Here is a 137,162-nt window from a genome sequence, read left to right on the forward strand (position 1 = left end):
AGCCTCTTCTGCCAAAGTCTGTTCGGTAATATTAGCTTCCTGCAAAGATTTCTGGAGGATATCAAAAGGCTGATCTTCACTAAGATCAGGCAAGGAAGAAGATTCAAGTTCATCATCAAGAAACTGAAGGCTACTTGGCAACTGTAGTCCATCACTAGGCCCTTCTCCAAGCTGACTACCGACACCTTTGATTGATGACTTAGGATCAGAACTCTGAAAGAAAAATTGTAATGCACACCATCAGGGTTCAAATCCTAACTCAACCACAAAAGCATTGTGAGGATAAAATGGAGAGGGGGAGAACCATATGGTTCATTGGAGGAAAGGTGGGATGTAAATGTAATAACAATAACAATAAAACACTATTTTAAAACAAATTATTAGTAGTACTACAGTGTTGCTCATTATAGGTTTCTCCCCCCCCTTCAGAACATCTCTCAAGAATACTAAGTCAGGTATCATTAGATTAATGACCATGAGTGGCATGCAGCATTAACCCAAATTAAGACTGAGCAAGAAGTTTGAACCAGGTGTAAAGCTTAATGCACAAGTGCACAGGCTCAGAATTCTCCTCCTTCTTCACCCATATTCAATCCTTTGGTTTAAATAGCAATTGCCTGCGTGTTATTTTTGGCTTTTACTTCACCCAGATAGGAGTATTATAAGAATGGAGAACTTAGGCACACAATAACATGCACTAAAATTACACTTTTTCCTATAAACTTACACTGATATTGGCGAATATGGAATTTGAGTTGGCTGCAGAATATCCTGCATTAGTCAAGTCTTCACTGTTCTGTAATACAGAGAAAGCATTACAATAAGAGCAGCACAATTTGTAAAATTAGATGTATATTTAACATACCAGAAAATATGATACTTACAGGTTTACTGCCTGCTCCATGGAGGAAATAATTCAGTGCCTGTGCATCTCTTTAAAAATACAAACAAGGAAAGTAAGATGGATCAGTCTGAGAATCTTGCATTTGTTTAAAATATACAAAAAAGGCACAAGCAGGAAGAATCTTTCTGAATCACAACATCTGAATACTGAGGCTGTGATTCCCAACTAATTTAGAGCATGCATCTCAAAGCAACAACCCTGGCTTGCTTGCAACAAACCCTATCAATAGTGTAAATATATATTTATAAAGCAATATATTTAACTGTTACATTGTTTTTAAAATAGCTCTCAGCTAGGGACTGAACCAAATAAGACATACTCAGAGGTGAACCACTGAAATTAATGACCAACTTGTCCACTGACTTAGCCGGCTGTAACTCTGTTTATTCCCTACATCATTGGATGTTGTTTTGTGAAGGACCAGCTCCAAATGCTGGGGCCTTTGGCAAGAGACCTATCTACGGTGGACGCACTTTCTGCTATCTACATATTTTGTCACTAGCTCCCAAACCACTGCCACCATTGTTCATGCCATTTCCTGCTGCCATTACCCACTCCTCTGCTGCTGCTCACCACTGTTAAGTCCCTATCCCACCTGGGGGAAACGACCAAGGCTAAGAAGGCAGTGATCGAGCTGGTGGGAAGAAAGGAGGCAGAGTGCCACTCTCTGGTACTTCTGTTAGCCGCACCAAAATTGACCTTTTAAGTAAAAAGGTTGGTGCTGGAGGTGCCAAATGGAGCATCAAAGAACCGCATTCAATCACTACTTTCAGGAACTCTCCTCCTATGAGGAAATTCAAGTTTGTCCAAGTGGCCCTTAATATATATTAAGGTAATATTTGTCATTACTTCTTTTACTGTAAATTTTAAATATCTTGTATGCCTTTGGAATAATTTTTATTGGATTATTTATTAATTTCATTAAAAATTATACATTGCTTGTTAAAAACAACCACCTCGAAGTGGTTTACAAAAGTGCCTTATATACTCGTGAATACATAACTGTAAATAAATGATAAGCATTTCTTTCATTTACAGTATAACTCAAGCATATTATAACATGCATCCAAAGCGTATTTGTTTGTTTAAAAAACTTATACCCCTACCTTTTGTCAAAAAAAGAACTCAATAAAACTTCATTGAGAATTGTTCCACTGAGATTAATGGGATTTACTCCTAAGTAAGTGTGCACCTGATTTCAGCCCTAGAGTGCTATCCTAATAGGGACTGGGTTCTGCCAACCAGGCAGAGAGAGATGGTGCTTACCCAGTGTTTAAATTCTGCACTTTTAAAACAAAATCTCCCCACTGGTTTCAAGGAGGTGAATTATTTATGCCAGCTTCATGTTAGCACAAATAGGAGGCCCAAACCTGGAGCCTCTTTGAAAATGAAGGTGCTTTGTATCCATCCCACCCCATTTTGTGGCCTAACACTTGCCACTGTAAGCAGCAGCCAACACCAGTGGTAGAACTAAACATGCAGCGCTTTCCATGGGCAAAGTGGGGGACTTCACTGCAGAGATGTCTGCCCCACCCACAGAGTAGGACGTCTTCTCCACCAGCAAGGAGGAACCTTCATGAAATTCTAACCTCCTCCAGCCAGCAGATCTGGGGATTAGGACAGTTATGGCCCTTTTCTAACAGACACAAATAGACTATTTGTGTAAATTTTCTTTTTGCATAGTGAACTTTATATTATTTCTCTGCATAATTTCTTTTTTTAAAAAATCTTACCCAATAAGATCAAAGAGACAGGATTCATCATCGTCATCATCCATGACAACTAAGGAAAAATAATATTGTATCATAAAGATTTCCTATTTCTTTCCAGAACAAGACAATTAAAAATAGAGGATGCTTTTCAACATGTTTCTTCCTAACATATATTGTTTATTTATAATATGTTCCCATTGTTCACTAACCTGTAAATTATGTAGACTAGCAACCGCATATTTTTACAACAGGGCACACGTTATTGCATGCTGCTTTGAATATGGGAGTAAAATGGTACTTTGAGGCATAGTATATACTTTTTTACACATCTGTGCTCATTTTTGCATTTATTCTGCAAAGTGTATATGAGGTTCCTGGAAAACAGTGGGAACATGATATGATTTGACTTTGATGATCTGTAATTTGGAAAATCCAGTGCCATAACTGAAATAAGTGGGTAAAAAATTATGCCTACCAATATTGCTTCCATGCAAATATTGTTTGTAAAAGTCTTCTAAATCAGCATTTCATACTCAGCACTGTTTTCCCTTTATTTACAGTAACTTTTGATCAGCTGAATGTTCTAACCAGTGACAGCCGAGTATTGTCTTTCTGCAGTTGGATTTTCCTTCACTTAGGAGATTCAGTCTGTAACATTCTGCATACCACCAAGTTATAGCCATACACATATAGACAACAGTAACTCACACATTGGTAACCTTGAAATTAGATAACAGTAACGCCCTCTTTGTGGGGTTCAAAAGCTGTAACAGATACAGAATGCTGCAGCTAAACTGCTCACTGCTACTCTCTACTGCATGCATGTAACACCTATCCTAAAGGACCCCAGTTTTAAGGTTTTACTGTTTACTTACAAGACCCTGAACAACTTGAGAAATGGATATCTGAGAAAATATACAGTATTTTCCCATCTGAACCTGCTTGTTTGATGTCTTTAGTTTAGAGGAGCCCTCTTGGTAGTGCCACAGCTGTCAAGTTGAAGTCTGTTTCCCTCATTAGGGAAGTCTCCCCTAAGAGATCTGGTAGGCACCTTCCGTGATGTGCTTCCACAAGCAACTGGAAACATTATTTCTTGCCAAAGCATTTATAGACCCCCTTGGTTATGTTTTCCTATTTATTCTTGGCCAGCTGTATATTTCTTATGTAGTTTTATTGTTTTAAATTGCTACACACTGCTTTGATACATTTTGCAGAAAGCGGTATAGAAATCTGTTAAATATATAAATCATCTACAACTATATGCATACATTACCACAGAAAACTAGTGGCCCACTCTAGACTGTAGCTTAGAATGGGGAAGGGGGTAAAGGAAGGCTGGGATCAGGCTGGGCCCCACATTGCCATGTCCCTCAGCAATGGGTGATACTTCTGTCTCTGAGTTCCTGCAATGGACAAAGGGAGGCAGCCAAAGTACAGTGTGGGTCTCTAACATGCTGCAACCCAGCACCCTGCAGATGTACCCCCAGACCAATTTACACTCAGGCATAGAGTTTTTGGCACTCCCTTTCATTTGTTCGGCTTTGGAATACTTTGTTTTTTATTGCATTTCCAGTCCAGTTCACAACTTCGTATTGCATGATTTAGCCATGTAGGGCACCATTGCCAGCTTTTCATGTGAAGATGAACGAATTATACTATTTGTTTCAACCATTAATAGCTGAGAAGATCGTCCAAGGCAGGCATCCCCAAACCTGACACCCTGGGTAGTTGCTTAAATCACCTGCCCCTAAATCTATCCCCGATTGAGAAACATACCCAGGCCTAGCCTGGCCCAAGTACAAATTGCTATTTAATTCGTACAGTACAAATGGCTAGTTAATTCATATCGGTTTATGAAATTTTTATTTTTATTGCTTCTTGGGCCCCACGTCATTAAGATTTCTAAACAATAATAGTGTCCTGTATTTGGATTAGAACAGAATCAAGAATTTCACCAGGCAATACTTTTCTCATCATAGAGTTGCAGTAATGGCGACAGCTACACCTGATGGGAGCTCACCCAAAGATCCATCTCTTAACAGTACAAAAGCCTTAGGAACAAAGGAAGCTGTCTTTTTCCAAGTCACACAACTGGTCCTTCTAGCTTAGCATCATGTACACTAACAGCAGCAGCTCTCTAGGATTTCAGGTAGGGGTCTTTTTTGGTCCAACCTGGAGATGCCAGTGATTGAATCTGTGACTGTCTACATGCTGAACAGATGCTCTACAAATGATCTACAGCCCAGAGATTTGGGTACGACTTACACACCCTTGACATCCTACAGTTTCCACAGATCTCATCTATAAACCTGGCACCTCATTTTCCTAGCAGCATTAATCGGCTTTTAATATGAAGAATACAAGCAGATGAAGCTTTTCCCACACTTGACCTGCTAGTTTTTGTATGCCATATTGAGGATAGTCAGATAAAGATACTAAGAGGACTGACATCTTGTTCAGGAACCACTTCTATGCCTTTAAAAGCTGCATGACTGGTAGGAACTTAACTGTTATAGTTTTTCCCCAAACGTAGTTTTAGGGAAATCTGCATCTGCTGTTTTTTATTGCTGATATTGTTTTCTCATCAAGCAACCTTTAAAAGTAAAAAACCCTGTCAAGAAAAAAAAAACATGGAAACTCTATCTCTGCATGAAGTTCGCCCCAAGGAGGAAGGTACAGTATATTGTCCCACCCTTTCTTGAACTCTATGCCTCACATTCTTGTTTTACTCCGATTTCCTCATTCCATATGGCTTCCAGTCAAATTCCTTTGCTGGACTCCAGCACTTGTTTTTCACCCTGTGTGCAATCTTTTCAATATAAAATTGCATTGTCCATAGGCCTATGTGAAGATTTTCTGCACATATCAAGAAGTGAACTTCTCTTTCTGTGTGACTCTTCCGCACAGGCCACAGTACAGTACCATGTAATGTATCTGTCATACTTTCATATAATGGATACCATTTCACAAGGTTATTATTTTATGTAAAGTAAAATGATCAGTTTCAAATATAATATTTTTACAGAATGACACTAAAAGCCATTCAAAAACATATTATACTTGGAACCTCCAGGTAGCTATGGGAAAGTCAGTACCTACTACACAGTGGTATTGTAGGAAAAAGCATTACAAAACACTTTATGTCCCATCCATGACAATCTGGGTATACAGTGTCCGTGCAAATAGATACATATGCAGTCAGCGCATTATGGGGAATGAAAGTCTGTGAACAGTTCCAATGTCCCCATGTGATCCCTCCAACAGAGCTCTGAATTCACATTCCTTGACCAAATGCAGGGTGCCTCCATACATTGACACTTTATATACTTAAAATGCTGTTTAAATCCTTTTGATTTATTTTTGTTATTATTGCTATTAATTATATTCCTTAGTCACTTTTCTCAGAGTGACCCAAAGCAGCTTATATTAAAACCATTTAAGAATATTCAATAAAATTCTAAAAATACAGATAAAGATTATACAGCCATATTGATAAAAGACAGGACTTAAAAGTTCCCATCCTGGCTAGATGCCACCCTTCGATTCAGGGCCAAAAATCCTAGATAAAAAGGCAAGTCTTTGCCTGAATCCTAAAAAGATGGCACCAGGCAGCCCTTCCTGGGGAGAGCATTCCAGAAGCCAGGGGACACCACAGAAGAAGTCCCATCTTGTGTTGTCACCCTCCAAACTTCCTGTGGAAGAGGCACACAAAGGGCCTCAAATTATGATTTTAAGGTCAGTTCATGTTTCCTAATTATCTGCATACCAGTGTAGACTGGCAACCACCCACTACACAGCACTTTACTCTAGCACTCATCTGAAAGGCCACAGTAACGGAACTAAGGAAAGCCTGTCCGGAGCCGCACAGTTCAAGTTAAGAAAGGAATTATGTTTTCAATTCCAGTTAAATACTCAAAATGGGTGTGCAGGAAATCATGACATCATAGCAGTTTATACACAGCCTTGCAATTTGGCCTATTCAAAATCCTAGCAAATCTGATTTGCAAATTTGTTTAATTTGGGGGCAGTTAGCACATTGCTACAAGTTAGCTATGTATAAACTGGTCCTGATTGCAAATGTTCAGTTCAACAAAAATAGGTAATATATACTCTCTGTTAAAGCAAAGGTCTGAATAAACCTGAAATTAGAATCTCTGTCTCAATCACTATGAATGGCTCTTTCTTCTGCCTTGTTTCAATTCTATAAAAATGGCAGAAAAATATGGAATTGACTTTATAGTCTACCAGTGCTTATATGAATCACAGCATGATAAGAGTATATGGTTGAAAGTGCAAGCAATACTTGTAATCAAGGATGAACCTCCCAGATTGGCAAAATTTGGCCTGTACGTGTACCCTCAGAAGGAAGAGCTTTGGTACAAAGGAAAACCCTATCATGTTTTCTTCTTAACTTGGAAAAGAATTACTAATTTTATTTATTTATTTTGGCCAAGAAATCTTTTGAGTGTTCTGTTCCTCCCATTAATCTACCAGCTAGATTTCTATCCTCATTTCACATATATTATATACCACAGGGCAATCTGTTTTCTGGAACATCTACCCTGTTCCATGTATCTGAGGTACAATCTAGTTAGTATTTTAGGTTATCTCTCTGCGCCTGAAGAAATTTACACAGAACCCATTCCTGTCTGGGGGGGGGGGCGGGAATGAACACATTCAGTAGCCTGGCATTTTAATTTGGGTGGGTGGAGAGGAATAGGAATGTTATGTGAAACTAGAAATGCCTCTGTTTCAGAAAAGTCCCTTCCCCATACAAGAACACTATTTTTGGCTTCAGTTTGAAACTTGACTTGTTTTGGATCCACTCAATCCTGTTCCCAGTGAACTTTCTGCTTTCTCTCTCTCATGATAACAAGGTGAAGAAAGCAATTTTATTTAATTCACTATGCTATAAAGTAACTGTTTTAATTTTTGCCTACGTATCTATTGAAAGGAACACTATAATCCTATTAAGTAATTAATACAGTAGCATGCCAGTTCTAACTGTCATTCACCAAAGAGTATTATTTGTCAGAAACTGTTCTATAAGCTACATCCTTGGTCCTGGAGTACTGTACACTAGAAACATTAAGAAAATGACTTTGCTTATGTGATCAGGAACTTCTCAGTTGCCTTGGTGTTAATGGTAGGGCTGCCATATGTCCGGATTTTCCCAGACATTACCGGGATTTCAAATGCGGAATTGACATCGGGGAGGGGGGCTGTCCGAAAGGCGGTGCTTTGTTCTGGATCTTAGGCAAGTCAATTAAAAAATCATGCTTTTTTGGCTCAACAACTTTGGGGGTTTGTCTAAAAAACTTTCCGGTTTGGTTAACAATTTTTGGGGTGTCCTGGTTTTTACTTTTTGAAATAAGGCAACCCCAGTGGTTGCAAGAGTTCAGTTCAGCTTAAACTGCAGAAAGTCCATATAACAGTTCATGTGAGAACTTGATATTCCACTATAAAGCAACATTCTTCCATCTTTTTTCCCTGTGTATCTTATCTACTCATTAGAAACTAAAATAAACAACATCCAGGCCATTTTGTAAAATCATGAGATAAGCATTACTGCAGTAAGCAGTGAAACATAAATTTGTATCTCATCAAGGGGAGTATATTTGGGGGAGGGGAGAGTGGGGAATCTCAAACCTAATCCCCCCCCACCATAAAAGGTCTTAATTCTAAAATGCTTAAAGAAAGGTATGTCTTATAACAGTCTGTTGCTGGCAAGATATGACTGGCAAAAAATGATATTTAAATGCCCAGGATTTAAATCCCACAGGAAAGCACAATGCTATGATGTGTTGCCTTAAAGCCACATTACTGGGCTTTCTAAGCCAAACCATTTCTAAACTTTGGAAGCATTTTTAGTTAATTCAATCCAATCAACACAGACTATTGCTTTCCACATACTTTACTCCCTTATTACTTTAGCAACAAGGATGCCTGTGCCCAAGAAGGCGTATTTTGCTCACTTATTCGATTTTTAGCAAACAGGACCTCCTTGGTACACCATGTAAAAATGCCCACCTACAGCGACGAATGAAATCTAGAAGGCCAATTCAGAAAGTGCTGCTCCTCCATTTTTAAATTTTACATATCGCTTATTTTCCAGCAGCCCCTTTGTTGTTTGGCAGACATAACATGGGATTAAGTGATTTCCATATCCACTATACTATAGTGTAGCAGAATCTGGCAAAAGGGAGCAGCAGCGTTTTAACAGCTACCCATTGCACTGAATGGGTAAACTGCATGCTTAGGACTGGATAATTTAAAATAAGAGTAGCCATTTTAAATATATATATACTCTCACACACACACACCTTTCGATTCGCATTCCACATAAATTTTGAGGTGGGGTGTTAGGAAAGCGATTACTCTAGGAAATAATAATAAAAAAATAAAAAATAAATTTCCTCAGTGCGTGGGGTAAGGAGTTATTATTTTGCTCGTGAGGGAGCATTTTGGAGTCTGTTCTGAGGTAACGAGACCAGACCGCGGGAAGCAACGGAGGGCAACGCCCCGGCCCGGGAAGAAATGTCAGGAGTCTCTCAAAATGGCGGCTTGAAGGGGACGAGAGAGAACGGAGAGAAACTGCGCCACAAATCCTGGCCGGTAGCCAGGCAGCGCCATCTTCTCTCCTCCTGGTCCCTCCGAAGCGGGGCACAAACCAGACCGAACCCCGCCATGTAAACGCAGACACGGAGAGAAAAAAACTGCCTCCTCGACTGAGCTTTGGAAAGGCACGATCAGTGCTTACGATATTCAAAAGCCATGCATGTTTAAGGGTTTTAAAAAACAACAACATCCTAACCCCGGGAAAAGTAAAGGCCTCATTGTCCTTCCTTCGCCCAGCAATAGGCGGTTTATTTATTTTTACCAATACTAAACCTGTTTCCGCTCTCAGAACAAGATACATATAACAAGCTGTTTTAACGTTACCGACGTTTACACCCCAACCCTCGGGAAACCCATTTCGGTTTTAAAGGGAGGGAAGAAAATCGGCGACCCACCTCAAAAATGATCCAACATTTCAGAGATTTTTCAAGCCAGTCTTTTAACTAAGGCTTTCTCTTCCCCCATCCCCCCCTATTATAATGTAACCATAACTGAAAATCAATTAACCACAAAAAAGTACTTTGTTGGAAGACTAATCCGGCGGCAGTTAACAAGCTCACGTTCATCGAAAGACAAAAACGAAGGCGTTATTACAGATGTAGAATATTTATTATTCTTGCCGTTTTAAAAAACGTATATTACAGCCTACTATTAAGGTTTATTTTTTCTTCCCCCTCCCCACCCTCTTTAATCCTACCGACGTAGAATCACATACACAGAAACAATCACCATTTCCATTCCTTTAAACGCGATACCGGAGGAGACAAAAAGAAAAAGAAAAACACCGAGTAACAAAAGAAGGGGGGGAAACCATATAAACGAAACGAATTGGGAATCCCCGTGAAAAAACCAAAAAAGCACAGCCCATGCTAAAAAGATATAGCGGGAAATTATGACAAGATGATAAGAGGTGGTCGATGAGAGCAAATCCAACGAGGAACGCAAAAGAAAAAGAAAAATCCTCGGCAGCCTCACGCCCAGGAGAGAGAGAAGACGGAGCGTCTCCATTTTCCCGAGGAGGAGGAAAGGGAAAAAGTGCTTCACAGACCAGAGAGCTTTAGAGAAAAGCAAAGAAACGAGGGGGGAAGAAAAGAGGGAGGAGATTTGAAAAGATTATTTTTCTTTCTCCCTCACACACACACACACACTCGATCCCCCTCTTCCTCACACACACACACCACACACTGCGAGAGAGAGAGAGAGACAGACAGACAGATACACACACACACCCCTCTTCCTCTCCCTCTTGATGGCCACCAAGGGGGCGGCCAGGAAAAAACACACAAAACCCACCCCAAACACAACAACAACTAATTTTAAACCGGCTCAATCAATGAGTCATTAAAACGAGGTTGTTTTTTTCCTCCTTCTTTCGCCTTCCCCTCTCTCCCTCCTCTCCTAAATTTGCATGGCATCAGCGAGAGAGAGAAGGGGGGGGAGAGAGAAAAACCCACCCCAGTCCTCTCTCTCTCTCTCTCTCCCAGCCGCCCCCCCGTCTCTCTCTCTCTCTCTCTCTCTCTCTCTCTCTCAGCTATCAGCCTAGACCTGAAACCTTATCTGTCCTCTCCCTCTTCCTCTCTCTCTCTCTCTCTCTCCCTCCTTGCCTGTCTCTCCCCCTTAAGAAACAACATTTTTTGGAAGTGCCCTCAGTAGCCGCCGCCGCCGCGGCCTCTCGCTGCAAAAAAGAAATAAATATTTCATTTCCCTGCGAATTAGCAGCCTGCCCACCCGCGCCAAATCGCCTTCTCCTCCTTCATCTTCCTCCCCGCGTCCCCCCTTCTCTCTCCTCTCTCTCTCTAGATATATATTTATATACATAGCCCCGGAGCCAATAGCTCTCTGGGCTGAAACCTAATATCCTGGTTTTGGCAACTCCTGGTTGTTAATTTGCTCCTCTTTTTTTCTTTTCTGTCTGGTCTGGAGATAGATTTCTCTCTTTCTCTTCTTCTTCCCCCTACCACCACCACCACCCCCGCTCTCTCTCTCTCTCTCTCTCTTTTCCCTCCCCGAAGGAAGGGAGGAAGGAGGTTGTGTGTTTTTTTTTTCTTCCTTGAAATTTTTATCACAAAATTATAATACACTCAAAGGGAAACTCACCGTCATGAAAAAGCAGTGCCTTGTCAACGGGGTTTCTTCGCCATCACATCAGGGGCTGGCAGTGTAAGAGAGAGAGAGAGAGAAAGGGAGGGGGGAGAGAGAGAGAGAGAGAGAGAGAAAGGAAGAGAGAGAGAGAGAGAGAGAGTACAACAAGCACACAGTGCGGGAGTACCCAGCCAGCCACAAGGAGAGGCGATCGGCGCACCAGGCTGGGGGAAGAAAATGAAACACCGCAGCTCGAGCCGCATTCACAGAGCATTATTAAGGAACGGCGCTTCGGCGAACTTGAGCGAGCTGCCTTTTGCAAAGCGCGGCGTGAAAGGAGGGTCCCCTTTAAAAGATCTCGCTCGCTCGCTTGCTTGTTTGTTTGTTTCTTGGTCGCAAAGAAAATCAAGCCCCCTTGATCGCTTCCGAGCTGTCATCTGCTGACCCTTTGCAAAACTTAAGTTTGCTCTTAGTTAATGGTGCAGTGAGTGACTAAGTCGCCCGGTCTAATAGAACGTTTTGCAGTCCGCCCCAACCAGTTCAGTGTGTGACACAGTTGCGCGTTTTGGAAAGAGCAAAACGCCGCTTTTAATTTTTCATTCTTTTTTACATGCACACCCAAAATGACACACACAAAGGAAGCTGAGGTTTGAAATGCTTCAAAGAACTGAATAAGATTTTCATTTAAAAAAAAAAAAAAACTGTCCATACACAGTACCTAACTTTCTTGGGGATTAACCTGAGTATTGTCACTTTGTGATGGTTGTTACCATACTTTGATATGCTATTGACAAGAGCCTATTATAAGTTCATAAAAGATTAAATTAGTGGCCATGATATTTCATGTTTTCTGTTCTGGGAGGGGGAAAATTATTTTAAAGTTTTTTAAAGTAGACCAGAATTCTTAACACTGTCCATATTCACTGTTCTATTTGTGCAAAAAATGCTATTGTTCAGCAATGCCTACCTTTCATGTTCTTAAAAAAAAAAACCATGCTAAAAACTTTTCAAATAATTAAGAAATACTTGATTTCCTGTTGAGAAACATAACCATTCCACCTTGTTTTAACATTACAAAACCTTTTGTTAACTGCCTTTGAAAACATGCACCAAACCTTTTCTGGTGAGGAAAAAAATGGTTTACAGATTATTTCTCATTGGGATAGATAGAGTCCATTACAATGGGCAAACTCATATACAGTGGTACCTCGGGTCACATATGCTTCAGGTTACAGGCGCTTCAGGCTGCTAACCCAGAAATAGTACCTTGGGTTAAGAACTTTGCTTCAGGATGAGAACAGGAATTGTGGCGCAGCGGCAGCAGGAGGCCTCATTAGCTAAAGTGGTACCTCAGGTTAAGAACAGTTTCAGGTTAAGAACGGACCTCCGAAACGAATTAAGATCTTAACCCGAGGTACCACTGTACAGCATCTTGTTCTTCATGTATGTTTCAATAGTTGAAGAGGCAATGTAGCCTATCTTCTTTCTTCTTCTTTGGCAATCACTTGTAGCCGAGTAAGATTGTCTTCCATAAACACGGTTTAAACAATGAGTCTGTAAGTGACTGTGGAGGTCAATTCTGGATCCACACGTCCTTCCACAATGGGAACATTGGTTTCCAGGTGGGAGTTGATCACAGTGTGGATTTGCCAAGCAAAGGTTGTCAGTGTTTATACTGCATTTTTAAAGATTTGCCTTGAGACAGTCTTTAAACCTCTTTTGTTGACCACCAGCATTATGCTTTCCATTTTTAAGTTCAGAACAGAGTAGTTGCTTTGGAATACAATCATCAGACATCCGCACAACATGACCAGTCCAACGAAGTTGATGTTGAAGAAGCATTGCTTCAACACTGGTGATCTTTGCTTCTTTCACTACAGTGGCATTAGTTCGCCTATCTTCCCAAGTGATGTGTAAATTTTTTCTGAGACACCGTTGATGGAATCTTTCAAGGAGTTGGAGATGGCGTTTATAAGTGGTCCATGTTTCACAAACATATAGTAAGGTTGATAGTACAATAGCTTTGTAAACTAGCCTTAGAAGGTCCCACTCAGCTGTAGAGAGTGAGGTTGTCTGATGGAACGACATATTGCCAAAATTTCCCTGGCCCACCAGCCAAAAGTTCTGGCAGCATAGCTTTTCCTGCATTGGATGCAGAGGAAAATTGAGTGTGTTGGGTACAAGCATGGATCCATCAATTCTAAAACCACCTAATTCTGACATGCCCATGGAATCAGTGTTAATTGCATCCCGCTGTCATCAGTGGGGGAGAAGGAAGAGGAAGGGACCCCCTTACCCTCCCATCCTGGCCATAGTGAAATGGCAGGACAATGGATACCATGGCTTCTGCACCCATGGGTTACTCTGCCTAAGAGTGGAACCTTTCTCCTACTGTTGGTGTGCATGCATGAAAGACATTCAGTGTCTGAATGCACTTAAATCAATTGATAGATATGTAGGAAGGTAGATTCTCATCTTATCCTTCCTGTATCTTTGCTCTGCTGAAAAGCCCACTCTGTCAGGTTCCTCCCTCCATCAACTGTCACCTGGCAGCCACCATTCCATCAGGCTACAGGACAGGAAGAGATGCAAACAGTGTTGGTCCAGCCACTGGACAGAGTGAGGCAGCCACTTGAGGCAGCAGATGCTGAGGGATGACAGCAAAACCTTGGAGGGTGTAGTGGTCTGTATGTGCCAAGGTGTCTACCCTGTGCTCCTAAGATAGCCTGCTGTCAGCGAATACTTGTTCATGCCCAACTAAATTTGTATAAAGCGTATTTACTGTTCTTGGTACAAGTGGGTTCAGTATGACTTTGTATTTTAAGCTAATAGGTTTGGTTTATACTAGCACTGGTTTTCTGTTTACATATGTGAGTTTGAGAGGTGTAATATTCAGTTCCCCTTCATGGATCACTGCCTTGCCATGGCGAAGGGGCTTGAATAACTCAGAGAAGCTATGAGCTATGCCGGGCAGGGCCACCCAAGATGGACATAACATAGTGGAGAGTTTTGACCAAATGTGATCCACCTGGAGCAGGAACCGGCAAGCCACTCCATGGACAAAGACAACAGGCATATAAAAGTTATGACGCTGGAAGATGAGCCCCTCAGGTCGGAAGGCGTCCAACATGCTACTGAGGAAGAGCGGAGGACAAGTACAAGTAGATTCAGAGCTGATGAAGTGGCTGGGCCAAAGCCGAAAGGACACTCAGTTGCGGATATGCCTGGAAGCAAAAGGAAAGTCCAATGCTGTAAAGAAAAATATTGCATAGGAACCTGGAATGTAAGAACCATGAACCTTGGTAAGTTGGATGTGGTCAAAAATGAGATGGCAAGAATAAATATTGACATCCTAGGCATCAGTGAACTAAAATGGACGGGAATGGGCGAATTCAGTTCGGATGACCATCATATCTACTACTGTGGGCAAGAATCCCGTAAAAGAAATGGAGTGGCCCTCATAGTCAACAAAAGAGTGGCAAAGGCTGTACTGGGATGCAATCTCAAAAATGATAGAATGATCTCGATACGAATCCAAGGCAGACCTTTTAACATCACAGTAATCCAAGTTTATGCACCAACCACTGGTGCTGAAGAAACTGAAATTGATCAATTCTATGAAGACTTACAACACCTTATAGAAATGACACCAAAGAAGGATGTTCTTCTCATTATAGGGGATTGGAATGCTAAAGTAGGGAGTCAAGAGATAAAAGGAACAACTGGCAAGTTTGGCCTTGGAGTTCAAAATGAAGCAGGGCAAAGGCTAATAGAGTTCTGCCAAGAGAACAAGCTGGTCATCACAAACACTCTTTTCCAACAACACAAGAGACGACTCTACACATGGACATCGCCAGATGGGCAGCATCGAAATCAGATTGATTATATTCTCTGCAGCCAAAGATGGAGAAACTCTATACAGTCAGCAAAAACAAGACCTGGAGCTGACTGTGGCTCAGATCATCAGCTTCTTACAGCAAAATTCAAGCTTAAGCTGAAGAAACCACTGGGCCGGTAAGATACAATCTAAGTCAAATCCCTTATGAATACACAGTGGAAGTGAGGAACAGGTTTAAGGATTTAGATTTGGTGGACAGAGTGCCTGAAGAACTATGGATGGAGGCTCGTAACATTATACAGGAGGCAGCAACTAAAACCATCCCAATGAAAAGGAAATGCAAGAAAGCAAAGTGGCTGTCCAATGAGGCCTTACAAATAGGGGGAGAGAAGGCAAGCAAAATGCGAGGGAGATAGTGAAAGATACAGGAAATTGAATGCAAATTTCCCAAAAATAGCAAGGAGAGACAAGAAGGCCTTCTTAAACGAGCAATGCAAAGAAATAGAGGAAAACAATAGAATGGGAAAAACCAGAGATCTGTGCAAGAAAATTGGAGATATGAAAGGAACATTTCGTACAAAGATTACGATAATAAAAGACAAAAGTGGAAAGGACCTAACAGAAGCAGAAGACATCAAAAAGAGGTGCCAAGAATACACAGAGGAATTATACCAGAAAGATATGGATGTCTCTTATACCCCAGGTAGTGTAGCTGCTGACCTTGAGCCAGACATCCTGGAGAGTGAAGTCAAATGGGCCTTAGAAAGCACTGCTAATAACAAAGCCAGTGGAAGTGATGATATTCCAGCTGAACTATTTAAAATTTTAAACGATGATGCTGTTAAGGTGCTACACTCAATATGCCATCAAATTTGGAAAATTCAGCAGTGGCCAGAGGATTGGAGAAGATCAGTCTACATCCCAATCCCAAAGAAGGGCAGTGCCAAAGAATGCTCCAACTATCGCACAATTGCACTCATTTCACGCGCTAGCAAAGTTATGCTTAAAATTCTACAAGGCAGGCTTAAGCAGTATGTGGACCGAGAACTCCCAGAAGTACAAGCTGGATTTCGGAGGGGCAGAGGAACCAGACACCAAATTGCAAACATGCGCTGGATTATGGAGAAAGCTAGAGAGTTCCAGAAAGACATCTACTTCTGCTTCATTGACTATGCAAAAGCCTTTGACTGTGTCGACCACAGCAAACTATGGCAAGTTCTTAAAGAAATGGGAGTGCCTGATCACCTCATCTGTCTCCTGAGAAATCTCTACATGGGACAAGAAGCTATAGTTAGAATTGGATATGGAACAACTGACTGGTTCAAAATTGGGAAAGGAGTACGGCAAGGCTGTACAGTGGTGCCCCGCAAGACGAACGCCTCGCAAGACGGAAAACCCGCTAGACGAAAGGGTTTTCCGTTTTGGAGGCGTTTCGCAAAACGAATTTCCCTATGGGCTTGCTTCGCAAGATGAAAATGTCTTGCGAGTTCCTGGGGTTTTTTTCCCTTTCCCCCCCCCTTTTCCTAAGCCGCTAAGCCGCTTATCAGCTGATCCGCTGATAAGCCGCTTAACAGCTGATCGCTAAAAGCCGCTAAACCACTAATAGCGCTAATCCGCTAAGCTGTCAATGGGCTTGCTTCGCAGGACAAAAAAACCGCTATACGAAGAGCCTCACGGAACGGATTAATTTCGTCTTGCGAGGCACCACTGTATATTGTCTCCCTGCTTATTTAACTTATATGCAGAATTCATCATGCGAAAGGCTGGGCTGGATAAATCCCAAGCCGGAATTAAGATTGCCGGAAGAAATATCAACAACCTCAGATATGCAGATGACACAACCTTGATGGCAGAAAGTGAGGAGGAATTAAAGAACCTTTTAATGAGGGTGAAAGAGGAGAGGGCAAAATATGGTTTGAAGCTCAACATCAAAAAAAACGAAGATCATGGCCACTGGTCCCATCACCTCCTGGTAAATAGAAGGGGAAGAAATGGAGGCAGTGAGAGATTTTACTTTCTTGGGCTCCATGATCACTGCAGATGGTGACAGCTGTCACGAAATTAAAAGACGCCTGCTCCTTGGGAGAAAGGCGATGGCAAACCTAGACAACATCTTAAAAAGTAGAGACATCACCTTGCCAACAAAAGTCTGTATAGTTAAAGCCATGGTTTTCCCGGTAGTGATGTATGGAAGTGAGAGCTGGACCATAAAGAAGGCTGATCGCCGAAGAATTGATGCTTTTGAATTATGGCGCTGGAGGAGACTCTTGAGAGTCCCATGGACTGCAAGAAGATCAAACACATCCATTCTTAAGGAAATTAGCCCTGAGCACTCACTGGAAGGACAGATCGTGAAGCTGAGGCTCCAATACTTTGGACACCTCATGAGAAGAGAAGATTCCCTGGGAAAGACCCTGATGTTGGGAAAGATAGAGGGCACAAGGAGAAGGGGACGACAGAGGACGAGATGGTTCGACAGTGTTCTCGAAGCTACAAACATGAGTCTGACCAAACCACGGGAGGCAGTGGAAGACAGGCGTGCCTGGCGTGCTCTGGTCCATGGGGTCACGAAGAGTCAGACACGACTAAACGACTAAACAACAACAACAATATTCAGTTGGTTATTCTGAAGTGCGTTTCTTTGTTAAGATGTGTTTAAAAGTTTTCAAGATGTTCCAGTTGTTTTTTAAAAAAAGATATGTAATGTATTCTTTTTTATATGTTTTAGATTTCCCTGCAGAATCAAACTTTTTCCAAAATGCTTTGGGAATGAACAACTATAATACACATTTTAGGGCACTTTGGAAAACCATCTCTTCTCTTCTCTTCTCTTCTCTTCTCTTCTCTTCTCTTCTCTTCTTTTCTTTTCTTGCATCCAGTGCTATCTCTTCCTTGTTTTGGTTATGGTGAGAAGCAGCTAAGAGATCTGCAACTTTTGACTTTTCTTTTCCTTGACCTATTTCCATTGGTCTGTAAGAACTTTGTAACTAAGAACTAGTGTCTTGATTTTCCCCCCCTCCTCCTAATCTCTTTTCCTCTCAAGTTGTGTCTACAAAACTGAGGGCAGGGAGTGTCCCATTACGGATTTTTGTAAGACACTCCAGAAACCTCTTGTGCTGAAGAGTAAATGCAGTTCCCCTGTTTAGGCAAATGTCCAAAAATTCTGTCATGGGTCTCCAATCCATATTTCAGAGTAACACTTAAGGTTTGGATGAAAGGTCTGGCACCAGCCCAGCCTTTGCTTTACCAACCCAATAGTTCATTCCTTCATGGAGTGCAACAGTTTAAGGGATGGAAAGGCAAGGAACAGTACAGACCATGTCAGTTCTATACAAGTGTGGGTCCCAAGAGTGAAGTAACTTTGCAGGAGGCACTGGATATGTTAGGTAACAACTGGCTCGATATTAAGCAAATACAGTAAGTTCCTTTACCACAAAGACAAAGCATAAAAACACAGGCCATGAGAACTTTGAAGGAATTATGTTAGTAGCAAATGTGAACTATAAAAGACAAATTTCCAAAATTTACCAGCTGTTAATGACTCTGGACATGGAAAACTTACAAGATATGTTGAGATTGAGACCTAGGCAGAGTTGAGTGATACAGCTTTGGGGAAAAAACATGGAATAGTAAATCAATTTGCTTGATGTCAGCACAAGTAAAGGAAACAGTACTTAAAATCATATTTTGCAGGCATCTCACATTGGTTAAATTATGCTGCATCTCCCCATCAAATTCTCATAAATGCTGGATGTGGGCAAGAATAGGGCACATACGTCCAGCTGTGGTGGAATTGCCCTCAAGTGGCAATCTTCTGAAGTGAGGTGTTGCCCATGAGTCATAAAGCAGTGTGCTCAACACATATGCCTGGTAGACCTTCATCTTAATCTTGGCCATTAGCATCACACTCTCCCATACCCATTTGGAGAAGTGAGATGGCTGCCTTGCCAATACGCTTGTCCAGCTTAGTGCTGATGAAACTCAGGTAGACAAAATCGTCTACCACCTCGCCAATGATGCTTGGAGTGGTAGCAACATCCTGACCAGGTGGTTCATCTTCATCAGGCTGATGGCCAAACTCTCTTCAGGTTTGGGCAAAATGGTTGGTGAGCTTCTAGAGTTTTCTTAGAATGTGCTGTCAAGGCTGCATCATCTGTGAAGAGCATCTCTTCGATAGAGAGAGCAGAGCCTCTGAAGGTAGGGATGCAAGGTATATGAGCTTGTGGTACTCCTAACACCAAGAAATACTTTACATTGGAGATACATGACTACTTTCTTTGGAACTTGGGGTTGTATCCAACCAAGTTATACTCAGAGGAGACCCACTGAATTTAATGAACTGGAATAGGGCTTCCATACATCTGGAATTTCCCGGACATATCCAGGATTCGTCCTCTGAAAATAGCATCTGGGCAGAATTTTCAGAAATCAGTTTAAAAAGCTGGACAATTTTGAGCGTATTTCACTTTTTGAAATACTGTATGGCAACCCTAAACTGGAAGGAAGAATTCAACAACATGCCAAGGCTGTTGATTCAACATCACCGGTCAGAATGAGCATTTTGGCTTGCCAGACAGAACAATTACCGGTATCCTGATCCCTCACTCTTCTCCCTCAAGCACACTGTTCTCCTGACTCCTCCCACAGTCCACTTCATGGAGCCACGCAGGAGGGAGAGAGGAAAACCCCCAATATGCAAGCAAAGTCTTTGTGCAGGGTTTCCACGGATGAGCCTCATTTAGTTAAATCCGATCCAGAGTTTGTCTTATTCATTCTTTTCAATGGGTCTACTCTGAATAGGAGTAATAGTGAATAAAAACCCTCTGTTGCTGTCCACTAAGGAGCCTCTGAAGAGAGACAGAATAATAAGATGAAATTGTATTTTGTATCCCATTTAATTTTACTTACCTTTGTTATAAATTCTGGGGATTTCTACCATGTGGGTTTTTTATTATTTGAAGCCTCGTCTTTTACAAAATTAATAAAGATTAATTATTTTTTAAAAGAGTAGAGTAAATGCTACAAACAAACATGCTTAGTCTATATTGTTTCCTCTCCTTGTGGAAGGGCTTATAAAAATCCTTCCTGACATTTTCTTCATCAACCATCCTGTTGGTTTTCCTGGAAGTCTCCACTGCTTTTCTTTTTTTTTTTTTATAAATTTTTATTAAGATTTTCACAAATTTTTAAAATAATACACAAAACATAAAACATAGAGAAAACATACAACACGTATAATTTCAGATCTTAATTTCTTATAACTTACTTTCCCGACTTCCTCATGCCTCCCCTTTCTGTATTCTCATGTCTAATTAATTGGTCAGCAAATCCTTCCCTTATTTTCAATTTAGTTTTGTTAACCCTCATTTTCTTTAATCATAACCATTGTTGCTATTTAACCCCTAATTTTCTCATCCAGCATCAATCTAACATTCGCTAATTTTTGAATATTTCTTTAGATAGTCTTTAAATTTTTTCCAATCCTCTTCCGCCGTTTCTCTTCCCTGGTCTTGGATTCTGCTTGTCATCTCCGCCAAAGTCATATAGTCCATCACCTTCATCTGCCATTCTTCCACGGTGGGTAGGTCTTGTGTCTTCCAGTACTTTGCAATAAGTATTCTTGCTGCTGTTGTAGCATACATAAAAAATGTTCTTTCCTTCTTTAACACCAATTGGCCGACTATGCCCAGGAGAAAGGCCTCTGGCTTCTTATGAAAAGTATACCTAAGTACCTTTTTTAGTTCATTATAAATCATTTCCCAAAAAACCTTAATCCTTGGGCACGTCCACCAAAGATGAAAGAATGTTCCTTCCATTTCTTTACATTTCCAACATTTATTATCGGGCAAGTGATAGATTTTTGCAAGTTTGACTGGGGTCATGTACCACCTGTAAATCATTTTCATTATATTTTCTCTTAAAGCATTACATGCTGTAAATTTCATCCCGGTGGTCCATAACTTTTCCCAGTCAACAAACATAATGTCATGACCAATATCTTGTGCCCACTTAATCATTGCCAACTTGACCGTTTCATCTTGTGTATTCCATTTCAACAGCAAATTATACATTCTTGACAAATTCTTAGTACTGGGCTCTAACAATTCAGTCTCTAGTTTTGACTTTTCCACCTGGAAGCCTATTTTCCTGTCCATTTTAAAGACTTCCATTATCTGGCAGTAGTGAAGCCAGTCCCTCACCTTCCCTTTTAACTTCTCAAAACTTTGCAGTTTCAATCTGTCTCCCTCTTGTTCCAAAATTTCCCAATATCTCGGCCAATTAACTTCCATATTCAGTTTTTTAATAGCTTTTGCTTCCATTGACGACAACCACCTTGGAGTTTTACTTTCCAACAAGTCTTTATATCTAGTCCAGACATTAAATAATGCTTTCCTGACAATATGGTTTTTGAAACCCTTATGAGCTTTAACCTTGTCATACCACAAATAAGCATGCCATCCAAAAGAATTATTAAAACCTTCTAAGTCCAAAATGTCTGTGTTCTCAAGAAGTAGCCAGTCTTTCAACCAGCAGAAGGCTGCTGATTCATAATAAAGTTTAAGGTCTGGCAGGGCAAATCCACCCCTTTCTTTAGCATCAGTTAAAATCTTGAATTTAATTCTAGGCTTCTTGCCCTGCCAGACAAATTTAGAAATATCTTTCTGCCACTTCTTGAAACAGTCCATCTTGTCCAATATTTGTAATGTTTGAAACAAAAACAACATTCTAGGCAATACATTCATTTTTATAACTGCAATTCGACCCAACAAGGAAAGCTTCATATTTGACCAGATTTCTAGGTCTTTTTTAACTTCCGTCCAAGTTTTCTCATAATTATCTTTAAATAAGTTCAAGTTTTTAGATGTCATATTTATCCCCAAATATTTTACTTTCTTAACCACATTTAACCCTGTCTCATTCTGTAGCCTTTCTACTTCCACTGTTGTTAAATTTTTCTCCAAAACCTTCGTTTTAAGCTTATTCAATTTAAATCCTGCAACATGACCAAATTCTTGAATTAATTCTAAAACTCTTTTAGTACTAGATTCAGGCTCTTGTAATGTAAGTACTAAATCATCCGCAAATGCTCTCCACTGCTTTTCATACCAGTGATGATAGTTTTCTTCTGGCTTGTACTTTTGGAATGGGAATTGGGAGCATGGTGTTAAGGTGGCTCTGGGCCATCCTACTCAGAGTAGACCCACTGAAATTAATGGACCCGACTAACTTAGGACTATTAATCTCAATGAGTCTAATGTGAGTCGTACTTAGTTGGATATGACCTTGTATGCTGCACAGATGCCCCTCTTCTTTACATGATTGTCTTCCATGCACTCCAGAATAGCCAAGGAACCCTAGGACAAAAGTGGCAACCCAACAGAGGTACTCACCTGTCACTATTGCTGTTGCAGGCTTCCCTTGTGGTTGGAATGACAAAGGATAGAGAGTTTTCTTGCCTCTTCAAATATCCTGGGGAAAGAAAAGGACAAAATACAGATAATAATGCACTAAGGGTAGCAGCTGCAACCAAAGTTACCTGTGAATGGCCACATGATGAAAATAAATGATTAGGAAAGGATGCCAGCACTGAGGTGTCTTGCCATTCCCCATGTGTCAGCTAGGCTCCCCGACCAATAAATGTGATCTCAGATCTTAGGCCCCCTGGGATCTGCATCTTGTGTGGTGTCACCAGTTGGAAGAGATTATATTGCTATTAAGACAATGTTTCCTGAATTTAACAGTGATCAGGACACAGGTTCAGAGCTCAGACCTGACTACTGAAGGCCATTGTGCCTGAGGCCGTTGGACAGGAGCCCCCAGAGAAACCTCCCTCTGGCCCTCTAGGGCCAACAAAGCCACAGCCCAGACCCTCATGGGCATTTTCCCCTGAGCCTGGAGAACCAGATATGTCTCTTCACACATCACCAGTCCAGGAGTGCACCAAGTAGAAGCTATGGAAGAAGAATGGCACCTGTTTTCAGGCCAGATGGTTAGCCTTTTAAGGCTCTGAAATTATCTATGGGAGATAGAGTCTGGAGGAGGCAATCTGCAGACAGGGGCTAAAAAGCAATACAGTGGTACCTCGGGTTAAGTACTTAATTCGTTCTGGAGGTCCGTACTTAACCTGAAACTGTTCTTAACCTGAAGACCACTTTAGCTAATGGGGCCTCCTGCTGCTGCCGCGCCGCCGGAGCACGATTTCTGTTCTCATCCTGAAGCAAAGTTCTTAACCTGAAGCACTATTTCTGGGTTAGCAGAGTGTGTAACCTGAAGTGTATGTAACCCGAGGTACCACTGTAGTCTGCTCTCAACATTTGCTGTAGTAAGTTGCTCACATGGGTCTCCAAACTTGCCTTTTTCACTGTGGAATCTGGCATTAGTCCAGAACACACACATTCAGTGGAGGAATCTGCATCAGAGCTCTTGCTGCTAGCTACAAATTGTTTTCCTGTCACATAGCCACTTCTCCCCATGTAAGCCCACCCACCAACTGTGCTCTAGTTAGACAGTCAGTCCTGCTGACTATATGACCTATATAACAGGTTTAGATGGCATTAGCTACAGCTAAGTCTTCCTGAAGCTATTACAAAACTTTGGAACCACTCTCTGGGAAGAGGTCAGGAAAGTTTCTGCACTAATTAGTTACTACAATCACACTCAAATTTGTTATTATTATTTTTTTAAAAAAAAGATTTCAGAGACAGCAGCTTCTTGAAAGCCACCCATTGGTCAGAACACTACGGTGGCAGCATCATTCTCAATATGCTTTCCAACTAAACTGGACACAATGATAATTTTCTAGATACCATAATTTCCACTTCACCGTTGTCTACCCCAAAGTTTATCAAACAGTGGGCCTCAAACAGTCTTACAGTCTGCCCACTGTCTCCCTGCTTGCTGGCCCTATGCCCTAGCTGTGCTCTAACCGTTTGGTTAGATCCATGCCAGTACCAGCAACTTATTTACATACTGAGTAAGGCTTTTGACAAAGTCCCCCATGATATTCTCGCAAGGAAGCTGGTAAAATGTGGGTTGAATGAAGTAACTGTTAGGTGTATTTGTAGCTGGTTGACTGATCAAACCCAAAGCATACTCATTCATGGTTCCTTGTCATCGTGGAAAAACATGGCAAGAGGGGGGCCACAGGGTTCTATCTCCTGGGTTTGTTAAACATGACTTGGCTAAGGGAATTGAGGGGATGCTCATCAAACTTGCAGATGACACCAAACTGGGAGGGGTAGCTAATGCCACAGAAGACAGAATCACAATTCAAAATGACCTTAATGGATTGGAGAACTGGGTGCAAGCTAACAAAATGAATTTCAGTAGGGACAAATGTAAGGTTCTGCACTTAGGCAGGAAGAACCAGATGCACAAATATAGGATGGGGGATAACCTGGCTTACTAGCAGTACTTGTGAAAAAGATCTAGGGGTCGTGGTGGACCACAAGCTTAACATGAATCAACAAACAGTGTGATGAAGCAGCAAAAAAAGCTAATGCTATTCTAGGCTGCATCACCAGAAGTATAGTGTCCAAATCAAGGGAAGTAATAGTACCGCTCTATTCTGCCTTAGTCAGAACACACTTGGAATACTGTGTCCAATTCTGGGCTCCACAATTTAAGAAGGATGTTGACAAGATGGAACGTGCGCAGAGGAGGGCAAACAAGATGATCAAGGGTCTGGAAACTAAGCCTTATGAGGAGCGCTTGAAGGAGCTGGGTATGTTGAAATGGATCAGAGGAGACTGAGAGGAGATATGATAGCCATCTTCAAATATTTTAAGGGTTGTCACATGGAGGAGGGAGCATGCTTGTTTTATCCTGCCCTGGAGGGTAGGAATAGAACCAATGGCTTCAAGTTACAAAAAAGGAGATTCCAACTAAACATTTTGGGGGAAACTTTCTGACAGTAAGAGCTGTTCAGCAGTGGAACAGGCTGGACTCTCCTTCCTTGGAGGTTTTTAAACAGAGGTTGGATGGCCATCTGTCATGGATGCTTTAGCTGAGATTCCTGCATTGCAGGGGGTTGGACTAGATGACCCTGGGGTCCCTTCCAACTCTAAGATTCTATGAGTAAAGGTGGTGGACAGAGAAATTCAGGGGGACAGGAAGATATGTCTCCCCACTCCGAGGAGAAAGGCCCCGAGGTGGTGTTGAAAGAAATAAGAAATAAAAGGTTAATAGTTAATTGTTGTTGTTGTTCAGTCATTTAATCATGTCCGACTCTTTGTGACCCCATGGACCAGAGCACGCCAGGCACTCCTGTCTTCCACTGCCTCCTGCAGTTTGGTTAAACTCATGTTAGTAGCTTTGAGAACACTTCTCCTTGTGCCCTCCACCTTTCCCAACATCAGGGTCTTTTCCAGGGAGTTTTCTCTTCTCATGAGGTGGCCAAAGTATTGGAGCCTCAGCTTCAGGACCTGTCCTTCCAGTGAGCACTGAGGGCTGATTTCCTTCTGTGACTTTACAAAGGGGTACCTGAATGATACTTGCCATTGCAAATATGTGTTTATCCCTGGAGGAGCCAGTGTGGTTTGATGGTTCCAGTGTTGGAGACCAACCTGGGAGATCAAGGTTCAATTTTTATTTCAACAAAATTTGTATACCACTTAAGTCCAAATAAAACTTGCAAGTGAGTATAAAATATGCATTAAATCCCAAATCAGCCATGAAGCTCACTGGGTGACCTTGGCCCAGTCTCTGTCTGTCAGCTATCTCACAGCGATGTGTTGAGGACAAATTGGGAAGTGAAAGAACTATGATGCCACCTTGAGCTCTGTGAAGAAAAGGAGAGATATAAATGGAGTGAATAAATAAATAATCATATTCACACTTTACATGCTTTTTAATTAGTTCTTAAAATTACAAAAGAAAGAGATGAGTTATTGCAAATATTACCATCAATATTCAAACAAAAGAAAACAATACCATCTGACAACATAACCATCAAAAGTTTCATTCCAAAAGGAAATTAAAATTGCCCAGTCAATACATTATCTCTTGCCTGGATGGAATATGTTAATTTATTGTCATGTCCACTATTTTAAAAATATTCTGACCAGAGGTAGTAGTCTCCTCCCCCCCATACATTGCAATCAACATTTTCACTCCTATCACAATATTGGTAACTATTTCCACATTAACATATATCCATATATCCTTCCAAACATTTTAAAAGTCAGTTTACTGGATTTCTTGGAATTGAGTATCCAGCAATTTGCTTATTATTTTCTAAGGCTTGCCACCAGAAACCTTGAATCTTATAATCTCCTCCATACATGTGTAGGCAATCTGCAAGGGAAGTTACCACACCTCCAGCAATTATTATTAGACAGGTTATATATAGGTTTCAATTTGCAAGGCATCAGATACCACTCATGCAATGTCTTGCAATAGTTTTCTTTCAAATGCATTGACAAAAAGTCAAATCTCTGTGTTTCTTTTCACATTTTCAGGATTCAGCATGCTTCCCAGGCATAAGAAACTCTCCTGATAAAAATCACAATCTTTTCATGTTCTTTTGAAGGCAGACACACAAACCCATTAAGTTGTGAGCACTGAGCCAGCTAAGTGCTATATAATGCACTAAACACTACATTGCCCTTCTACAACCCATCCAAAAAAAAAAAGCAAGCTATTACTTCTTATATGCTGGAAATCAATTACAAGATGGAAATTGAAATCATTTTAGTTATTGTGTGCCTATCACTTTTGCTCCATGATGATTGCAAATCTCTTGCAAAATAAACTGCACTTCGTCAGTTTTGTACAGCTTAACATCTATAGCAGTAACTAGTTCAACAGCTCCTCTTGCTTGCAGGCCCCAGAATACTTAAACCCTGGTGAAATATTGCAAAACAAGCCATCCAGGTACAATGCAATTCCCTTGCTAGCTTTCCCTCCTTTACAATCCTTTCCTCTTAGGATTTCCAAAGGTTGGTATTACTACATGTGGGGCTGGAAAACTCCCTAACGTCTAATACTGTAATTTTACATCTGACATAAAAGCCAAACAGAGACTATCTCTAGACAGAAGATTATAGCTTACAACAGTTCAGTCAAATTCAGACAGTCACTCCTCACTGTGAATATAAGGCTGAGCCACGTTTCTACGCATGTGATCCATTATAGCAGAGTGGAGGAAAACTGGTATTTTTCTGCTAAGGCTTCAATCCTATTCACATTTGTCTGGGAGTATATTGAACTCAATGGGACTTACCTCTGACGAAAAATATGATGGGGGGAAATACATAAAGCCCATCACACCCCCCCAGAGTATATCACACCCTGAAATTCATGGATGGCATCTAAAATTTTGAAATAAAACCAAAAGCTTTAATTGATTAGTTTATACTTAACATTAAGCTAGTGCATATTGGTATATTTATTTATTCTAAAAATTAAGCTACTCACACTGCAATCCTGTGCACACTTACCTGAGAATTAAATCCATTGAACGTATTGGGACTGCTAAACAAACATGCATAGGACTGTGTTGATTAAGTTTTTAAATTGGATTTTTGATCAGCTATCCCTTTTGACTGGTTCCCTGGCTTATCAGTGGCCCTCAAGATGTTGTTGGACTCAAACTCCCATTAGTTGCAGTTGGTATAGCATATGGCCCGAGATGAGAGATGGGAGTCCTACAACAGCTGGAGGAAGATAGGTTTCCCATCTCTAGTCTATAATCTGCCCCCAAGGTTTGCAAATTTCTCCAAACCGAGCAGCTTCAAGATAGGCAGTTGTGTTTATAGAGTACCAGTTGATGACACATCCGATTCTAAATAATGGTTCCCAATAATGATCTTTGTAAGTATGACCACAGATTCATACAAACTGTTGCCACAAAGTGGCAATTGTAACCAATAATGCTTTGGTCAGGCATTTCTTCTTCCAAAGGATTGCTTAGGCATCATTCTGCATCAGTAACTCCCATACATAAGAAGCAACGCTGAGCTTTATTCAAGCAGCAGACTTAGAATGTGTCTCCAAACAGCAAAACATGGTTCACACATGCACACTTATCACACAAAGGACCCTGCATGTCTGAACCAGGCATCATAGATTCAACAGTACAGAAGCTTTCAAATTACCTCACACACAATTGTTTTTCAGTGTAGTTAACACATTCAACAGTGAATTCTTAAGGAAGTACTGTAATCAAGTTATAGAAAATCAAACACAGCAGGTGGTGGTGCATGGTCGTTCTTCTTAGCTAGTAGAGGAATGAGACTGTGATTTTATAATTGTTAGAAGACGCCCAGAGTGGCTGAGGCAATCCAGTCAGATGGGTGGCATATCAATAATAAATAATAATAATAATAATAATAATAATAATAATAATAATAATAATTACTACTACTACTACTACAGTATTAGCATGCTAACTAGTCATGGGATGCCTGTAATTATTTTCTTCTCTAAATCCCTTTTCCTTTTCTAAGCCCAAAAACAAGGACTATCTTATAATGGTGTTTGCATTTGTAAGCTTCTTTGAGAGCCCCTTTTTCAGCATAAACTTGAGTGAAAACCTATTTCCAACACCTTCCATGACAGGCACAGATTGTGAGGAATGAGTAGTAATTTTTACATGAATGTGTTTAAGATATGGTTACCAAACGTCCCCGTTTCCCAGGGACAGTCCCCAAATTTATTGCTGGAATGTCCCCGGATTTCATTTAATGTTCCCAGATTTATATTTTAGGTGTTGTAGTTTTGTTAGTAGGCAATGAATGTTGCGTGATTGGTTCAATGGCACAAGACACATCATATGGGGACTTCTGGAGAGGCAAAATGGCAGGCACCACGGCAGCGGGCAGCTCCTGAAGCCAGCCAGAGCCAACTGTGCTACCAGGCTGGCTCTGGGCTTTTGAGACTGCCGCTACTGCCGCCGCCGCTACTGAGGGGGAACTGGGAACACCCAGCACGTCAACTGGGGGAACCACTGACCCCTCCCCTGTGACCCAAATCAAGCCAGGTGCGAGAGCGTCTGGCCACCCAGCCGACTGCCCAGCGGCGCTCCAGGGCCAGTAAAACCCCGGAGCCAACACAGGGAGGAGGAGGAGAGGAGAAAGAGAAGGAAGAGAAAGAGGAAGGAGAAAAAAGAGGGGAGCCCCAAACTTGCCGCGCCACTGCCACCACTGAGGAGGAGAGGTAGGAGAGCACCGGGAGGGCAAGGACACACGGTCGAGCCCAGGCTCGACCTGAACCTACTCCAAGGCGGCTAATGCTCCAAGAGAGGAGACCAGGGCCCAGAGGAAGGTCGCGTGACAGAGCAGAGGAGACCACAAAAGAGATTACTTCTTTTAAAAAAATTAAAAAATTAATAACTTTTTTTTACTCTTTTTTTTTAAGTGTCCCCGGATTCTTTGGAAAAAAATCTGGTAACCTTAAGAAAATTAGGATGTAACTTTTCTGGGACTTTCCATCACCTCCCATTGCTATGCGTTAAGAACCTAGGGAGACAACAGATCTTGGGTCCATCTAGCTGAGCCTTTGCCAAACTGGTACACTTCAGATGTATTGCACTATAGGTTCAATTGGTGTCGGGCAGCAGTTGGACAAGGCTGGCCTAGTGTTTGTCAGCTGTACTCTGGGGTTTCAGAAAAAGGATTTCCCCTACTGGACCTGGAAATGCCAAAAATGGAACATGGGACCTTCTGCATCAAAGCATATGCTCTAACACAAAACCAGTGGATGAGGACAGTATCATCTTTCAATCGTTTACAGGGGTGCCTAAACTTTTTTCAAAGAGGGCCAGATTTAATGAAGTTTGATGAGTTGTTTTTAGGATTGAAGTTGCTGAGCTTTTTTAAGGATTTTACCCCAGGACATATGCTGCCATGGGGCGGACTTTGGACATCTAGTGAATTATTTGCACCAAAATCTCACCTAGTGTTTTTATTACACTGAAGGAAAACAGCTGTTTCATCTTCCTTCTTTTTAAAAAATGTATTGCATTCCTCCACAACCCTCTGCATCTTTATTCAGACGTGATAATTAAATCCGTAAGGGAACACGACCTTTTCTTTCCGGACAAACAGCAAACTACAAAATGTATGGACCTTCTGCGTGCTTTTGCGGCAACATCTATTACTCTAGAATCCATTTCTGAACACAGCAGCGCCTGATAAATCGCTGGAGCTTAAAGACAGGCTCAATAATTTGCAGCGGGGCAGGCACGCGATTTTCTTTGGTTGCAAATGCAACACCGAAGAGTCCCCCCCTAAAGCAAACATTGCCCATTTAACAAGCAGGAGCCGAAGTTTACAAGACCCCTTTCCCCGCAAATCCCTCTCTCCTCTTCCGTCCAAAGAGCGCTCGACTTCCTCCAGCCCCGGCCACACCCAGCGGTGTTTTGTTTCGCTCCTTCCACCCTCCCTGAGGAGCACCCGGATGCGCCGGGCGCGGAGCCTTCATTATTGCTACATCCTCCTCTGCCTACTTTTTTGAGCACCGCCGGCGCGGCGCCTTTAAGAAACGAGGCTGGCCACGCCCACCCCTTGAGGCCTCCTCAACCAATCGCGAGCGAGGCCGGGCTTAGGGGGCCAATCGGCGCCGCCTTTAGTGCGAGGCGCTCGAAGCCGCTCCCTGAGGCGGAGAAAGCAAGATGGAGGCTGCTCCTGAGAGGAACGGTGTGTCTCTCGCCGGCGGTGGCGGCGGCTTCGCCCCCGAGGTCCCCGAGAGGCTCCAGCAGCGGGAAGCGGAGCGGAAGGAGGAAGCGGGTCGGCGGCGCCGCGAGAAAGAGTCTCTGGCGGTGCGGGAGGAGCAGAGCGACTACTTCGCCGCCGCCTTCGCCCGGGAGCGGGCGGCCGCCGAGGCCTTGCTGGAGCCGGAGCGGGACGCCGAGGCCGTGTCGGAGGCGGCGCGGCGGCTGCAGGAGCTGCAGCGGCTGCTGACGGACTCGGTGCGCTTCCTGGCCCCCTACGAGGTGCGCCAGGCGCAGGCGGCGCTGGGGAGGCTCCAGGACGCGCTGGCCGAGCGGCGCCTCCAGCTGCAGCCCAAGAAGCGCTTCGCCTTCAAGAAGGGCCTCAGGAAGGAGGCCCAGGAGGCGCCCCCGCCGCCGCCGCCAGGGCCTTCGACGCAGGAGGGTCAGCCAAGCCGGGCGGAGGAGGAGAAGGAGGAGGAGGAACCCGGGTGCGGCTTCAGCCGGGCCGAAGGGCAGGAGCTGGAAATGGGGCCGGCCGAGCTGCTGCAGCGGGACGTGGCGCTTTCGCAGCTGAGCCGCTGCCGGGTGCGGCTGCGGGGCAACCCCAACACGCTGTCGGTGCGCGGCTGTCGGGACTGCACGGTGCTCTGCGGACCCGTGTCCACGTCGGTGATGGTGGACGGCTGCGACGGCTGCGTCGTGGCCCTGGCCTGCCAGCAGCTCCGCACGCACCTGGCCACCCGGAGCAGCTTCTACGTGCAGGTGACCTGCCGGGCCATGCTGGAGGACTGCAGCGAGGTCCGCTTCGCGCCCTACACGTGGACTTACGAGGGCATCGACGCCGACTTCGAGACTTCCCGGCTCGACAGGAGCAGGGACAACTGGAACCAGGTGGACGACTTCAACTGGCTGGCTAGGAACGAGCCCTCGCCGAACTGGAGCGTGATCCCCGAAAATGAGAGGATCACGGGCTGGGATTGAACCCGTGATTGTAGCCCCTTCGCCTCCGCAGAGGGGACTAGATATTGCCTCCTGCATTTTGGAAACAGCTTACCAAAGGATGCAGTTAGAGATACCAGATTGATGTCCTTTTCTTGTTCCTGGTATTGGTTTAGGCAGTGTAATAATCTGGGGCCAAACACAGCCTGGTGGCTCTTTCTACCTAATGAATGGTGCTGACGCCTTCTGTTGTGCGCACTCTGTGGCTGCCTTAATATTTCTCCAAATTCTGTTATGGTGGTGCTTTCTCATCTCTGCCCCCGCTTTTAAGATGATAAGATGTGCCATACCACTAAAGTACTCTTGGTTATCTGCCCATTGTGCAGGTTTAAAAAAAGATAATGCTTTGGATGGCGAAGTGCTTCAGCTCTGTAACACATTAGAACCAGTGCAAACGTTGAGGAAAGTATAACCTTATCTAATGGCTAAATTGATACTTGTAGTTAAAGCTGAAAAAAACTGTTAACAACAATTAGTATATCACATGTCTGCCAAATAAGCTTATTTAGGAATGTGGCACATGTATAACAGAGATGCTACAAGTCAGAATAGGGGTGTCAAGCCATCCCTGCAAGTAGCTGCCTAACCTTTTAAACAATTCAAATTATGCTTTATTTCCAGAAGCAAACTTTGGATGGACTTCCACTTCAGTTTCAAATGTCCGTAACAGAATATACTTTCTAAGGGATTACCTGCACCACCTGCAAAATGTCACCAAAACGTGTTGCTGAATTACGGTGTTTGTAAGCTTTAGTTCACCTTTGCACCTAGAGCTGACAAATCTCTAATCCCGAACAAGTGCATATAATTGGTTTTGGTTTCAATTAACGCTGTACCTGCAAGTTTTTGAAAGGTCTGTGACCAGTCAAAAATGTATACATGCATTAAACAACTAAAGCACATGCTTAATTCTCCCACAAAAATCATTGTGAAATTAAAAGTGCTGAACTCTGGCTAGATTGTGCCCACATGTTTATTGTGCTGTATGCAAGAAAACTACTTTGACAGTAACCATAGGAAACTTCATATAGCATTTTGCATATTTCTGTACAAATATGAAATGGTCTGGACATTTCAAAGTTTTGATGTACTGTCCATGTTATTTCCGCAAATGTCATCTTGGATTAAAACAAACTAGTCACTGTTAAAGGTAATGCCTTTGAGCTCAGTATTGTTGGCCTGTCTATAAACACTGTAAAATTGGTCTTCATTACTGTTTGACTGTAACAAAAATCATTTCCGTTCCTTATCTTATTTTAGTATTTATATGAAAGTAGTTAAGAATTTACTAGTTTCATAAAATATTGATGGCTTTTCCCTGTTTACAGGCTGCTCAGATTAAAAAGTCATATGTGACTGGTTTCTTGTGAATTTTGTTTTACAAGTGGTACTCTACCTCTTAATATCTCTATGACACTGGGAGGAGGTTACATAATTCACAGGCCACTTGTCACTCTCCCACAAGAAGGGAGAGAAACCAGAGGTGGCATATCTTGAGTGCTCTACTGCTGGTAGCACTGTGAATTCCAATAATTAATTGGATGAATGGCTGCTAGTACCACACACACCCTAGCAAGCTGTTATAGGTGAGAAGGTATAGTGTTGTTGATCCCTGTTGTGCAGCTTGGATCTAGGAATATATTGTGTAAGCAGAAATGTGCTTGTACAAGACAGCCCTGCCAAATGATTCTAATTTCTTTATCCTGCTGTGAAATGGCTACCATTCCAGAAGATCCCTTGACTCTTGAAGCAGCTTTCAGAAGGGGCAAAGAGGGCTGTAGTGTGTGAATGGGGGAGAAACCAGGGAAAGCTCTGTTGTGCAAGTAGAAGGCCTTTCATAGGTTAGAAAGACACTGCAGCTAGACAACTGACACGGGCAAGCTGATCAGCAGTCCAGTCCTTGCCTCCTACATCAGAAATATTGTTGTTAATTATTAAATTTATATACCACCCTTCATTTGAAGATCACGGGGCAGTTTACAACACAAGAATACAAAATGAAACACAACATGCATAACATGATAACAAAAAACAACAACACAATAACCCCCTCCTCATGAACACATTTAAAAGACCTGCTGAAGACCTTCCTTTTCCATTTAGCCTTTTAAGTAGAGATTTAAAAAAATATAGGTCCCATCTGCACTCTACATTTAAAGCACTATTATACAACATGAACAGTCACGACGACCCCCCCCCCCAATATCTTGGGAACTGCAGCCCAGTAAGGCTGCATAGGGCAGACAGGAGCCCCCAATTCCCCCTCACAGAACTAACATTACCAGAATAGTTTCACAGTCAATCCCTCTCCCCAGGGAATTTTGGAAAATGTAGTTCTGCAAGAAGAGCAGGGGCTTCTAGCAGCCCCCAGCAAACCATAGCACTTAGGATTCTGGGGGAAAACCATGGCAGCTCAAAGAGGTATGACAATGCCTTGAACTTAGGAAGACTAAACTTCAGGAAGTACTTCCTGATGAAGCAAGCTGATCAGTAACTGAGCAGATGGCTTTGGAAGGGGAAAGGACTCTCCATTGAGAGATTTGTAAGTGGGGGTGGAATGATCACTTACAGAATGGTGGGCTACAATGCCATTGTCAGGGCAATGTAAAAAGCATGTTTTGTTTCATTTTTTTTAAGCAAGTTGATTTTTCACTGAAGATAGTAATGTTTCCGGTGCTAAGGTGGTTGTCTGCAATTAAACCTCCCTCACTTAAGAAGAAGCTCCCATCTAAAGCCATATCACATACAAAATGTTACTTATTTTAATAATTTCTATACCTATAAGCAGGGACGCGGGTGTCGCTGTGGATAAAACCTCAGCGCCTAGGGCTTGCCGATCGCATGGTCGGCGGTTCAAATCCCCACGGTGGGGTGCGCTCCCGTCGTTCGGTCCCAGCGCCTGCCAACGTAGCAGTTCGAAAGCACCTCTGGGTGCAAGTAGATAAATAGGGACCGCTTACCAGCGGGAAGGTAAACGGCGTTCCGTGTGCTGCGCTGGCTTGCCAGATGACCTTGTCACGCTGGCCACGTGACCCAGAAGTGTCTGCGGACAGCGCTGGCTCCCGGCCTATAGAGTGAGATGAGCGCACAACCCTAGAGTCTGGCAAGACTGGCCCGTACGGGCAGGGGTACCTTTACCTTTACCTTTTATACCTATAAGCAGTGCACGAGAGGGATACATTGTACATAGTTAAATCAGTTAAAAGTAACCATAAATGTTAGCTATAATTGTTCATATACTCAGAGAGTGGCATCTATAGTGATGGGTTTTGTCATCCTTTATCCAGGCTCCTTCCTGTATGGTTTTATACCAAGATTGCTCAGTGCACTTCTGTGTCGCTTGCTCACTGTCTTAATGAAGGCAACAGTTTCAAAAGTACACATCACTGGAAATCTACCAATGTAGCTTAGGACACAATGTATTTTTTTAAAGTGTTTTTATTGAAAGTTTTCAACATAAAACTAATCTAAATTACAAAAATGGTAAGAAACCAAGAAACGAGAAGAGAGAAGTGAAAAGGGAGAAAAAGAGAGAGGAAAGGAGGGGGGAAATAACTATAAGGGGCCTTTATCACATTTATATCATATATATCATATCATTTATCCACACAAAGAAAGGTAGACCCTCCCAGCTCCCACCTGGGAGCCTACTTCTTCCAGTCTCCCACCCTGAGAGAACCTTTCTACCCTGTCTTTCCTGCTGGGACCACCTTCCTCCAGCTATTCCCTTTCTGTGTGTGTGCTTAGAACACAATGTACAAACGGGTGTTCCAACTCACTAATTCCATTTTGGAATTAAAAATCTGAAGACGTGACAGTAACTTGGAAAATACTGTAATTTAGAAACATCTTTTTTATTGAATATCTGTACTAAGAGAACTTAAAAGTTTGTAGCCAACATTTTCTAGCATGGGTTGATCACATAAATCTTACTAATGTCATGTTTCTTGGTAATATTATTAGCCACTAGATTGTACAGAGGCATGTTCCACAGCTTCTGTTTTCTCCCTCTTTCCATGAAGATCTGCGATCAGTCAGAAGGATAGTTCTTCTTGCAATAGTTTCCTGTACAGAATTTGATGCTTTCTCCTGCTGTTTAAACAGTTACATTTTCATTTTCCTATCATTTTCATTTTGTGTATGTTAGGTGGGTTGCAAAGATTTCCAAAAGCATGGGTTAGGGTCTACTGGTAGTCCACATACGTCTTTCTGATAAGTATTTCTTATCTACTAGGATGAATGCAAGAACAAAGATGAGAGAGTCAACATGACTTACAAATTCTTGCACTGAAAATAAAGAAAATAAGAACTTCCCTTGTATTGGCATGTACGCTACTAAGAAATTACCTATAGCTGGCGCACAGTTCATCATACTCATCCACAAATGAGAGTCTTTACAGCTACTGCCATACTGTATTCTGAGTTCTATTTCCACCACCAGAACACCCTGTCGAGATTCTCAAGGTCCATAAAAGACAGTCTTCTTCCTTAAGCAGTGACGTTGGAGCAGAGATTCCCTGCTTAATCTGTGGGGCAACTACATCCCTGGTGTCACACTGCACAAAAGGTTTTCTTTATTAAAGCCTCAAGTTCTACTCCACTGTTGGCCCAGCCCGATTAGCCTATAAGCTGCTCACAATATCTTTGGGAATTGTTTTTGGTGAGGATCGAGACAGTTTTTCCCATGCTTTTTAACACTTCCAGCTGTGAAGGTTAGAGGATGGGTATAACTTGTCATCCACGCTTCCTAAAACATAAATTTTAGTTCTCTTAAAAGGTGACCTTAATTCCACCAAAAAAAAAAAAACCCACGTAAACCAGAGGGATGTCATTAAAGGTGAGTGACAGGACAGGATAAGCAGCAACGTGGTCTTACTGGCTTGGCGTAATCTAAAAAAAAAATCAATGTTTCTGATCCAGTTTTGAATTGGGAGAGTCTCGGCTTTTCTCCCCAAAAGAGCCCACGAATGGGACATCCTTGAAATAACTTGGTTTTCAACTGCAGTGTGCTGTAACATATCATGTGAAAGCACAAATCCACTAACTAGTAAAATGAGGGATTATTTCCATTGCTCATCTGCTGGCAGAGATTTCTCTAAATTGGATCACGCTGATTAGTATTAGAATGACGCATTGTAGATCCAGCTTTAATCATTTGAAACCTTGAAGCTGTTTCTCCTTTGCATGGAAGGGACCACTAGAAATAGTTGCATGTGCTATTTGCCAATAATCCTTTTTTTATTTATTGTGAAATTTGTTGATTCTTGCCCCTTGGAAAACCTACCCACGTTTCTCCTCCTTCAGGCTCGGCAAGATGGAGGGGCCAAAGCATGGCTCAGTTAGAGCGATGCCATTTGGAATCTTCAAGGCCTGAATGGTGGCAGATCTTCCTGAGGTTGTTCTCTTCCCCAAAACAGGATTAATTTTTGTGAAGTCTTGGTGAGCCTAACACTGCAAAGATGGCTGTGATGAAAGTCAAGTTCAACCAGAAGAAAAGAGTAAAACTAGCGCAAGGACTATGGCTCATGAACTGGTTCTCCTTGTTTGCTGGGATCGTTGTCTTCTCTATGGGATTGTTCCTGAAAATTGAGCTCAGGAAACGAAGTGAAGTGATGGACAACTCTGAAAGCCACTTTGTGCCGAATTCCTTGATCTTGGTGGGTCTCCTAGCCTCTGTGTTCAATGGTCTTGCAGGCAAGATCTGTTACGATTCTCTGGATCCTGCTAAATTTGCAAAGTGGAAGCCTATCTTGAAAGTGTACCTAGTGTTGTGTGTGCTCTTTAACCTCTTCATTCTCTTCGTGGTTCTCATTTGCTTTCTGCTGAGGGGTTCTCTGGATAGTACATTAGAACATGGTCTAAAAAATGGCATGAAGTTCTATCGAGATACAGATACTCCAGGAAGGTGCTTCATGAAGAAGACCATCGACATGCTCCAGATTGAGTTCAAATGTTGTGGAAACAATGGTTTTAGAGACTGGTTTGAGATTCAGTGGATCAGCAACCGATACTTGGATTTTGGCTCAAAGGAAGTGAAAGAGTAAGTAGTTAAGTATAACTTATGTTTTAACCCGTGTTTGCATTCCAAGTTCTACTATCGGAACCTCAAGTCATTGTCATCTGAATCCGTTTGGCGCCTCTTGTCTTTTGTGTTTCTTCCTTTGCAAGGGCTGTAGCTCTGCATGCAGAAGGTCCCAGGTTCCATACCTGGCACCCCAAGGTACAGCTAGGAGAGGCCGCTGCCTAAAACCCTAGAAAGCTGCCAGTCAGTGTAGACTATATGGAGCTAGATAGATGAAGGGTCTGACTCAATATAAGGCAGTTTCCTATGTTCCAATACAAAAAGCATTCTTCAACATTCCAGTGGAGTGTGTGTTTTCCCAATGTTTTCTAGGTCATTTAGTTTTTAGTTTGTTTTGTTTTAAAAGTTTTATTGTGAATGGCTAGAGGCTCAACTAAAAAAAACACATGGAATTAGGGTGTTTTATCCCTCAAAGGAAGGAGACTGGCATTTCAAGATGCCAAATATATTGCTTTGCTGGCTGATTAAATCTAGGTTCATTCATATCTTTCAGACCTGGCGCTGTAATAAAGTAATTGTGCCAGTTTTGCCCTTAAACGGGAGAGGGAGTAAGGAGGTTCTCCATCAGAAGCCCCGCTGAAACGAAGCGATTAACGTGGCTCTTGTTCATTTCAGCAGGGGCTGTGCAGGAGAGCTTCCTGCTTGCACTGAGCTCTAACGTTTGTCTTGACCTCTGTTAAGTCGCTCTGTGGCTATTATTGGCTTTCTTGGCTTATTGAACAGATGGAATCGTAGGGCTGTGCAAAACGGGCATGCATTCAGAGAGACGCAGACCCTGTCTCAGTTGATTTTATCAAACCAGCTGGGCAGATTGTCTTTGATGGTTTTGCAGATCTTGCAGTCCTTCTTGTTGCTCCCTTGCAGCATGCCTGGACATTGAGATGCTTCATGGGTCTTGCTTCGGATAGTATGTTTTGCTAGCGATGTTTTTCAAGTACCGCATAATCACTGCACATGCTATGAAGAGGTCTGGGTAATTTACTGGTGGGAAAACAAACACCGGTTAAAATTATAGCCAAGGTAATTTTGCAAAAGAAACTCAACAACATAGCGGCAAGTACTTTCAGCGCTTCTGAATGTCACAAAATAAGTGTCGCACATTTACGGCACACAGCCCATTTGGAGGTAAATAGACTGGTGGGATTTCCTGGCATTAAATTCCTCCTCCCACTCACTGCACTTCTTAATGTGGATCAGGGCACCACATGTTTGCTATCCCCCTAACCCCCCCCCGCTCCTTTTTAAGAAAAGCTTACTCAAGTTATAGTTTGGCACTAAAGGAAAACATGAGAGTTGTAGTCACCGTCCCACACCACTTTCATGCAGGGATAGAATGTGAATATATCAATCAATCTTTATTACAGTCCAGAGACCCAACAAATCGTTACAAAGCAATGCACAATTCAGACAGTCTACCTCCAGGTTAAACAAGCATTTTGTTCAGACTTAAAGATAGGGATCATTGGTTCTTGCAACCACCGATAAAAACTTCGCCACTGCTAATGTTCTAGCGTTTGTCCGGTCTTCCAATAGGAACCTGATTTTCCCGGGAAAGGTACCAGCAAGGGTAATATCAGTTCAGCCCTGGCTTGCTCATATTTCACACAGTGCAGCAAAATATGTTTTATGGAATCGATGTCTTGAGCACACGAGCAAATTCTGTCCTGGTAGGGAACTCCTCTCAACCTGCCAGAATATATGGATATAGCAGCACTCCCCCCCCCCACTGTTATACACTGCAATCAGCAGAAAAAAAGACACCCCCCAGGTTATCAATTAGCATGGCCTCTGGCAACTGGGCAGATTAAAAGAGTTGTCAAAGGCTAATCAGTGAATTGCTGAAAATTTCAGGATTTCATAAAGCTCTTCCAGCCCCTAAGCTTCCCAGCCTGTGGCACAGGAGTGCAGCTTATCACATGAGAAGCCTCTTTTGTTGCAAACCATGAAAAGGGATCATTCGCTGTGGTGCTTCCTAGAAATGCCCCATTAAAAATAATGGGCTGGGTTCTTTTTCACCCACAGTGACCAGAGTTAACAGCCCTTTTCTTCTGTGAACTTTTATGTGCCTATATCAAACTCTAGTTTCCATTTAATAACCAAATATTAATGTTTCTTTTCTAACATTGTTGCGCATAGCTCACTAGGCACACAAGCTCCATTCATTTCAATGGAAGTCCTAGAGAAGAAACGCCTTGTGCATTGCGCCTGACAAGACTTTGTAAACCATGGCTGCCACAATACTTTCTCTTTTTTCCAAATCATTTTTATTGATTTTCCAAATTTTATCGAATCAACCACAAAGTAAAACAGAATTTATACGAATTTTATGGCTGCCGCAATTCTTGTTAGCTTTTCATTAAACAAGCATCTTTCTGGGAAGCTATATCGTGTTGCTCAGGAACACCATTAAATACTATAAGATGACAGTAAGGAAGGAATTCATTTGCAACTCAATTAGGTATTTCCCAAAGCAATCAGTGAACACGCATGAATTCCTTCGAGGAAAAGAGCCCTGGAATATGATAGGCATTAAGGTACCAATCCAGGCAAAGTTAATGTGTTACAATACAGTTCAATCTATGTCTACTTGGAAGTAAGTCCCATTGGCTTCAGAGGGGCCTGATCCTTGGTAAGTGTGGCCTAAATCACGCTGAAATCAATAGGACAGGCCCATTGCAATTAAATTAATCCCATTACTTTTGATGGAATTTAAGCATGGCTAATTTTCTTTGAATTGGTCCCTAAATACAAGTGAAAGTGGTAGATAGATGGTGAAGTTACATATACAGTACAGTGGTACCTCGGGTTCCATACGCTTCAGGTTACATACCCCGCTAACCCAGAAATATTACCTCGGGTTAAGAACTTTGCTTCAGGATGAGAACAGAAATCGCGTTCCGGCGGCGCGGCAGCAGCAGGAGGCCCCATTAGCTAAAGTGGTGCTTCAGGTTAAGATCAGTTTCAGGTTAAGAATGGACCTCCGGAACGAATTAAGTTCTTAACCCGAGGTACCATTGTATTGGATATGTTCGTATTAGTTATATGCTAATGGCTAAGCAATTCCATTTAAGTAATTGTATATTTAAATAATTGTAACTGTTTATCTTAAATGATGACAAATATATATAAATGTAAAATATTATACTTAAATAGCATACTGAGGTTGTTTTGCTTGGTTTTTGGCAAGTTGCCCTGGAGTTTCTTAAATTTGTTTCTTTGGCTGCGATGGTTATGGCCAGAATTTTATTATCTTTAAGCCACTAGCTATATAATACTGTTATTAGCATTTTCTGAATTTTGATGCATCCTATGTCAGAAGTTATACTTGTTGAAAAAGTGTGGGGACAGTTTAAGTTGAAATACCCTTTGATATAAATAACTACTTGAGAGAACCTAATGAGATGTTCACCCTTGCCAGCATTAGCTGAAGATTTGTGAGCTTGCTCTTAATCCATCCATAGCAGAAAGGCAGGGCAGGAGGGGAAAAACAAGATTATGCTGTGCTTAAAAACGTGGGTGTGCTGAGAAATATTGAATGCTGGGCCTCCTTAGACACAGGTTCGGCCCTCAATCCCAATGGTGAAGTTAGGTGACATAGAAGCTCCTCACTACCCTCATGGGAGTTCACGGAAGGCTCCATTCAGACGCTTAAGAAATAGTCTGCCAATTGTAGAATAAATGAATAAAATGAAGTTCCACATTTAAGTTTGGAAGCGAGCCCTTTAAAACCATATCAGCTGCCTAGAAAACCATGGGTGTTTTGTTTGTGATGATGAGAGTGGAGGTCACAACTAGGCTGTTAAGTGTGCAATACGTCAGGGACTGTAAATGGATTCAGGGCTATTTCAGATGAAATGAGGCCATGTCTCAATATCTCCCAAAATTCACAGATGAAAACTAGGGTGGCCATGTGTTCTACTTAAGGGGGAGCAGTCCTTCAGTTGTCTATTTGAAGTGTCCAAATTGGGTTTATAAAGAACCAAGGGAGTAGGGGTCTTGAGGTTGGATAAAAGTGCAAAAATGGGACAAAATAGGACAAAATAGGACAGTGATTAACCAGAGACATTGCCCTGGTAAATAGGGACATAAGTAAGATAATGTAATTCTAAGTCCTTTTTGGCTTGAAACAGATTCCACTATGTTCAGTAGGGTTTCCTCTTTAGTTAGGGGCTTTAAGATTGCACAAAGTGTGCTTCCCAAATTTGAATCTGCACCTGGCTTTCACTATACCTTTGTGTTATATTGCTCTGTACCAATCACAATGGGAATCCATCGGTTCAACATCTCACAGTACCATTCAGGAAAGATGAGAGCATGAGTACAATATATAAAGTCCAAGAACTCCTCCATTTCCTCCCTATTCCCCAATGCACATTCTTACGCTTGAATGTTTGGGACCCTTGGCAATAGATTAAGGGCTGGCCCAAGGCTGCCTTGGTTGAAATGTCAATGGTGCCCATCCATCACTACCTGGTCAAGTTGCAAAGTAACAGGCTTGGCCCAGATATTTTGGCGGCATCTGATGGAGAAAATCCTAATGGGACCTTTTTCCTGGGAGTAAAAATACAATAATAATAAATTTAATAACTAGCTATTTGCTGCCCTTTCACAGTACCCCAAAACTGCTGCCAGAGGCGGTTGCCTCACTCTGCCTAATGGTAGGGCCAGCTGTAAATAGCTTACGATTATACTGCTTCTTGAGCCATTAAAACTTGAGCCATAATCACAAATAAAGAGACACTTAATGCTGACCAACAAGTATTTCCCCCCTCCATCTTCATGAAATAGGAAAGAATAGAAATACAAGAAAAATACACAGATAAAAAATAAAAACTCACCAGAACAGTAGTTGAACTAGTGGTGTAGACTAGTGTCATGGTTGAGACTTAACGTCATTTGCAAGCTTCTCAAAATTAAGGGTGTATGAGGAGAAGGTGATAATAGTGGGTGGTAGTCAACTAAGTCTTACTCAGAATAGACCCATTGAAGTTAATGGACCTAGCTTGGTTCTGTTAATTGATTTCAGTGCATCTGAATGCCACCCAGTGTTTTTGCCTTTGCTTTCCTCTCAAAACAACAACTTGGGAACAACCAGGGGGGAAAGGTGGTCTTCATTGTGATGTATCTGTACTGGGATCTCCCTCCCCCCCCCCAAAAAAATTTGAAAATGAAACAATCCCTGCTGTGGAGTATACAGCACAAACAAGAAAAGGGTTGTCATACCCTAACCATCACAATGTTCAGCTGAGCCTCCTCTCAATTAGCAGCCTGTTCCATGTGCCAGCAAGCAGCAAAACAAACAAAGCAGCAATTGGAGGATTCCTGCGTTTCTTCCATCACACCCACATAGAATCATAGAATCATAGAGTTGGAAGAGACCACAAGGGCCATTAAGTCCAACCCCCTGCCAAGCAGGAAACACCATCAGAGCACTCCTGACATATGGTTGTCAAGCCTCTGCTTAAAGACCTCCAAAGAAGGAGACTCCACCACACTCCTTGGCAGCAAATTCCACTGTCGAACAGCTCTTACTGTCAGGAAGTTCTTCCTAATGTTTAGGTGGAATCTTCTTTTTTGTAGTTTGGATCCATTGCTCCGTGTCCGCTTCTCTGGAGCAGCAGAAAACAACCTTTCTCCCTCCTCTATGTGACATCCTTTTATATATTTGAACATGGCTATCATATCACCCCTTAACCTCCTCTTCTCCAGGCTAAACATGCCCAGCTCCCTTAGCCGTTCCTCATAAGGCATCGTTTCCAGGCCTTTGACCATTTTGGTTGCCCTCCTCTGGACACGTTCCAGTTTGTCAGTGTCCTTCTTGAACTGTGGTGCCCAGAACTGGACACAGTACTCCAGGTGAGGTCTGACCAGAGCAGAATACAGTGGCACTATTAATAATACAGTGGCACATTTTAATAACATTTCTCAAGCAGCTGCTTGCTTTCTGTTCTATGTGGCTGGCAGGCCAAAGAAAGCAAGTGGCAGGCGTTTCTCACTCTCCTACTCTTACGCCACACACACGTTTCTAAAAAGCCTCTGTTGTACCTGGCTGCCAGCTGCTTCATGTGACTGGCAGGCAGCAAAACAAACAGAGCAGCACGTGGGTCTGGAAAAACAAGACAAAATCAGGAAAAGAGGAGGGGGAAACAGCAACTCTTTAAGACCCCATGGAGTCCTATAGCTTGGTGTCCAAACAACTAACTTATCAATTACTGTTCTGACTTCACTCATAGGCTAAAAACACTGACAGACAGGAGCAGCCAGGCCATCTCATTTCACATCAGTTGCTTAGAAAGGCGCCTGCACATTTTGCGCCATAGTTTTATTTCCAGGAGGGCTAGATAATTACTTTAAAATAAATAAGGAAGGAAGGAGTTTCCGCCAGGTTGGCCAATCCCTGGTGCATGCTGAGGAGCACAAGGATCACCAAAAATAAAGTGAAGGTACATTTTCTTCTTGAGAAGAAAACAATTAGTTTCATCAAGATTTACTGGTAAGGATCTGACAAGGATCTACTAAAGTTTGGGCACTGTTCGGAATATAAAGATATTTGATTAGTCATGTCCCGGGTTTGTTGCATGAGGCTTTGTTGCATGTTTTATCCACATTCACTGACAATATTTTTGTCATTTCATTCAGCTCCACCCCTCTGAAATACGACGCATACCCTGAACTCCTCATAGAGTCACTGAGCTTATCAAGGACTTATCACCTTTAGCAGACAAAGGCATGCACACACACAATCTATCTCTCTCTCTTTTAATCACTTACAGCAGAAATCTAATCATATCTATTCAGAATATTCAACTCCTATTGAATTCAGTCAGGTGTGCTCCCAGGTAATTGAGGTTAGTATCGCAGGCTCAATTTCTCTCTCCTCTCGTGGATGGTGCCTCTGCCGGATCTTTAGCAATTCCCTCTCTCCACTGTCACACTATAATTCTGGGAAGTTCCTCGACTATCGGGGAATTTCCAGGGAGCTCAGGAGGCAAAAAAATAAATAAATAAATGGTGGGGCCATCATCTTCTGTAGACCTCCTTCTGCCAGCACTTCTCAGGATGCAGCCATCAGGTTTTAGTCAAACCATTAGTTAAATTTGTACAGGAGTAAAAATGATAGTTCTGGATGTACTTTGGTTTTAGATCAGGTGTGAGGGAACTGTGGCCCAGACAGCATGCTCAGGGTTCATGCATGATGGGTGTTGTATTCCAACAACATCTGGAGGACCACGAGTTTCCCATCCCTGCTTCCCATGATGCGTGCATGTGACTTGGGAAGTGGCTTTCCCTCCCATGTCTGAGAAAAGGGAGACTGCCTCTTCTGAGATGGCGCTTCCCAGATATTACACAAACACATAATATGAGTGCTTACACAGATTATAGTAAACTGGAGTATTCTTCTGGCCCATTATTAAATTATCAAACTAGCTGATTAAGCTTTGTGGAATTTGAGTGGCATTTCCCCCTAATTGGTGAGTGGGTGGAAACAATGGGCTGTTTTTGACTGATCATCTGAAGGAACAGAGTAAGGTTCTGAGCAGGACATACGGTGGGACCACTTACCCCCTCACCCAGCATCATTGCTGCTTACCTGAGCGAGGTTGGGGCAGGGCGGCCAAGAGATCAGGGGTGTGTGGTTGCGCCAGCCATGTTCCACTAGTGGTGCTGCTACACAGCCCACTCCACCCCAGTCCCATCCAATTAAGCAGCAGTGACACCAGTGTTGGAGGCCAACATTGCCGTTTCATCCTACTCCAAGGTATCACTACTGATTACAGGTAACGAAGAGCTATCGGATGTGGGTATTATTTTGGAAGGGAAAGCAGGATTATCATGCAGGGTTGGGTCCAGGTTTGGACACATGGAAATCAACGAGCACTATTAGTTAAGAATGCCCAACTTTACCCAATGATTGCAATGGTCTACACCTGTCTAAGGATGTTTCCAGCAGGTGCACAGGTTGCTCAAAGAGCACACCTGAGCCTTTGGAAACAAGAGTTTAACTTAGCAGATTTTGCCCAGAAAGAGTAGATCTAGATTTCAACGAGGGAGGAAAATATGGGCTGCCATTTCAATACCAACAACATGATGTGGACTCTGGGGAAAAAGTTGCATGCAGTGGGCACACCCTGAGTTTGGATGCGGTGCTCTGTGGCCGAGAAACGGTGCACTGAATAGCAGTAGGAATGCATTTGGATCCAAATGCTTTTATATTTGTAACTTGCTGTGCTTTGCCTGTTTACAGCCGCATTAAAAGCAACGTGGACGGCAGATACTTGGTGGATGGCGTCCCCTTCAGCTGCTGCAACCCGAGTTCGCCACGACCTTGCATCCAGTACCAGGTCTCTAACAACTCAGCTCACTACAGCTATGACTTTCAAACCGAAGAGCTCAATCTATGGAACCGCGGCTGCAGGGAAGCTCTGCTTAAATACTACAGCAACATGATGAGCTCCATGGGAATCATTGTCCTCTTTGTCTGGCTCTTTGAGGTAATACATTGGCATCGTAGTTTCGGTGTCTTGCATAGAACGACGGTGAAAGGCCAGCCCTCCACACAGGAGAGCTAGAACGGGTGATGGTACCAAGTGAGGGGACCCACAACCCCTCCAACATTTCTCTGATGAAAATAGGGACGTCCCATTCCATAATGATAATTTTACTATTTATACCCCCCACATTTTATGGGATTGCCCCAGCCCTTCCAGGTGGCTTCCAACATATATGAAAACATAATAAAACATTAAACATTTCTTTAAAAACCTTTCCTAAATATATATATATATATATTCCCAGGTTTGCCTTCAGACAGCTTGGGGGGTCGGATAATCCCATACCCTCCAACATTTCTCCAATGAAAATAGGGACATCCTAAGGAAAAGCTCGGGACATGGGTGGTGCTGTGGGTTAAACCACAGAGTCTAGGACTTGCCGATCAGAAGGTCGGCGGTTTGAATCCCCGCGACGGGGTGAGCTCCCATTGCTCGGTCCCTGCTCCTGCCAACCTAGCAGTTCAAAAGCACGTCAAAGTGCAAGTAGATAAATAGGTACCGCTCCAGCGGGAAGGTAAACAGTGTTTCCGTGCGCTGCTCTGGTTCGCCAGAAGTGGCTTAGTCATGCTGGCCAAATGACCCGGAAGCTGTACGCCGGCTCCCTTGGCCAATAAAGCGAGATGAGCACCGCAACCCCAGAGTCAGTCATGACTGGACCTAATGGTCAGGGGTCCCTTTACCTTTACCTTAAGGAAAACCTGGACATTCCAGGATCAAGTCAGAAACTGGGACGGCTTCTCTAAATCAGGGACATCCCTGGAAAATAGGTACACTTGGAGGGTCTGCATTACGCTGTAAAAGGAGGGCCTTCTATTCTGAGCTCCATGCTGTTCAGGGCCTGCAGGGGAGGGGAGACAAGGAAATCTTCCCCTGACCCCACACAAAACATTCCCAATAGTACTAAAGAGCTCAGGTTTGGGACTTGCTGCTAGCCCCATCCTGAGTGCTTTACTGTTATATTCTGCAAGTAGGGAGGAACCTTTCCTGAGAGTGGGAGAGAGAGAGGCCTTAAATGCTATGATCACATCCTATTTTTTCTTTTCCTTTCTGCCCCCCATAATCAAGTAAGTAAATAAAAATACTTAACTGACCAATCACGTCCCAGATAGCTCAATTTCCGCCGCCCCCACAACATAAATCTTGGCTCCGCCCACACTCTTTGCCTTCATTTTTAACTTTCTTCTACTTCTGACTTAATAGTTTATGATGTAAATTTCTATACAGTGGTACCTCGGGTTACATAAGCTTCGGGTTACATATGCTTCAGGTTACAGACTCTGCTAACCCAGAAATATTACCTCGGGTTAAGAATTTTGCTTCAGGATGAGAACAGAAATTATGCTCTGGCGGCACGGCAGCAGCAGGAGGCCGCATTAGCTAAAGTGGTGCCTTCATGTTAAGAACAGTTTCAGGTTCAGAACAGCCCTCCAGAACGAATTAAGTTCTTAACCCAAGGTACCACTGTATTTAGCTGTGTCAACCAGGCAGGGGTCTTCTAGGAAGCTCCTCCTTGTTGGTGGAGAAGGCAGGAGGACAGATCTTGTAGACTTGTTTAAGGGAGGGAGAGTTTCCTGTCCAGGCTAGATCAGGAAAAGAAAAGGGAACCCTTTAAGGCAGCCTTTGCTAACCTGATGACCTCTAGATATTGTGGACTACAACTCCCATCAGCCCTACCCTGGATGTGTTGTCCTGGGCTTATGGAGGTTGTAGCCCAAAATATCTTGAGGGCCCCAGGTTGGCAAAGGCTGCTTTAAACCCATTTCAAGGGCAGTCAATGGAAAAACACAGAAAGTAAATGAGCTGCAACAACCCATAAGAAAACATCCAAATTCATAGGGCAGTATGAAAAGGTCAGAAAATAGTGCAAAAGATTTCAAGTTAATCCAGAGATATTCATCAGGCTTGTTCTTGTTTAGTCGTTTAGTCGTGTCCGACTCTTCGTGACCCCATGGACCAGAGCACGCCAGACACTCCTGTCTTCCACTGCCTCCCGCAGTTTGGTCAAACTCATGCTGGTAGCTTCGAGAACACTGTCCAACCATCTCGTCCTCTGTCGTCCCCTTCTCCTTGTGCCCTCCATCTTTCACAACATCAGGGTCTTTTCCAGGGAGTCTTCTCTTCTCATGATGTGGCCAAAGTATTGGAGCCTTAGCTTCAGGATCTGTCCTGTTCATCAGGCTAGATGGTTCATCAGGCTAGATGGTCTGATGGTGGTCACTGCAGGGTTGTTGTTGCTTTTAAAACCCTCAGTAGTGTTTTTCCTGACCGGAGTGTGCCTTTGACCTCAGATAATGGCACTTGCTTGCTTTAATTCAGGATAGCTAGTTTGCTGTACAAAGGGGAAAAAACACATTCATTGCTTTGCCCATTTTTGCCTCTGGCTCCACCCACTCTGGCATGCCCAGAAGGGAATGTGGTCCTCAGTCGCAAAAAAGGTTCCCCATCCCTGCCATAGGGATGATCAGACATGATCAAGTCTTTTACATGTGAGTGGGCAGGGTGGAAGAGGCACTCCACTGTGGACTGGTGGCCTCAAGTCACAGCCCACCATGGCAGGAGGGCATCCCAGGAGGTACATTTGTGATAAGACTGTGGTATGGTAGGAGGAGTTAACATACACAAACAGGCTAGATTCAGATGCTAGGAATATTGCAGATCTAGTCTCAGGATGAGGGGCGGTGGTAAGTAGAAGCCTTGAGACCATATTCTCAGATTAGGGTCAAGGGCCGTATCCTGCCTAAAATAAAACAGAACCAAACTCAACATTATTTCCTCTGTTAATTTATTTCAGGTTAGTTTACTTCTTTAGCATCAGTTTCGCATTAACGCAGGGTTTCCCAAACTTGGGTCTCCAGCTGTTTTTGGACTACAAGTCCCATCATCCCTAGCTAGCCGGACCAGTAGTCGTGGATGATGGGAACTGTAGTCCAGAAAGATGGCTGGATAACCAAGTTTGGGAAATCCTGGTCTAACAGAAGAAGCCTTTTCAGAACTCTCTTAACTGCCCAGACACTATTGTTCTGAAGCAGCCATCCTCCTCTCTGATGGTCAGCTCTGACTGCCTATCAGTCTCGAACAGAAATGGGGGCATCCAAAAATAAGGTAGAGATTTCTATATACCTAGGTCTCTAGGTATGCACATTAAGTGACATTTAAAAAAACAAAAACGTCAAAGTGCCCTGACCGGAACTGTGAGCTTCTAAGATTTACAGAGGATTGATGCCGACAGTGGCAGAGGGGAACAGTTCAGGACTCAGAAAGAACCGTCAGTGGTCTGCCACTCCCCGCCCCCCCTCCAGCTCTGCCTGACACCAGGGTTGGCCCTAGGAGAAAGGACATTGGCCTACTTAAGTCCTTGGCAGGATATAGTAAGTATCCTGCAGCAGGGGATTAGGTTTGGATGAGTGCTATGAGGTTAACCTCCCCCCACCCCTGATAGCGCCGTGCTGTGCTATTAGCATAAAAAGGGAAATGAACACTCTCCAGAATTTTATTTCTCATTCATCCATTCACCTCACCGCTGTAAAATGCTCGTATTCATGGCTGACAGCTGTATAACACAGCAGGAGAAGGCACTGGAATTGGGTGAAGAAGAAGAAGAAGAAAGTGCTCTTCATTCTTTTCCCACTCTACACACACATAAAAACTACACGAGAAGTTGAAATAGAACTACAAGAAGCACTCCTCTTACCCAGTGGCACCATTCTCTCGGGTTCCACTTCTTGTTTTTGAAATTCAAAGTTGAGGGCTTTGTAGCCAGGTGACATAATTGCAGGAGACACAAGCAGGCCAGCCAGGACGTGCAAGAGGGACCTGGTTTCTCTCAGGCTTGCAAGCAAATCCGGCTGTGTTCTTAAAATGGCCACTCTGGACTGCGAGTGGCCATTTTAAATGTTTCATGTTCGCATTTTGCTTTGTATTGGTCAAATCCAACCATAGATCTGCCCCACCCCACCTGGTAACTCTAACACGCATCCATTACATTTTAATCTTCAATAATAATAGTAATCTGCCGCATAGCTTAATGTAAATGCTTATATTTTACAATCTAGTTGGTCTGGGAGAGGAGTGGGGGTATTCTAGAATTGAAACTCCAATAATAATAATAATAATAATAATAATAATAATAATAATAATAATTTATTATTTGTACCCCACCCATCTGGCTGGGTTTCCCCAGCCACTCTGGGCGGCTTCCAACAAAGATTAAAAATACATTAAAATGTCAAACATTAAAAACTTCCCTGAACAGGGTTGCCTTCAGATGTCTTCTGAATGTCAGGTAGCTGTTTATCTCTTTGACATCTGATGGGAGGGTGTTCCACAGTGCAGGCGCCACTTCCACAATCCCTTGAGGGGAGTTATAATGCTACAACATCTGAAAGCCTACAGGTCCCCAACTCTTGTCCTTGACCAGATAACCAGACACTTGATTGTAAAATGTCAAGAGTTCTGGTTGATGCAAGTGGCAGAAGTATAACATTTTCAATGAACTTCTACCACTTGCATTCTGAGATTTTACAATGCAAGGGCTGTAGGAGACTCCTCAGGTGACATCTAGCAGGACTGGCCCACCTATTTTCCCCTCTTCTGCATGCTGTAGATCTCCCCTCAACCCTTCTTTTCTGGTGGGGCATGGGGTGCCATTTCCGGGTCCACCTCAGGTGCCAAAATGTCTTGGGCCAGGCTTGCTATCTAGATTAACCACCACCCTGCCCACAAAAAGCTTTCAACACACCTGAAAATCGCTGTTGAGATTTCTTCTGCCAGTTTGGAGAAAGTTTATAACTGCAAACATCTACTAGAGTAAAATTATTGCTGCAGGACTTGGAAGTTATTAAAGGCAAAAACATGTTTCTTCCCTGCAGATGGTTGAACAATTCAAGCACCAGATATGCCACGCTTTTTCCAGGATCTAAACAGGGATGGGGAATGTGCCAATTGAACTTTCAAGCATAAGTTCTGCCAGCTTCCTCTATTTAGGATTGCTCTATCCATCCTGTGGTTCTTTGGATCCAGGGTTTAGATCAGGGATGGGGAACCTGTGGATCTCCAGATGTTGTTGGGTCTCACTGGGGCTGATGGGAATTGGAGTCCAACAACATCTGGGATGGTCACAATTCCAGAGCAATCCTAAATATAGGAAACTTGCAGAATTTACACCAGCTTAAGTTAAACTTGCACAAGCTTACCCCTGTTTCAAAATCCATTCAGGAGAAGGCCTAATGCAGAGGGGAAACAATCCTTTTTAATAGTGTTTGACTTACCCTGCTGCTGGGCTGCCAGGTTATGTGACTGAGTTGAAAGAGATTTGGAATATGTAATAATAATAATTTATTATTTATACCGGGTTTCCCCAGCCACTCTGGGTAGCTCCCAACAGAATATTAATAATATTTTTTAAAAAGCAACAAAACATCAAACATTAAAAGCTTCCCTAAACAGGGCTGTCTTCAGATGTCTTCTAAAAGTCAGATAGTTGTTTATTTCCTTGACATCTCATCAGGGCGGGCACCACTACCAAGAAGGCCCTCTGCCTGGTTCCCTGTAACCTCACTTCTCGCAGTGAGGGAACCGCCAGAAGGCCCTTCTCCCATTGCCCCACCCTGCCCTCACTGTGGTCCTGGAATGACCCCCCCCCATTTTACTTACACCAGCTTAAACCCCAATTTGAAAACCTTTTGTTTAGACAAGACTTCCCAGATTTCGGCTTTTCTTCTGATTTCCAGGTTTTGAAAGGCACATTTTATACTGTTCTGTTGTCTGAATGGCCTTTTGCGTATCACTTTGACATACTTGGATATGAAGGGATTTACGCATTCTGTAAATAAAGGCATTTAAATTCTGTTTCCCAACCAGATGTCAGTGATGATAGGGTTGCGGCTGTTGCATACCTCCCTGGAGAGCATTGCCAATCCAGAAGATCCAGAATGTGAGAGCGAAGGATGGGTGCTGGAGAAGAGCCTGAAAGACACTTTCAAATCCACCCTGGAAAATTTGAAAAATATTGGTAAGATGAACCAAGTGGATGCAGGCGCAGAAGGGGCAGAAGGCGATGGCGCAAAAACCCAAGCTGTCTCAACTGTCAGTTGAGTTTATTGGCTGAAAAGACTGTTACCAAAGACTGAGATTTGTGAATATTCAGTTTTTAAAAAGGTACAAGCTGTCGCAGCTATATATATATATATATATATGCATGCACAAAACAAACACTTTTTACATACGGAGAGAACAGTATAAAGCACTTTGTGGATAATAAAAGCATCCTTACAGTAGACAGCCAAAACCACTTCTATGGGAAATGCTATAATGCGAAGTTCAAAGCAGATACTTTCTAGGGTAATTCTATTTTTGAGGCAAGTGATATTTCATAAGAAATTCGGTGTGAATAAGTGGTCGACACTATCTTGTGTTTCACATCCCATCACCGGAAACCGAATGGGGAAGTTTAAAACTAATTATTTTTGTACTTAAGTTTACAAATATAATTGTGAAAAAACAACAACAATATACTTTTCTGGGGGGTAGTCAAAGCACTGCTCTGGATGTTCTTGCTAGACCAAAAGAATATTCAATTGTCCAAGTAATGGAAAGACATAGAGAATGGTATGAGTTCATAATAGCCTCTAATTTTTTGGATAAACGCAAGTGTTGTTTGAAGTTGTTCTGGCATGTTCACATGATGCACAAAAACAGAGAGTAAAATTGTACTGGATTTCTGTGCACTGAACACGAACTTGTCATTTGATAAAAATAAGATCACACTGGTTTGAACAGCAGATAAGCTATAGCCCAAGCTGCCAGCGATTGCTCAGGTGCTGTGATGCCAATACGTCATTCATTCGTTTGGTAGGTATTCCTGTATTTCAACTACTTCAGAGTTTTAGGCTCACTTTGTTTTAACATACACACCAACTACAATAAATCAGACATGAGAATTCTGCTGTTTCCTGGGAAGTAATCATGGCAACCAACTTGTAGCGGTTTGGTTGTCAAAGGAAAAATATTGCCGCAAATCAGCACTTGGGTGTGAGCCTTTCCCCCTCCTATTAATAGGCACAAGCTAATAATCGAAGCAAGGTCAACATTTTTATTCAACAAATTGGTTGCAATGCAGAAAAAGTTGGATTTTCTGCAGCTCAGAGAAGACATCATTGGTTCAATGACCTAGTTGGCTCAGTGCACTTTGAATCCAAACACGTTATTCTGCATGACTGTATATTACTTTTACTGTTATTCTAAAAGTGGTGATCAGATAGCAAATACTTTTTAAATTTTAGAAGCTGGAATGAAGCATGGGAAAGAGCTTGCTGTGTAAAGAGATTTTTATCTATGTTCTATACGAAGTTTCCATTTTTCTTTAATTATTTGTACATACATGCATGTATTTGCCAGGCAAGCCTTTCCTGAGTGAAAGCAAAAAGCAGTTAGCTAGCTTCAGCAGATTCCTAGGTGCTGTGAACAAGTGCGGTTGGACCTGGTACTTTGTCCCAAAGACTTGACCATCTTCAGTAAGTGACAGAAGAAAGGGATGGGTGATTGAGAAGAGATTTTGAGTAGTGTACATGTGTGTGTGAACTTGTGGTAATAAAAAAGTGGGGTACGGTAGTTCAAGGAAGGTCGTTCTGGAAAAAGAGAAGGCCAGGAGGGACTTGCAGAAGAATGCATAGATAGCATATGAAGCTGCCTTAGCCCAAGTCAGACCAAACGGTCCATCTAGGCTGGTGCTGGCGACAGCTCTCTAAGGCCTTTCCCAGCTTTTGTTATCTGTGCTCCTTTTAACTGGACATGTTGAGGACCAATGGGGATATTCTATGTGCATGGACACTTGACAAGAGAGAGTGCAAGGGGCCATAAGAGAAGAAGACAAGAGAAAGTGCAAGGGGCCATAAGAGAAGATGACCTATGGCCACAAGCCGCAGAAGGGGGAGACCTCTGAAATAAGGACCTTGAGACTGAAGCTGTTATGAAGTGAAAAGGAAGGCCAGCATAGAAACTGAAACACAGGAGTGATGTAATCACAGAGAAAAGAGACCAATGTAAAGGAATCATACGGGAGAGATACAGTAAGTGGGGAATGTCAACAAAGAGTAGGTTACAGTAGTATCCTTAAGTCATGATGGGAATACAGCCATGGTTTTTAGCAGCAGGTATCAAAAAGAAGAAGAATGAAAAATAACATAGCAAAATTGACTTGTGAGGTGGCGTGTTGTTTGATAAGAGATTGAGTGTTGTGGGGAGGGGGGCTCATTTAATTTCATTGTACACAGGTTGTACAATGACAATAAAGGTATTATTATTATTAAGAAGAAGAAGAACTTGGCAATGATTAAGGGTTTGCTGACTGCTTTGGTTCCAGAAGAGGACAAAAGGAAGGGTTCAATGGTAACCTTCATGAAATTCTAGGCAAATTGGCACATGTGTGTGTGTGCGTGCGTGCGTGCGTGTGGTTTTAGTAGTATGCACACACGAGGTTGCATGTACAGTTTTTACTCTTTTTCCAAATGAAGAAGTTAGTTAAATTCAGCATATTCCCAGTTTCCAAATTCATTCTTGATATTTGCAGACAAATGTTTAGAACACTATCATGAACCTTAGTACGAACCTCTTAAAAGAATTCTGCACTTCAGTTTTTGAAACAGTGAAATATGAATGGCAGAACCAGGAAGCAACAAAACAATTGAAGATTAGGGAATACAGTAACTAAAGCTAAATATACAAAATCTGTTGTATATAGATCTATAATGGTGCTAGTTAGGTCAACATGAGACATTTTTCAAAGAACAGGCAGCTGGAAAGGAGTTTAATTATGAAAATTTCAAAATGCTCTCCGGGGAGATTTTAGTGTGCTATGCTCTGTATCTGACATATGAGTAGTAGTCATGAAAAGTTCCAAAGAGTTTATTGTATTGCACCTAAGCTTACTGCAACCCTAGAAGTATTTGACTGAACCATCACTTCGTACAGAGTTGGGTTATATCCCTCTAATTTGGGGGGGGGGGTTTATTTAACACACTATTTACTGTGATATCAGAATATATGGGTTCACTTACAAAATCACCACATTTCACAGCTAATCTCAAGAGTTACCTCATTGAATTGTATTATATTAGGTTATAGAATCAGTTTTTGTTTAAGGACTAGCGATGGGGAACAATTTCATTTGAAGTTACATTTAAAAGTGAACCTACCTAATTCATACTTTCTGAAACAATACACAAACAGAAACACAACCATTTTATAAAATTTGTACTTATATGAATTTTGCAGTGAAGTTCTCCAGCCAAGACGTGTGTTCAAAAATGCATGTTTTAGGGGGAATTGTGCATGAAAATAGACATACAGTATTCGTGAAAATAACTTACAAAAATGCATGTTACAAAAAAATGCACTGCAAGAATGTATATATTCATCAAAATTGCACACAAAATTTGCACTTAAATTGTGTGTGAATATTCATGAGGATTTTTTTTAAAGAAAGGATTTTCGAACAGATGTGGAAATGTGGAAAACGAAACTTAAGATTGGAATAATAAGAGACTGTGATAATAAGATACTGGGAGAAACCAACACTGAAAGATTCACCCATTCCTAGTAAGGACACAGGAGACATAGACTTTTTTGTTGTTTTTACAGAAATGGGAGGGATTTGTTCTTCTGAATGAATACTTTTTCTTCTTTTGCTGAAGGTGGATAATCTCCACCACTGGGTTGAGCAGATTCCTTTAGAACAAGCAAAAAAATTGGAACTGACACCCAACTGACTTGGCTGTCACACCCCTTTGGCAGCAATACAACCTAGTGGTGAAGGTTACTCATTAAGAAGGAAGGAAGGAATTGGTGGTTGAGAAATGAAACAAAAAATGCACTATCATGCAAGATAAGATATTCCAGTTCATGTGGGTCTTTTGACATGGCTGTTTTGTATTAATTTGTAATATATATTTATCCTATCAAGAAAGAGGTTCTGTGTAAATGCCATTTAACATATGTTTGTAGGTGCTATTTTTGCAAATGTGAATGTAGATATTAAAATTATCTATATTTTAAGAGTGTGTACCTTATATATATTTTAAAGTATTATGTGGATTTTGTTCCTTTGTAAATAGTTTTTTTGCTGTAAGGATTTGTAATTCACTGTCCAGCGCTCTAGAAAGGTAACATTTGCTCTGTGTTTTTTTTCAGCTTAAGACTCAAAGGGACATTTGACATATTAAGTAGTGACAAAACATGCTCCCCCACAAATGCACACTTGACAGAACGGCAACTGGGGCTGGGGGAGGATTGGCAAATTTATGATCGGCCTTCACCAATTTGGTACCCTCTAGATGATTTGGATGACAATTTGCATTAGCCAGAACCAGTCAGAAATGATGGAAATTGTAATATACTGTCAGCTAGAGGGCACCGGAATGTGGAATGCTAGGCTGGAAGCTCATGATGAAATAACCTTTCTGGAGCTAGCTAACTAATAGCTAAGCACCTCTGAGTTTGGTGAGTCCTGCAGTGAGAGTCCTGCAATACTGCTTGGTGTTCCTTGATGAGGGGACAGAACGTTTAGGAGGTATTCTACTAATGAGTTCCATCAGTGCAAGGATTTCCACTTGGTCAGTGGGACTGTCAAATCTCTACTCCCCTCACACATGCCCCCCATTCCCCAAATCTGCCCCAGAAGAGTGGGGGAACCCCTAGAACTGATTTAGGGGACTTGCAGAAGGAAGAGTGGAGAGAAATGTTCTCGTGCACAGAAACGGAGATCTTTGTGCTGATGGAACCTTCCCCTGAGCGCTGCATTGGATTCCGTCCTGTATTTCTATACCACCCTTCAGGAAAAATTCACAGGGCAATGAACAACAAATCACTATATATTCTATAACAAGCACAACATGAACTAAAATAGCAACAGAAACAAAACTACAGGTGCACACTACAAAACTAACTGTGGACCGACTTCACCTCTTCGTTGGCAAAAGAGGTACCTGTTCACCTTCCTTCTAAAATAAAGGATAATGGCAAGGCAAGGAGCAACTCAGTGAGATTTTTTCAGTGCCTTGGAGATGCCCAAATGGTCTCCATATTGCTGAGCAGGACCACCACATGGGCTTCTTTGGCTAATCTTAAATATTGGGCCGGGTGGTATGTGAAAAGGTATTTTGGTCCCAGAGAGTTCAAAAATTTAAATGTCAGAATAAGCAACTTAAGCAGGAATGGGAAGATAATTGGTAACCAGTGCAGCTGCTTTAAAATGGAAGTAGTATGTGAGTTCCCTGCTGCTCCCATAAGACTTGGACCACTGTGTTTTGTACTGCTTTAAAAACGACTTTCACGTTGAGTGCATTACAGTATGGAAAACTATGGTCAGGCTACCCCTATCCAGGAAAGTTAGTGCATCAGCCAAAGCGAAGCATAGCTGCTGCTGCTGCTGCTGGCTACTGAGTTGGGACTTTGGGGGATACTACTGGAACCATATTCATCACCAAAGTGCACCTCTCCTCCTTTAAGGAAAGTGCAATTCTGTTCAGAACAGGCCATTTCACTAACTGCTAAACCCAGGAACCATCCTCCCCCGGCAAATCTGCTTTATTTGGATTCAGCTTCAATTTGTTGGTTCCCCATCCAGTTCATTACTGCTTGAGACACTGATTCAAGATCTGGGCTTCCTTGAAGGCATGTCATCATTAATTATCAGACTAATAAAGTGCTCAGAATGGTCTCAAGGTTGCTGGCTCATTTGAGATCAAGTGAAAAATATCCAAAATCCAGAGACAAAAATGTTCATTCAGACATGTGGCTCTCATGTAGCCACCTTGGGAACAACACAGGGCTGTTGGGCTGGTGTGCAGTTACTTTCCGTGTTCTATAAATGCCTAATACACCCAACTGAATTTACAAGGAAGTTACAACAGCCCATCTTTTCTGCTCAAATTTAGAAATGCGAGTGTTGCTTTAAAATTCCCCCGTTCCTCCAAGACACAGAACACTTGGCGAAACATCCTAAGAGGGAGGAAAGTATACACACAGCTGCTTCAGAGCTAATCGTTTCTAAGTAACCTTAATACATTTTATAAGATTAACCACCATGCACTCCTCTATCCTGCACACGTAATGCTGGACAGTGATGGCTTCTGTGAGCATGTGCCGCTTAGCAGGAGGAGGAGACGGCTATATCAGGCTCCTCAGGCTAAGGATAACCTCTGCTGAACTGGTAACTGGCAGAGTTTACAATGATGCGAGTAGAAAATTTTTTTTAAGCATTTCAGAGAAAGGGAAAAAATATTATTGTTAACTTTGCTTATGCTAAAGCTAACGCCGACCTCAGCTAATAAATTTAGAGGTGATGTGGTATTTTTAAAATGCTCTTTAAAAAGAAGAGCATTAGAGGTTAATTGATTAAGAGATAAGGCCAGAGAAATAGAACAATGTCACATGCTAACAGCTCCCCACTGAGAGATAAATGCCTGGATAAGTTTGTTTCCAGCAAGGCGACAGGGCAGGCGATGCAGAGATCTATTTTCAAGTCCAGACTCAAGGTTACCCTTCCAGTTTTGACCGTACTGTTATTTGTTGGTTTTAGAGTTTGCATTTTCAAGAATAAAAATAATTGTGTGTGGTAAGATGGGAGGAGAAAGGAGTGAAGAGCAAGGTGTAGGAAAAAGAGAATGATTTATTTTTGTGGAAAATTGCAGTCTTCCATCAGGGAAATTCAGTTATACAGAAGTAGATATACAGAAGTTCAATGTTTTGTTGAAACAAGTCCTGTTTTAAGGACATGATCCAAAATAATAATAATAAACTTCTATACATCTGAATTGCCAGCATGAAGGACTTTGGATAAAATTCTCATTTTCATACCTTGTGGGGTTTTGTTTTGTTTTTGCTTCTTTTCCTAACCCCACCCCCTTCCCAGTGTGATAAGCAAGATGTACTTAAAACAATGGGTTAAGTCACCACTCAGGTGCACTTACCCCGTTGAACTGGGAACTAAGTCATGACTCATTTTTAACACTGCTTGCTAAACAACCCAGCTCCTTCAAGCATTCCTCATAAGGCTTGGTTTCCAGACCCTTTAATGATCTTGGGAAAGGTGTCTTCACTTCTCCTGAGAAGTAGTCCTGCATTGTGCGGAGGCTTTCTTCTGTGCTTTGTTGTGTAATATTAATTTACTAAAATGGTGACAAGAAGCTTGAACTCAGATGTTTGAATGCAGAAAGAGATGTTTTCGATCCAGGCTATTAATCTTAAAACACAAAAGCTAGTAACTCAAAACATTCGGCACACCTTAAAAAATAAATAAATAAACAGGTTTACACATCAATCGAATGTCAACACCTAAAGCATTTATTTTTATACTTTTTATACATATGATACATTTGAATTTTTACAAGTTGTCCACAGATATGAAAGTTATTACAGGTATTAATTCCCTGATACTGAAAGCTTGTTATATAAACATTTCTACAATGAACATAAATACATGCAAAAGGAAAAAAAGTCAGAGAAGAAAATGAGTTGTTGAAGAATGAGCAATCCTACAAAAAACCAGGATAAATTTATACACTTTTCCTATGTCATATAGTCATAATTCCATCAACCCATTTGACTGCCATCTTGGACTAGAGTACCTGAGGGGAAAAGACCTTATTCTCTCAATATTTACTTTACATAGAAACTTGTCAGTTAAATGGCAGCAGATCCTATTTTTCTGTTTTATGCACCCATAAAAGGGGAGCAGGGGAGACTGAGAATCTAAATGCATTGTTACTAAATGCCTCTTAAAGCAAGTTTGTTTTTTTAAAATCCCAAAGAAACAGTATCAGAGCAGAACTAGTACATTAAGTGTAACATGCACAGCAAATAGCTTTATTCACAACCTAATCAAAGGGAAAATGAAGACTGAATATTTTCTTGCTAGTTACACAACACTCAGCAAAGAAGGAGAGGCTCAGGAACTACTAGTAAACACGTGTGGGAAGACTGATCAGATGGACGCCTGTCCTGTCAAAAGTTATTCTCCCTAAGAAAAGGAAGCTGAACTGGTATAGCTTTGAATTTGTGTCCTATGTATTCACTATTCTGAGCCTATAGAAGACTGCTGTAAACACTACTTGATGCGTTAGATCACTGAAAAAAACCCAAACGTAGACTAATTGCTAGTATACTGGCTGTTCGTGGGATGCCATCTCTGAACTGAAGATGAAAGCTAGGAAAAATCCCAAGAGTTATCAGAACTAACTAAGATTACAGATTATAGCTATTTATTTTAAAAGGATGCTATTTGGAAGGGACAGAGAGAATGAAACCTCTAGAGAAAGTATAATGTTATTTTATATGGTTTTATTTGAGGCCCCAATGTATATTTAGAAAATTCACTGCCTTCAGGCACCCATGTGCAAAATCTGTGCAGTTATTTCAATATACTTACAAAATATACTATAGACAAACTTCTTTACAGAACGCCAGCCAAGTACAAATAGATGCAGATGGCGGTGCAAATTAAAGGAAATTCATGTGGTGGGAGGGGGGGCTGTCCTTTGTTCTCACTTTGCCTTCTATGTTTTTATCTTGGAACTTTAAAAAGGGGAAAGGATCCTGAACCTTGAAGGCTGGTAATCAACAAATGTAAATGAAATGAAATAAAATTCTTATTCTCTTCCTATTCAATCTGACACCAAATTCATTTTCGCAAGACTTCTCTGATGGGTAATGTTACTCAATATCTCAAATCAACTAAGCAGAACGTCAACCTTCTAAACATAGGAGGTTATCAATCACCGCATGGACAACAGTGTTCTGTTTTTGCCCACTATGTCAATATCACAATCCACACAATAATTCTAAAGAGTGCAATATTTTTTTTAAAAAAAAGATCTTTAAGTTAGTTTTCCTTATTAAAGTGTTCTCTTTTAAGAAGAAGAAAGACAAAGGAAAAATAGCCCTTCAAGGCTTCAGATTACGAAGTCATTTTAGATACAATGAGTTTTCTTCTGCACTCCTATAGATAAACCCATTGCTACTTTTTTTGCACCCCTATTTCATTCCATTACAAGTTTTAAGTACTAAAATGCAAAATGGCTCAGATTTACTACAAAAGGGTGAACACACCACTTCAACATTGTGCTAAGTTGCCATTTCAGCAGAGTTTTTCCTCCTCTTATCCAAAAAGTTTCATACTCCAAGGAGATGGCTACTTTTGCAATAGAAATGTTAAATTCAGTAGCCCAAGTTATAGAAATCAAAAGGTTGTGTATGAAAGAAGCAGTGCAAATAATACTATTGATCAAATCTGCTAAACAGAAAAGTTTACATGGTTATGGAAACCAGGAAATATACAAACATGGAAAAGTCAATAAAAGAACTAGACTCTTCTCTTTATTACTTCAATCCTTTGTTTCCTAATCCTCCTTCCGGCTGACAAATTTTGCTGGATTATAAAAGGATGACCATGAAGTTCCAGTCTTCAGAAAGGAATTAGTTATAAATGTTGCCAGTCGATTCCTACTAACGTTTGATTTGCTTCTTGTGCGTGTCCTATTTCCTCCGTAATGCTGTGTTGCTGCCAGAGTTTTTGGATCTTTTTAAATCGCTCTCTGCACAGATGTAAGGGATTCCCTCGTCTAGGGGAGAAAAGTCCATGAAAAAGCAACTATAAGAACATGAACTATTCCAAGTTCCAAATGCTATCTTACATGTAAAAATAAATAAATAAAACCATTTGTTTGCAACGTTTATAAGCATGCCCTGGTCTCAGGGCTGAAACAATCAGGCAAACAGTAAACCCAAGAAAAATAAACATATTTTTTTTAAAAAACAATAATGAAAACCACCACCACCAGCAGCACTGTATGGAAGCAGGTGACTAAAAGCTATTGGAGAAAAAGGCTCATAACAGCAAAGCTCAGTAAAGCTCACCTCCTCCCAATGGCCTGGACACATGCTGAAAGTTGATGTCACTAAGAGGCCAGAAATGCAAGTCACCAGCCAGGCATTCCTCATCATATCCACATCCATTAAGCATCACCTCGCTGACACCTTGGGGTATCGTCTATTCCCTCATATGCCCATGACCACCTGAAGTATTGCGTGACCTTACAAGGCTGACTGTAAAGATTACTTAGTTCAGGGGTCAGCAAAAGGTAGATCTCTGAGTGATCAGAAGGGCCCAGAAATATTTAAGTGTATGTCTTTTGCACTTGGCTCTGGCTGGTGGATCTTGGGGTTTCAAAAAACAAAACAACCCCAAAGTAGATCCCACAAGCCAGAGGTCTGTCTGCACCTGAATTAGATAATGTACATGAAGCAGTTTGAATACTCGAGACGTGGTATATAGAATGTTAAGTCTTCTTTATCCTAACTAGATGAGGCAGGCAGAGATTGATGCTTTTTTCCAAATTCCAATTAGCTTCTCATATGCAATTGGTACTTAATCCTTGGTGAAATCTATGCTTCCCCAGACTTTTGTTATTCCCCAAACTACACATTTTCCATGAGGCTGGCACCATAAGACAAAAGGTTCTGGTACATTAAATAAATAAATAAATAAATAAATAAATAAATAAATAAATAAATAAATTAATAATAATAATAATAATAATGTAGAGCACGGGTAGATTGAAGCTTGCACCAGCCCCAGCCAGCATGGTCAATGGCCATGGACCATGGGAACTGTAGTCCAACAACATCTGGAGGGCACCATGTTGGCTACCCTTGCTGTAGAGTTTAGCCAGGGTAGAGTTTCCATGATGCTCCCACATGATATTAACAACATATGCACATTAAGCAGTGCCCTCAAGCTTCAGTTTGAAGGGTATCCTGCAACAGGATTCACTGACTGGATGCTTAACTTTTTGTTCAAAACTTGCAGTGACTTCACACTACCGGATTCAACTCTAGAAATTCTATTTCCATATGCACCTGACATCTAGAAGCCACGGCAACAGTGGCCATCCTTATTAACTAGTAACAATTTAAATGACCTCATGGAAGTCCATTTTTGTGAAATGGGTCTATTTCACAGAACTGCGATTAACTTTGAAAATTAATATAACTCTATTGATGGTTTCATGCAGTTCACCATCACGGTGTTTTTCCTTAGCTCTGGCAACATAGGTTGTTGGTTTTTTTGGTTTTTTTTTGCAAACAAACAAAACAAATACAACACAGAATACGGAAAGCTACCTGAGTCCCTGATCCGTTTCTCCATAGTCATCAAGGTAAGGAGGAGCATAGAAGCAGCCCTTTGTTTTTCCAGCTAAGAATAGCACTTGACACTCCCGTACTCTGAAAAGATCACACAAAAGAGGACATCCTGGTTAATGTTAACTCCGTATGTCTCTTAAATCAATAATCCCACCAGCAATTAGAGGTTAAAGTTCATCACAAGCAGAAGAAATGAGGCATTTTCACAGAACCACAGCCTGTGCCTCCTCAATGAGCAGCTGCGTGAGATGAGGGCAGAGTGAATGCGCAGGTCAATTCTGTGTCCAGGGCAGCTGCCTACCAGCTCCATCTGGTACACCAGCTGAGACTCTATCTGCCTGCGGACTGTCTTGCCAGAGTGGTGCATGCTCTGGTTATCTCCCGCTTGGACTACTGCAATGCGCTCTATGTGGGGCTACCTTTGAAGGTGACACAGCAACTGCAACTAATCCAGAATGCGGCAGCTAGACTGGTGACTGGGAGCGGTCGCCAAGACCACATAACAACTGCTAACAACACCTTGAAGATCCCGGGCCCCAGGGAAATTAGACTGGCTTTGACTAGAGCCAGGGCCTTTTCGGCTGTGGCCCCAGCCTGGTGGAATGCTTTCCCACAACAGACCAGGGCCCTGCGGGATTTGACATCTTTCCGCAGGGCCTGCAAGATGGAGCTGTTCCGCCAGGCCTTTGGGCAGGATGCAGTTTGATTTACTTTCCTTTGTATAAAACAAGCCTGAAGGAGGTCCTTGTATGATCAGTGGAAACAGTTGGCCCTGGCAAGTATCAACCTCTCTCAATTCCAACCTGATAATTGCCACCTGCCCAGATTTTAACTTGTCTGAATTAATTTTAAGATGTATTTTAATTAACTGATGTCTGTTCTTATGCATATTGTGTTGTTTTTATTATGTTATCCACTCTGAGCCCAGCCTCGGCCAGATAGGGTGGGATACAAATAAATTATTATTACTACTACGCCGGTCCTGAAAGACCTATATTGGCTCCCAGTACGTTTCCGAGCACAATTCAAAGTGTTGGTGCTGACCTTTAAAGCCCTAAATAGCCTCGGCCAAGTATACCTGAAGGAGCGTCTCCACCCCCATCGTTCTGCCCGGACACTGAGGTCCAGAGCCGGGGGCCTTCTCGTGGTTCCCTCACTGTGAGAAGCCAAGTTACAGGGAACCAGGCAGAGGGCCTTCTCAGCAGTGGTGCCCGCCCTGTGGAACGCCCTCCCACCAGATGTCAAGGAAATAAACAACTATCTGACTTTTAGAAGACAGCTGAAGGCAGCCCTGTTTAGGGAGGTTTTTTATGTTTGATATTTCATTGCTTTTATTATTATTAATTATAATACTCTGTTGGGAGCCACCCAGAGTGGCTGGGGAAACCCAGGCACGATGGGCAGGATATATTTAATATATTATCTTACTACTATTAAAAACAAATTCTACAACTTAAGTCTCCTCTCGCTGTGGGAGAGGTGTGACTGTCCATTAGAACTATTCAAGTGCAACCACCCTCTTACCTGAGAAAAATTCCTACTCCAGAGCCGCAGATAAACGTATGTGCAGTACAGGCTCCTACGTCTTCTCCTTCCAACTCTGTTTGACAACAGTAGCTCTGAGAACACAACATGGTCCCACATACAAGACACAACGTTGGTGCTCTACTTTTATCACCACCTGACTTCGGACACCTTTGTAAGAAACAAAAAGATGTGACATTTATATTTAATATCGCGCTATCTTATCTACTTGGGTAAGTTTCACTGTGACTATTATAATATCCTCCATTTAGTTCATGTCTTGGATCCAAAGAAGGGTGAGTGGAACTTCACTCAGGCAATGAGATCTTCTAACTCCCTTCTCCTAGCTGCTTCCTGCTGTCATCACTTTCCCCTCCCTCCCAAAAGCTGATCCTTGAGTATGGAAGAGCCTCTGAAACAGGACAGGATGTAGCAGGGAGGGAGAATGGGAAGAGACTGGAGTTGGGGCACAGGGAGGTGCCTTTTGTGAGCCGAAATGCCTTTTTGCTCATGGAGAGGGGAGGAGCTAAGCAACAATGCACCTCACATAAGCAAGAGCAGAAGATAAAGCACTATTTGATACCTCTTTCACACCAAATCGAGAAATCCCCTTTGCCCATGGAGAGCACATTTAGGCCCAAGCCTATATTTTGAAAGTTTAAAAAACTTGTAAAATGTGTTTAGTATTTTTAAGGATACAGAAAGTGAGGAGCTGAACAAAGCATTCATGAAAGTTTTAATAAAACCTTCAACTTTTTCAAAACTTTAAGACCCCCTTCAACGGAAGATGCCAAGGACTGCAAAGGTTATATACCCTGTCGCTGAGCTTCAGAATTATTTCAATAAAAATCAAGGTGGTCATAAGGAATTGCATAAGACTTACGAAAAGTTAGAAGCTTGATTGATGAGGCTACTGTAATCATCGGGAAGGTCTATTAATTTGTTAGATTCTCGCGGGTAGCTAAAATGAAACGAACCAATAATACACATTAATACATTTCAAACTTGGCTTCGGTATGTAAACAGTTTGATCTATTACTGTACATTTGGATTCACTGTTAAGCTATAATGTAGTATTGACATTTTATTATTATTGAAAGACCTTTAACTACAAGCTTAGTGAGATCAGCTTGGGTGACCCTTGCCTTTTTGTGGGAGGGGTCAGTTCCTGCTGCTCTGAAGGAGGCAGTGATGCAGCCACGCCTGAAGACTGCCTTCCCTAGACCCAAGGGTATGTGACAACTACTGCCCAGTCACAAATATCTCCTTCCTGGGCAAGGGGCTTGAGAAGGTGGTGGCTACCCACATTCAAACATGCTTGGCAGAAATGAATGACCAGGCCTTATTTCAACCGGGCTTCAATTTCAACCTGTCATTACCTGCATCAGGACAGGCAACAAAAACACTGGAAAGATGTAAATGAGATAGCAAACAGAGTCATGCACGCTGAGGAGAGGTAAGCAGTAGAAAAGAGCAACAGGAAGGTATGGTAACTTTTAGGAAGAGGGAAGCCGCAATGGGATTGATACTTGTCTGCTCATTCAACCATGTTCCCACATTGGTAGGCTTCTTTCAAGGACAGCATCGCTGTATGCAATCCCCTTACTCTATCACTAGAAACTCCATCATGGATTTATACACTCCCTTTTAAGAAAACAGCTAATTAGGCTAACTGGACCTACAATGTAAGAAGCAGGGTAGCAGGAGGATGGGGTACCCACATAGCCTATGAACAACCTCCATCTAAAGGCCAAAAGGGATGTTGCGGAGCCACCGCTTGCAAGTCTGCCCCATTCACAGATAAAACAGGGGTGAGCAGCGTGTCTTACACACCCCTGAATCTTTCCCTCCTGCTGGTTTTCTCTTACTTACCTTATGGCTTGTCTCTGACCTTGCAGGTATCTTTTTACTTCATCATTATTACACCAGCTGTTAATGGAAAGGGGGGGGGGAAGGTTAGGGTTCATTCTTGTAGGAGCCAACTGAGAAGTGCATCATTCCACATCCTGCATCCAGAATTTCCATTTGCGAAAGAGCATCTCTGGATCAAACCCGTTGTAATTTAAATACTCTTAATGCTGTGAAATTTCTCAAAAACAGCTTTCAGCATTCCAACAGCAGAATCAGATTTCACATATTTTTGGGGGGTGGGGAGGAGATCTACTGTGGTATAGGCTGTCTATTGCAATCCCATCACAAAATCTTGCAACAGCTGTATTCCACCATTAGAATGACAGTTATCTCTACTCCAGGATCTTGCATTTGGGAACTATGCTCCAATGCAATGAGGTAGTACCAATCCTTATAGCTGTGTGATGCAAAATACTCACATTTGCCTGTAACAGCACAGAACAATGCAAATGTGTACTACATGGATGCAATTGCTGCCCTGCACTATTTTAAATAAGCATGTGTCTGCTGGCACAGTGATTTATAATGTTTAACTATCAGGTTGTCTCTAAATGCACACACTGCTAGTTCTCTCTGTCATCTGATATAAACACTCTACAAAAAAAAATGCTTTTCCACTGTATAGTTATTTAAATTGAAATAATAAATATCGTTCCTACCTTTCAACTAGCGTATCTGTAATTTTGCTGTTTTCTTGAAAAAGGCAAACGAGGTTGTTTGGCAACGAGAGATAGCTACATAAATGTTCAAACTGGTTTGCCCCACTGACTGCAATGGGAGAGAGAAAAAAGAAAGATATATTATGATGATGGTTAGATGAAGAATAAGAAGAGTTTGGATTTGATATCCCGCCTTTCACTCCCCTTCAGGAGTCTCAAAGTGGCTAACAATCTCCTTTCCCTTCCTCCCCCACAACAAACACTCTGTGAGGTGAGTGGGGCTGAGAGACTTCAAAGAAGTGTGACTGGCCCAAGGTCACCCAGCAGCTGCATGTGGAGGAGCGGAGACGCGAACCCGGTTCCCCAGATTGCGAGACTACCGCTCTTAACCACTACACCACACTGGCTCAATCAATCATCTGTAAGGAACTCCCCAAACAAACATGTACGCATGTGTATAATTTCCAGAGAAGTAGCCATTTTGCAGTCTTTAAGGTTCCACAAAAATAGTTATGTTTTGTGCTGCAATAGACTAACATTTAAGAGGGAATAAGCTTTCATGGACTACAGTTTACTTCACTAGATGCTTTTATTTATTTATTTCATAAAATTTATATACTGCTGGGGGGGGGGGGCTCAAAGAGATGCATTAAATGACACCCTGAGTTACAGGTATATACATTGTTGTGATTCAGCGGTTTCATATTGCAGTTTCCTTTTGAAGTTCCCCTTTTCCAGCATGATCACCTTAAGGTTTGTTACAGACTATTCTGTGATGTTGAAAATTCCCTCCAATGGTTTGCGTAGTCTCTGTGCAGAAGCTGACCTGTCTGTCCTATGTAGAATGTGCAAGGGGATTGCTGGTAGAGGATATGTATCACATTGTAAGATGTGCAGTTAAAAGAACCCGTATTTCCAATGAGATTAACTGAATTAGCGAAATATAGCAACAACCAAGGGAAAACTAATAGGCCCACATGCAAAGCCCAACTGAAGTCCCCTTGAAATTAATGGGACATAAAATTAGTCATGGCAAGTTATTTATTTTAATGGCACTTAAGCACAATTAATGTTCTCTGGATTTGGCCACTTTAGTTTATATTTAGCTCTTTACACCTGGTATGGTAATTCTGCAAGGTTATTGTTTTTCATTTTTGTTCCTTATTTAATGCATATTTTGTTCACAAGTGTAAGCTATCCAAAATTTAATTATCCACTACTGCACTTTCCATAAAATCACATTACACCTACTTCCATTTTCGAGACAAATTAGTTATAATATTGAATATACAAAGCTGCAATTCATTCTTTAGTGTTTAAAATTACACTTCACCAGCCATTCACATTATTGCTTCAAAGTGGCTAACTGATTTTATACCTTGCAATTCTGGTGGTACTGGAACACCATTTAAATAGTGGAAGAACATAGCAGAGCACCTCAGAAAAGGCATGATCCCAACTTTTATACTTCTCCATAGATGCCATCCAGAGGACATTTCTTTGAAGGCACTAAGAATAAAAACAGATATAGAATTTTTTGTGAAATCAATCTTAAAAGTTACACAAAATGCCACAAACATTTAATTGATTTTGCATTTCATCAATTAAGTGCCCAGGCAGGGAAATAAAGGGTGTGATCCAACTGGTGCCCTTGTGCTCACAGAATGACTATTTATTTATCCAGCGGATGCCTTTGCTAATGGGATAGCAGGGCCCTGTTCTGCAATGTCTCCAAATTCTGTAGAGCTGTTTTAGGGGTGCTGTGGAGTTGAGGTGATACAGGAAAATCAGCAATATAATAATAATAATAATATTCCTTTATTTTCAATTAGTGAAAGCTTTCACTGGGTGAAAAGAGTGCAAGGGCACCAATTGGATTCCACCCCAAATCTCCTGACTTCATTGTTTTTTAAAGTAGCTTCGAAGTCAAAACACTATTCAGTCCCAGGGCTAACCCCACATCTTTAATAACCCCACAGTAACTAAGGCCCCATCTACATTATACATGTAAAGCAGCATCATGTCATTGAGCTAGCCCTGAGCTCATTTGGTAGAACATGAGACTCTTAATCTCTGGGTCGTGGGTTTGAGCCCCACATTGGGTTCTTTCAAGCCCTAAACCAGAACACCTGAAAGACCAGAACACCTGAAAGAATGCCTGCTCATCAGAGCTTATCTGAAATAGTCAGCAGAAAGTTTTCTCCATGTAGCTCCACCTCTGGAGAGTAAGAAATGAGCTTCCACATATATTAAGCTTGGAGAAGGCAAGTAAAGTAGAACAATGTCTGGAAAGGCTGCACCAAAAATTATGATTTTACCTTCCTGCATACCGGCCAAGACATTTATGCAAAGCAAGAACTGCTTCTTCTTCCCCAGTAGGATTTTCTTGGTCCATGCCATTTTCTTCTGAAAAGTGAACAAAGTAAGTCGAAACCTAATTGTAGTGACCACAGTTGTGGATGCTTCACCAGAGAACCTTGTGCAATTTGAAAACTTGCTAAATCTATATACCAAGAACATAGCAGCATTAACAAAAAGTTGCACTGGAGCAATGCTTTTCGTTTCATAAAGCATAACTGCAACTATCACAATATACACCTGCATCACGGTTAACCATTATTTTGCCCAGGAAGCCGTAATTATTTCTCTTCCCTTCTCTAGTTTCCCTTCATGCACAAATCAGCATAACTTTAAACAGAACACATTACCTGTGGATGAGGTAAGCATTATTTGTACAATATGTGCCATAGTAACAAGGTGGAAGATATGAATATCTCCAGTACCAAGACTAACTCCTGAAAAATCCTGGCTGTGTACAGCAGGGAAAGAGAGCACCAAGCACACCTGTAGACAAGGGGAAAATCTATAAGAGACAGAACGATTGAATTCTCTCATCCATTCCCCATTTACGTCTGCTTAACCCAATCCCGCAAAGCCATCTTTTCAGCATCCTTACATAAAGCAACAAACAGGGCTGACCTTGAATGTTAACTACTGACCCACTACTTCAGTAAACCAAAGGAAAAGTCACTCATACATCAAGTATTTACTTCCTGTTGCGGGACCCTGACCTGCAACCTTTCTTTTCTGCTATATTTCATAAAAATATTTTGCTAGACCTTATTTCCAGTGCGCCGTACTTTCTTTCCAAAAGTTTAGCTAATGATATATGGCGTATGGCATTGCAGCACTGTCAGAATTTATAAAGGTACTTACCAATAAATGAAACATGTCGATATCAAGAATGCAAGCAAGATTCCCACTTTTTTCATTAGGCACCAGCGCTGGATATTTAAAATACAAAATGGTTACTGATGTCAGAATTTTATTATTCTACATTTAATTTCTGAAACTGTAGACTGTTTTCTAACCTATTTAATGGCACCTGAGCTTCAGAGTAGTATTGCTGAGTCTAAAGTAGATTTAGTGGGTGATAATAACCTAAGTCACACTCAGAAATCAATGGCTATTACTCAAGTCCCCAGTATTACCTTCGGTGGATGAAACTTTCAAAATATGGACCACAGTTACCATGAAGAAACACTCAGCTATGGACAATAATGCTTTGTCTCAGGAAGACACAGCACATCCACTTGGAAGACTATCAGCCAGGTGGGTTAGACACTGTCCTTGGCTAGGTGGGCTAATGGTCTGATGCAATTTAAATCAGCAACATGCTGACTGAGGGGAAGCCTAACTTGTCAGTTTGCATTTCTTAGCGCAGAAAGTATTGATCTGATGTGTAGAGATCTTTCCTATTCTAATTACTTCAAGAGGGTTTTGGAAGCTTCTCTGCGTGAAAGAAGCAAGCAGAAGGTTCATGATGTTTGGGTTATTCCTTCAGAGAAACTGAGTACAGATGGCTTAAACTGGTTTTGTTATCTCTTCTGTCAAGGGGCACGCTGAGAAGTGTGATAATGTAAGCAGAATTCACTTTTATAAAGTAAGGCCAGAAGGAGCCTGGGCTTCCCTTTCTCTTTCTCTCTTCCTTCTGGTGTGGTGTTCTGTATATAGTGTTAAGCTTTACACTTATTATAAGTTATTGTAAGTTTAAGTTAAGTCTGCTGCAACTGGATTTCTTATGGACAGTGCCAATCCTGAATGTATTGGATTTGTGACCATTAAGCTCATTTGCCTTCAGTAGCAGTAAAGCTCTGCTGGATGAAATATAATTGCCTCTGGTCTACTTTTTGGGACTCTTGCAACGAGTTTAAGTTTTTACTCTGCTAACTATACACTGGAATCTACTCTGGATCAATATTGAGTAGAATTTCATAACTATGGATCCAAAATGTTATTTAAGAACGCACAAGCTTTTCTTCAAGTTTGGTTGCTCTGTCATAATTCTGAAATTGAGAAGAATTATCGTGAACTTGAACTTACATGATAAAAGCCTGCCAAAGTGACCCTGTACTGCCGAGAGCGAAGAAACTGCCCAGTGTGCAGCTGCAAATCTAGTCAACGAAGTAAGGCAGTCATCCTGGAAGAGGACATAACCACAGTTGCAAGCAAGTACGGCAAACAAAGAAGCAGACAAAAGCAAACCTCATTCCTTCACGCTGTTTAATGAAAATTAAGCCCTTTGGAAAATTCCTTGCTTTGCTGAACTTGTGGAGGTGACACATATTAATAATCTATAATAGGTGGTTATTTTGTAATAGATGGCTATTTTTCTAAAACTACAGGGGACCCAAAATAAGTTAAAGTTATCACTTCACTATCTCTACTTATCCCTCAGTGCTTTAGCCTTAGCTGGTCGGCACATCGTACCTGTCTGCAAGATAAGTGTCCAAATAATGGTTTCTCTTCATCTGCTAAAATCCGTTCTGTGGAGGGCAAAAATAATAAGTTAAGTGAGAGTAGCAGAACACCTACATGGATCTTGCTCCCCTGAGCTCCGACATTTTAACAAATGGTAAATTTGTTACCTATTGTTTGTATTGTATATGCACAACTGCCCCAGCACATTATAGGTACACGTAGATCGTCTTCATTGGGGTGAACCTTCAGGCCCACTTTGTATGTTGCAGTGCCAAATGTTTTCAGCATTTCCTTAATGCTTTCAGAATACGGATTCCTTAAATATGTGAAGAACACATACTATTAACTACAGGTTTAAAGCATGATTTTGAGAAGCTACACATTGGCTGGAATACATTCCTAGTCTAAAAGACCAAGCATGCCCTAGACACAAGAGTCTGTACCAGCTAATGTGCCCTTTACATTATCTGTCATCCTTGTTTATTTGGATCTCATAGTTTAGGAAGGTTTTAAACCGCATTTTTCAGAACACCTTTTGCTCACTGTATTCACTTCTGTGAATAAATACTGCAAAAGTCCATTGATTTGGTGATACTGTTGTGCCGAAAGGGATGAGGACAATTAATTTATAATCTGGAGTAATCTTGGCTATGCTCTTTTTGCTAATTTTTGTTGTTGTTGTTAGCTTTATGTAAAGTAAAACTAAACATCCTTAATGATAAATTATCCTCAGTTGTTGGACCTAGGTTTCCAACCAACTGAAAACGTTTGCAAAGTATTCCAGAGTGCTTTTATCACTCTCCAGTGCACACTATTTTAGGCCTGAACTTAAATCAATATTTAAATTTATTGCAAATCTAAGTATCAGGATTTTGAACTGAGTCTCCTTCTGCATACACACAACATTGGGTGATATCCCATGTCAGTCATACACAGAATATACCCACTGAAAATAAAATAATCTACTCTGAGTATGACTAACACTGGATATCACCCAGTGTTTGGATGTTTTGCTTTTTTTCCAACCACAGTTGCTCATCCTAAAATAAAAGACAAGTCAAGAAATTCACATCATATCCATTTGGCTTCTGTAAATGTTTTGAACACCACATGCATTTTATAATTAAAAATGCCAAAATGTGTATATTTTGTCTTGTAGCTTATAAAAGAGTTCTTACATGCCCCTGGCCTGCTAGTGCTGAACAAACTGTATTTAAATTGGTAGCAGGACAATTTGAAGTTCATTATTAATAAACAGATACATACTTTGGTTGGAACTCTGGTCTAAACCCTTCAGGTAGTTGCAGTTCATCCATTTTTTCTGAGCTACTACAAGAGGGTTTATCTGAAAGGTAAGCAAATGATACATTACTTTACTGGCATGTTAATACAATTGTTCATGATGTCTGCACTCTACAAACTGTAGAAAAAAGCACTCTTGCCAACAGAGAGACTATCAGAACAGTCTCATTGCCAATTAGATACCCAAAAGGAAAAATCCCTTGAACCTGAACAGCAAACACACTATTTTTCACCACCTTTTCCTGAGAAGTGTGACAATGTAAGAAGAATTCACTTACTAGCACTTTCCTGATCTCGAAGCATACACAATGCTTTGATTTGCTGAGATATTGTTCTTATCCACTGAGCAAGATTTTGTTGACTTGAAAAATCTAACCTGTCAAGAACAAACATATACATATGTGTTTTCAAGTCATATTTTTACATAAACGATACAACAGTCCCCCAAGTCCAACATCAGGAATGCAGGCCTTGTGCAGTACTCCTGTATGAGCAGGGCATTCCCACGGGTGATTTCCCCACCAATTCAAGAACTCTGGGACAGGAAGAGAGAGGCAATGCACTTCCATTCCATTCCCTATCAAAGCCAGTTTCCTGAATTGTTTTTCTATCATGCTCTTGCATAACTCTGCTAGAGGGTGAACAAGAGACACAATGCTAAGACCCAGCAATGCAACCAGTGGTAGGAAATCAATGGTCTGAAACCAAGCATTATGAGAAACAGCTGATGGAATTGGGTATGTTTATAGCCTCAAGAAGAGGAGACTGAGCAAGCTTGTTTTCTCCTGCTCCGGAGGGTAGGACCCGAATCAATGGAGTATTCAAGTTAGAAGAAAGGAGATTCTGACTAAACATCAGGAAGAACTTGCCGATGCAACAGACTCTCTCAGGAGGTTGTGGACTTTCCTTCCTTGGAGGTTTTTAAGCACAGGTTGGCTGGCCATCAGCCATGGGTGCTTTAGCTGACATTCCTGCATTGGAGAGGGTTGGACTAGAAGACCCTTCGGGTCCCTTCCAAATATGATTCTGTGAAATGACCACTCCAGGCTTTCATATACCAGTATAAATTAATACTAGCATTTATAAATATCTTGGGTTGGATCTATAGTTGCACGAAGAAGAACTCTGCTAAATGGATGCTTCCATGGGCAGAAGAGAGAGAGAGAGAGAGAGAGAGAGAGAGAGAGAGAGATTGTTTTTTGCCAATTCCCCCTTTGCCCTGAAGACCCCCATGCTTCCTGTAGATGGGTCCAATACTATGGAACAAGATGGAAGGTGGTGCAGGAAAGGGAATAGCAAAAATAAAATAAAATGCTCCTCTCCTTTCTCCAGTGGGTGTATCTGCTAGATCCAAGTCACAGCAGGTCTGAATCTAATCCATTTTGTATTTTCTCTGAACCACCACTACTAGTTGTTAAACATGTTGCATCTCAGACTTGGAGGCAGCAAACACAATGGATTACTGTGGCGTTTGCCCTCCTAGGTGTGTGACATCATACTGGGTTCATAAGGAAAGGGTTAACTAACCAATGAGAACCCAAGGGGCAGAGTTAACTGTGTATAAGGTTTAAGCACAGAGGGGTTTTTTGGAGAGAGAGTTAAGAGTTAGGGTGGTTGAGAAGACAGTCTGGAGTTAGAAGAGACAGAGAAGATAAGTCTGTGGGTTGGGCTAGTTTGGTGTGAGAGAGTGAGAGAATTTGTTAAGAGAAGTCAGTCAAACAGTTGAGATAATCAGGCAGAAGGTATTAGGAAGGTATAGGCTGGTAAAGAAACTAAAGTTAAGATACTGACAGGAATATTATCTGAGAAACCATAAACTTGTTAATTTTTGTAAAATAAACTTGTTTTTTGGTTCACTTTTAACAACTGTCTGGACTCAGTGTTTTACCAGAGAGTAATGGGTTGGTGGCAGCCAAGAAGCGAGCACAGTGGTGGCACAGGGATCAATAGACCGTTAAACATCCGGGGATCCTATGTGATCGCCACAATTACTATCAGAAATCAAATGGATTATGTTAAGAGCTGTTTCCTCAGGAGACTTAGTCTCAATTTCTCCAAAAGTATTTGTCATTTCCTGTGGCCACAATGCAGAATCCAGCATTCAACCAAAGAAGAAAAACAACAACTATGTCATGAGGATTAGAGGGCGAGTGTGACAGATTCTACTCTGGCACAGCAAATCTTTTAATGCAGCTCTCTGACCTATTAAGCATATGATTACTGATGTTTACCTATCAGCGCTAAGGTTTTGCCACGTGCGACTTTGCTTTGCCAATCTTTTGCAGTTTTTGCTAGGGCAAACCAAAACAAGCTGAAAGCATGCACAACTTTTACAACAGAGCACCAGTCATACGTTAGGACTACGTATGTTAAGAGGTATCTCAGTAATCTGTGACAACATAAAGCATTAAAGTTGCCCTTAATGGACAACATTTTTTAAACATTAAGATAAAATGCTTTAAAAATAAAATAGGCTTCTAAATATATATGGTTGTATCCTAAAGATGTGAAGAGGGAGTTGTGCTAATGCAATGGGACTTCTCCTCCCTCTCCTCCCTGTTGCAGTCCCTGTGTGTTGCCAGGATCTGCTTCACAGTCTTCCCCAACCCTCTGGGGCAGGTTTTGAGAGTGCATGGAGTGGGGAATCCTGGAGAGAGGAAAGGAAGGAGAAGTCCAGTTGTGGGAGCAGAAGTATTCTGCTGGCAACACCGATACAACTTCATGGCTTAATAGTTCTGACAATTGCAGCAGCACTTCATCATAAAACTCTTGAACTTGAATGTGTCCGCAGGCTTCAATCTACCCATCTAGTCTGCAATCAATACAGTCTGTTTTCTCCCACTACACATGTTTAAAATGTAACACAGGCCAGAAGGTAATAAGTTAAAAATACAAGGCTACTATAACGCAGACAAAAACAATAAAAAGCAGGCATTAATACCAAATGATACCCTCTGTGGCTTTGCTGTTTACATATTATTTTTCTATAAATGTATACATATGCATATACATTTATACACATACATTTCTATACCTATCTGAAAATTCCCTTGTAACTATACTCCTCAAAGGAGAGTAAGATTGCCAGGATGATTGGTCTAGGATTCTTAAGACACCCTGAATGATTTCAAGACTACTAAGCATTTCATAACCACACAAAAATCTTTAATAAGCTGTGGTGTCAAATTAAGAATACCTGATGTTTTCCCAACATTAAAGAGAACACAGCACACCCCCAGCATCTATCAGACACTCTCCGGAGTTGCATCCAATTTGTGCCCTTGCACCAGATCTTTTAAACAAACAAGCGGCATCCACTAACAGAGGTGATTTTTCCCTCTATTACGCCCCCCCCCTTTCCTGCAGCTCTTGGGACCAATCCTCAAAATCAGTTCTGGGTGGTCCCCCCATCCTTCAGGAAAGAAGTACTAGGTTTTTTTAATCAAACCAACAGAGTAGCTAAGAAAGGGTAACTGACCTGTTAAACAAACTCCTTGGGGGAGGAAGTAGAGGGATGACCGTGTTGCTTAAACATTCACAAAGGGGACAAAGGAATTCACCATTTTCTACATCGTAACTTGTGTGCACACGTAATCTTTGTTGTCGCCTTTGCTCTTTGGCTTGTACAGCGTCAAAATACCTTTGGGAAGAAGCATAAGTTAAAGCTTTGCAAAATGAATTCCACAAGATACCACTGAACGCTACTTTGCTGCCTTTTAAAATGTTTTTAAAAAATTTCTTTTGGATTTTTTGTATGTGGGGGGTGGGGGTGGGATGGATGTTTGGTTGGGTTTGGGGAATTATTTTTTTATTTTGATGTTCTTGTAATTTTTACATTTTTTCTGTTTGTATTGTTTTATTAGTTTTGTTTGTTTGTATAGGTTGTTATTTTGTTCTTAGGGGGAGGGGTCAGGGCTGCCAGGGAGTGGGCCCCAGCCCACAAAATGGCTGGGACATGTTTCACAGGGGGGAATGCACTGGGACAACCGATCTCAGTGATCACGGGTAGGAGGAGGAGTTACGCTAAGACCAGACCATGTCATTACAGAGGAGGCAGGTTTAGTCGTTGTCTGAGGACTATTCCTACCTCCGGGTCTGGTCCTGACCGGATGGATACTAGAATCAGCAAGGGATACCCACATGACCTGAAAGTGTTGCTGTGCAATGCCAGGTCAATGATTCATAAGACCACTGCCATCCATGACTTGATCATGGATGGAGGATTTGACCTGGCATGTGTGACAGAGACTTGGTTGGATGAAGCAGATGGGCCTGTCCTTGCCGCTGCTTGCCCACCAGGTTTCTCTTACGCACAGCAACCCAGGTCATGTGGGCGGGGAGGGGGGGTTGCAGTGATTTTTAGGAAGTCATTAGTCTGCACCAGGCGTCCTATTGGGAAGACCCAGTTTTCTGAGTGCATGTTCTGGAAGTTGGGCAATAGGGGCAGTACAGGATTCCTACTGGTGTACCGACCTCCCCGCTGCACCAAGGATTCCCTGCCCGAGCTGCTTCAGGTCGTGGCGGATATGCTCCTGGAGACACCTAGCCTGGTTGTCCTGGGGGATTTTAACATCCATGCCGACACGACCTTACAAGGGGCCGCTCGGGACTTCGTGGAAAGCATGGCCTCCATGGGGCTGTCCCTGAATAAGTCTAGCCCAACTCATAGCCACGGACATGCCTTAGACTTGGTGTTTACCTCTACGGATGCTGGTGATCTGACATTAACTAAAAGCGAAACAAAAGAAGTGCCATGGTCAGATCACTTCCTGGTGCAACTGGACTTCTCCGCAACCCTTCCCCTCCGCAGGGAGGTGGGACCGATTCGGATGGTCCGCCCCCGCCACTTAATGGATCCAATTGGCTTCCAGAGAGTGGTAGGGGATGCTCTATCCCAAGTTGATGGCCTTTCAGCTGATTCCCTGGTGGCCCGCTGGAATGCGGAGTTAACCAGGGCTATTGACTGTCTGGCTCCGAAGCGCCCTCTCCGACTGCATGGAGCCCGGACAGCCCCGTGGTTTTCCCCGGAGCTGAGGGTGATGAAACAATCGTTGAGACGGCTAGAGCGCCGGTGGCGGAAAACTCATTCTGAATCAGACCGGACACGGGTTAGAGCTCAACGTCGAGCCTACCAAGTGGCAATGGCGACGGCGAAGAGGGCCTTCTTCACCGCCTCCATTGCATCTGCAGAAAACAGCAGCAGGAGACTTTTTCAGGTGGTTCGCAATCTATCAGAACCACCTGTACCACCGGGGCCTGGTAGGGACCCCAAGATCTCCTGCAATGCTTTTGCAAAGTTTTTTGCAGATAAAATCGCTCAGATTCAGAAGGAGGTAGACTCCACCGTGGGAGCAGGGCCAGGGCGGGAGAGTGCTAGAGTTCTGTCTGGTCCTGTTACATGGGATCAATTCCAATCTGTTACCTCCGAGGATGTGGACAGGCTGCTTGGACGAGTGAAACCGACCACCTGTCTCCTTGATCCTTGCCCATCCTGGCTGATAAAAGCGAGCCGGGAAGGGCTGGGCGATGGGCTCTGCGGGGTGGTGAATGCTTCCCTCTGTGAGGGAGCCTTCCCAGACCCGCTGAAAGAGGCGGTCATTAAACCGCTTCTTAAAAAAACATCTTTAGACCCGGCCAATTTGGCCAACTATCGCCCAGTCTCAAATCTGCCATTCTTGGGCAAGGTGATTGAGCGGGTGGTTGCTAAACAACTCCAAGCACGCCTGGAGGAAACGGACCATTTGGATCCCTTCCAATCGGGATTCAGGCCTCACCATGGGACTGAAACTGCCTTGGTCGCGCTGGTTGATGATCTCCGGCGGGCTAGGGACAAAGGTGAGAGCTGTTTCCTAGTTCTGCTGGATCTCTCAGCGGCCTTTGACACCATCGACCATAACATCCTTCTGGACCGTCTAGAGGGGCTGGGAGCTGGGGGCACTGTTATACAGTGGTTCCGCTCCTTCCTCCTGGGCCGTGTCCAGAAGGTGGTGGTGGGGGGTGAGTGTTCAGACCCCTGGGCTCTCACTTGTGGGGTGCCTCAGGGTTCTGTCCTCTCCCCCATGCTTTTTAATATCTATATGAAGCCGCTGGGAGAGATCATCAGGGGGTTTGGACTGGGTGTTCATCAGTATGCAGATGACACCCAGCTCTACCTCTCCTTTAAATCAGAACCAGTGAAGGCGGTGAAGGTCCTGTGTGAGTGCCTGGAGGCGGTTGGAGGTTGGATGGCGGCTAACAGATTGAGGTTGAATCCTGACAAGACAGAAGTACTGTTTTTGGGGGACAGGAGGCGGGCAGGTGTGGAGGATTCCCTGGTCCTGAATGGGGTAACTGTGCCCCTGAAGGACCAGGTGCGCAGCCTGGGAGTCATTTTGGACTCACAGCTGTCCATGGAGGCGCAGATTAACTCTGTGTCCAGGGCAGCTGTCTACCAGCTCCACCTGGTACGCAGGCTTAGACCCTACCTCCCCGCAGACTGTCTCGCCAGAGTGGTGCATGCTCTAGTTATCTCCCGCTTGGACTACTGCAATGCACTCTACGTGGGGCTACCTTTGAAGGTGACCCGGAAACTGCAATTAATCCAGAATGCGGCAGCTAGACTGGTAACTGGGAGTGGCCGCCGGGACCACATAACACCGGTTCTGAGAGATCTGCATTGGCTCCCAGTACGTTTCCGAGCACAATTCAAAGTGTTGGTGCTGACCTTTAAAGCCCTAAACGGCCTCGGTCCTGTATACCTGAAGGAGCGTCTCCACCCCCATCGTTCAGCCCGGACACTGAGATCCAGCGCCGAGGGCCTTCTGGCGGTTCCCTCATTGCGAGAAGTGAGGTTACAGGGAACCAGACAGAGGGCCTTCTCGGTAGTGGCGCCCGCCCTGTGGAACGCCCTCCCATCAGATGTCAAAGAGATAAAGAATTACCTGACGTTCAGAAGACATCTTAAGGCAGCCCTGTTTAGGGATGTTTTTAATATGTAATGCTGTATTGTTTTTAATACTGATTGGGAGCCGCCCAGAGTGGCTGGGGAAACTCAGCCAGATGGGCGGGGTATAAATAATAAATTATTATTATTATTATTCATCAACACAAAAGACATCTTCTCCAGCGTGTCAAGTCTTTGTTAGAAGGCTGCAGTACTGGCCAGCCAAATGCAGCATACAGAACCTCTCAATTATGGGACACTTCAATACAAGAATAGTATCACCAGCAGGAAGCATGTCTCAAAATGGGAATTCACTGCAACGAAACCTTTCCATTTGGGCACGTCTTCAGAAATAAGCTCAATGAGCAAGGTCAAAAACAGCTGGGCATACATAACCTAACATTAGTATATGCTTGGGGAGTGCATGCATACTTGGGAAGAATGATGATAAAACACATGAGTTTCCTTTCACCAGAGTTAGAGGAATAAAGGAAATAGTGAGACACGGAGTGCAAATGTTCTTTACCCAATTTAATTTTTCTTATGCAAGCAACACAATTTATTTCGGGCTTATGAACAGTGAAGTTGCAGCCTTTTTTTTGAAGATGTAGTGTTCTCTCAGCCATACTTTACATTTGTCTTCAAAATGTTAAAATATATAGAGACAAAATGGAGTTTACTACAGAAACTTTTTTGTACAAAGAAAATTTAAACATTCTTCTGGTGTAGGGGTGGTTATAGGTAAAATGCTTTTATTTGCTCTTGGATTGGTCAGTCAATTTCCTTTTCTTCCCTTCACCCAATTCTTGCTCCTAAGCTTTGTTCCTGTTAGAGATTTGTTATAAATTAAAACCAGTGTTTCAAAATTCTTCTCTGCCCCATTAACAGGTAGGCAGTCTGCTGCCCAAAGTGACCCTAATCTTCACCTGACCTTCTGATCAGTCTGCAGATATGCACTATACGTAGAGCCAAAACATTATGAGGCCTGTAACATGCAGCCATGGACTCGAAGATGATCAAAAGAGAGATCAACTTCTCAGGCAGGGACATCATGAATTACTTGAGTGGCAGTACATGAATACTTAGCCAAGTGCATCAGACCACAGAGGGAAAACTGTGCGCTAAACTGACATCTCTTAAATATTTAAAATGAAAGTTACCTTTGCCAGCAGTGGGCATGCATAATGTGTCCACAGCTACCAGTGTATGTTCCACATGACAGGTCCGGGTGCATGAACAATGGATCATATTTTTCTGCATGTAAAGACATTTTAAGAAAAACATTAGAATGAAAAACTGCAAATTTTACTCACATCGATTTTGAAAATACTTTTACATTATTAAGGAATTAACATCTTAAATCAAAGAATTATTTAAAATTTATTTCCCACGTAGCTCATGGCTAATACACATGCACTAGACTCAGCCACTGGGAAAATCCTGGTGGCCCAAGGCCTCTGCATTAAGCTAGAACGAGGGTGATTTTAAATATTGAATGATGATATATTTATTTACACCCTGCCTTTTCCCCTGATGTGGCTCAGGGTGGCTTACAGATAAAAGCAAGAATCACCAAAAGCACAGAAAAAAACATCCATTAAAAACAATTAAACAGTAATAGAATTAAAACTACAGTATATAAATACATACGTTGAACAGAATCTTCCTAGTTATTATTCAAATCTAGGAGACCTACCAAAATCACACACAACGACAAAGATGGATATCCAGTATCACAATATTGCCTCTACTTACCAGGATCTGGAATCACTTTACTTCTGTTTTTAGACAAGACTGTCGATCTTTGAACAAATGCTGCCAGCACCATGGCTCTGTTATCCACCTTAACCTCCTGTTCTTCTTGGCATAAGATACAGGTAACAACTTGCCTCTGTGCAGTCACTTTCGTTTGCTCAGGACCCAAAGCTGTAAGCTTGGTATCTGAAACTGAAGGACTAGAATCAAATGATATTAGTAAGTATTTCACTGGAATGTTTTCCAAACTAAGGCAATAGTTCAGTTCATCGTATGCAGCTGCCAATGCAAACATTTTAATTTGGGTACAATGCAGCATATGCCTTAAGAAAACTTTAAGAAGAGTCCTACTTTTTACAAAAATAAATAAATCTAAGGAGCTCTCCATAGTGTCACAGTTAAAAGCAGCACTCTTGAAAGCGTTTAGATTCAAAGCACATAGCATACACAAGCACATCCCATATTATTTTGGTAGAAGTGATTGTGGATGTTTAAGGGCTCCCTCCTCTCCTGTCCTTCTTCCAGCATCCTCCTCCACTGGATTGGAAACTCTTCTGTTTGCACATGACACTCTTAGGATCCAAGCTTAAGAAATTATAAACACCGGCTGGAGTGAAAATGCCGTTGCACAATGACAAAGTGAAGTGTGTACTACAAAGGGAGAGACACTATTTGTCACTTTCATCTTACCTATTATCATGCACTCTGGAGGTAGAAGTTTCAAGTTCATCCATAGTTTGCTGGAAGAGCTCTTTGTTCTCATCAATGAAGTGTCGCTGCATCTCAGACATCTGTGCCATGATCTTCTCTCTGCGCAGCCTGGCAATCTCAGCTTTTCTCTTTCTCTCGGCCTTTTCTTTATCTCGTGTGCTCTACAAAGTTGTTACGTTAACAAACACAGCAGATTTTAACTGATCTTCGTTTATGCATGGGTTGCACAATTTACGAGTGTCTTGACATTAAAAAAAAACCCCGCGCAAAATAAGCCAAATTTTCTGTACTTGCCCCACACCTGACGTCAAATATTATGCCAGCTGTGGGATACGTGGATGTGGTTTATGAGAAATGACCTCATGAGCCAAATATGTATCTGTGCCAGGCCTAACTAGCAGTTACAGTTGCCAGGGGGGTGGTGTTCATCTGACCCCATTGCCTGTGTTGCTTCTGCTTATCAGGTGTAGAGGCAAGGTAGTGGCAAGGTTGGTGTGGTGTTAATGCACCAGGAGTATCAGAATGGCTCCACTGGTGCATATACACCAAGCTGACCTTTCCCTCCCTCTTTCCCTCCTGCCAGGCAACAGTTGCCCCACTGACTACTACTGCCGATTTAGGCCCTTAGGGCACAGGTTCCCCATCAACATGGGTAACATAAACTCCTCCCCCCGCTACAAATTCCCCTAAATCTGCCCATTAAGATATGTGTATTTAATGAATGGTCAATACTAGGTTAAGTACTCAATGGTTTTATTTTTACCTCTTCCATAATATTTCCCTCTGTCTCCGATACAGGACTCGCAGAAGATCTTTCTCTGAGCTTCTTAACAGCATTAAAAGTCTGGAACAAGGAAATTCATATTGTTTGCAATTTAAATAGTGTAACATTCCTCTGTTACTCATAAAGATGTAGAAAAGATGGAGCACAATTTACCTTTAGTATCCATCTGATCATATCCTTGTGGACTTCCAGGTGCGATGCATTTTGCAAAGTTTCTAGCATTGCTAATATACTTGGGGAATTGCGGGGTGTCTCACCAGGCCCTGTTTCAAACAAGGGTAAGAGGAAACAACAACAACTTACTATACACATTTGCTCTATTTGTTTGACTCCATCGTGTTAGCTTAAATTCAGTATAGTGGAACTGTATCTACTTACAGGATACATGTTTTTAAATCCTATCCCAGGAAAGTGGTGCATTTCCCCTACATTCAAGCTTCCCCCCACTGAATTGCAAAATTTATCAATAGTTTAAATTATTATTAGAGCAGAGGAACTGAAGACCATTTCAAACATTGTTGTTGTTTAGTCGTGTCCGACTCTTCGTGACCCCATGGACTAGAGCACGCCAGGCACTCCTGTCTTCCACTGCCTCCCGCAGCATGGTCAAACTCATGTTCATAGCTTCAAGAACAGTGTCCAAACATTACACAGAGGCAAATGTACATTTTACACAGGGAGCCACAGACAATCTGTTCCCTGATTTATGTGCCTGAGTCAAATACAGTGCCATATTTATCAGAAGCATACAAAAAATAGGTTTCCTTATTAAAAACCAACAGTGTGTAAAACACCCCTTGGGCATAAAGACAAAGGGGTGTATCCAAATTTGTCCATTTGTGAGCAGAATGGATTTCCTCTTACACAATGGGACTTCACCTTCCCTCGCCTCCCATGTGCCCTCAAAATTTGCTCTGGAAGGATAGGGAGCCCTCCTAAACAGATTTTCTGCTCACATTACACTAAATTTTACCCAAAAGGAAATAAGAATTCATATACAGTGGTACCTTGGTTTAAGAACAGTCCAGCTTAAGAACGATTTGGTTTACAAACTCCACAAAACCGGAAATAGTGTCTTGGTTTGAGAACTTTACCTTGGTCTAAGAACGGTATCCGAACAGTGGAAGGGCACCAGCAGCAGGAGGCTGCATTACAGAAAGCATGCCTCAGTTTAAGAATGGTTTTGGTTTAAGAATGGACTTCTGGAATCGATTAAGTTCGTAAACCAAGGTACCACTGTATACAATAAGATGCTGTGCTTTGTATAATTTTATTCTTGTGTTTTAGTTTTACAGGTCTGGTACCTGCAAGTTGCCTTTGATGTCAAACTGGGAGAATGGCAAATTAAGGATGGTAATAAACATATGGGCCCTATTTGCATAATATTGTGGTTTGCTGTCAATGAGTGGTTTGTTGGTGCCTGTGGCCTGATCATTCCTGCTTCATTTCTTCCTATAAGAGCAAGATAAACAAACCCGGAAGCCTTGGCTTCCCATTATGCCAGAGGAAATAATGGTTTGTTGTTCCCTAGCAAATTACAATCAGCAGGCCAACAAACCATGATTCAAGGTTGCCTGGTGACTTGTTAGGGAACAGCATTACATCCCAGTTTGGATGAAATGGAAAACTCTGGTTTTTTTACCTTGCTCACATCAGGGGACAAGTGAAGCAATTGGGCAGCCCACAGGAGCCCACTGTTCATGTACAGAAAACCATGATAAGCCAGAAAATCTGGCTTATTGTTGCATACAAACACAGCAATGCTTCTGTCACAACACATGAAAAAACAGACATATTATTCTTGTTCACTTTTGTACTAGTGAAATAGTAAGTATGCATTTTCTTAAAGAAATGCAGCATTGAAGTTAGTTCCATTATCATGTTTAATAAATAGCTTTTCACATGCAGTTATTTTAGAAGAGCATAAACAGAGCTACTATGAGAAAAATCAAAGTTTGCAATGCCTATACAACTATCAACCTACTTGAGATCTTCTGACTGAAAGTAAATGTTATTACATTATCTTCATCAGCATTCTCAATGTGTTGTTTTTCTTCTTGAAGGGCCATTCCAGTCAAGTGCAGAACCTAAGCAAAAAATTAACATGCTTAGAGTTTGTATTTCTAGAAAAAGCTTTCTATACAATTTGCTAATATTTATAAGTGAATTAACAACAGCTGGAGTTTAAAGCTGAAACACACCCTTTGAAGCATGGACTCCGACCAGGCATAGCCATTATGCTCTACTGCCCATTGCAGTATCGTCCTCATAATGCACAACATGACGTCACACTGCAGAATATTGATCAGGCTTTCAAACAGAGGGCAGAATGGAGGTAGAACAGGAGGTGGGAGAGCTGAAACAGAAATAAATTAATGAAATATTGTATAGCCCTGCTGCAGCAAACTTTGAAATGTGCATGAAATATTTAAGAATATGTCATGGAGCCTTTCAAGATGGCAAAAAGACATTGGGAGTTTTTGTTCTTTCAAGAACATCTACTCACTGAGTTTAGTGGGGTTTACTCTCAGGTAAGTGGGTATAAGACTGCAGCCTATTTCCTGATCTTAGACAATCAAAGCAGTTATGTTGTCATTCTCCCATATCCGGATCCTATGCTGTTCCTAGGAACTGCCAATGAATGAAATCATGTGGCACAGATCACATGCAAAGTTTCCATGTCACCTCTCCATTTTTTATAAGGGCTGGTGGAACTAACACAGGAACTTCATGGGATTTCAACTATCCAAACAATACTGGACAGCAAAGGATCCAAGTATGAAGGAGCAGCCACACCATTCTGATGTGCAGTATTTGTTTTTGCAAATCTCAAGGGAGGTCTTTCCATAGCCTTCATTTTCTATAATCCGTTACAAGTAGGAAAATTTCAAACTTTTTTTTTTGCAAGAATGTACACATTGATGCAAATTTCTTAAATCTTGAATCCAGCTCAGTGCCAACTTGATTTTTGGTGACATTTTAAAAAGCAGAAACAACTGAGGATACCCTCATACACTAGCAAGACAGGTACCTGTATCTTCCCGGTTTTGTCGCCTTATTTTCCTTTGGGCTTCCTCCGCCTTATAAAAAAAAAGAAATATGTATATTTTTAAGTTTCCAAATGCTGAAGGCAACAATATTATTTCTGCAAAATTAACAGACACTGCCATTTACTTTCCTCTTCTATTTTTCTGCATTACATTGAGTGCTACAATAATCCTGCAGCTCTGATTCAGGCTTCATTGTTATAAAAGACTGATTTGTTAGCAGTTTTGTTTATTTTTGTAGCAGGCTTGTTTACATCTGGGTTTTTACATTTTGTTGCCAGGCATGAATTCCAAGAAGTAGTAATATGCAAGAAGCTTTATCTTTTGATATTTCCCAGTATTACTTTCAAGGTTTTCCTGGTAACAGAAATGTGGTTCAGCCAAAACTCAGTGCCAGGCCACTGGCAGATCAAACAATATCAGATTATTTGGTCATATCAGATGGATTAACAGGAATCCAAAAGTGCTTGTATGGGCTAGAACAAAAAAAATTCCTTCCAGTAGCACCTTAAAGACCAACTAAGTTAGTTCTTGGTATGAGCTTTCGTGTGCATGCACACTTCTTCAGATATCTGAAGAATATTCAGATATTTGACTATGGCAGACCAACACGGCTACCTATCTGTAACTGTATGGGCTAGGTTTTCCAACCCACACCTTTATATTTTCAATTCCCTTTTCCAGTTAAATGCAGAAGTCTGAAGGAAATGGGATGGAAGGGGCAATAAGAAAAACAAAGGAGGCCTGGGCAAAAGGATCACATAGGCAAAGGAACTGTTGTGTGCTGATGGCAAGTAACGGGTAGACAAATGAGGACCCTTCAAAGGCTTGAGGCCAGGGACTTATCAGGCAACAAAGCTGAATTCTGCATATTGATTTGAGCAACCCATTCAAAACTTTGACAGAAGATCTCTAGTTCTGAAAACGAGATCTTCCAGTCAGTGTTACAAGTTAGGAATTTCATTAAGTTTGATTTATTGCTGTAAACTTATCTTTTGGAATTTAATTTATATTTATCTATTTGCAATTTATTTATATTTCATTGTTACCTTGGATTGCTCTGCCCTTGAAAATACAATTTATTTATATTTCGTTGTTACCTTGGATTGATCTGCCCTTGAAAATACAATTTATTTATATTTCATTGTTACCTTGGATTGCTCTGCCCTTGAAAAATGATAGAAATATAAATTGAAGTATTTAGCACATTCAGGTTTCAGCTCATACAATCCTCTGCCTGTTAGTCCTGGTTTCCTAAAACACAAACAGAACACTTAGAATTCACACCTTAATAACTGAACATTGCTTCTAAAAAGGTTCCATGTATATGAAATAGCAAGCCCTTTGAAAACTCAAGAACGAGGGATACTAGCCTATTCAGGCCTTGTTTTATCCTTTTAACTACTGCACTAGAAGCACCAGTAGTACTCTCTTAAGGGATTCATATTCAGTTTCTTTCTGGTAGGTGTGTAGGCAGGAAGAGAGACAGCTATTGTTTCCCTTTACAGTACTCCTTCCTTCCTTCCTTCCTTCCTTCCTTCCTTCCTTCCTTCCTTCCTTCCTTATTGCTTTTTATTTCCTTCTATATAACAGAGTCCTGTAGCATCTTAAAAATGAAGAAACTTATTATGGCAGAAACATTTGAGGGTTAGAGGTCCACTTCATCAGAAGAATAGTACATCTGATGACATGAATTTTAATCCACAAAAGTTTCGACCATAATTAATTGGTTAGCTTTTAATTTTAATTTTTCCTGCAAAAGGCTAACATGGCACACCCTCTTGAAGTTTTTTGTATGTATTTTTTTAAAGCAAAATCCAGTGATGCCCACTTGCTTGTATAATTAAAATCTGCTTCTGCTGTTGGTTTCTCCTCTCCCTTCCCCAGCCTTCATTCACCCCCAAAATATGTTCAAGGGAAACCCCAACCTGCCAGAAGGAGAAACCCTGAGGTGGGATGGTATCTCTGGCTATGTTGGATGTTACCCTTCTTTCACAAATCTGTATATACATTTTTTTTTTAAAAAAGAAGGGTTTGTTTGTCAACAACTACTTTTGGCAAACAGTGTTCCTATACACCTTGTCAGATTTGCCAGTATGTATGTTGCGAACAGTTCATTCAAAGCATTTACTGTCTTATGAATGCAGTTAAGAATAGCTTTAAGCAATCTGTTGCATGATGATGTATTTTTAAATTGTGTAACCCATCCTGGTAACTCATTATGAAGAAAGTGAAAAAACAAACAAACAAGAAGGCTATGCTTTGTTGTTATTTTACACATTTAGAAAGACGATTGCAGAAAGGACATTACTTGAAACAGGCAACTGCTTCGATCACACTTTCCATTCCAGTCTCCTTGTTCTCCTGAATAATTTAAAAAAGGAACAGAAAATCACTGGATATGCCTATGACTAGCAACTACTTCCCAAATATTTCCACTAGAACACTGGTATATCTATAATCATCATCAAAATTTATCAATCTGAAAGGCTACTTTGGTCCTATCTCAGGATCATGCTCTCTATCCTAGCTTGCAAATGTGGTGGGATACCACAATTTCTGCTCTGGTTGCCCACGTTCCTGTTGTTTGGTCTTCCACAGCGGCCATAGCTCACCGCTATATATATTACCCTGTTAGGATGCAGCAATGCAGATACAAAACCATTTGACGGCTAGCTCCATCCATGCTTCTGCACACACCCCTCACCAAACATCCATTTCCCCCTCATGGCGTTGCAAGCTTTCTCACCACGTCTGCACAACAGCAGCAAAATGACTTCAAGTTGCTAAGAAAGTTTAACATACAGTATTGACAGATTTCTAGGCAGCATTAAATTATAGGAAAGAGTCAAAGAAGAACACAAAAGCCTACTGGCTAGAAAGACACTGTGTCCGATAGGAACAATTTTCTCTACGCCTGCCATGAAAACTGAACCTCTCCTCCCGTCTCCACAGAAGCCAATCACAATTCCAAAAGTTCTTTCATCCACTGCACTGAATGTATTTTTAGTGATTCTCACATCTTCAGGCAATGCTTTTACTAATTCACTGTGTGCCATGGGCCTGATGCTCAGTTGATGGATGATCTCCCTCTTGATTTCATCTGTAGCAGTGACTTGTCCAACACCAGGGATAAATCTCTCTCCTGCAAAATAAATCCATAATTACAGCAAACAGGGATCAATTCCTTTTATGAACCATTCATATATTATGTTTTCTGCCTGGCTGGATAAAGACACATTAAGCCACTATGCAGATCATGCACAGAAGAAAAGAAAGCATGGCTGGTGTGCCATGGCGATCCAGACATTGAAAAATGCTGCAGACAAGGGCTTGCTGAAGTTAAAAGCAATGTATCTAAGCTTACCATACTGACAGGGTGGGCTGATGAGAGAGCAAACACCAGAGCGGTGAAGAACACCAAGGGAGTGCTCCATAGTGACTTGACAGGTCAGGCTTGTAATCAGAAGGAATTATTTTCCCAGAAAGCAAATCCCTTTTAGTTCTTCCCATTGCCAAATCAACTTTTAAAAAGATGCCTAGCACAGAAGTCATTGGACCTAGTTCTTTCCCATTTGACATTCATCTTACCAAAGGACACTTCCCTTGAGTCTCCAATTTTTAGAGCAACTGCCCACAAACCACTAGGGAAGGTTAAGTTAGGGGTGTGGGGTTTTTTGCATACCCTAAAACTGTAATGGCTACCCCTTCAGCTGAGCTTCTGAAGTTTGGCACAATATTTGCCTTCTAAATGGGTGACGTGTCTACAAATTTTTTTCAATTCCACCCAAAAACAGTTAAGACATTTTCAAAATAGTTTTTTTTAATAGTACCCAACATGAAAGCTCCTAAACTTATTTTCTGTAATACAGTGGGTATCATATTTCTGGAGGGTGCCTGTAAATTTCACCTAGTTCTGTCAAAAAGAAAGAAGTTAAAGGCATTTTTTTTCATTTCCCACTAGTGAACAGCAGAGGAATGGAGCAGGTCTCAGGTGGAACTTAGCTGAACTGGCCAGCTACAAATTGCTTCAGGTTAAGGCAAAATGATTTCTGAAGTGCTGAATTGGGATCCAAACCATTATTTTGTGGTCAGTGCACACTCCTGATTTCCAAACCCATTCAATCCATAACACACAAACTGAAAAAGACAACAAACTTACCAACAATAATTATAATTAGGTACAACATTTCTTCAATAAGTGTATTATTTTGTTGAACCACATCCTGAAAGAAAAGGAAAAATATATTCAGTGGCCTAGTTTACACAGAACGTTCAGCCGTGACTGTATAGGCAAAGTATAGTTCGTCTGAACATCCAAACCCAGGCCAGCAGACTAACCATGGTTCATTTTCTGGTAAGCATGACACAAAACCATACACACTATGCTTTGACTCTATGTCTGAATGGAACAGTCTTGCTTAACCAAACTTCGCTTGGTTATACCACTCCAGACGTGTGTCAAGCTATAGAAGCACGAGGCAAGAAGAGATGGAAAACAAACCAAGCTTTGGAGAAACCAGTCACAGCTGGTTTGCTTGTCTATAGCAGAACTACAGTATAGCATTACGTGTGAATGCAGTCATTGTATGAGGAAAACTTTTACAAATATGCTATAGATTTCTTATTATAAAATAAGTCTAATGTACAGTAATCCATTTGCAGCATATTTTTTTAAAATGATGCATAACTTTCAACAGCTCATAGCTTACCTTATTGGAGTTTTCAGAACTGAATCTTTTGCCATAATCTGGAGTACTAAATATCTGATAAAGTTCAAAGCGACTCAGCATTATCATCAGGAAGTGATTTGGATCCATCATGGATGCACCTGTCTAATGAAATTTTAAATGTATTTATTACACTGACTAGGCGAAAATAAGAAATGTTTCTGCCTTTTAAAAATAAGCTTTCCATGCTTGTTTTGGAAACATGAATACTATAGTGTGACAAACTATGCAATGCTGTAAATATTCCTTAATTTATTAACGCAAATCTTCATTAGACTTTGCCTAGGAAGCAACACAAGACTTAACAAAACAGCCCTTTTTATTTTTGTCCATTTTAAGAATAAGTAGAAACATTGGCAGATAGCTTTTCAAAATTTTGTAGTTTTGCTTATTACTGGTTCTGTTTATAATTTTTTCATATACAACATGTTCATAACCCAAACATGGCAGCTCCCTTAGCTGAAAATACAATGAGAGACTTCTCCAAAGTGTGCACACAGATTTTAAATGTAGGTGGATGCAAGAGGACACGTCACAGAAAACCATACACTTCTTACATACAGGTATGTGAGGATTTTTATTGAAGCATTTTGCCTCAGGTTCAGGACACGCTGAGTTTGAAACCAAGTAGAGAAGCAAAATATGCATCTAGGCATAAAACACTATGATACTGGGGATCCTTCAGCCACCTAAACAGAACCTAAATAATAAATTATTTTCTAAACCTCTCAAAACAAATACGAAAATGCGAGAAAGCATCCTAAGAAACCACCTTTCTAAAGAAAGCAATCAGAGTAGTGACGTCTCAGGGTCCTTTAACAACCATATTCAGGCAATAGGAAAGAGCACACATACATCAAAATGACATTAATGTTACCTGAAGCATTACTATATCCTTGTCAAACATCTCTCTTCTGCATTTCACATTATGATAGTAGTATATCTACGGAGGAGCAAAGATATGTTTTTCATAACTGAATAGGTAATTCATATGAAATACAAGTTACAGATCAGAAAGAGATTTACATAACCAGAATGAACATGAATAAAGCCTTTCCTGCTCACCCCAACCTCCCCTCTCCTTCTGCCACACAGCTGGGAGAAGAACTTCTGTGGGTTTACTTCCGATTTTCGTAAATCTCATCTTGTAATTACATACAAGCCATGGTTTAAAGCAGGGGTTGGCAATGTGCGGCCCATGGGTGGGATGCGGCCCACAAAGACTGTTTTACCAGCCCACAAGCCACCCCTGAACCGAGCCGCCCGCTTGGCAAGTCCCCCACATGCTGCGCTAAACTGGTGCAGTGCGGCAACTCGCTGAGCAGCGCCAGAAATTGTGTCTGTGCACACGCAGATACCAGAAATCGCTTCTGGGCATGCTAATGCTTGCTGCATTCCCAACTTGCTGATCAGGAACTTGTGGGTCTAGCATAAGTTGCCTGCAGCTTATTTAGTATTTTACTACTTTTTTTAAAAAAACAAAAACCCTTCGGATGAAAAATGATTATATCTATTTACAATGTTTATATACATAAACAGATCTTGCATGACAGTTTACAGGAACAGAGAACTTTAACTTTCTTGTTCACTGTACATACAGGGTGGAACAAGAAATCACGAGTTCAGATTGACTTGCGTCTTGGTAAACATGTTTAGCAACCAAACAAGGACAGAAATATTTGAAGACCCAGGAAAAAAATGGGAGCACACAGGCCCACCCCCCATGTTATTATCTCTCTAGGAAGCATAACACACAGCTATGCTGTGAGCTACTGATCTAGGACAATTAACTCCTTATGCAATAGTATCTCAGATTGTCCCATGACTCTCAGATATATACAGAAAGAGGGGCAAATAAATGTTCGATACTTACTTGGTTAACAAGTGAGAACCCATTCCGCCTCCACATCCCAGCATGTACTTGAGCACACAGAACGAGACATCGCAGGGGATGTTCTATTAGCATAGGTGGACTAAGTTCACTCTGCATTAAGTGAACATAACACAAGAGAAAAAGCTTTAGACATTCATCATGTTTGGTGAGGGCCCTGAAATATATTTATAAATGGAAAGAAAGCCTATTCTACCTCTTTAAAAAAAACCTGCAGGTGTTCTGAACCAGTTTCTACAATGTTTGTACAGTTTGTAGAATTTGCAGCATTTAGCTTCATTTCTCCCTAATCTTAGAATCATAGAATTGAAGAGTTGGAAGGGACCCCAAGGCTCATCTGGTGCAACCTCCCCCCCCCCCCCCCGCTTGTCATTTCAAGTGAACCAGAGATTGTGACAAATTATTTTCCCAATAAGCCAAATTCAAAGTTTTATTACGAACTGCAATCTCTGGGTCACACAAAATCACAAGCAGAGCTTAGAAGAAACTGAACACTGCCGAATTTATCCTCCCAGTCATGCAAATGGAAGCGGGAGTGTGAGAGTACAAGCCTGGCTTGAGCTTGTACCAGCTCAGGCATATAGCACTAAACCTGTGGGCCTCCAAATGCTGTTGGACTACAACTTCCATCAACAACAGCTAATATGGGTTAAGGATGAGAGTTGACAGGAAGAGGGGTTCAGCAACACCAGGAAGGAACCATGTTGACTACCCCTGGTTTTGTGTTATGTGCAAACACAATATTGGTCATCCCCTCCAGCTCTCTGAGGGGTATCACTCACTGACACCACCCTATAAACTGCTCCAGAGACGGAACTCAGAACCATATATTCACTGTATCCTTGGGATCTTAACCAGATTTAAGGAAACAAAACATGCTTTAACACTGTCTCGTTTCACCAGGCCTTACCTACCGTTTGCTGTAGATCACTCCAGTCTCCCAAATAACAATTCTGATCTCCATATAACCCTCCACCAGTGCACTGAATGCTAGGCTACTCCAAAGGCATTCTGGCAGTTGTGGTTCTGGAAGTAAGTATTTAACCAACAGCTAAAGCAACTTTTCTCAAACACTGCTCCATTTCTCCACTATTACCAGCAACACTTTTTTTTGTACTCAAATCAATTTATTTTGAAAATCTGAACCTTAGAGATACATTTATCTAAATATTACTCACCATTGGAAGCTGTTCTGGAAATTTGTATGCCACTTCACTTTTGCTCAGAAGCACATGCAAACCTATATTGACAAAAGACAAAAAAGGGAAGAATATTTTTGCCACTCTGGGACCTACTGAGATTGTCAAGCAAAGCTGAAAAGAACTAGAGCTTTACTAGGAAATGCAGTTTCTAACTCTGACATCTAGGACTTCAAAGTCACGCTCTGGAGTGGTCACCCCACCCTCTTCTTATCACAAGTTGTTCTGGAGGGTCTCGCAAGCCCCACAGAGCCGAAAGGGGAAGAGGGAAAGCACTGTTGCTCAAATGGAAGCCTTTGTGCTTCAGATAATAATATTTAATGCGGAGGTAACCCCTTGTCATTGTCAGGCTATTGTTAATGAGCCCATTTGGATTGCTCACCTTTGGAGACCAATGGAACCTGTTGGGGCATAAACTTAACAGCCTCTTACATGTGTCATATAATGTTTATTCCACACATGAAAGAAATCAATCTCAGTGTGGCAGAACCGACATTCTGGAGCCCCCTGCCCATTGATATAGGGCAGGCAACTTCATGGTTCTGTTTTTGCTGCCTGCTAAAATAGGGTTGCCATATTTCAAAAAGTGGAAATCTGGACAAAAATGATGTTTTTGAGCTATTTTTAAGGAAATTCGCCAAAATCTAGACTTCTGACATGGTTTGCCATGTGTATGGATTTCCCAGGGCATTTCAACAATTTCTGCCCTGACACTGCTTCCAATTGTCGTATTCCAGCTATGTCTAGGAAATTCCAGATGAACGGCAACCCTGTGCTAAAAACTTTTGACATTTGTACATTTGGCATGTCTTTTAATATGTAACTGTATATGTGTGTCATACTTTACAGTGGTGCCCCGCTAGACGAATGCCTCGCAAGACGAAAAACCCGCAAGACGAAAGGGTTTTTCGGTTTTTGCGACGCTTCGCTAGACGATTTTCCCTATGGGCTTGCATCGCAAGACGAAAGCCCATAGGGAAATCTCGGGGACCTTTTTTTAAATGCTGGCGGTGGGGAGCAAAGCCTTCCCCCCCCCTCCGGACTTCAGAAGAGGTCCAGGAAGGCCGGCGGGGGCGAAAGGCTTTGCTCCCCACCGCCAGCATTTTAAAAGTGGTCCGGGATAGCAGGGAAGCGCTTCCCGCTATCCCGGACGGCTTTTGAAGGCAGGCAGGGGGGGCAAAGACTTTTGCCCCCCCTGCCTGCCTAACCGGGGGCTTTTAAATCGCCCCGGGACTGTCCGGGGCGATTTAAAAGCCCCCGGACGGCTTTTGAAGCCTCCCCCCCCGCCCGGCTTCGGGGCATCATCCCGATGCCGGGCGGTGGGGCAGGAACGCCTCCCCCAGCCGCCCGGCATCGGAACGATGTCCCGAAGCCGGGCGGCCGGGCGGGAAAGCCTCCCCCCCCGCCCGGCTTCGGGGCATCATCCCGATGCCGGGCGGTGGGGCAGGAAAGCCTCCCCCAGCCGCCCGGCATCGGAACGATGTCCCGAAGCCGGGCGGCCGGGCGGGAAAGTCTCCCCCCCCGCCCGGCTTCGGGGCATCGTCCCGATGCCGGGCGGTGGGGCAGGAAAGCCTCCCCCAGCCGCCCGGCATCGGGGCATCGTCCCGATGCCGGGCGGTGGGGCAGGAAAGCCTCCCCCAGCCGCCCGGCATCGGGGCATCGTCCCGATGCCGGGCGGTGGGGCAGGAACGCCTCCCCCAGCCGCCCGGCATCGGGGCATCGTCCCGATGCCGGGCGGTGGGGCAGGAAAGCCTCCCCCAGCCGCCCGGCATCGGAACGATGTCCCGAAGCCGGGCGGCCGGGCGGGAAAGCCTCCCCCCCCGCCCGGCTTCGGGGCATCGTCCCGATGCCGGGCGGTGGGGCAGGAAAGCCTCCCCCAGCCGCCCGGCATCGGGGCATCGTCCCGATGCCGGGCGGTGGGGCAGGAAAGCCTCCCCCAGCCGCCCGGCATCGGGGCATCGTCCCGATGCCGGGCGGTGGGGCAGGAAAGCCTCCCCCAGCCGCCCGGCATCGGGGCATCGTCCCGATGCCGGGCGGTGGGGCAGGAACGCCTCCCCCAGCCGCCCGGCATCGGGGCATCGTCCCGATGCCGGGCGGTGGGGCAGGAACGCCTCCCCCAGCCGCCCGGCTTCGGGGCATCGTCCCGATGCCGGGCGGTGGGGCAGGAAAGCCTCCCCCAGCCGCCCGGCATCGGAACGATGTCCCGAAGCCGGGCGGCCGGGCGGGAAAGCCTCCCCCCCCCGCCCGGCTTCGGGGCATCATCCCGATGCCGGGCGGTGGGGCAGGAACGCCTCCCCCAGCCGCCCGGCTTCGGGGCATCGTCCCGATGCCGGGCGGTGGGGCAGGAAAGCCTCCCCCAGCCGCCCGGCATCGGAACGATGTCCCGAAGCCGGGCGGCCGGGCGGGAAAGCCTTTGTCCCCCCTGCCTGCCTTCCCAGGGGCTTTTAAATCGCCCCGGACAGCGGAGAAGTCCTCCGCTGTTCCGGGCGATTTTAAAATGCCGCCCGCCAGAAGAGGTCGGGGGAAGGCTTTTTCCATAGGAACGCATTAATTGATTTTCAATGCATTCCTATGGAAAACCGTGCATCGCAAGACGAAAAACTCGCAAGACGAAGAGACTTGCGGAACGAATTAATTTCGTCTTGCGAGGCACCACTGTATTTATATTATTGATTTTTTTAGGTCAGTTTATATTTAACATCTGGTTTTATCAGTATCTTTAATCTATATTTTATATAAACTGGTTAGAGGCTTTGCTGGTTGAGCAGTATACAAGTCCTGTTAATTAATGAAACAAACAAACAAACAAACAAATCCAATGGTATAATACAAGTTAACTTATTTGTCATGATCTGGTTCATTTCCAAAGATAGTATGCACCAAATGAAAAGTAACCTTGTGCAGATATTAGTGATAGTCGAGTTTGGCAATATCCACAATCATGAAGTTGTTTCATGCAGATTGCAGGTTTATATCATAATCTTGTAGTGCATATAAAAAAATAAATAAAGCAGGGGTCTAGAGTTCATATGACTATGGATAAATCATGATGAGAGGAGTCAGCAAACAAACAATAATAATAATAATAATAATAATAATAATAATAATAATAATAATAATAATTTTTATTTATATCTTGCCCTCCCCAGCCAAAGCCGGGCTCAGAGCGGCTAACATCAAATGTATAACACATTAACTTAAAATCAGACAATCAATTAAAATACATCCTCAAATCAGATCAGGATCAGAATAAAATCCAATCAGATGTCAACCCGCAGATTAGGGTTGGGAACCTTAAATGCTCACCAGGCCCAACTGTTTGTGCTGAACTTATATGGGCCTGTGAGAAAAATTGGGAGGCCACTTTCATGCAAGTTCTTATGAAAGGGGAGAGTTTAGGAAAATATCTAATCTTCGAGTGCGCTTGTATAAACTGCTTTAAAACAATCCAGCACAAAACCATCCAAATATGTAGTCCTTACCTGCAAGTAAACGAGAAACAGGGAGATGAATGCTAACTTTTTCCTGAGAAACACAGTATCTGATAGTCTCAACTGAGTGTCCACACATGTTGAGGTCAATCGGTTGCTCTCCATCAGTAAAACCACTGTGGCATTGCATCAATGTGGTCAAACTTTTCTTATATGCTTCGATCAGCACTTTCTCCTATAAAAAAGATTGAATCTATTCAAAGAAAACACGGCTCATCTACATAAAGTTACAGCATTATTAATTATTAAAATATACACGTTAAAGATGTACCAAGATAAAACCTAGGCCCAGCTTATTTGGTTGAATACAAAAAACTATTATATGTGGAATGACTTTACTCAGAATAATTCTGTGAAGTTGTTACATGAAAAGGTATCTGGAGCTGTGTAATAGTAAGCAAACATGGGGTATTGTGTAAACCGTTGCAAGCAGAAAAACATCTGTGTATTTCAGTTCATTTCGTGCATAAAATGCTCTTCCACTAAGTTTTAAGGAAGCCTTTCCACACGCGAAAGAGGCGTTTTGCTTGCAGAAGGGAATTGGTATTTTATCAATTTTCCTTTCCATACCACCAATTTAAAACCCCAAATGGTTTTGGACTAGGGCAGTTGATATTAAGATCCTCCTCAGAAGCCCTTCTTCATGTTCCCCACCCTCAGAAGCTAAGGAAGGTTGCAACCCGAGACAGAACCCTTTCAGTTGTGGTACCCTAAACTTTGGAATGCTCCCTTTTTTATTCCCCCAGGCCATTTCAATTTTTATGCTTTGAAAATTGTATGGCGTGCTTCTGAGATACTTCAGCTGCTCTGTTTATTTCTGTTGTTACAGTTCAGTTATTTAGTATTTAAACTATTAGCCACTCAGAGAATCTTCAGTCTAAAGAGTGAGAAAAGAAAGGTCCTAAATAGATCTTAAAATTAAAGCTTTCATTAGCATGCATCTTTACACCAATACTCAGTGCACTTAAAAAAAAAAAGTAATTGTGTTGAACCAAAGGCGAACTGTTCCAGAAGCTCTGCAGACGCCATTTTGGTACTGAAGATAACCCCACAATTAATTGGTAGTGGTTGTAGCAATGAGATCATATGTGTTTATTTTCACTTGCTTTGATATAAGCTAATTGGCTCGCTTTGATGTTATCCTTGAAGTGCTGGGCTCCGAGCCCAAAAAGGGGAACTATCTGCAAGATATGGGTATTTGCCACCTATGCCCTCATCTTGTCAGGTGGAGTGATGGGAAGTCCTGACCAAAGAGAAAGGCAACTAGATTCAAAGTATTTTATCATTTCTTATTCACAGGAGAAGCTGCAAAATTATGGGCACTGTTATGATTAGTCCTCCTTTTTAGATTAAGGACAAGGAAAAAATGGTTCCAACCAAGATGGCAACAGATAATTCTTCTCACATTTATATATATATCCCCTTTCCTTCTACCCCTTGAGATATAAAGTACTAGTCCAATCCTCAGCTCCTTTTGCAACACAAAGTCTACAATCTAGTCTATTCCAATAATCACTACCTGAAAAACGTGCGCAATGTTGGAGATCCCAGTGGTTAAAGCAGTTTGGTTTCACTGATGCACACCATGTTGTTTGTTTATATATGAGAACCTTAAGAAAATGTAGGGATTTTATTCATTCATATTAATCCGAACACATCTGAAGGAGATACAACTTACATCTAAAGAACACCAGTCCTGCATCATTGAGATGACATGGGTTAATTTCATCTGCAACGTGAATGCTGCTTCCCACTCTGGTTCCATTTCGATATGCTGCCCAACTTGGCGGGTTATTGGATCCATGCCCTTCAGAAATAGGAAAAAGCCAAATCATTTAGAAGAGAAGCATCAAAGCAACAGGGGAGGGTCAGTGCTGAGACTCAGCAAATCTTGCCTACTGATTGCCTACAGAGGGAACTGTGGAAACATTTAGCTCTACTGAAATTGGGGCAACTGTAAAAAATAGATTTCCAAAGCTTAGCAATATTTTAACAGTAATATGAAGAGTCACATATACCACCTCATTTGTTACTCCTTGATAAATATAAGTACCTTAAGAAGAAGAAATCACCTACCTGCATACACTTCAGTAACTCCAAGAAGACGTCAAAACCATCTAGAAATTTTTGCCTCAGATCATCAGACCACTCAACTGGTTTGCTTATCAACACGTACCTGAAGTACAGAAGAAATAAGTTTACAATCTGATTTTGGGCTAACTATGTAAAAATAGTTATTATACCTAATCAGGCAAAAACTCACTTTAAATCCAGAATCAGGCTTTGGACTCGTCTGAATTTGAAAGCCTGTAGCGCAGTGTATCGTTCGAACTGAAATCTGCCCTGTATATCTCGATGTCTTAAGTGGTCCATAAATGTTGAGATGATAGTAGTCATGAGGTTCTCCTCTATTATTAACATTCGAGCCTATGTCAAAATAGATATTTAAAGGTTTGTTTCAATCGTGTCTGCTAATGACAGAGATAAGAGACTCAACTAACAGAAGAATGCTCAGGTGTATGGTTATGCCTGCACTGGCTCCCGGTGGAGTACAGGATCAGGTTTAAGGTGCTGGTTTTAACCTTCAAAGCCCTATACGGCCTAGGACCCTCGTACCTACGGGACCGCCTCTCCTGGTATGCCCCACAGCAAAACTTACGGTCTTCAAATAAAAACATCTTGAAGGTCCCAGGCCACAGAGAGGTTAGGCTGGCCTCAACTAGAGCCAGGGCTTTTTCGGCCGTGGCTCCGATCTGGTGGAACGCTATGTCACAAGAGACTAGGGCCCTGCGGGACTTGACATCTTTCCGCAGGGCCTGCAAGACAGAGCTGTTCCACCAGGCCTTTGGCCAGGGCACATCCTGACTCCCTCCTTTGGCAATCTTCGCGGAGCTCTGGCCCAATGGTTGCCATTGGTTTGATTTGGATTAATTTTATAATGAATGATTTTAGAGTGTTGTGTTGTACTGTTGTACTGTTTTATTGTTGTTAGCTGCCCTGAGCCAGGCTTTGGCTGGGGAGGGTGGGATATAAATAAAATTTATTATTATTATTTTATGTGTATATAAGGTAGTCCTATTTCTGTAGCGAAAGCAGTCTGGGCAGGAAAGCCAATTACTAGGTGGGAGATCACCTGAGAATACTCTGATCCTTGAAGGATAAAATAAAGAGTTACAACTCCATATCTATAGCTAGGAATTGTATTTTTAATGACTGACAGGGCTTTGTCTATCGCTCATATGAAAACAAAAGAGTCATACAAGTACTAATTGGCATGATTTTTTTTGTTCTAAATCTCTATTACCCGCTTTGCTTCACTTGGTTTTAACCAGATCTGTAAAAAGGTACCCAACTTGGGCAATATAACAATCTATTTACATCTCAACCAAGATGTACACAGGATCTTTTCCGAGAGAAAAAATGTTTCAGTAACTGAGGCAAACTGAGGCAACTGTTGGCTTTAACCTTACACCAAAACATTACCCATATTTATTCAGTCTAACATATCTGAATCAGTTAACAGTGATCATTTGGTACTTTTCTCATTAAAAGGAGTACATTTTCTTCATACTGTGTTCAGCACTTTATAATCTTCACTGGAAATTTTCAAGCAGTCACCTTAAATAGCCACACCCATAATTATGTTATTTCTATGGCACTGTAACCCTAATCCGATTTCAAAAGCATAGCACTGGAGCCCTACAGGTATACAGAGATCTTTGCACAACTAATTTTGCCTCATTCAATTCCACCTCCTCACTGGACTGAGATACAGAGTTGAAATATAAAAGACATTAACATGTGTCTCAAAGCGTGTCAGATCATATTCCCTATTATTGCCAAATGCCTCCAACACAAGCATGTTTCATGTATCTTCATTCATTATGTTAATATTTCTAATTGCTCGGTACATTACTAAAAGGAGAAACTGTTGCAGCCGTACCTGTCACTGAAGTTCTCAACGGAGAATATTTGTATGAATTAAAAGTATACTAAAGCACCAACCTAATGCCTTGCCCATTCCTTAAAGCACGGATCCTCTAGGGACAGGAATTCAACTATGAAACTATTATGCTCTAGCTACTAATTTAACATAAATGAGTCTTGTGATCTAATACTATCACAGAAGTACTAGTAGGGAATCTCTTTCCCCTCCCCTCTGTTTTTTCCTCCATTGCCTATTTTGGACTGTAATCTCCTTGTGGGTAGAGATCTGTATTTTATCCATGATACTATGCAAGACTGATTACCTGTGTATAAAACAATAACAAATTATTAATGTTAGATCTGAGTGGGAGTTGGGGCAAAGAGAGTTTCAGTCAGCATTTAAGTACTTACAAGTGAAGGCACTGTGAATATCTGTACCGAAAGGTCAGCAATTGAGTACTCTCTGTCGTGGTCATCTTTCACATAATCATTCTGCAATCGCTCATAATTCTATTAAAGAAGGAGGCAAAAAAGGCAAAGGGTGCCAACTATCAGTTTAAAAAAGGAACCACTACTCACCAGAGTAGGCACAGTGAAGAGCTGAACAGAGAGAGCAGTCACCGACACTGGCCGCTCGTGATCATCCTCCATAAAATCTCTCTGCAGCTGCCGATAATTCTAAACAACAAGGGGGAAATTCACCTCTAATCTGCACTGACCAGATGTTCTAACTAAATTTAAAGCTGGCGATGGGAAGATTTTGTACTAAAAACTGCATTTGTGCAGAAACAGTGCAAACAAACTTGCAGTATATCACAATTTACCAGACCATTAATAAGCACAATTATAGCAACAGTTACTTGTGTCAAGCAAAAGGACATCAGTTAGAAGTCATCATAAGGAAATGTTATTGGGTTTAGCCAATATTTAGAGGTCATATTTGGGAAGCAGAGCAATGTATAAGAGTAATTTTAATTTTTCAGATTACATGGTTGACTACTCCAAGTTATTCGAAAATGACGCCTGACTTCATTCCACAACACAACAGCCCTCTTCAGACGATCTTTCAGGCTTCATAAACCACAGTTAGCTAGGAATGAGAGCTCCTCCCTCCCCCTCCCCAAGCCATTTGCCAGCTTCAGCACAATGATTCTGGCTTGTATTAAGCCAGAGCTCACCATTACGCCTGGTTTAACCTTGGTTAACTGCTTTTTTATTTGGATTGTTAGGCACATCCAGCAAAAGTGGTAACATGTGCCATCCAAATCACATAGGAATATACATTTCCACATTTAGGCTCTGATCCGAAGCTTCCACATTGACTTTAATATTGAGGCCAGCTTGGTGCACGCATCTAAACAATACATGCAGATCTGCCCAAACATCATGTCATCAGGCAGTCCTTTTTCATGCAGGAATACCATGTACAACCCAGAACTCCAAAAGGCATAAGGAGCCTTCGGCACCAGGTTGTTACTATTTAGTGCAGGCATGGCCAAACGTGGCCCTCCAGCTGTTTTGGGACTACAGTTCCCATCATCCCTGACCACTGGTCTTCTTAGCTACGGAGGATGGGAGTTGTAGTCCCAAAACAGCTGGAGGGCCAAGTTTGGCCATGCCTGATTTGGTGTAACATTCTATGTGTTCCACTATGTGGTGCTGACCTTTAAAACCCTACACAGTCTCAGCGCAGTATACCTGAAGGAGCGTCTCCACCCCCATCGTTCAGCCCAGACACTGAGGTCCAGCTACGAGGGTCTTCTGGCAGTTCCCTCACTGCGAGAAGTGAGGTTACAGGGAACCAGGCAGAGGGCCTTCTCGGCAGTGGCGCCCACCCTGTGGAATGCCCTCCCGTCAGATGTCAAGGAAATAAACAACTATCTGACTTTTAGAAGACATCTGAAGGCAGCCCTGTTTAGGGAAGTTTTTAATGTTTGACGTGTTATTGTGCTTTTAATTTTCTGTTTGGAAACCCAGCCAGGTGGGCAGGGTATAAATAATAATAATAATAATAATACTTCAAAAGTCAGACTTTGCATTTTAAAGTATTTTTCATTAAGAAAGTTACTCACCCTTGCAAATCGGATAGCAAAGAGCTTCTTGTACTTCAAATCCATAAGTAGGCTGCTCATGAATAACTGATGGTACACACTTCTAGCTCCTGTTGTTGTTGTTTAAAAAAATAAAGATATATATCAATGTGGAGGACTATTATATGACAGCATCATCCAAATAACTTTAGAGCAATCATCAAGTTTTGACAATGTGCTGATGTAGAGACTGAAATAGTTAAATCATTTTGTTAAGTTGTCATGAAGATAAGGTGTCCTAACAACTTGAGTGGGGCTCACTCCCTATTAAGTGTGTTTAGGATTGCAGCCTTAAAAGAATTGTTTTACCAAAAAAGCAACTCCGGGGGCCTTCTGGTGGTTCCCTCACTGCGAGAAGTGAGGTTACAGGGAACCAAGCAGAGGGCCTTCTCAGTAGTGGCACCCGCGCTGTGGAACGCCCTCCATTCAGATGTCAAGGAAATAAACAACGATCTGACTTTTAGAAGACATCTGAAGGCAGCCCTGTTTAGGCAAGTTTTTAAGGCTTGATGTTTTATCTTGTTTTTAGATTCACGTAGGTAGCCGTGTTGGTCTGACGCAATCGAAATATATAAAAAAAATAAATAATTGTCCAGTAGCACCTTAGAGACCAACTAAGTTTGTTCTTTGTATAAGCTTTCGTGTGCATGCACACTTCTTCAGATATCAAGATAACAAGTTGTCTTGTTTTTAATATTCTGTTGGGAGCTACCCAGAGTGCTTGGGGAAACCGAGCCAGATGGGCGGGATATAAATAATAAACAGTCATTCAGTCAGTCAGTCAGTCAATCAATTCGTTGTTGTTATGCAGCAGCAGCATCTTACACCAGTCATGTGGGAAGGTCTCCAAAAGGGGGAAGCCTTGCACAGTAGAGCACAGGAAGCATAGCAAGACATAGCACAGCATTAAGAAGCACCCACAGTCTACAGCTCTGCTGCTCCAGAGATTCAGAGGTGTGGATGCTTGTATGGCTTAGATTGAGCTTGGCAGAGATCAATGCCCCATTACTTCTAGCCTTGCTTCTTATGATATCCTGAGCAGCATTTTCCTCTTGACGGTGCCTTCCACCAAGACTTCCACCAAGGAGTAAATGAAGATATATGAATTTTGTATCTGAGTACCTAACATCTGTGCCCATCCCTCTCATCAAAGCTGCTTTTTGCTTTGATTTATCTAGGCTGCTCTAGCTGTGTGAAAGAAGATGCGTTCCCAGCAACCAGACTGTGGTGCAGGTAGATTCTTAAAACAAGAAGGAATAGCCCACCTTTCCAGAGTTTAGAATCGGATAGCATTAGTTTATCCACAAGAGAAGAGTTTTCTCCTTCTGGTCCCTCCTGTAAGCCAACTTGACACAATATTCTTCGAAGGCCATCTAATTAAGGAGAAACAGTAATACGTGAACCAAAAGGATTAACTGGTTTGCTTTAATCATCCGTTTTGTGCATAAAACTCAGTTGTACGTAAGACATTTAAATCCCCAACATGCACATTCTTAAAATAGAAGGCATTCATCTTTATTTTGAATTTACTACAGATATGCATGATCTTGCAGAATAGGCTGTCTCCAACATAGAAAGCTTAAGTGATGTAAGAAGAGAATCATTTTTAGAAAGCAGACAAGTGGGACCTGAAATTGCTCAGGGATAAGGATGATGTGCAGTCAAGAAATAGCATGGGAGAAATATAAAACTCTCGCTACTTCAGGTGCCCTTGTGGCTCATTTTAGGAAAGGAAAATAATGTTGGGAGATTCTTTCAGGGACTTTCCACATCACAAGTAGCTTCGTCCTCATGCTTTAAGTAAACTGGACCAATAAGCCTGAACAAATATATTTTTGTTATGTTTGTACCATGTCCACAAGACCATGTCAGTCTATCATTCTGTCCCTAGAAAGAGGAATTTTCTGCTTTTCAATCATGACTTTTCTCTTTCAGCTATATCATAAGTGTGTCAAATTTCAGTACCTGAATATCCAATAATATTGCCAAGCCAAGTTAGAAGCTTCAAACCAAAACTCTGATGAGCAACAATAGATGAATGCATAACTTGAACCTTCAGCGGCTTAGTCTGGCGACTGGTACTTCTCTTAAGGAAAGGAAAAAGGGCAGGGAAAAGAGAGGCCATTAACAGGTTTTCCCCCAAACACAGCACTTTTCAAGTTTATACAGTTAAGACATAGAACAATCCCAGGCAACTGGATTTTCATGGTTTTTACAAGCTTTCCCAATATCTAGTACTGTATGTCTATATTTTGTAATGCAAGAATGGTAAAACTTGAATTCTGTTTCTAATACTCAAGGCAAACAGCCTTAGGAATAATTGAAAGTAGTCCATTACCACATGTAGGTTCAACTTCCCTTACCCTTTCTGGCTCTGACAGATATGACTACAGAAAAAGGGCTTCCAACTATCTGTAACTGCAGATGGAGAGCACATCACTTGTCTGAGAAGCATGGGGAGACCATGAATTCAAGGCTTCTTTCCCAACAACAGATTTCAGTCCTCAATCCCATCATGCAATTAAATGACACAGTCAAGGCCAAAAGTGCCAAGTATCTATTCACCACAATGCAGGTCCCAGTCTAGTTTGGACATTGTGCATGTAATTCAGTGATGATTGCAGAGAAACATTATGGCTATGCTCTTTTGAATACACAATTTTTGATCCAGTAGATGTATCTGCTGAACTTTGCTTCTTAGCATGAGTCATACAGGTTGGACCGGGGGTTTCTTCATTAGACCCCCAGAATCTTAGGGAAGGCTTGAGCTGAAAATATACATTTTCCCTTTCAATCCTATGCATCTTTACTCACAAACAGTATAGCAATTTGAAGGAAAACATCAGCACTTTGAACTTTGCCTGGAAATAAGACTGGGAGCCAATTCAACACTTTAAGCACTTGTGAGCTGTCATCCCAATACGAAATATCCACTTAGCAGTCAAGCAATTATACTCTGAATTATATTTAGTTTCCAGTCTTCAAAGGCAACTCCATGTACAATACATTGCAGTAATCTAATCTGAAGGTTACCACAATTTTAAAGTAGAATGTGCCAATTTTTAGTTTTTGAAGAATGATAGAACCATCAGGCAAGTGACTTACAAGGCATGCTGCCACTTCCATCAGACACATTTAATATTTCCTTAACATTCTTAAAATGTCACATACAGTTTTAAAATGTTAATGGGCAGATATGCTATAACAGTGAATTGATTATAATGAAGTAAGGATATATACCATTCAGTTAAGGGAAATGAAGCAATGTCACTTACCACTATCACTGATTTGGCTTGGTCACAGTACTGAAAGTCTCCATAGCGAACTGACCTGCGTCCCTGTTAAACAGTTACATGGCTATTAACACCTAATTAAAGATATAACTAAAACTTTAAATAATATGTTTTGATTGCACGTTGAAGTCACCTATGTTTCTCACCCTTGAATTAGACTGCTTGAATTAAATCAACCCTATACTAACAATGACTTCTGCTAAATAGCACATATTAACACAACTAACATAAATTAAAATGTTATATGTTCAGTTTAAGTAAGCAGTATGTAGATATGCTTCACATATGTTTATCATGTAAGTTGCATTTATTGCTGATATAGCAAATGTCACCTATGAAAAAGCAAACAAAACTATTAAATTCCACAGCAATTCTGAAAGATGCACAATCTTGTGATAAATATATACCTTAAATTATGTTTTGAGCTGGGATTTATTTAAACAAACAAACAAACAAACGGTATTTTTAAGAGAGAGAGAAACATATTCGTATGATATCACATCATTCTGGGTGGTTAAGGCTAACCAGGGCTATAGAGAGGCAAATCCAGTTTCCTGCCCCTGAATTAGACTGAGGCCCATTTTGGTTTTAGTTGAGTTTCATGCATTAAATACTTATCCTAAATTACACCCCAGGAAAGGCTTCCATAACTGGAAGGGGGAGAGAGGAGGTTTTTATCGGAGCCAAGAGCCTCTGTGAATGCAGGGACATATTTAAGATACAACCATAGGGTGTGTTTTCCCCCAACCTTCAAAAAACCCGATTAAGCCACCTTACATGCAGTCTGATTATTGCATGAGGGGGAAATGGTTGAATGACCCTTAAGAAAGAGTTTATTGATCCAAAACACACTGGTGAGCAATAAACTCACTGATTTTTGTGCATAATTTTGAGATTTGCTCTTTTTTGTGTCTTGTGCTAGTGCTTTCCCTCTGGCCGGTCTTTTTTATTTTTATTTTTTTCAGATTTCAGCAGCAGCCGCACACCCTCCATAATCAATTTTCAGCCTCAGAGTGAGAATGTTGCTTGTAAAATATTCAGTGCTACAAAGATTGGGGAGAGCCTCACTTTGTTTTTACAGGTTTTGCCTCTATGTTACATTAGAAAAGAATGGCTAAAATATATTTTCTTGGTGGATGGTGTAAGAAGAGAGGAGGTTTTCTCAAATTTTAAAAAGTGCTTTCCCAGAGACTCACTGTGAAGTTAACTTGCTAAAGCATTGCCAAAGAATCTCAGGCTGGGAAGGCATCCAGGAAGGAAGTGTCCCAACTTTCACAGCATGATTTGCAAAATGGAGGTGGGGGAGCAAAACTGTATGTTATCAAGTATGCAGCTGCCAAGAGGGCCAATTGCAGCAAGTATAATCAAGGAATGAACTAATGAACTATGCTCCAGTGTTGCTTTGGAAATTGCCTAGCTCCTATTTCTCCAAATAAGGTAAACGGTTGATCAGCTAGCAGGAAGGAAATATGGAAGGAACTACAGGACTAAATCCTCTTAAACTGACCAAGCTTAATCATTTTTATCCAATATTTCAATGGAAGTCTAAAGAGCTTACTTACATCTCTGTCTACAGTTGTTGCGAAACCAATGGCTTCCTTTTGTGTGCAATTGACAGCTTTTTGAAGAGTGTAAATAACCTGTTCGTATGTGTGGACTTCATCATTAAAAAGCATGCAGAAGTAAGTATCCGTCTTCTCACTGTAAAGACAGTATTACGAATAAGGAATATAATTAATTTAAATCAATCAAGGTCTTTTCTCTGGCATTTCAATACTTCTATTTACTGGAATCTCTATTAAGGAAAGATACTGAATCAGCAATAGGAAGACGGAGGGCTCTTGTGATTAATTTTACTACTGTGCCTTGCGTGAGTGGAAAACTACTTCTGCCTGTACATGACAGCCTTGCCAAATTCCTCTAATTTCCCAATCCAACTGACCCTCTGTGGACCATCCCGCAGGGACTACCAAGCTTCAGGAGCAACTTGGGGAGGGGCAGAGGGAGTTGTAGTGAGGAACAGGGGGAGTTCTGTTTTATGTTCTCTGGATCCAAGTTATTATATTATCCTGCGGGATATGCTGGATCCTATCACTTATTTTCAATGACATTAGCTTACTATAGCAGTGCCAAATTGCATTAGATATTATTGGCAAGAAGCATTATTCTACAAAAAAAACCCAACCACTAATTTCTTTGGTAAATAAAGGAGGAGAGGGAGAGAGAACAGACTTTTCAATAAGAAAAAAATCAATATAATTCTTTAGAGAAGTGTATTAAAACATTTCCCTTTTAGCCTCAAGGAACAGCTATTTTAAGCATGTTTAGTTAAAGCTATGTCCCACTGAGCGAAATAGCATTACCTCTCAAGTAAGATATATCCACTGAGTGCAATCCATAGAAAATGATCACACTGACGACCTGCTGAAACTGATGTGATGTAAATGTGTGTCACACTTATTTCAACAGGACTAAACCATTGGCAACTCTTTTTAGGCGGCACACAATGTCATTTATGAATTAAGATGCAGCTAACATTTTTCCATTAAGAACTATGCCAGTCTTGGAAGTTCAACAGCAATTTTACTTACACTGTCTCTAAACCAGGTGGTAAATCGTTTTCTTTTTCCCATGTTAAAATATCTACAGCATACTGAAACATGATAGCAAAAATATTGTAAACTTTTGCTATCATATCTTCTGTCAAATGCACAAGAGGATCCTAAAATGAAAAAAGGAGGAAAGTGTTAACATCGAGGTAATAATTTCTAAAGTTTCCCCTACAGCTAAAAGAAGCTTAACACATCCAAGTTAATTATTTGAAAATTCTTATACCCTAGTCCAGGCATAGGCAAACTTGGTCCTCAGGTGTTTTGGGACTACAACTCCCGCCATTCTTAGCTAACAGGACCAGTGGTCAGGGATGGTGGGAATTTAATCTCACAACATCTGGAGGGCCGAGTTTGCCTATGCCTGCCCTAGTCTATATGAGATCTGGCTGCTAGAAAGACTAGAAAAATCATTTTAGTGTTAAAAGCTCCTGAAGTGAAGAACAAGATACTTAAATACAGAAAACATAATAAAGCACACCTGACTGAAATAACAATCTTGATGCATTCCCTCCTGCTTTGTACAGGAGGAAGCAAAGATGTCATGTGGGTGGCGTTGCTGGGCCTAGAGTTAGGCCAGAGAGTGGGCTCTCAAATTTTGCTCTCTGTCCAAACCGGAGTTACCTGAGCAACAGCACAAAATAATTTTCAAAACCTGTGTATCCTTACCTCCTCTTCTTCTGTTTCTGAAGTGTTATGTTCATGCTTCTGGCAGTATGGACCTTCTTTCCAAGCTTCGGTATCGCCACAGTCACAGAAACCTCCTCCACCAGATGTTGTCATCTACAGCATTATTTTAAAATAAATATGAACAAGAAAGTATGCTTCATAAATGAAAACCAGGCTGGTAAACTTTCTATTCAAAACTGATTGGCAATCTGGGACACAGTGAAAAAGACCTGAGAGACTATGATTCATGGTGGTTTTTCAATCCTTGTGATGTTAAGTTAAATGGCTGCTTTAAATTTTGTATAACAAATCCTATACTCAATGGAGCAGAGACTACAGGAATGTCCTTTGGGCTCACCACCAGAATAAGGCTCCATCTTCCAGTAATAGCCCTGACAGCTGGCTGCTCCCAGTGCCAAAGGATCAGCAAGTCTTATGAAAGGGCAGAGGGGAAGGAAAGTCATTATTACCTTTCAAACTAAGGGCAAATCAATGATATGAGCTATAGCAAGCAGAATTCTCCTTGCTTTTAGAGCTAAGCAGGGCGTATTCTCCAGGTCTGTCCTGCGTGCTTTTTTATGAACAAGGATTCAATAGATTCGGTTCCAGCTCAAGCCTCTACTCGTGATAAAATGCCTACAGGAGAAGATCCTACTATTGTACTAAAATATGAGGTCATACAGACAAATCAGCAGACATGATCTTAGAATCATACATTATAGGAATTATTGTATAGAATGAAAGAACAAGAGTCACTTGAGTCTATTGCATGACTCACTTAAACCAGTTCCAATTTTAGGTTAGATTATGGAAAATACTGACTGGTTGGCCTTATGATTATTAGTTCTGCTAACTTACATACTTCAAGAAATGCACTTCCCAAATAAATTACAGAAAGTTTCCCCCTGCTCCAGCAAGTGAATTAGGCGATAACAAGATAAGGACTATCTTATCCTATTCTTCTTCAGTTAGCAGCTATTCTAATGAGACAGTGCATCTGGCTGTTAACCAGAAGGTTGGTAGTTCAAGCCCACCCAGGGTCGGCTGTGGGCGGGATTCCTGCATTGCAGCAGGTTGGACTAGATGACCCTTGGGATCCCTTCCAACGCCGATTTTATGAGTCTATAATCTATGTTAAGCAATCAGAGCAAAACCAGGTCCAACTTAAAGATAAGGCCAGGGGAATGGAGAGTGAAGCCTTTCCCTTACTTTAAGTGTGCAATTTATTATGTTTAACATGTGAACTTGTATGAAGCATATTATGGGGTGGCAGTGTAGAGAAACAAAATCTGAAAGGGGTAAAATGCCTGACGAAAGCTATGGGATTAATTTCAGGTTCAAAGTAAATAAAAATAATTCAACCTATAGTATACAAAGACTGAGCTACATAACTTCAGACTATCAGTGGTGTGGTATTTTAATGACTTGTTTGGTTTCATATATAAACCATCCTTAGAAAAACAAACATGATAACATAAATAACGTATCTGCATTGTTGTGCCATCAAAACTGGATTATCAAAGCTGATTAGTAGGAATTAACATTTGCAGACCCCTGATAATTTCTGTAAAGGGGAAAGAAATCCAAAAGTTGGGCCAGGGGGGGACTGAAGATCAACAAACCACCAAATCCAGAGCCCTACTGGGCACATGGCCTCAGGCTGAGAGAGAGAGAAGCACCATATTACCTGTCCCATTTCTGTTTTTTCAAAAATGATTTATCTCCTATTGTTTCCAATAGGAAGGAACATGAGCCGGCTCCTGGGTTGAGGTATTAATTCCCTCTGCTTTTGGTGTGTGTGTGTGTGTGTGTGTGTGTGTGTGTGTGTGGAAGGGGTGTCAAGGGAGTGGGAACACTGACCCATCTCTGTAGCATCTACTGGTTTCAGAGCTCAATGTTGGTAAGATAGGGCTGTAGAGGTTCCTGTGACAGCTTGGAGGGGGGCAAACTAGGTCAGATCTCCCATGAGTTTGGACCACTGCCTCCACCCTCACAGGGGGAACGGAAACATCCTATGGTCCCTAGGATGCCCTGTCTGGGACCATAGGATTGCAGCCAAAATACCTATTTTTTTGTTAATTTCAGCCTTTAGTGCATCATATGTTCAGTGATAAAGGGATATACTCAAGATGCTGTTTTCTTCTTTTAAATAACAGTGCTGAGTTATTTGTGAGCAATAAGGCTGCTGCTGTGTCATAACTGGTTGACGCATTCATTTATCGCCTGTGATTACTCTCATTAAGCCTTTCTACCTACACTTACACCTATAATCTAAGGATATGAACTTCAAAGTCAAACTTTTAGTTTCTGAAAGCCGCAACATTTAATGTTACTCAAAGTACTGATCTGTTTGAAAACATCAGGGCTGCCTAGGCAAGTGGGAGTACTTCCTACATACTGAATTTCATAGCTTTTGTAATGCTACTTTTGCATTGGGGAGCGGGGGAAGAGAGAGGGAGGAGAGGAAAAGGCAACAGGGGGGGAAAGTGTGATAAAATATACACTCATTTGATTTGACCAAGTCACAAATTTGATTCTGAATGAGACATCTCTAAAATCACATATAGGCTTACTAACCCTGTATCGATGCTCTCTGTGAACACTTCCCAGGAAACATTCCATGCAAAGCACGCAAGTTGGATCAACTGCACAATCTCTGACAAAAAAAGAGAGTAGAAAAACATGTTAATAAAAGGGCCAACTACACAATGTTTAGGATGAACTTCTATACATATTTAACTAAAAACAAGCTCCACTGAATTCAATAGGACACTTCTGAGAAGATCTGTATAGGATTGAACTGTCAACTGCTTGAGAAAAAGCCTGTAATGTATATTGGACACAACCTAGGACCTTCTATGCAGATGGAAATATTATATTATGTTGTTGTTGTCGTTATTTATTGAAATCATATATCGCCCTATACCTGTGGTGAAAAGTCATGTTTTTTTGCATGTGAGTGTGTCTTTCTGATTGCTTTTTTAAAACTACAGAAATTAGGATTAAATTTTATAATGGTGCTCATTATGGGTGGCTTAGAGGAGAACTGCTATAACAGTGGGTGATTGGGAGGAGAGGGGAGATTGTTCCTTCTGACAGGCTGAAATGTTTGCACTGATGGAACAACTCCCATAGTGCTATGTTGAAGTCCCCCCACAGTAGACCCATTCAAATTAATGGCCCCAACTTAGTTGTGTTCATTAATTTATATGAATCTACTCTTCAGTAAAAATTAGTTGAACACAACCCTATATTTCTCTGGGGAGGCTGACAAGTTGCTAAATCTGGAAGTTCTGTATGTATTTTGGGACCCAAGCCTATGCATTTATATGAGAGGGAGAGAGGGAAAATAGTGTTCAAGTATGGACAACCCACCACAACTCCTGCAATCCTGACACCCAATTTTCAGAAAGAGCTGCTGAAATTCCAAAGATTCATGACACTTGAAACTATGAGGACTAAAGCTATGGAGAAACAAAAACTGCAGTTCAAAACCACTACCTGCCCAGAAAGCAAAGAATTAAAAAGTACTAAATGGCAGCCACAAATAACCCAAACAGGTTGGGTTTTTGCTGTTCTTTGGAACCAGAGATCAGATATAACAAGGGTATCAAATTGTGCCCTCGTGAGTATGTAGCCTGATCTAGTTGGGACCTAACGGAAAAAGGGGAGGAGGCGTTTTTTGCCAAAATCCTACATCCAGTTACAACCTCCCACACCACCTTCCACGCAGCTACAACCGTCTGCAGCATGTAGCTGCCTTTCTTCAACTTTATTTTTATTTTTTTTTATTAAATGTTTATTAGCATTTTCAATAATAAAACAAAAACAAAAATATCCTTTCTTCAACTTTAACTGGTATGCCAGCTACAACAGCTCCTGGGCAGGGAACCTGCTTTCACTGGATTTACTGGATTGCTTTTATTGTAAACTGCCCTCAATTTTTAAATGAGTGGTGGTATTAAAAATGTTTTAAATAAATAAATAAAGCTCAAATCATTCAACTGTTAAGGGGCTTGACAGTTTAAAAGAAGTGACTAGTGACTAGTTACCTGCAAGAGTATGTAGGCTCGCCAACTTTAAACACCCGGCCACAAAGATGCGAAGGTTTGTTGGATTGCTCAAGTTTCTGAAAGCCAAATGCAGGGTCTTCACCGCATAGGTACCATTCCATTGGTCCCAGCAAAACCTGTTGCGCAAGCAAATCTTCGCTTTGTGGGGCTGGATTAGGACCCCTACAGTAAATTTTGGGTACATAGTAGGCAAGGTGCTTGTATATTTCTTTTGGAAGATCAGGTGTTTGCAGCCATTTCTATAAGGGGGGGAAAGTTAATACACATTAGCACTGCCTCCCAAAGTTCTTTGCTCTCCTGCTTCTGTCACATGATAAGAGACAATACCCAACCCATTCAGGTCATCAGCAAACATCTCAAACTAAAAAATATTTCATAGCTTTCCAGCATATTTCTTTATGAAAATACTACAGTGGTAGTAGAACTTTCCTATGTAGTATAACATCTCTACAACTATCAATATAAAATTCAGTCAATTTTAACGTCTACAGTCCAGAGAGATGCTTTAAGCATATCCAAGAGCATATCCATGACCAATCAGTTGTCAACTTTTTTCCTTTTAAAAGCTGCAAGTTTCAAAGTAGTTTACCATGTGGCAATGCGTACACAGAGATGTACAATAAATACAAGTCTAAAGTCAAACTGCACATCTAGCTGGAGGACCCTTTGAAAAGTGGCTGTTGCCTCAAAATTGGTAGTTTCAAAAACCTTTCAAAGAAAGGTGCAACTACATACAAATAAACCCATAAACCTTTGTAAACAACCTCATTTTGGATAAGAGCGCTGCCCAGGAAAAAAAACTGCATTTGGCAACAGCCACGAGAAGTCAATGAAGTTCTTCTTGCCACAGTTTCATAATCTGTAGTATTAATCCTGTTTACTCTAAAAGTTTTACTGCTTTTAAAGTTTTCCTCAATGGAATTCTGCTGATGGTGTTACATTTAGTATGGGGTGGAGTGGAAAAGAGCCAAGGTGAAGGAATGGAAGCCTTTGAAAGATTTTTTTTTTAAAGTGTTAATCAGAAGACATGGCTTCAAAGCCCATTTGCTTTTCTTTTAAAACTACACTCATTAAAAAACAAAGAATAAGCAAGTGGGTTTTCAAGGCATGCCAGGAACACAAAGTGATTCAACTTCAGTATGCCTGGCCTGAAGTAACCTCACTTGCCAGGCTTGACATTTATGCTGTGCCTGCATGAGAAAAAAAAATGTTAAGTGGCACCGCACAACTGTGCTCAACCTGAAATAGGGGAGGAGGTTCAAGGGACTATTCCCCAACAAGCAACCATACCAATGCAGGAAGGATCCAGCTGTCTTCTGACAGAAATGTATGAAAGTTATTCTGAAAGCTCTTCCCGATTAGCGCAGGTATTTTTCAGCGGTAAAGGAATGAAATAATTTGGTACACCCACCATTAACAAAGAGAGCGTAAGAATTGTTTTGCTGGATCAAGACAAGATCCAGCTAGTCTAGCATCTCTTTCTTAACAGAAACCATCCAAATTCTTCTCAAACTTCACAAGCCCAGGGCACAAAGGTGATGGGCAATTCCTATTACTTTCATCCTGGAATTGCCAAACATTATACAGAGTGAACCTTGCCATTTCCAAAATTTAACCTAATATTTAGACATGCTGGTTGCAAAACTAGCTTCTTCTTTGGGGCTCATTTTTGGCAATGGAAGGGGGTAGGACTCATCCTTTTTATTGTAATGCTGGATGAGCATTTCAGGAATTTTATACTGTATGTCATTTTAAACATTCTGGTTTCTATTTGATTTTATCTATTTGTATTTTATCTAGCTTTGAGACTTTTTTTGCATAAAGCGGCTAACAAATATAATAATAAAGAACATGGGTTTTCACAGCTCCATCCAATACTTCACTTATTTTCTGGAAATATTTTGACTTGATAACCTATTCAGAATGCAGAATCCAGTTTTGGCCAGGGAGGGCAAGGTATAAATAATTTTATTTTATTTTTATTATTATTATTATGCATAAAGTACACAAATTAATTATAAGGGGAAAAGCTCTAGCTTGGAAAGCTTGATACGTCAATCAGATCATCTGATGTATTTACTGATGAAGTTGTATAGCACTTTTAAGTAAACTCAAAGCAGAAGCCAAGGAATTGCCATATAATTTGTATAAATGTGTTTGTGGATAGGTCAGGCTGGAATAATACAAAATTATCAACTTCTGCATGTAAATTATTTTAGCCAGAATTAAAGAGTCTGAATTAAACAATTTGAATCATGGCTTTCATCTAATATAGTGCCAAGTAACAGCGCAAGTTAATCTTGGTTACTTAGTGCTAAACTGAATCCAAGCCAATGTCTTCTTGGTAGAACCTTGTCCACTTTCTAATTTCTCTTAGTGGAAAAACTAACATAAAAGTACAACTAAAAATGCAACAGTGCAATTATTGTTAACCTCGATACCCAACAGTGTTAATCACCTTCAAGAACTTCAACTTCCATTGATTTTAGATTTTTTAAAAACAATCACTTTGATTAAGAAACAACCTTAAATGAAGTAGATTTAAAGTATCGTTTACAGTAAATACACAGAATATGTAAATGAGGTTGTCAATGTCATTAATGGTTAAAAGTACTATTTTTGTCATCACTAATCAGTGGGCTGAAAACATGTGAACCACATATTGCTTTTACAACAGCAGCAAATTATCTATAAACAAATGTACCAATTAGTTGTTACTATTTATTTCAAAAGGATTACTGCCATAATAATGTTTATCTATGATATTTAAACATACGGTACCTGCAAAAATCCTATAACCATGCTTACAGATTCAAATATGATACTTTTTACACAGATAAAATACTTGTATTTTTAAGTGCAAATAATTTATAATTTCAAATAAAAATTAAAGCCACATTGTAATTATATTCTTTCTAGGTTTTAATTCTATGTACAGTATACTCAGAGAACATTTAATCATAATAAACTAGTCACATAAAATATATATTTTTAAAAGATATAAAGCATTTAATTTTAACAATTCCATAAGCATAGTTTGTGATAACATTAGAAAAGTTAAACACAACTTAATATTAGACGTCTTTGGTGACTACACAGGAGTGTCTCGGCTACAAGTTTGCCTTCTACAGTACAAGATATACTTTCCTTTGTTTTAAAAACAGGGTGCAAGATGCAAAAGATAAGAACATTGTTTGTTCACAGAAAAAGAAAAGGCAACTGTAAGTTACCACAAGTTCCCTACAAAAATTCAAATCTCCACAGGAGAAAAAAAGAGCTTCACATACAAACAAGATTCAATTTTCTATACCAATCTATTAAATAATTAAAAACTTTTATTTAACATGTTACTGATAGCTACCATGAGGACTATAAAAGACTCCATATTTCTAAAAGCCCCACAATGGGCAACAGATTCCAATTACTGTACACAATTCTATGTGTCAATCCTGCAAACGGTTGTGGGTATGGGAAGAACCAAATCTGCAAGCACTAGATTCAAAATGTCTAAATATAAAGATTATCAATTACACAGGATACTCCTGAGCTCAATTGTGAATTTATTGAGCTTAACAAGAGAGTACTATGAGAAGGTATTAAGACGTCAACAAAAAACGCTAAAATTCAGTCCTGGGAGGAAAGTTTTTTACTTGGTAACAGAAGTCAGGAGCTCAGTTATAAAATTATAAGTATTAACATGTTATAAGAGAATTCTGGTCATATGAGGTGCTAAAATGAACAGGCTGTTAGAACATTTTTTACTTGTGACATCTAATTCATCTTATATTTTACGAAGCACACAAAAGGAACACAATGATGTCAAAACTTAACTCCATATCCATCTATAGAAAGTTACACCATGACACTCCATCAAACTATACATTCTCCAACCTTTCAGGGAACTGCAAATTTTCACTAGGCTGCTCATGTATTACTGGAGTGTTAAAAGTTTTAAAGTCTGGCAACTTATTTGACTGGAAGGAATTGTTCTCTGCTTCCCAGAGCTGCTCATATGAACTAAAAGATGGATCAGATGAACAATTTCAGAGCTATTTTTTTTAAAAAAACATGAGTTCTGTTTAAGGGGCAACTAGAAGGAATATTCCCCAAAGAGATAGAAGTGACCTGCCCTTAAGACTCTTCAATTATACCCTCAGCAACGCTACAGACACAGAGGCTTGTGACGAAGTGGTTTAGATGGGAGAACACCTGCCATTTCCCATGACTTTAAACTTAGAGATGAGGAGGGAAAGTGCGAAGCCACAGAATATTCCGAATATTTTAATGTCAACCACCATAGCCTATTTATGACTGGTACCAGAAGCTCTGTTTACAAATTAAATACAAGTCGAAGAGATCAATCCCAAAATTTATTGCAGGAAGGAATCCATTCCCAATAGCCTTGGAGAAGAAAAAGCAGCCCCAAAAAATAAAAATAAAAAAGGAGCGCACTTCAGATCGCAGTTTGGTTTAACCCCGCTGACTTGTGCTCCCTCGAATCAAGTCCGTAACTTACCACGGACTCGTTTCTCTGTTAAGTCGGGGACAGCATGCAACCGATCCTGCTTACAGAGGGGTCACCGCTCTTGCCCCCTTTCGCCGCGACAACCTGGCAGGGTCTTTCACACGACCCTTTCCCCCTGACCCAGAAGACCCGCCGCTTTGCTCTTTGGAGCAGCACAGAGGCATCAAGGGGGGAAAAAATCAACCCCAGGGCTCTCTCGATCCATACTCGGTAGTAGCACTGCGGCACAACTCCTTGCCTAACTTCGCAGACCATTTTTATTGGTTTGGGAAACTTGCTTTTCCCTTCCCTCCCCCCTCGCCGTTTCTCCGACGCCAAGCAGCGAAGACCCTCCCGCTTTCCCCGATAGGCAATAAAACCTTTTGTCACGCGCAACACCCCCTTTCTTTTTTTGCTCGCCGAGCTTTTGTCTTCTCAACTCCCTTCTTCTTTTGCGTGTCAACATGCGTGTCCGCTTCACTGGACGTGGCTCCCCACCCCCTATCACTGGGGAGCGAGTGTTTGCCCACCCCCCCAAACTCTAACCTCCCCCTCAAAAAAAACACACCCCACCCCACCCTCTCCGGCCCCTCGCCTCTTTCTCCGCCCGCAGCCCCGAGCATCCCCTCACAGCCTCCCTCCTCCTATCCTCGTCCCAACCCACACACCTGTCAGCCTTGCCGGGCCTCATAATGCCCGGGTCGGACGCCCACCCCCGGGCCGGCCGGCCAAGCGCCTCGGTCTCCCCTCCCTCGGCGTCCCTTCCCCGCGAGGCCTCTCACCAGGGCAGTCTCCTCAGCGGAGCACTCCAGCAAGCTCCTGTCAATAGCCGGGACCTCCGTCTCCCGGTCCGCCGCCATCTTCTCTCCTCCCGCGCTGCTGCTACTGCTGCTGCTCCTCCTCCTCCTCCTCCTCCTCATCCGCCTCCTCAGTCGCCAAGTCAGTGGCACCCGGAACCGGGCCCGGCCGGCCGGCCTGACCTGTAGTACCTGCCTGCCAGCCTGCCTGCCAGAGGAACCCGCTTCCGTTCCGAGGCCAACCCCGCCTCTCCCCAGGCGGCCCGGGCCCTGCTCTGCCTTCCCTTCCCGGGCGGAAGGGACGCCATTTCAGGGTCCCGCGAGGCATCCTGGGAGTTGTAGTTCTGAAGCAGAGGGGCGGTGGGGGGAGTCCTTCCGAGGGGCGAAGCCTCCCCACCTGCTGTGATCCGCCGAGCCTGTTTGTTGTGGGCGCAGCTGCCCAGCTTGCTATTGGCTAGTAAACAAGGAAGGCGGCTTAATTTGGCTTAATTTGTGCAAAGCTTACGCTTCCCAAGGGCTTTGTTGTCTCAGCCCGAGCGTGACTAGTAGTAAATATTTGAGCATGCCATTGAGCATGTACAGAGTGGGTTTGAGCGCTCTTTAGCGTGCACATCGCTGGGATTTCAGCGCGGTGCATGGAAGGTAACGCAGCGGAATTTGCTCGTCTAGATAAAAATAGGATTATTAAAACTATCCATTCATCCAGCGTTAGTACTGTACTTCTTTTTGTTTCCAATATTTATCTGCTAGCTTGAACACAGACAACTATAAATGAAGCTCCAGTCATTTTGCAAGACTTAGCTTGTATCACACCCTTAAGCTTACCCAGTTTGGTATTTCTAGTAATTATAAAATAAAATAAAAATATTTAAAACGTAATGGATGAGAACGGGAGAGGCTTGTTTAACACTTTGTCCTGTAGGGAGCAGCAGTGTACCAATATGTATGTTTTTTATGTGTGCGTGCATTACATATACACAGCACACTGAAAGTTTTAGTCTCTGAAACCGTGTGCATATGCATGCACAATATATTAATACCGGAGGCAATTTAAACTTGCAATGGCTGATAGAAATATCTGCCTTTTGTAAAGAAAGAAAAGACAAATGTCTCGGACAGTCTGATACATTTTTTATTTCTGTCAGAAAAGTCTAAAGGTCTGTTTCTAAGCACAACGTTGGAACAACCCCACCGGAATCAATGGGGCGTCTATTGATTGATTTACTAAAACATTTCTATCCTGCCTTTCTGTTGAATGGCCTCAAGTTGGCTAACAATACTGTATACCTTAAGGAAAAATCAATAAACAATAAAGGAACACACACACAGCTATCAGAATAACAAATGGAGACAGCCAAACAAATCAGTAAGAACAACACATTCCTTTCTGTACCCCAGGCCAGCTCTACCATTAGGCAGAGTGAGAAAGCCAGCTCAGATAGCTGATTTTGTGTGCCACAAAAGGGCAGTAAATTGCTGCGATTTACCTTCCTCTTATGGCACTCAAAATCAACTGAGTTGCATTATTGTTTTATTTTAACTGACGGGGCAGAGGTGCTTGTGGGATTTCAAATATCTATATGGTATGGAAGTATGTATACTACAGAAGCTAATGTGGGCAGGGCAGGCTTTGAAATTATTCTCTAAAAGGAGAATGAACTATAAATAGAACCACTGGTGCCAACTATAGGGGGGCCCTGAGGGGCAGGTGTAGCACCCAAAAAAATTGTTGTGGGTGCCCGGCACTTGCACTGTGGGGTCTCCAACAACCCCGGAAGTTGCATCCAAGGCCCAGTGGCGTAGCGTGGGGGGTGCCGGCCGCACCGGGCGCAACATCGGGGGGGGCGCGTTCGCCGCCTCCGGAGTCGCCGAAGAGCCTCGGGCGCAGGCTGTAGCAGAGCCCCATGTCTCGCGGAACCAACGAGCTGTGCGCGCGTCAGGGCTGAAGGCGTCCGGCAGGCAGCGGCTCTAAGCGCTCGCCGTGGTCCCCGCGCATCAGGGCCGCGGAGGGCGCGCCAGGCAGTCCCTCCTCACAGCCCTGCCACCGCCGCTGCTGCAGCTGCAGGGCCATGTTGCATTTTCCTTGCCTCTCTGCCCTCCTCCTCCTCCGGGCAAGCGGCGGCGTTTGGGCGGCAGCGCCAGCGGCAACTCGCCTCAGATCACCTGACACAGACCCGCCGCCGTGGCTACCTTACCGTAAATACCCCAGCCCAGGCAGCAGCAAGAAGAAGCTGGCAGCGGCGGCAGGTTAGGGGGTGCAAATTATTTGCCTTGCCCCGGGTTAGGGGGCGCAAATTACTTGCCTTGCCCCGGGTGCTGACAACCCACGCTACGCCACTGCAAGGCCTCACAGGTAACTTCCAAGGCCTTGTGAGGCCTCTGACTCGACTTCTGGGGCTCCCAGGCGCTGCTGTGGCACGGGCAACATAACATAACAGCATGACGTCACGGTGCGATGTGATGCCATGATGTCATGTTATTTTATGCATTCCACTGTGCACCCATAATGTGGGGCCCAAGTCAGCGCCCCTGAATAGGCCTCCTATTGAGCCTTTTGGGTGCTCAAGGAAGTGCCCCCTCCTGACATACTCTTTTTTTTTGACTATTTAGAATGTGTATCTTTATTTTCCTACATCATAAACCTTAGCGCCTGCCGTCTGGAATGCCCTCCCATCAGATGTCAAGGAAATAAACAACTATCTGACTTTTAGAAGACATCTGAAGGCAGCCCTGTATCCAGAAATTTTTCGTGTGTGGTGTTTTGCAATTTTCTGTGCTGTAAGTTCCCAGAGTGGCTGGGCACAATTTTAATTTTTTTTATTTTTTGGACAAAGTGTGTAAGAATAAATGACCCTTCCTGTGCGGGGGTGGGGTGGGGAAACCCCTGAAAACTTCTCTTTATGCCATAGATTCTGCACTGTAGAGAACCAGTGGTGGGAAAACGGACAGCAAAGAAAATTGCTTGTGTTTTTTTACCTATTGCGTACAGCATGGACAGGAAACCTGTGGCCCTCCAGGTGTTGTTGGACTACAACTCCCAGCATCCCTGACCAATGGCCATACTGGTTGTGTCAATAGCAACATCTGGAAGGCCAAAGGTTCCCCATTCTTGATTAACAGAATGCCTGTCTGGGCAATTGACGGAAAACTTTGTATTGTTAACCACCTCACCCAGCCAATTCACGAAGAGGGTGTCCCACTCTCAGTAATGCAGTAGCTTGCTGTGCTAATGCAATGCCCACCTAGTCTTTCAAAAGGAAGGAGTGCAGGGGGCAAGTCGCTCTTTGATTGAATGATTTATCCATACCTTTGATCTCTCATGTAGTTGCTGGTCCTTGCAATCTGTGACTGCCTTATGTACCACTCTAAACTGAAAATTAGGGACACAGGTGGCGCTGTGGGTTAAACCACAGAGCCTAGGACTTGCCTATCAGAAGGTCGGCGGTTCGAATCCCCATGACGGGGTGAGCTCCCATTGCTTGGTCCCTGCTCCTGCCAACCTAGCAGTTCGAAAGCACGTCAAAGTGCAAGTAGATAAATAGGTACCACTCCAGTGGGAAGGTAAACGGCGTTTCCGTGTGCTGCTCTGCTTCGCCAGAAGTGGCTTAGTCATGCTGGCCACATGACCGGGAAGCTGTACGCCAGCTCCCTCGGCCAATAAAGCGAGATGAGTGCCGCAACCCCAGAGTTGGTCACGACTGAACCTAATGGTCAGGGGTCCCTTTACCTTTAACCTGAAAATAAAAGCCTTTGGCAAAACCTGTTTTGAGTTCCAGTTCCTCATTGTGATGGGAGGAGCCCCATGCATACTTGGCAGTTAGCACATGCACTTGCTGAAAAAGATAGAGGTGCTTTCTCATGACTTTTGCTTAACTAGAAAACTGAAAGCTCCCCTGAAATATCACTGGATCTGGTAGTTGTGTCTTTCTTTCTTTCTTTCTTTCTTTCTTTCTTTCTTTCTTTCTTTCTTTCTGAGAATATGGCCCTTTAAAAAATGGTTCCGCCCTCTGTTTTAACCACACAACCCAATTGTCTTATTTCATTCTGTGTCAACTTAAAGCATTTCAAATGGACAACTTGGATGAGATTTTATTTTGTGGCACAATCTTACGGTTTCATGGCATTGAGTTCCTGTATTATATTTAATTGGTGGCTGTTTTTAGCTGCCTCATTTGGTTAATATTAATTATTTATTTATAGCACTTAAGTGCTTATTTTATTATGTGCTCGGTTCATTTTATTTTATTTTATCTTCTGTACCCTGCCTTGTTATCTTTATCAATGGGTTATTATTTTTTTAAAGTAAAATTGACTTTAAACATTCTGTAATTATCCCACTCTCTAATCCAAAGTGATTAGAGGTAATTAAAGAGCTACTTAAGGTGCACTCATCACTATTTGGAAAGGCAAAAGCAAATTTAAAAATAAAAAATGGTCTCTATTCAAACCCATATGCTTCTTTTATATATATAAGTAATGATTAGTCACCTTTGACCATACTGCTACATTATGATAAATACCATTATTTATTATTAAGTGAGAAGAAGGAGGAGGAGAAACTGGGCTGTTCCCAGAACATAATTGCTGGTTATGAGAGTGCATGGAGAGAGTGGGATCACACCCATTTGCCCTGTCTTATGGTGCTGTGGGTTATACCACAGAGCCTAGGACTTGCTGATCAGAAGGTCAGCGGTTCGAATCCCCACGACGGGGTGAGCTCTTGTTGCCCCGTCCCTGCTCCTGCCCACCTAGCAGTTCGAAAGCACGTCAAGTGCAAGTAGATAAATAGGTATCATTCTGGCGGGAAGGTAAACGGCGTTTCCGTGTGCTGCTCTGGTTCGCCAGAAGCGGCTTAGTCATGCTGGCCACATGACCCGGAAGCTGTACGCCGGCTCCCTCGGTCAATAAAGTGAGATGAGTGCTGCAACCCCAGAGTCGGTCACGACTTGACCTAATGTTCAGGGGTCCCTTTACCTTTATGGCCTGTGCACATTTTGCCAAAGATCTGAAAAAGGCCTATGCATTCCCAAGCATTTGGGATGATACATCTTGCAGGGTTCCCAAGATAACCGAGAGTTATGATGATTGTGCTGATTGCATGTAGGGACAAATTTGGATCTTTGGCTGAGCACAGACAGAGCAAAGTCACAACAGCAGGCAGGATCCTGCGCCATGGATTTGCATCTGTGAGTCGTATGTATAATAATAATAATAATAATAATAATAATAATAATAATAATAATAATAATAATAATTTATTACTTATACCCCGCCCATCTGGCTGGGCTTCCTCAGCCACTCTGGGCGGCTTCCAACAAAATATTAAAATACAGTAATGCATCAAACATTAAAAGCTTCCCTAAACAAGACTCATGTTTCCTTCACGTTTAAGCTCAGTGGCAAACATGCATTCCATCTTCCCTGTGCCTTCAGAGACCCTGTGTGAAACTCACACAGTTATTACTAAAAAGGGTCCGAATCTTTGTCTAAAACAATTATGCTAGCTGGAAGACTTCCTTCGCTCCAAACATTTCAGTTTGTAAACTGCAAAGTCAAGCGAAGGACCTCAGCTGCAGTTCCCTTCAGGTTGCTGATTATTTGTTTTCTAGATAGGTGATTATATAAGATGAATCCCCCCCCCAGTTTTTTTTTTTTTTAAGGTAATCAGTATATCAGTTTGAAAATACATGTATGACAATGCTACATTTCTGAGAAGTCAAATCCTGTTGGGGAAAACACCTGTTTACAAATCATATTACAGGTGGATTGGATACAACTGTCAAGATATCTGGAGGACACTGAATTGAATATAATAAGAGTCTGGAGGTTTGGGTGAATGGCCCATCTAGTCCAGTATCCTGCTCTCATAATGGCCAACCAGCTGACTATAGGAAGCCTTCAAACAGGAGCTGAGCACAGCTTCATTCTCTCCTCCTGGGATTCCCAGCATTCAGAGGCATACTACATACTTCGCTTACAAATGATGTGATTCTATCGACCTACAATGTGACCCACTATTTAAACCAATTTGGTGAGCTGGTGGCAATGTGGTCTAAACCACTGCCGATCAGAAGGTCGGTGGTTCAAATCCATGCAACGGGGTGAGCTCCAGTTGCTCTGTCCCATCTCCTGCCAACCTAACAGTTTGAAAGCATGCCAGTGCAAGTAGATAAATAGGTACCACTGCGGCAGGAAGATAAATGGTGTTTCCATGAGCTCTGGTTTCCGTCACAGTGTCCTGTTGCGCCAGAAGCGGTTTAGTCATGCTGGCCACATGACCCGGAAAGCTGTCTGTGGACAAATGCCGGCTCCCTTGGCCTGAAAGCAAGATGAACACCGCAACCTCAGAGTTGCCTTTGACTGGACTTAACCGCCCAAGGGTCCTTTACCTTTTAACTGAAACCAATAGTCAACATAATTTCATAACAGAAAAATACAGGATTTCAGACAATTCCCTTTTCCTCTAGTTATATCCTGCCATGTTGCATCCCACTTCACATTGTTCCAGAAGGTTCCCCAACCCTCCAAAGCAGATTTTCAGGGGGTCAGATTTTCAGAACTGTGGGAGAAACTGGTAAAAATTGCCTCCCTTTCTTCTGCTAGCTGGAGCACTCTGGAGCCAATCCCCTATGTTTACTGTAACAATGTTAATCTGTTGCATATTGCACTTAGTTCAAATTATTTAATAATTCTTAGAGATGCTCATGTTGTTGGTTTTTTGTTTTAAAGATTCCTTTACTTAATGCCTTCAGACTGGAATTGATTCCAAAATCTAGACCTTCAATAGTTTGAATACAAACAGTCTGTGGGTGGATCTAGACACAGGTTAAAGACGCTATAAATAAGTCAGAAATGAAATCGTTACAAGAAAAAAAAGCCTGTGTAAAAATCCTTATAACCTCCTTTTTGCTCTCTGGCGCCATCTGGTGTTGCATGTTTATAACATGTTCAAAACGTATTATTGTGATGAATATAAGAGGAAAGCACTCACAATAATCTATTTTGGGTTTCCAAATAAAGCGCAAATAGAAGCTGATTTATTATACCAGATGTCAGTCAAAATCGTTGCTGTAAACAGCAGCTTTAAAAAATCTAGTCTCTTTCCTGCTTACTGATACCATCAAAGAACTGCTTTACCCTTTCCTATCTGCTTTTTTTCGTTCCGGCAGTGGTACAAACTGTGGTAAACAAAAAACAAAAAATATCTAAAGGAGATAAAACATGGTTGTATTTCATGGTCACAAATTCCAAGGCGGTTGCTGTGTTAATCAGCAACTACTACAGCAACAAACAAACAAACAAACAAGCCAGTGCTTTGTGGCACCATTCAGACTAGGGCTGGATCTAGACACATCAAAAATGTGTTTCAGTTAAACGTGTTACAAACTTTGTATGAGAAATCGGGTAAGCAAAAACTGAACTCCACAGCGCCGTCTGGTGTCACAGTGTTAGAATGCATAAACAACTCATGTAAAGCATTTTTTCTTTGCCAATGTAGCTGAGTCCTTAGGCCTTAAATCCTATATGCCAGGCATCCCCAAACTCGGCCCTCCAGATGTTTTGGGACTACAGTTCCCATCATCCCTGACCACTGGTCCTGTTAGCTAGGGATGATGGGAGTTGTAGCAACCCTACAATAACCAAAGTATTGCAGGCTTAGCTGGAACGGTCTTCCATAATCAAGAAAACACAGTTATTTTAAGATGCTAACATTGTTTGCTAACTACTTCGCTGCTGCACATTATCCTTGACAGTGAAAGCATTTAGTAATTTCTAATTCTCCTGTTGAGAGTAGGGCGGTCATATTTATTATCTCTATTTTGTAGCTCTTTTCTATAAAGGTTTGTCATAATAGCCTTGTATGACAGAGACTAATATTATCACCTTTGTATTGCAGATGGGCATTTATGGCTGAGCAATAATGGTTTACCTAAGACTACGAGGCCCACCAAGTTCTGAAAGAAATCACAACTGCAATAAAAACAGCCATAATACAAGACAATAAGCAGCAAAGCCGATAAGAATTCCAATAATGGGATGGAAGATTATTATGTTTTGTTCTGATGTCAGGGACTTATTTTCTCTCAGTGGATTTAGGTCGACAATAGTCCCACTGACCTTGAGCTAAATAAATGGCAACAAATTCCTTATACATTTACTGTTGCTTTGGTCATTGAAAAGCACAGACTTGAATTAGATTATTGTAAATAAATACAGTAAATAAATAAAAATATTATGTTTACTCGTCCTTTACCAGAAGGTCCCAGGGAGAGTTACAGCAATACAAAATACAGTATTTAGAACAGTTTAAAACAAATTACAGTCACAGTTAGACTGGGCCCTAAGATATACAGTGGTACCTCGGGTTAAGTACTTAATTCGTTCCGGAGGTCCGTTCTTAACCTGAAACTGTTCTTAACCTGAAGCACTACTTTACCTAATGCAGCCGCTGCGCCGCCGGACCCCGATTTCTGTTCTCATCCTGAAGCAAAGTTCTTAACCTGAGGTAATATTTCTGGGTTAGCGGAGTCTGTAACCTGAAGCATATGTAACCTGAAGCGTATGTAATCCGAGGTACCACCGTATATCTCAAAGACCAAGGAAAAGAGGTGTCCATAAATCTCCAAGACAGGGGTGCCAACTTGAATAAAATATATTGTCGGGGGGCAGGTAAGCCCCCGCCCCACATATTTGATCACATGACACTGCACACACACACCATTGAATGGCAATGCCCATCTACTTGGGGGGGGCCTGCAAATCATTTATGGAGGGGCCGAAGGGACATTGGGCCCTAGGAGTTGGCTTCTATGCTCCAAGGGCAGACCATCCCAATCGGTCATCCACCCCTGCAGAGTGAAATAGCCACATTTGACCCAAAGCTCACTAGGAATTGGTCCCTCCTTGACAAATGACTCACAATGAGTTCCACAGAGCATTACCATTCCACTCTGTGGCAAAAACCAGACTGAGGGTATGTCCAACCACAGGTGGAGGAAAGGTAAAAGAAACACATAAATAAATAATTGGTAGGCAAGAGAACAGCAGAGCACAGCAACACACTCAGCCAGTGTTGTCTACTAAACCCATGCAGAAATAAGTATTACAATCTGGTTCACTTGGGCAAATGAGACACTGCTCCGATATTATTATTTTATTATCCATTAAATTTATATCCCAACCTTTCTCCCAAAGGAGACCCAACCTCAATCTGCCCTTAGCCAGCTACCACCTGCCTTCCTTCTGACTTACCACCAGTCCAGGGGGCAGCATTACCTGTTAGCATCCTCATCCATGTTCTCAATGTTGCCCCTTGTGGAAGTAAACCAGAGAAGACAAAATTAGAATTTGTTGGCTCTGCTTGTCATTGGCTGTCACTGGCTCCACCTACTTTTGGTCTTCCTGCTTTCTGCCCTGCCAGTCTCCAAGAGACAGCAGACACCGCTGTGACCATTTGACCATACTCCATGATGACTCATTGGACCATTTTTTCTTCCAGCTTGCAGTTGCCTTTGTGAGTTCTTAGTCCTGTGAGGCCGCTAGGACCCTGATGATTCAAAATTGTCATCAAAGCTTGCTGATATTATCTTGGATAGACGTAGAAGAGGTGGTTTTGTGAGTCAATCTACTAACAGTACAAAGACTCACTTTAGAAAACCAAACCTCCAAGAAAAGAACACTGAACCGCACAGCCATACAGAAATACTTTACCCTGTTTATGCAACCACTTCCCTTGTGGGTTTTAACTGCAAATAGTTACATCAGAATTGGTATGTGTGCCCATTATAGGTACTAATTCTCTCCCTGCCTGTCGTCCCAGCTCCTTGCAAACAGAAGCCTCTGGTGACCTTGATCCTATGCTATCTCACCGCACATGAAGCTTCAAGCACAATGGGAGGGATAGATTCCCCCCCCCCCCTTTATAATCTCTTAGCCTGTGAACTTTTGCACAGAAGTATGGTTAACGTGACTGTGCATTTTTCAAAATGAAGGCTCTTCAATGCTAGATCCATTCTGCCTGTAAACACTAAAGCAAAATTATGCATCTTCCGTGACGCCCCAAATGATTTTTTAAAATTTATTTTTACACTTTACAAATATATTCATTTCATTCACAAGCAGGAGCTGAGATGAGGGACAAAGTAGGCATGACAGAGTCAGCTTCATGTATGTATTTAAACACACAACTACCCTGTCACATAGAAGGGGAATGCAGAGGATCCCGTTAAAAAAAACCAGCCAGGAACAAAACCAGCCAGTTGAGACAGAAAGTTTCTTGGAAAGCTGGGCTGATGGGATATAAGCCCCAACGCTTTGCTTATATCCCATCAGCCCAGCTTTCCAAGAAACTTTCTGTCTCAACTAATCAGCTTCAGTCCTTTTCTGAATCTCTGGTTCAATTCAATGAGAGCTAAGAATTCTTTGGTGTGGCTGCAAAATGGTAGACTAGCATCCGCAAGGATAACTGCAGTAAGGGTAACTGCAGTGAGAAGCAGGGACACTGCACACTTGCCTAGAGGCTGTGGAATGGACTTCTCTCTTGACTTTCCAGAGAGGGTGCAAAACATCTATTTGGCTGGTTGCTTTACTTGTTTTCTGCCATTCTGTTCTTTCGTGAAAGCCTTATTGCAATGGTTTTGTTTTCGCTCTTTGTACAGTGCCTTGAATATATGGAGAGGCAGCTAACTAGAGATTTTAATCAGTCTGTGGTCAGAGATGCTTCTGGTATCAGAACCTCTGCTGGGGCGGGGATAGGGGAACACCTGGAGAGAAAAACAAGTTAAGGACTACAATGAATGGGAGCATCTGCAATTGCCCATTACTTTATACATGGATTTTTTCTCCTATCTGATTGGGGCAGTTCCATGTTTCGACATGAGGATATGTGACACAGCCACCTTGTTGAAGCTGAGCAAGTCTGGACTGCTTGGGAAAGGCAGCAGCTCAGTGGGTAGATCATCTGCTTTGCATGCAGAAGGTCCCAAGTTCACAATTCCCAGGTAGGGCTGGGAGACTCATGTCTTTAACCCTAGAGAGTTGCTGCCTGTCAGTGTAGAGTATACTGAACTAGATGGAGGAAGGATCTGACTCAGGAAAAGGCAGCTTCCTACATGTTTGTTCAGAGCCTCAATAGGAAACTCCTGGAATCCCTAGATTCCATGATGGAAGAAAAGCTAGACTGGTGACTGGGAGTGGCAACTGAGACCATACAATACCAGTCCTGAAAGACCTACATTGGGCCCTGGTACCTTTTTGAGCACAATTCAAAGTGCTGGTGCTGACCTTTAAAGCTCTAAATGGCCTTGGCCCAGTACAGTCATACCTCGGGTTACAGAGGCTTCAGGTTATGGACCGCCAAAACCCGGAAGTACCAGAACGGGTGACTTCCGGGTTTCAGCGGTTGCACATGTGCAGAAGTGCCGAATCGCAACCTGTGCATGTGCAGACACGGGTTGCGAACGCTGCGGGTTGCGAACGTGCCTCCCGCACGGATCACATTCGCAACCCGAGCGTCCACTATATACGTGAAGGAGTGTCTCCACCCCCATCGTTCACCCCCAGAGGTCCAGCTCCAAGGGCCTTCCTGCAACAAGTGAAGCTACAGGGAACCAGGCAGAGGGCCTTCTTGGTAGTGGCGCCCGCCCTGTGGAACGCCCTCCCATCAGATGTCAAAGAAATAAACAACTATCTGACTTTTAGATCTGAAGGCAGCCCTGTTTAGGGAAGCTTTTAATGTTTGATGTTTTATAGTGTTTTTAATATTCTGTTGGGAGCCACCCAGAGTGCCTGGGGAAACCCAGCCAGATGGGTGGGGTATAAATAAATAGTAGTAGTAGTAGTAAAAAAGGTAAAGGTACCCCTGCCCGTACGGGCCAGTCTTGCCAGACTCTGGGGCTGTGCACCCATCTTACTCAAGAGGCCAGGGGCCAGCGCTGTCCGAAGACACTTACGGGTCACGTGGCCAGCGTGACATCGCTGCTCTGGTGAGCCAGAGCTGCACACGGAAACGCCGTTTACCTTCCCGCTAGAAAGCGGTCCCTATTTATCTACTTGCACCCGAGGGTGCTTTCGAACTGCTAGGTTGGCAGGCGCTGGGACCGAGCAACGGGAGCGCACCCTGCCGCGGGGATTCGAACCGCCGACCTTTCAATCAGCAAGCCCTAGGCGCTGAGGCTTTTACCCACAGCGCCACCCAAATTTGGCCTCAAGATTTAAAAAACGAGGCAAATGTTTTTAGGCATTGCATTGTTAAACAGGAAGGTGTATTACATGCCCTAGTGCTTTTCAGCCAGCTAGCATCCCAGAGGCCCTGCATTTAAAATGCTGAAAGAAATCACATTTTATAATAAAAACATCCATAATGCAAGATAGTAAGCTGCAGGGAGATGTCCCAGTGTTAAAATGATGATGAGCTCTAGAAAGGGGTGTGTGTCCATTGAAGACAGTGCTCAAAGGAAGTGGGCTGTTCGTCCACATCCCACACTTAATCCGCACCAATTCTGCTTTTTCAATCCTTCAAGGACAGAGCATGCAATAGTTATCAACAGCCCTCTAAATATAGGGAAACTGTCAACATACTCTTTAAACTATGTTGCTGCATTATATTCTTTCATAATATGCCTGGGGATGAACGTGTCCCCAGCAAACCCTCAAAATTTATTTTCAGCATTCATTTTATCTTAAGTTAACTTAACCTGTGAACATCTTTCTTAAGCGGCCGGGTGGGGGCCCTCGAGGCCTCTCTATCTGCTTCCTCCCCCACTACACCCCTTTCCAGCCCCTACTTGGTATCTTTCCAAGTAGTAATGCGTCCTTGAACTCTGATAATACTTCCTGCTTTTCTGAGCGCACTCCTCTGTTGTCTCCCGAGACTACCAACCAGCCTGGATGGATGGATGGAAAGGAGTGAAGAAACAAGCCTACTTCACAAAAAGGTAAAAAATTCGCATTTAATGCTCTCCCCACCCTTGCCAGGTGGCCCTCAGGTGGTTGCCTAGAAAGGAATGTGGCCCTCGACATTATCTTTATTACTTTGCTTTACTCTGCTCTGGGGTTGAAAATATTCAATAAAGAGCAGGTTAGGAATACTTCTAATACTAATGACGATGATGTTGTTCCCCAACCTTATTCTTTAGATGGCGATGCCCCCAAATGAATTTATTTTAGTCGGGATTAAACAAACTTTGCTCCTCAGTTGTATTCTACACGATTCATTGGAACGCCTATCATTATAGGGCAGCAATCTCTAGGTTGGATTACCGCAACACATCAAACATAATAAAGCTACCTCTTTCGGAAACTTCGGCTGGTGTAAAATTCGGCAGCCTGATTGCTCACTGGGGTAAGACCATTTGAGCATATAACACCAAATCTGGCCTGACTGCACAGGCTGCCGATTAGTTTCCGGGCCCAATTCAAAGTGCTGTCCCCCCCCCCCAAAAAAGTGCTGCTTTAGACCTATAAAGCCTTAAACAGCTCAGGACTGCAGTACCTCACGGAACACTACTTTCCATATGGACCAACCCAGATCCTTCAATCATCACCTGAGGCCCTTCTTTGTGTGCTTCTTCCACAAGAGGTGCAGAGAGTGGCAACACAAGAATAGATATTTTCTGAGGTGGCTTTCTGCTTGTGGAATATTCTCCTCGAGGAAGCTTGCCTGGCGCCAGGTGATTTTTCAACCAGGCATTCGGCTGACTAACGTTCCAAATGTGTTTGTGGGAGGGGGGCTATTGGTTTGTTTCTGTATTATTACAGTGGTACCTCGCAAGGCGAAATTAATTCGTTCTGCGAGTTTTTTTGTCTTGCGAATTTTTCGTCTTGCGAAGCACGGATTCCCATAGGAATGCATTGAAAATCATTCCCATAGGAATGCATTTGACGTTTTCGTCTTGCGAAGCAAGCCCATAGGGAAATTCGTCTTGCGAAGCAACTCAAAAAACGAAAAACTCTTTCGTCTTGCGAGTTTTTCATCTTACGAGGCATTCGTCTTGCGAGGTACCACTGTACATATTTTATGTTCTCGTTTTGTATTTTTCCTGTCATGCAGCCCCCTGGGATCTTCAGATAAAGGGTGGTACAGTGGTACCTCGGGTTAAGTACTTAATTCGTTCCGGAGGTACGTTCTTAACCTGAAACTGTTCTTAACCTGAAGCACCAATTTAGCTAATGGAGCCTCCTGCTGCCACCGTGCTGCTGCTGTGTGATTTCTGTTCTCATCCTGAAGCAAAGTTCTTAACCTGAGGTACTATTTCTGGGTTAGCGGAGTATGTAACCTAAAGCGTATGTAACCTGAAGCGTATGTAACCCGAGGTACCACTGTATACATATTTGATTAACAACAGCAACAGCAACAACACAACTGAGAGAAGTTTAACTGAAGTTTCATTGAAATCCTACATTGAGTGTCTACTCCAGTAGTTCCCCCCTTGGTTCCATGCCCCTTACTCTATAAAAAGCATTGTTCAGAATAATAATAATAATAATAATAATAATAATAATAATAATAATAATAATACAGTCATACCTCGGAAGTCAAACAGAATCCATTCTGGAAGTCTGGTCGACTTCCAAAACGTTTGCAAACCAAGGTGCGGCTTCCGATTGGCTGCAGGAAGCTCCTGCAGCCAATTGGAAGCCATGGAACCCACGTCAGACGTTTGGGTTCCAAAGAACGTTCAGAAACCAGAACACTCGCTTCCAGGTTTGCAGCGTTCGAGAGCCAAAACATTTGACTCGCAAGCCGTTTGACTTCCAAGGTACGACAGTAATTTATTTTTGATACCCTGCCCATCTGGCTGGGTTTTCCCAGTCCCAGAATAGCGGTTTGCACAGCCTACTAAAGAAGATAATGCACAATAAAATTAAAAACATTCACAATGAATTGCGCATTCATTCAAGATCCAACCCAAACTACTTAGGTTCATTAATTCAACAAAATTGAGAACTTGATCAAGAGATACTAGCTTTTCAGTTCGAGATCTACTTAATCCACTTTCCTGTTTCCAATAGTAACCAGCCAGCTGCTTCTGGGAACCTGATAGTAGGGAATGAAGGTCACAGCCCTCAGTGTAAACCCAAACAAGATTTCCCCTCACATGTTTCAAGCCCCACGCCCCAGCAGCTGCATGCTGGCCCTCTCTGTTGCAGATGTTGCAGTGCTAGGCAGGGAGCCTTATGAAGCGGGTCTCCCAACTGCTTCTACAGTGGTACCTCGGGTTACATACGCTTCAGGTTACAGACTCCACTAACCCAGAAATAGTACCTCAGGTTAAGAACTTTGCTTTAGGATGAGAACAGAAATCATGCGACGGCAGCAGGAGGCCCAATTATCTAAAGTGGTACCTCAGGTTAAGAACAGTTTCAGGTTAAGAATGGACCTCCGGAACGAATTAAGTACTTAACCCGAGGTACCACTGTACTTATGTTCAAGCAAACATAGGTAGAAGCCCCCTGGGAAGGTCTGGGACTGAGCAAGCAGGGATGCTAAGGGTGGGACCAGGCTGGATGGATAACATCAGAATAGGGCTATACAGTGGTACCTCGGGTTAAGAACTTAATTCGTTCTGGAGGTCAGTTCTTATCCTGAAACTGTTCTTAACCTGAAGCACCGCTTTAGCTAATGGGGCCTCCTGCTGCTGCCGCGCCGCTGGAACATGATTTCTGTTTTCAACCTGAAGCAAAGTTCTTAACCTGAGGTACTATTTCTGGGTTAACAGAGTCTGAAACCTGAAGCATATATAACCTGAAGCGTATGTAACCCGAGGTACCACTGTATTAGCTTCCATGTTGGCTCTGAATACAAGGAAGCCGGGTTCAAATTCCCACTTGGGCCCCCTGTAGTGTGAATGCGGCAAAGGTGTCGATCACACAGGTACACCTACCAGTGTCTGCTTGCTGACAAAACCCTGCTTAGTTTTTGTATGAGTGAAATAGCCTTCAAATGAGATCATGTTGTGGTTTTGAGCATGTCAGACTGACCTATTTCACAGGGCTGCTATGAGACCAAGGTTGCAATCTTCTATCTACTTACCTGCAAGAAAGCCCTAATTAACTCAGTAAGACTTGATTCCATATCTCTTTTCTTTTGTGTAAACACTCCAGGAGCTTTTTTGGCTCAAAAGTGAAGTTAAAAATGTTTTAGATCAATAATAACAGTGATTCTTGAGATGATTATCCAGAGCAAGGTTTGGGATAAAAAACAACCCTCCCTTTCACTGGGTTGCTGACTGAAGGGGAGCCAAAATGAGCCCACAAGAAGAAAGCACCAGAGGTTTTCAGAAGTATGTACAATAAAAAAGAAAGGAAGCCTAATTAGACAAGCCCTCCACCAGATTGTCCAAGCTAAGTAGTCCTGGACAGCTGAGCATCAGTTGGGGGTGGGAATGGCCTTACTCCGCTTAGAGGAAATGGCTGACTGAACATGAGTGCGCCCATAGCTGTCAATTTACAGATTTGAAAATAAGGGACCAGCAGCCTCAAAAATAAGGGGTCAGCAGCCAAATAAGGGATTTTCCGGGCACAGGTGTGTTCAACCTCTGAGCCAAAGGCAGAAAGCCCAGCCAGCAGCCAAACAAAGCCTCAAGCGGTGGTTCCCACAGTGTAGCAACTCGGCAAAGGGGATGCAGCAAGGAAAACCACCGTCATCTCTCCGCTGGGAAGCGCTGAGCAAAGGCGAGTCCCCAGGCAATGCGGCCAATTTGATTGGCACAAGGCATGCAAGCTCCATCCCCCAGTTGTTCTTAGACTCCTTATTGGGCGAGCAACGCAGCCAAGCAACACAGTTGGAGCCTCCCTCCCCCCTGGCCGGCAGGGAGGGAGGGAGGGGAGCTGCTTCCTTTGAAACCTGGGAAATTTAAGGGACATCATCAATAAGGG

At 42.2% G+C, this 137,162-nt stretch overlaps 4 protein-coding genes across 9 annotated transcripts in view; 2 read left to right on the plus strand and 2 right to left on the minus strand.

Moving 5' to 3' along the window:
• Positions 1-11,962, minus strand: part of BICRAL (BICRA like chromatin remodeling complex associated protein) — a 24,923-nt gene extending 12,961 nt beyond the window's left edge. The window contains exons 1-5 of one of the 4 annotated variants that reach the window (XM_081903769.1): positions 11,332-11,962; positions 2,638-2,686; positions 885-933; positions 728-796; positions 1-213 (exon numbers count right to left, since the gene is read on the minus strand). The exon at positions 1-213 is cut by the window's left edge and continues 1,485 nt beyond it. In XM_081903769.1, the coding sequence (XP_081759895.1) occupies positions 1-213; positions 728-796; positions 885-933; positions 2,638-2,681 (375 nt within the window). In that variant the 5' untranslated portion in view covers positions 2,682-2,686; positions 11,332-11,962. The other 3 variants (XM_081903771.1, XM_081903770.1, XM_081903768.1) reach the window with 3 other exon arrangements.
• A 17,789-nt stretch (positions 11,963-29,751) lies between these two features.
• On the plus strand, positions 29,752-33,161 carry TBCC (tubulin folding cofactor C). The gene has a single exon (XM_081905301.1). The coding sequence runs from the start codon at positions 30,768-30,770 to the stop codon at positions 31,785-31,787; it is 1,020 nt and encodes a 339-aa protein (XP_081761427.1). The 5' UTR covers positions 29,752-30,767; the 3' UTR covers positions 31,788-33,161.
• Positions 33,162-36,632: 3,471 nt separating this feature from the next.
• Positions 36,633-54,301, plus strand: PRPH2 (peripherin 2). The gene is made up of 3 exons (XM_081904304.1): positions 36,633-37,845; positions 46,133-46,379; positions 52,299-54,301. Exons 1-3 carry the CDS (start codon positions 37,265-37,267, stop codon positions 52,530-52,532), a joined length of 1,062 nt encoding a protein of 353 aa, XP_081760430.1. The 5' UTR covers positions 36,633-37,264; the 3' UTR covers positions 52,533-54,301.
• Positions 54,302-59,754: 5,453 nt separating this feature from the next.
• UBR2 (ubiquitin protein ligase E3 component n-recognin 2) lies at positions 59,755-120,563 on the minus strand. 3 transcript variants are annotated; one of them, XM_081903647.1, is made up of 47 exons: positions 120,270-120,556; positions 114,963-115,222; positions 113,488-113,566; positions 110,911-111,024; positions 110,224-110,354; positions 109,195-109,333; positions 107,615-107,677; positions 106,305-106,425; positions 105,605-105,712; positions 104,322-104,410; positions 102,661-102,759; positions 100,586-100,749; positions 100,399-100,498; positions 100,001-100,129; positions 98,314-98,497; positions 94,811-94,872; positions 93,615-93,725; positions 92,619-92,684; positions 91,724-91,846; positions 91,174-91,237; positions 90,032-90,156; positions 89,323-89,375; positions 88,163-88,265; positions 86,996-87,044; positions 86,166-86,320; positions 85,949-86,051; positions 84,118-84,227; positions 83,944-84,024; positions 83,160-83,341; positions 82,470-82,669; positions 81,875-81,968; positions 77,271-77,432; positions 74,071-74,168; positions 73,757-73,835; positions 72,658-72,806; positions 72,500-72,555; positions 72,113-72,209; positions 70,946-71,013; positions 70,438-70,573; positions 70,048-70,135; positions 69,108-69,238; positions 67,730-67,838; positions 67,032-67,088; positions 66,043-66,120; positions 65,160-65,330; positions 63,615-63,716; positions 59,755-62,053 (listed from the first exon to the last, which is right to left on the minus strand). In XM_081903647.1, the coding sequence occupies exons 1-47, from the start codon at positions 120,405-120,407 to the stop codon at positions 61,912-61,914; spliced, it is 5,322 nt and encodes a 1,773-aa protein (XP_081759773.1). In that variant the 5' UTR covers positions 120,408-120,556; the 3' UTR covers positions 59,755-61,911. The 3 variants fall into 3 exon arrangements, with proteins under 3 accessions (XP_081759773.1, XP_081759774.1, XP_081759775.1); XM_081903648.1 differs by lacking the exon at positions 102,661-102,759 and adding an exon at positions 102,829-102,927; XM_081903649.1 differs by lacking the exons at positions 59,755-62,053; positions 63,615-63,716; positions 65,160-65,330; ... (12 more) ...; positions 77,271-77,432; positions 81,875-81,968 and having other exon boundaries at positions 82,470-82,661; positions 120,270-120,563.
• Positions 120,564-137,162: the final 16,599 nt, after the last annotated feature.

This window comes from Podarcis melisellensis (genome assembly GCF_964234715.1).
Source record: "Podarcis melisellensis genome assembly, chromosome: 3".
In the NCBI taxonomy this organism is placed as follows: domain Eukaryota; kingdom Metazoa; phylum Chordata; class Lepidosauria; order Squamata; family Lacertidae; genus Podarcis; species Podarcis melisellensis.

Coding starts and splice junctions, on each gene's coding strand:
- UBR2 (XM_081903647.1), bottom strand. CDS start 120,407: ATGAGGAGGAGGAGGAGGAGGAGGAGCAGCAGCAGTAGCAGCAGCGCG. Junction 113,567..114,962: donor GAGCCTACATACTCTTGCAG/GTAACTAGTCAC, acceptor TTTTTTTGTCAG/AGATTGTGCAGTTGATCCAA. Junction 90,157..91,173: donor CCTAATTATAATTATTGTTG/GTAAGTTTGTTG, acceptor TTTATTTTGCAG/GAGAGAGATTTATCCCTGGT.
- PRPH2 (XM_081904304.1), top strand. CDS start 37,265: ATGGCTGTGATGAAAGTCAAGTTCAACCAGAAGAAAAGAGTAAAACTA. Junction 37,846..46,132: donor GGCTCAAAGGAAGTGAAAGA/GTAAGTAGTTAA, acceptor GCCTGTTTACAG/CCGCATTAAAAGCAACGTGG. Junction 46,380..52,298: donor TCTTTGTCTGGCTCTTTGAG/GTAATACATTGG, acceptor TTTCCCAACCAG/ATGTCAGTGATGATAGGGTT.
- TBCC (XM_081905301.1), top strand. CDS start 30,768: ATGGAGGCTGCTCCTGAGAGGAACGGTGTGTCTCTCGCCGGCGGTGGC.